The 140,254-nt window shown below is 35.9% G+C and overlaps 2 protein-coding genes and 1 pseudogene across 2 annotated transcripts; 1 reads left to right on the forward strand and 2 right to left on the reverse strand.

The window, feature by feature from the left end:
• Positions 1-56,719: 56,719 nt before the first annotated feature.
• On the reverse strand, positions 56,720-79,445 carry Aasdhppt (aminoadipate-semialdehyde dehydrogenase-phosphopantetheinyl transferase). The gene is made up of 6 exons (XM_046466453.2): positions 79,185-79,445; positions 77,367-77,592; positions 64,653-64,774; positions 63,738-63,899; positions 60,582-60,653; positions 56,720-58,656 (listed from the first exon to the last, which is right to left on the reverse strand). Exons 1-6 carry the CDS (start codon positions 79,365-79,367, stop codon positions 58,492-58,494), a joined length of 930 nt encoding a protein of 309 aa, XP_046322409.1. The 5' UTR covers positions 79,368-79,445; the 3' UTR covers positions 56,720-58,491.
• Positions 79,446-79,619: 174 nt separating this feature from the next.
• Positions 79,620-115,654, forward strand: Kbtbd3 (kelch repeat and BTB domain containing 3). Its single transcript, XM_046466458.2, has 3 exons — positions 79,620-79,776; positions 104,793-105,037; positions 108,141-115,654. Exons 2-3 carry the CDS (start codon positions 104,805-104,807, stop codon positions 109,741-109,743), a joined length of 1,836 nt encoding a protein of 611 aa, XP_046322414.1. The 5' UTR covers positions 79,620-79,776; positions 104,793-104,804; the 3' UTR covers positions 109,744-115,654.
• On the reverse strand, positions 86,961-103,247 carry LOC124108436 (adenylate kinase isoenzyme 6-like; annotated as a pseudogene).
• Positions 115,655-140,254: the final 24,600 nt, after the last annotated feature.

The following is a 140,254-nucleotide window of genomic DNA, read 5'->3' on the forward strand; positions in this document are numbered from 1 at the left end:
TAAGGTGGATGTGTAGGAGGGAGAACAGAGGTATTTTGGACTAGAGAGAGGGGAGTGAAGGGAGGAGAGGAGGCATGGGGTAGGAATGATAGTAGAATGAGACATTATTACCCTATGTGCATATATGATTACATGACATGTGTAACTCTACATCATGTACAACCAGAGAAGTTATACTCTATTTATGTATGATGGGTCAAAATGCATTCTACTGTCATGTAAAACTAATTAGGACAAATTAAAAATAGATAAAAAAATTATTTCTGCTAACTTGGAACACAGTAAAAATCTCTGGTTCAATCTCTAGGTCCAAATCAAATATAAAAAATTCACTTGTTTCCAAAAATGCATAATCGAAAAGCAACTAGCACAGAATCTATACAAACCCACCATAAAAGAGGTCAGAAGTACAAGAATGAATAAGAGTCATATAGAGGGAATAGAGCAGGGTAAAAAAATGTATCATTGTAAAGTAGTTGAAATGTGGTCATATCTCTCAAAATATATTTTAAGTTAACAAAGTTATGTCTTTAAAAAAAAAGAAGTAAAAACCCAAGATTCAAGAGATAAGAGGAATAAGAGAAAAGGCAGAGTGAAAGTACAGAAGGTTAAACAACCGTAAATAAAACATGAGCTGACAAAGTTCAGTAAAATATGGGGGAAAAAGCTAAAATCACAAAAATGAAGAAACAACTGGGATAGAAACAATGAAGCATATTAGTAATTAAAGCAAAGTAGAGGTATGGATTATAGAGAGCTAAAAGCAGCAAAATTAAATGTAAATTAAAAATATAATGAAAATAATTAGGAGATCCACATCTACTTAGGGTATAAAAGGTTGCAAATGGTCCCATCCCTGTGATAACAATGAGGAAACTCCAGATAAATGGGATAAAAAAAATTTTTTAAGTCATTGGAAATTTGTGAAAATAAAGAAATCTGAATAAATTAAATTATTAAAAAAAAAAAGGATAGGTGTTGCAGGAAAGCAGAAGTCTACAGTCACTTTGATCTCTTTGTGGGCACAACTGCCTAATCTGAAAGCAAGACAGATGAAGGACAGCCTTAAACAGGCAGCTGAACTTTATGGCTGCTGTTGTTGGATGCCGTGGATTAGAATCTGAAGGAATGTCAAAGATAGTTAGTTTTTCCTGTACACAAACTTTTCACCACAAGACTTTTGCTGAGTATGCTGTGGCATGAGAACTGGTCTGGAAGAGATGACAGAGATGTTTTATACTTGTAATGCTTAGATTAAAAATAAATACAAATAAATAATAGTGGAGAATTTCCAAAAATGAATGAGATGTTATCTACACTTTCAAGATTAGCTAATCTTAAACAGAATAAATAAGGAAACCCACTCCTAGACCCATCATACTGAAAATTAAAAGTAACAAGAAAATCTTATTAGCAATCAGAGAAAAATGATAAGGGACAAGCTATGTAAAATATGGTATATTCACATGAAACACTATACAAAGGCATGGGGAAGCACTTTATGTACTGATGTGAAAAGTCCTTAACAACGAGATATGTTAAGTGAAAAAAGCTAAGGTGAATAACAGTGTGTGCAGCTGGACCACATTCAGAAAAAGGAAAAAAAAATATTTTTGCTTGAATCTGCACAATATCTGGAAGGATCAGCACCACACTGTGTTTTAGTCAGCTTTTTCGCTGCTATGACTAAAAGACCTGACCAGAACAATTGTGGAGGAGGAACAGTTTATTTGAGAACTCACAGTTTCAGAGGTGTCAGGACATAAACAGTGGGCTCCATTTCTTGGGCTCTAGGTGAGGCTGAATGTCATAGCAGAAGAGTGTGGCAGAGGGAAGCAGCTCACATGACGATCAGAAAGCAGAGGGAAAGAGACTCCACTCTCCAGGTACAAAATATATACCCCATAGCCACACCTCCAATGAACCACTTCCCACCTGCCTCCAGTTAATTAATCCCTATCAAGGGATTAATTCACTAATTGGCTTAAGGCTCTCATAACCCAATCTTTTCTCCTCTGAATCTTCTTGCATGCCTCACACATGAGCTTTTGGGGGACACCTCACATCCAAATCATAACAACTTGTAACACTGATAGTTTGCACAGGGTGCAAAAAGTATGGCCTACAGAGGGGTAACACTATTCTGAGACTTTTGAACTTTTTGATTTTTAAGCCAATAACTGTGGATTACCTACTTAAACCATATGTAAATGTAATGCAAATGCAAGTAAAATATAACTGTAAAAGTAAACATACAGAATATCATTTGATCATGTAATACCACAAAAATGGGATCCTAAGTTATACTCCATGTATATAATATGTCAGAATACACTATACTGTCATTTATATTTGAACAGAACAATTTAAAAAACAAGCAGAATATCATTTGATTACGTATAATTTGGTTAAGGAAATAAATAGTTTTTACAAAGAAAAGAAAAGGAATTCTCTCCTTTACCTTTTTTTTTTTCCACTTTTCAGAAAACCAGACTTCATGGAAACTGGAATATCATTAAGTCCCACTCTGTCTCCCTTTCTCTCCCAGTGAGTTTCTCACCTCCAGTTCTTCCTGTGACTTGCTCCAATCTCCTCTCTAAAGTCCAGCTGCTTCTAAATGGCTCCCATGATCATGTTCACTTTGGACTATTTATCAAAAAAGGCTCTAATTCTGGTCTCAATTCTATAATGCCTGCCAAATTCAGATTCTTGCCATATTTTTTAAATTAATAATTTGCCCCCCCCCCTTGGTACTGGGATTAAACTCAGGGCCACTGACCTACATCCCCAGCCCTTTTTCATTTTATTTTATTTTTATTTTTGTTTTGAGACAGGGTCTTGCTTAGGACCTCACTAAGTTGCTGAGGCTGGTCTTGAACTTGCAATCCTCATGCCTCAGCCTCCCTTGTGAACTCTGCCTTTATCCCTGAATTCAAATGCCAAGGAAAGAATACCTAACTGACTTGACCAACATTTCCTTTGACCCAATAAGTCACGGGTGTGTGTGCTGGAGTTCAGAACACAATACATTAAAGTATAACATCTTGGCATGCTCAGTACATTGAAATAGAGAATACTGAAAGAGCCTCAGAACAAGGTCTTACTGACCTTTTAACATCCTCGTGTTCTTTTCTACTCATTCTGCCCAGGAAGCAATTCACAGGAACTAGAATTCCTCTTCCCAGGGGAGATCATAGAAATTAAAACTCCTCTCCTCAAAGCAAGCCATAAAAACATTCCCCCTTTTTCTCTTGAAAGTCTCATTACCTGAGAGGAAACAATGTCACACAGAGAAGCCAAGAAGAACATGGATAGGCCCAGATAGGCTTCCCCTCTTACTTTATTTCCATTAGGTCATACCATTTTGTTTAATCATATTTTAATATGCCATCTCTTCTTCATGAAGCATAACCTGGGTCTTTGGATCTTTAGTTCCAAAGGTTCTAGCACCACATAAAACTCCAACTAAATGTATTTGTTATACTTTTCATATATATATATATATATATATATATATATATATATATATATATATATATATTTTTTTTTTTTTTTTTTTTTTTTTAAACATAGTGTCACCCATGACCCCTAGGATGGATGAGGAGAGCTATCATAGCTATCAGTGGCAGCACAGAGCATCCATCAGTTCTAGGGATAGGGCTGTCATCTCAGGTGAGGGAAAACTCGTGGGTATCTCTAAGTCTGTAAGTATGAAGGATAAAAACAGATTAAGTTAGCAGTGGGAGGATTTAGCACATGTCCTAGAGTTATTTTTCTCCTTTAGAGTGGGTCAAGATTTTTACAATACAATTAGATGATACTAGGCATCAAACTAGTAGTTTTGTGTCTCAATATATTTATCTCTTTCTCTGTAGCAATATTATCACAAATGTAGCCCCCTAAAGTCACACACATTTATTATTTTCACAGTTTCAATGGGTCAAGATTCCAGGTATTTCTCCGTGAGTCCTCTCTGAGGAAAGTACCAGCCAGGACAGCATTCTCATGCAGGCTCCATTGTGGAGCAATGCACTTTCAAGTTTACATCATTATTGGAAATATTTAGTTCTTTACAAGCTGCCAAAAGTTTATTGGTTCCTTGTTAGCCAGAGGCTGCTCTTAGTTCCTTACTTCATGGCCCTCTTCATAAGCAAGTAAACAGCGTGGAAGCTTGCTTCTTCAAAGGGACCATGGAGACGAATCCTTACAAATTGAAAATTATGAGCCCATTTGATGTTAACTGCATATGCATACCCCATAGATTCTGCCCCTTTTGTATTGTTGTTTTAGTTCAAAGCAAGTCATAGTTTTCTCCATGCTTGTGGGCCAACAGGTAAGAGCATCGGGAATTGGACTACAAAAAGGTGTGAATACCAGGAAGTGAATTCAGAGAGTCTACTTTAGAATCTGTCCACCACACTAGACAAAATAAAGATTTAATATCCTCCAATCTCAAATATTAACATTGATCTTCAAGTGGTTGTTTGACTTCTCTATTTAAATATTCTCACTCTCTACAGCTGGATTATAAGTGCTCCCTGGACAGTGATTGTTTGCCCATTGCTTGGTCAACTGAGTCTTTTGTTTGTAATCCACACCACATTTTCATTCTACCCTCTACCAGTTCAGTAAAGTATCTTTAAACTCCTAGCTGGGTGCATTTCTTCATTATCCCTACCTGCATTTGAGGGCTATGTTAAGTATTAAAGAATTGCCTTGGAAAGAAATCTGGAAAACAGATATGTGGAAGAAAGGTGACCATGTACTTCAAATCAAAGAGGCTATTTTCAGAAGGGCCAATGGCATTGCTTATCTCACACTACTAATTCCAACACCTAGTTAATCTTATCTCTAGAGTCATTTCCAGGAGAAGACAATGAAAAAGCATTTAAATTTACTGTTTCAAGTAGCCAGTGCAGAAATCTCCTTTAAGAACTGTTTTAACGTTATCTTAGTTCTCAGACAATTTAGAGATTCCAAATTCAATGACATCAAGAACAACTCTGAAAAATGTAGCCCTCCCTCTTGTAAAATTATATTTTCTTTTGCAGAACCACTATAAGTCAGTTATTTTCCAGCTGTGTTGTTTGTTTTTATCTAGTAAAATTCATGGTATGCTTTTCCTTTGAACTGTGAGCAAAACAATAGCAATGATATGAGTAAATCCCATTTTTAAAGTGATATCTGCACGGATCAGTTGACTCTAGCAAGAGATTATAGACAGAAAAATAAATTGTTGTCTTTTGGTTTCCAGCCTGTCCTTTTTACTTGTAAGAACATTTATATGAAGATTTTTTTTTAACTATAAAACAACTACATCTAAACATTTATAATTTAAAAAAAAAATCATCTCTTCCTTCAGGCACTTTGCATTGTAAATAAAAGCTATCTGACCACATAATTCATGAGCAGAAATAGAAAAAGAAATAGAAACAATTGTTCAACTCCTTCTGTTTATTGCCATTTCTCCCATTCATTGTCTTTCCCTTCTTCGGTTCCTCATCCCTTGCAAAGTATTACTTTATATCCTCCTTGTCACTATTTCTAAATTAGCTTTCCAAATGGCTTTTACCCTGAGGAAGAGCTGAGCATACTAAGAGAAAAATATTCACAATAGAGTCAGTGAGGTGAGGAGGAAAACAAATCAGAACAGTTATAGTAAAGGTCTAGTTTTCTAGTACAAACAAATAATATGCAGTAAGTAAATTATAATACATGAATGTATAATGTCTATGTAATATATATCCATATGTGTATTTGGAGATATAAAGAGCAAATACATATTCAGAGATAGTGCAAATAGATTAAAATGATAGAAAAATACATAGTAAATATTTAACAGAGGGATTGTGGGGAAAGGGAGAAGTGGAGAAATGGGACATTCACTTGATAGAAATGGATTTTCTTGCTTTTTAAAAATAAATATGTACTAGTTTACAAAGAAAAATTAATACTTTCCAGATGCTTCTATTTGCACAATGTCCAATCATCCTCAATGCTGCCTAATCTTTATTTTACCAATTATTGATAGCACTGCTTGATTTTGACAAGGATCGATGTTTCCCCATATAATACTATACTAGGTCATTCCGTCAAAAAATGTTGCCTAAAATTCAGACAAAAATGCATGTGCCTTCCACTCAGGGCTTCTCAACTTCTCTTTGTCTGCTTTTCCTTGACACCTATCTGCTGGAACCTCCCCCAAGATATCCAGCTGGTCCCATCAGTGCAAAGCTGCTGTTGCTGCTGTGCATTGCACCTGCCTATAGCTGTCAGGTTTATGAAGTTCGATAGTAAACATGTCCCCAGGGAAAGCTGGCATGCCATTACAAAAATTAATTATTAAAGAAACCTACTGCACAAATGGGAATCCAAAGGATAACTTCAAAAACAATAATACTCCAAGTTACTAAACTTCCTACTTGTAGATTATTTTATATTTCTTATGGTGCTGTCCTCCCCACCCCACGTCTCACTTTCTCTCCATTCTCACAATCCTTAATTTTCCATGAATTGAGAGTCAAGTACAACGAGTTCCTGAGTTTTGCCAGTTTGCACTTCACTGATCTGATCATACAACTCTGCTAGAATCCTAACACTTCATTTTCTCTGATTAATTTGCTTAATCATCAGTTCACCTACAGTATCCAAAAAAGCTCAGTGATTTGCTATCTAGGGAACATAGCTGAAGTAAGCATTTTTCTTCTCCTGGGAGGAACACAGTATAGAAAGATCATGGGATTTGGAGGCAGACTAACTCCTGATCTAATCTTGGCTCTGCCACTTACTAATTCATGAAGTCTTGGTCAAACTACTTAACCCTCTAAGCCTCTATTTCTTCCATCTGTAAAATAGGGATCGTAATTTCTCCTTAATAGAGGTGCTATAAGGATCTTATAAGAATCTGGGATAAAGCAATTGCCTCTAAGAAACCTCCCTAAGCATTTGGAACCTGACAGAAAATCCTTACCCTAGCCCCATCTGCTGGAAATAAAGAGTAAAGTCATGTTTATAATTATGCAAACTAGAGAGCTTTTCAAAATGTAACTGTTCTAAGGTCCAACATCACAAATCCATAATAATGAAAAGCAGGAATTAATATTAATCTCCATCTGTTATGGTAAAGGACACTAACGGACCCAACTCTGAGTCACACAGCTATCTGGTAACAGAACTTCTGACTTGGAGTCCACAATACCAAATAGAAGACTGGTAAACTTAATAGATATGTATCCATGGAAGTTACAGAGACCAGGAAACCCCTCAGGAGGCAGTGATGGTCACCTGGGTGTGAATTTCAGGGGTAATCATAGTGGGAAGAGACAGATTCTAAGCTCTTATTAAGAGAATGTAGCCCAAATAGCACCTCAAGTCACCTTGTTCTTTGAGATTTACATAAAGTTGGCCCAAGCCCTCAATATGTAGGAAACCCAATTCTTTCCTAAAGTTCCTGGAAACTTCCACTTTTTGCTTCACTTACATGTTACAGGAAATCGGTTTCTCACATTAGAACCCATAGCTTCAGTCTCTCTCTGCAGGATACCAACCCAGATGTAGACAGCTCAGCGCTGCAAGTTATATGTAGAAAAAAATTGGTGAAGGTTTGAAGTAATGATGTTATGCAGTGCTGCTAAGCATGTCATTTAAATTGAATATTAGACATCTATGCTCTGACAAGTTCACCAGAAGCCTAATATCAGCAATTCTTCATTAGAAGCTTTCTGTGGAAACTCCAGCTTCCTCCTATGTTGTTTAGACCTCTTTCTCCCTTGAGTCTCTATTATCTCTCAATTCTCTTCATTTTATAGGAAATATCATTTTTCTACCTCCTCTTCAGCCGTGGATTTGCATTTGCGTAAGCAAACATTCATTAATAAAGCCCATTGGAATCAAGTTCCATCCATTCTGTATCTAACCACTCTGTAATTAGATTAACCTTTCAGAGATTAAAGTTTCAGTTCTTTCTCTTTCCTCTATCCCAAAGACTCTGTAAATAAAAGGGAGCCATACAGATAGTGACATTCCCCCTGAAATAAACAATGCCAATTCTCCCCATAGTTCCTTCCTATACTCACACATAAGCCAGGAAGGCAAAAGTAGTTACAGTTCATTTTGACTTTAAATTGCATTTTTTAATCCCACTATTCAAAGAAACAATAAAAATTGAGATGGATTACCTATCAAGTTTAAAGAAGAAAGAGAAGTCAACAATAATACTCTCAGTTGTAGATTGCCCCTGGGTTCAATCCCAAAATACAATAATGACATGTCAGAACAGGAAATTGGAAGGCAAGGCAGTTGGGAAGCATGATAAAATGTTTAGTTTGGTCAACAGAGTCTGACCCCTGGGTTGACTACACAGATGTTTTCAGTAGCGAGCTGGCTCAGGCAGAAGGAAGAGGTCAGGATTGGAGCTTAGATTGACATAGGGATCAACATAAAGTGCTAACTAAAAGTATGAGAAAAGTTGTGCTCTTCAATGGGAAAGGAGCAAAGACTGAGCTGTAGGCAATGCCCATGGTGAGCAGTTGGTAGGAGAAAGAGAAAGCACAATGATACAGAAGGAGCCTAAGCATTGTAGAGATGGGAAGAGAATCAAAAGAGAATCCAAGCAGTGTGCTGCCATAAAAGGCACAGTGAGAGAGGGCCTCAAGTGAGAATGGCCAGGAATATCAGAGTCTCAAGGGAAGTCAAGGGTCATTGCCACAAAAGCTATGCAAAAGGCATTATATTCTTAACACTTCAGACATGTGGCGTGTTAGAAGAGAACTTGGGTTGCAAGATAGTAGTAGCAGGATTAGAAGCATTGTCTGACATTTATCTAGCACTTGACAGACTCCCAGGGTTTCCAGATGAAGTATTGATTTAAATTTGAATTTTAGTAAACCATAAGTATTTGTTAGCATATATCTATTTCAAACAGTGAATAATTTTAGTATAAGTATATCCACAGGTAAGCCTATAATTAAATAATCTGGAATTTAAATTTAATAGACCAATCTTTATTTGTGTTAAATCTAGCAACCCTACATACACCAGGCACCATGCTAAGTTTTTTGAATACATAATTTACTTAATCAACTCATAGAGGAGTTTCGCTATGTTTTATTCTTCTCTTCTCCAAGAAATCCTTATAGGATCCCTACTGATAATACAAAATAACTAATTTTGCAAATTTGAAATGTTTCATATAGTCCTCCTTTATTAGTTCTTCATTAAATGAAAACCAGTATGATCACCAAATGTGTGTATGTGTGTGTGTGTGTGTGTGTGCGCGCGCGCACACTGTTTACTGTTTTCTCTAAATAGTTTTAAGGATCACTCCAATCTAAAATAAAATGCTGATTTCTAGCACCATGCCAAAAACATTATCAGCATTGGTAAGAGTGGCTGGGAACAGTGGCTCATGCCTGGAATCCCAGCATCTCAGGAGGCTGAGGCAGGATGATCGCAAGTTCAGAGCTAATGAGGCCCTAAGCAACTTATCATGACCCTGTCTTTAAATAAAAATTTTAAAAAGAGTGGCAGGGTGCTGGGAATATAGCTCAGTTGGTAGAGTGCCTGCCTCACATGTGCAACGCCCTGGGCTCAATCCTCAGCACCAAAAAAAAAAAAAAAAAAAGATGGGTCTGGGATATGTCTCAATGGTTAAGCAATCCCTGGTCCAAAAAAAAAAAAAAAAAAGAAAGAAAAAGAAAATAAAAAGTATTAGGAACATTCAAATCACCTTTTTTCCAAATGAGTAATCATTTAAGCTAAAAATTCAGAGTTTTAAGAATGGATATTTCAATCATATTTTAAAAGGTATAAAGCAGAACACAGTGGCACCAAATAATATAAGTCATCTGATCACAGGATCTTATTTATTAATAAGTCTTAGTTTCTCCCTATATAAGTAGGCAAACATGGATCCCTAAATTGTCACTACATGATTAGTTTGGGTACTGTTAAACACATTGAAACTTCTAACTCAATATCTTTTTTTTTATAAGCTACACCATGAAACAGAGATCTCAATATTTGTATGAACCATTTAAACAGCAGACTTTGGTATATTTTCTTATACAATCTTATTAAAGAATCAGCTCCTTATGCTAGAGATGCTTAGGAATTTAGTAACAGGAGCCTAGAATAAGTATAAGACAACTCAAGGTATTTTCCCTTTGTCATTGTCTACTAATGTTCTATTTTGGATAAGTGATTCTTTTTCTGTGAGCCTAAATTTTCCTAAGTGTAACAGTTCTTTCCTATTGTACCCCATAATTATGTGAGCTAATATGCACATACAATTTACTCATAAACTGTAAATTTTTTACAAATCTAACATATCACATTATTATTAATTTTCTGAAAAAAAAATATAAATAGATAAAAAAATAGAAATAAACCCAAATTTGATAAGTGTTATAGTTTAGATATAAGGCATCCCCCACAAAGCTCCTGTTAATGCAGGAATGTTCAGAGGTGAAATGATTAGATTTTGAGAGCTGTAACCTAATCAGTTAAACTATAGTTTAGCTGTAAACTAGTTTAGCAGTTTTCTCATCTAAAAAATGGGAGTGTTGTATTCAATGGTCTCTCCAAGGTTTCTGCCAGCTCTAGATATTTGAATGCACAGTGATAATCAGAGATAGTATCCAAACATGCAAAGTGATGGTATGAAATTAGCCTAGATTTACATTTCTATTGCAGAGGACTCATATAGTGAGTCATTCAGATGTGGGTAATAAAATTAAAATTCTGTGCTGGTAAATGGTTGGAAATAGAGAATATTCTGCTAAGTGAAATTAGCTCAGAGGTCAAATGTTTTCTCTCAAATACAGAAGCTATAGTAAAACAGAGAAAAGGGGGAGGAAAGGGTAGGATAACATAAAGAACCAATCAAATACAAACTAACAAAGGAGCAAAAAGAAGTCTAGAAGATGAAGAAGTGAATAAGGGAAAAAGAAAGGGGTATCAAAAACTGAAATTAGGGCTGGGGTTGTAACAGTGGTGGAGCACTTGCCTTGCATGCGTGAGACACTGGGTTCAATCCTCAGAACCACATAAAATAAACAAATAAAGATATTGTGTTCATATACAACTAAAAAAATTTAAAAAAAAACTGAAGTCAATTTTCATACATGTATTAGTTGTCAGGATGAACCCAACTACTATGTATAAAGCTCTAATAAAAAATAAAATTCTTATATATCAAAAGAAGGCAAAGGTTTGATGCTTCCTATCACAGGTATCTTTCCCTAGCAGAATTCTGTCTGAAACTTGTTCATCCTACAAATATTTATGAAGACACATTACTATTAGGTTGGCAAATAAAATCCTGATCAAAATCCTTGAAATCAAGGAATAGATACAGAAAATTCAAAATTATACTTCATTATCATGAGGGTTATCATCAGGATAAAGTAAGCATACAGAGATTGTTCCACATCAGGGGCTGGAAGGAAGCCAGGCTTTATAGGAAGGGGTCCCCAAAAAAGAAACCCCTAGAGGGGAATGAATAGATGGGTTAACTATAGAGGAATGGAGTAACATGTGGAAGCCATGGATAAGGTGTTCAAAGCGGAGGGCATTAAAAAAAAGCAGATGTTTTTGATAAAATATGATGGAATTTCAGATACAAAGAGGGAAGAGGCCAATGGAAACAATTTAAATGAGAGAGATAAGAAGAAAAGAGAAAGAAGCCTTGTATGTCAGTCTGGCCAAGGGTTATACTTTTTCAGTGGATGGAAGGTCACCTCTATACTGTAACCAGGACAGATTTGATTACTATCACTAGAATGGAGAATGGATTTCACCCTTAATTTTAGAAGGAATAAATAAGCCTGGACTGAGTAGAATAGAAGTATAGGTGGGAAACTGTAAGGAAGAAAAAGGAGTCAAGTGACATAACCAGAATCATGGCTTAGGAAATCAATCGTATGATGGTATTATTGATTTACACAGAATTATTAGTTTTCACCAGGCTGTCCTGTGGTAACAGATAACCTTGTATCTTATAGGAACAAGAGGATGCTCCTGGTTTACACTGCATGTAATTTTATGCAGGGCAGCCACAGCTCTGTTCCCCAGTCTTCTCATTCCAAACTCCAATCTGAAGAAGGAGAACCTGTGTTATGGTTGGAATGTGAGGTGTTTTCCTAAAGCTCACCTGTGAGACAATGCAAGATGGTTCAGAGGAGAAATGATTGGGTTATAAGAGCCTTAACCAAATCAGTGAATTAATGCCATGATGGGATTAACTGGTAACTAGAGGTGGGTGGGGTGTGGCTGGAGAAAGTGGGTATTGAAGGCTTGCCTTTGGGGTATATAGTTTGATCTGATGAGTGGAGATCTTTTCTCTGTTTCTGATCACCATGTGAGCTGCTTCCCTCTACCACACTCTTCCACCATTATATTCTGCCTCACCTCGAGCCCGAGGAATGGAGCCTACTGTCTATGGACTGACACTTCTGAAACTGTGAGCCCCCAAAAACTTTTCCTTCTCTAAAATTGTTCTTGTCAGGTCTTTCATCACAGCAGTGAAAAAGCTGACTGTAACAGCCTAGGACATGCTACTCTTGGAGTCGAGAAAAAAAAAAAACAAGATAAGTCCAAGAAACAACTATTACCTAAGTAACATTAGTTCACATGCTGTTGACCAAATCAAACCACATGGCCAAGCCCAGTATCATATAAGATAACAGCAAATATTGTCTTAATTCAGTCTATTTCAATCTTCCTTCCTATTCACAAATATTTGCTTCCCTCTTTTATTCACACAAAATGAGTGGGACTGTAAATGTCTTACCTAATTATAACACCAAGCTGGAAATCCTGGAGATAGTCTCTGCATCATATTAAAGTTCTCCTGATTCTAAAACTGTGAAAGACAGAAAAAAAAAGATTATCTGTCACTGCCCCTCACACATCCAACATATAATAGTAGAATAGGGAAAGGAAAATGATGATACATGTTCCTGTTTAACAAAGAAATCGGACAGGAGGCATAGCAGTCTTTGCTGAATAGCAAAGCTGAAGGCTCACTGGATAAATAATGCAATACAATTTTATCTTGGGGTAAGGAATATTCCTTAATTGGGGCTGTATTCTGATGTTTATAAATTTTAGTTGCAATGTCTTCAAAGTTTTTAAAAAAAGACATAATTTGCTTTTGCATAAGGGCCTGATATCCTGCAATATTACTAAACTCACATTTATTCAAGGAATATTTTCAAAAATGATTGGAGATATAATAAACAATAATGTTATTTGTGAACAGGGACAATATTACTTACTTATTTCCCAGTCTAGATTGGGGGTTTTGTTTGCTTCTCTGTTCGTTTGCTTTCCCATACTTTGCTAGTTAAGATTTTAGTACCTTCCTGAAAAAGGGAAATGAGGATGGGTATCCCTACTCTATTCCCAGTCTTAGGGGGAAAACTCCAGTCTGTTACTATTAAGCACGATGACAGCTACAGCGTGACATTAGGTGCCCTTTGAAGGCCAAGGAGATTCCCTTCTACTCCTAGTCTGCTGAGAGTTACTATCATACAGCAATGTTGAATTTTTTTTCAAACTATAGTATTTCATCAATTGATATAATCATATGGCTTTTTTCTTTAGATAACTAATATCATGGATTATACTAATTGAACTGTTTTATTAATTCCCTATGGTGAAAGTTTAAATCATGGATTTTGGACTCTGAAACTTGTCTTTATCAACTGGCAAATGCTTCCTGTCTACTTGAAAACAGATATATGACACATAATTGTTGGTGATGGCATTCTGTACAAATGTCCCTTAGGTTCAATTGGCTAATTGTATTGTCTATCTTCTATATTACTATTGATTGTCCATCTATTTGTTTTATTCTTTACTAGAAAGTATTATTGAATTTCCCAACCATAATCATGAATTTGTCTATTTCTATGATTTTTATCAGTTTCACTTCATATATTTGAAATCTGTTATTAGGTACATACCAAATAATGTTGTTATATAATTTTTATATCAATTAAACTTTTGTAATTATAAAATAACTGTTTATCCTTGCTAATATGTCTTTTATAGATTAATTTAATATAGTCACTTCACCTTTTTGTACTTATTATTTGTATGATATGTCTTTTTAAAATCTTTTTATTTTTAATATACATATGTCTTCTATTTGAAACTGGGGTTTGCTTTTTATGGTATCTAACAATGTCTGCCTTTTAATTGGAGTTTACAGACATTCACATTTAACACTAGATTGAGTTGAAATCTATCATTCTACTATTTGTTTTCTATTTATCCTACTTGTTTTCATTCCTGTGTTTCTCTTTTCTTGCTTTTGACTAGATTGATCATTTTTATGATACTAATTATATCTAACATTAACTTAGCATTTACACTTTGTTTTAATTTTTAGTAATTGCTTTTGGATTTAAAATGCGCATCTTTAAATAATCATAGTCTGAATTCAAATGACATTATACCTATGTACATACAATGTGTCAACATTAACACACTTTCATTTCTTTTCTCCTATTCTTTGTTATTCTTTTCATGAACTTTATTTTTATATGTGCTATAAAGCTAACAATCCGTAGGTATTATATTAATATTTAGTGTAAAAACTAGAGAAAATATATTTAGCAACAGACTCATTATTTCTGATTCTTTTCATTCCTTTGAGCAGATTCAAGATTTTATTTGTTACAACATTTACCATGTTAAAAATCTTTAACAATTTTCATTGTGATTTTCTGAAAATTAATTCTTTCATTCAGAAAATAAAATTTCCTTTATTACTTTGAAAATGTTTACATTTCTAGATTATGTCTTTCAGAACTTGAAAAATCTTGCTCTGTTGTCTTCAGATTTACATAGTTTGTTATACAATGTTTACATTGTATGTGTACACTGTAACAATATTCAAACAAAGATCATTTTTTATCTTTGTTTCTTGCTAAGTAATATGTCTTTTCTTCCTCTGGTTATTCTTTATCAATGTCTTTTGGAAATTTGATTATGACTTGTCTAGTTATAGGTTTTCGTTTATCCTGCTTGAAGTTTGTTGATCTTCTTTTATCTGTTAATTTACAGTTTTCATCAAATTTGTAAAAATTTATTATTATTTCTTCAAATATTTTTAAATCCATCCCACTCTCATATCATTTATGGGTTCAAATTACATATAGTTTAGATGGCTTATTTCACAGATCACTAAGACTCTGTTCATCTCTTAGATTATTTTTTTCTCTGTGTATTTCATTTTGGAAAGTTTTTATTGCTGTCTTTAAATTCACTGGTGCTTGGTCCTGAATGCCTAATCTGCTGTTAACTTTTTCATGTTATTTGGTGTATATGTGCCTTTACTATCACACTATATACTATCCTTTAAGTTATTGAAAATATATACGATTATTGTTTCAATGCCCTTGTCTGATCATTTCTCAATCTGTTCTTATTAATTCTTCTCTGATTAGGGTCTTGTTACCCTGCTTCTTTGTATGTTCATTGATATTTTTATTAGGTTTTGGACACAACAATTTTTATGTTATTATTATATGGATTATATTGTTTTCATTTAGCAAGTTTGGGTCTTTGTAGATGGGTAGTAAAATTATTTCTAATTTTATCTAATGTGTTCAAGGAATTTTTAGAAACGTTGTTAGGGTGGTTCTGGAGTATCCTTTGCTTTAGGGATAGTTCATTCCCATGACTGAAACAAATCTCTTATGGGGTCTTTACTGAATACCTGCAAGAATCCAGCAAGGATTCTTCACCTCTGGCTGGTGTATAATTAAATGATTTCCATTTTTGCATAAGTTCCGAGTACCATTCAGCTTATAATTTACCATTCAGTCTATTTTCCAGTTTCATGGAGTTTCATCTTATGCATGCATACTAAGCAGTTTCATAGAGACTCCTTTGCATATTTATGGAGCTTTTTTCTTGTGCTATTTCCTCTTCTCCAGAACTCTGCTCTGAAAGTTCCAGCTGCTTCAAACTCCTGAACTTTGGTGTCCATCACCACACACCTGCTTTCTATGCTTTCAAGAATGAAAGCCAGTGTAGTCATCTGACTTACCTCTTGGTTTTTGCTTCCTCTTGGGAATCATGGTCCTTTGCTTCCTGTTATATAATATATGCAAACGGTTCTTTCATACCTTTTGTTAAAGTTTTCTAGTTGTTCAAGATAATAAATTAAATCCAGTCCCTTTAATCCATTATGGACAGAAATGGAAGCTCTCAAATCATGTTTTAAACTAAAATAGTTCTCAGTCTTTTTGTTTTCCATGATGCTGTTATTTTTGAAGTGTGCAGTCAAGTTACTTTTATGCTGTTGCTCAATTTGTTTTAAAAATTATTTTCCTGTTACTAGATACGAGTGTGCACTTTTTTCAGGACTACTACAAAATTGTTCTTTGATTTCTCAGCACATACATCAGAAGGCACATCGTGAATTGATGCATCATCTTGTAATATACAGTTCTGAGAATATATGTTCTGAGAAATGAATCATTAGGTGATTTTATCATAATAGATTGTTCTTACAGAAACCAGATGATATAACCTCCTATACAACTTTACTATATGGTATAGTGTATTGTTTCTAGGCTACAAACCTGTACAGCATGTACAAACCTGTACAGAATACTATAGGCAACTGTAACAAGTATTTGTGCATCTAAATGTATCTAGAATGCGTAAAAATATGGTATAAAAGACAAAAATAGTTCAGTGGTAGAGCATTTGCCTAGCATGTGTGAGACACTGGGTTTGATTCTCAGCACCACATATAAATAAAAAAATAAACAAAGGTCTGCTAACAACTAAAAAAACATTAAAAATAAAGACAAAAATGGCACATGTATATAAAGTACTTACTATGAATGGAGCTTGCATGAAAATTTGTTCTGGGAGATTTAGTAACTGAGTGGTGAAGTGCATGTGAAGTGGTGAAGGCCTCAGTCGTTACTATACATTTTTATAGACTTTATAAACACTGTATGCTTTAGCTACACTAAATTTATCTTAAAAATTCTTCAATAATAAATTAACCTTACCTCTTTGTAACTTTTATACTTTATAAATTTTTAATTTTCATTTTTGACTCTTATAGTAATACCTAGCTTGAAACATAAATATGTCATACAGCTGTCAGAAAATATTTTCTGTTTTGTTTTTTTTTTGTATCCTTATTTTGTAAGATTTTTTCTATTATTATCATATTTTTTTACTTTTAAAAGTATTTTGTTACCCACTAAGACAGAAAGTCATATTAGTCTAGTCCTGCACAGGGTCAGGATCACATTGCCACTGTCTTCTGCCTCCACATTGAGTCCCACAGGAAGGTCTTGCAGGGAACCCACAGAGCTCATCTCCTGTGGCAGTATTGTTTCTTCTAGAATGCTTCCTGAAGGACCAGGTTCTTCTTGAGAAGATGTCACTCCTTTTCAAAAATACACCCATGCTGATTTGCTTGGCTTGTTTGCTCTGTTTTATTTTCTTCACCTTTTGATATTGCGGTCCATGTTTTCAAACTTTATAAGGAGCTTGTTGAGGTCTTTAAAAGCTTCTGATAGTAAACACTTCACTGTGAATTTCATGGGAGGTTTTCTTTTTCTGCTTTAGCAGTTTCTTTTTCCCTGAACTCATCTTGCACTATGCATTTACTAGGCAATAGAAAATTTTCAGCCCCATTTTAATCTTATGCAACTACAATCATATAGTTGATCTGTTGCTATAATGTTATTATGTGGCACGTGACTATTTATTTAGATTCTGCTCATACCTCAGAATTGTGCATGCCATCAGGTTCATTTCAGATCTTGTTTTTCTTAATACAGTTTCACAATTTTTCTAGATGTTTAGCTTTTTCCTGCTGTCTACTAATCTGTATTCATACAACAAAGGAAATATACATGTTTACCTTTGAGATATACACATATTGCTTAGAATAAATAGGAATTGATATATTTCTATATACAATATTGTTCTGAAAATATCATTTTGTATAGTATGATAAATAGTGTGATTATAGTAATATTTATTCTAATAGGAAGTGATTTGGGCTTTTTATATTTTCCTTATATAAAACTAAAATGCATGGCTTTGTATTTTTATTTAAACCACGTTTGTTTTCTTTCTCCCTCTGTGGTTCATAGCCTTTGATAGATATGAAGTTTTCAATAGTTAGTGCATGTACTGCTCCATTTACTGTGGCATTTTGCATTAAAAGTTATAAATGAGGATATAAAGTTTCTTAAAGGCATCATTGAATTATAGAATCAGACAAAATGCTGAGAGCTCAGTGCTATAGTTTTTATACTAAAAAATCATCAAATCATTTAATGCAATTCTTAACACAACACACATCTTAACTGAATGTTGTTCTTTGCTGTCTTCTCTGGTCAAGGAGATGTCACAACACAACCAGTTGCAAAATCAAAAACATGATTCTGATACCTGCGTTCCTCTTTTCTAACTTTAATCTTGCATATGGCCAAGATTAATAAAAAATTATCCCCCAATTTTTCTCTTTACCAATACTGACAGTTCCAAAAGCACATTTTAGTATACAGTGGAGTGTTGGAACTGTTTTATGATATAGTGAACACTGACTACATATTGCAGCTAACTATTCCACTATTCAAATGAAGCTGTAGCATCTGCAATTAGAAGGGATCTCATTGTAAATCATTTGACATGAATAAGCATCTCATCACACTTCAGGAAAGCTTTTTAATTTACAAGGTCTAATAATTTCAAAGGCTTAATGAGCAATTACACTAAAACCAATGATAGCACCAAGATGATTCATCACAAGTTATTGTTTTTTCTCAGATGAGATTTCTAATTATAATGTAGTTCAGGATCATGATTGAGGTTCTACCCTTATCAATATACCATTTACATTAAAATAAATCTCCCCACTGCCTAATGCTGTACATCCTAACTAGTAGGAAGGAAAAAGGGGAAAGGAACTTACATTTATTTAATATCAATAGTATAGGAATTTTCTTATATATTACATATATATATATATATATATATATATATATATATATAGTAGAACTATTGAAATGTATTATAATTTTATTTATTAAATGTGATAAAAGACTCAGATACATTCAGGATTTCTTCCAAAAATTACAGAAATAAGTGAAAGAATTGGAGTTGAATCCAGATTTAATATATATAAAATCTATGTTTTTTCCACACTATCACCACTGCTTCCTTTTTTAAGCATTGTAGCTGTACATTACTATTAATTCAGTGTCCAAAACTAATACTTAATTTTCATTTCTATTATTGCATTTTATAAATTAGTGAGTTAATATGCATCTCATGTTTTTATTTGTATTTTAGGTGATTTTATCTGTGTAATGAAAGACACTGTCTTTATTTCAATCTGTCTTATTGTGTATTTTGATTTCATCAATGAAAATCATGTGTTCCTAGCTACTCACTTGCTTTAGTATGAACTATTACTGACTTTACTGAACCCACAACTTGCGCTCATTATCTGAACAAATTCGATAGATTTCCTGAGTCCCATAAAAACATTCACCAGTGTCTTATGATCTCCTGAAATCTCTGCTCTATCTTCTTCTTTCTTCCATTCACTACGTAATCAGTTCATTAGCTTATTCCATAGGCAAACAGTTCTCAGTAATTCAAAATTTTCTAACACACACACATACACGCACACACACACATACACACACACACATACAGAGGAGGCACACAAAAAAACACTATCAATGCTCCATTCTTGGAACTCAAGAGCAGAATTGAGCTGCAATTCTTGGTTCAGAAAAGCCAGAGTCTTTGAATTTGTTTGTTTTGTTCACAGTGCTAGTTGAATGGATTGAATGCATGGACCTAAGGGATTTCATTTCTTTTCTTCTGGACAATTTACCTGGAAGGTTTGTATTAAAAAAACACACTATTATATAAACTCCCAAACTCTCATTTTTTCATAGTCATGAACTAATAGAATTGATATTTTATAATCTGTCCTTATCTTTATTTAAGTCTTCCAAGCCTTGATCATCTGAGTAAGAACCAAGTAAATAAAATTTTCATTGTATATTTTTCCCTTCAGGGGAACTTACATAATGTCAATAAAATCAGATCTGAACCTGAAAGATAACTTGGCAATAAACATTATAAGAAAAGATTCACTTCCAACCCAGTTCCCCAATGCCAAGCACAAATATATCAGCTGAGGAAATCTAATCTCTTTAGATGATTGATGTCATCAACGTGGGCTCTAAGAAAGGCCTCACATTTTATTTTAACTTGACACATTGCCCCAATCACCCAGGTTAAAACTCTGCAGTTCATATGAAAGTGCAATTTAACTTGAGTTCTTATTAAACTAACTCAAACTTTTTAAATGAAAACATCATTCTGGAAGAAATTAGAAAATGTGCTCTGGAAAAGAAAGTAATAAAATAAAAACATTGGTTCTAAAATTTCCAACAAGTGTTAGCAACTGATCCAAGAGGAATATTGCCAAAGGATCAAGGAAAAATAGCAAATGTTAACCACTTTCTTAACAGTTCTCTAGCCAGAGAGAACTAATTACAAATGGGTCATTCCATATTTCTGTGAATCAAATACTGTGGTCAGTATAATTGGAGGGTAGATAATTAAGTCCTTTTTATCTAGCTAGATAAAAAAAGAAGCTATTCCTTTCACTATTTAAAAATATGCCAAGATGTCATGTTAGCTGAGTTATATGTTTTTAAGGATAGTGACTATCAAAATTCATATCTTAAACCCTAGGTCCACAACAAGAAAGAAAAGGAAACTACAGGCCCGTCCTCTCTCCTGACCTCACTGTTTCCCTAAGGCTCTGTCTCTCAGTTCATTGGTATATGTTAGTCAGAAAGCAATCACTATGCCAGGCACTACAACAACATAAAAGGAAACAGATATGATTTCTAGTATGTCTTCATGTATTTGACAGCATATAGTTGAAGGAAAAGAGGAAAGAAAGGAAACTAGCATTTATCTCTAGCAATAAGAAGTATGTTGTAATTAAGAACATGGACTCCAGATCCAAACTACTCTGGGTTCAAATCCAAGCATTGTCTCTTTCTAGCTCTGTGATCTTGAGTAATTTACTGTTTTCTTACTTGTAGAATTGGGTAATAATAGGACTATTCATCCCCCAGTGTTAATAAAAGAAATATACAAGGAAACACATGAAGTTAGCCTTCAATGAATATAATTGCTATCACTAGATGCCCTATGTTTAGTACCATATCAAGTACATCAAGTACTTTTCTATAAATTCACTTTTGACCTTCACATCAGGTAGTTGCCTTATTATGCAGATGAGAAAATTGAAAGGCAAACATTTCAAGTGGATTTCCAAATGGTAACTAGTAAAGGGTGGAGTTAAATTAGAACTCAGATCAAATTGCAAAGCTTGTATTTTTTCCATTACATGTGCCTATACAACTTACAAATAACTATAAAGCATTTTATTAGCTTTAATAATTTTTAAAAAGGCTACAGAAACCAATGTTTCCATAATGTATCAATCTGGCTTCTCTGAATTCAGAAAGAGAAACATTATAAGGAATTGGCTCATGCAATTATGGAGGTTGAAAAGTCCCAAGCTGGTGACCCAAGTAGGCTAATGTTTAGTTCCAGTTCAATTCTGAAGACCTAAGGACCAGGAAAGCTAATGGTCTAAATTCGAACTCAAAAGGCAGCAGGTTTTTGACTTAAGAGGAGTCAAAATTCCAAAGAAGGGGAAAAAAACAATGTTTCATCTGAAGCAGTCAAGCAGGGGGAGTTACCATGGACAGGAGGGTCTGAATTTTTGTGCTATTCAGGCGTTCGATTTGATTGGATGAAACCCATCCATGTTGGTGAAGACAATCTCCTTTATTTAGTCTGCCCAATCAATCTTAAGTCTTCTCCGGAAACACTGTCACAGACACTACCAGAATAATGTTTGGCCAAATGTGTGGGCACCCAGTCATGTTGACATAAAATTAACCATTATATATGCTTTCAAAAACAAACCCAACCTGGTGCTTTTATAACATGGCTTAATAAGACTTGCCCTTCTATTTAAAATAGACCGAATTAGCTCACGTCCTAATTAACTTTCTTGAAGCTGAAAATTGATTTGCTCTTCTTTTCTCCACATTGATCTTGTTCTTCTTTAGTAATCAAGAATATGTTTTTAGAGTAATTACAGTGTGACATATAAATATGTTCAGAAAACTGAGCTGTCAAAATTCTGTTAAGTAAGAAGAAATGTACAATGCATCTTGTCATATAAGATCATGGATACTGCAGACTACTCTAGGGCATGATTGATGCCCCAAATCAGATTTTCTCTTAGATCTAACTCCTGACCCAGATTTTGGATTACTTGTCAGTTCCTCTATTCCTCACTCTCCCAGTTGTAGGTTCTAAAGACCTAAAGAGTCTGACACGTGCAGCTTCAAACTCATTTATTTATTTGTTTGTTTAACATGTATTTATTGGATGTCTTCCATGTTTCAGACACTGCTCTAGTCTCTGAGGGGGCAACAGAGAACATAAACAAAGTCCTTGACTGTACTGAGATTGACTTTCTACTGGGAGAGTAAGTGAAAAAAATATCCAGTGGTGAGAAATGCAATGAAGGAAAAACAATAAGAGAAAAAATATAATGTATGCTATGTTAAAAAAAAAAGTTGCAATTTAAAAAAAATAATGACATAGACCTCTCTTAAGTGATATTATTTGAGTAAAGACCTGGAAGAGGCGAGGGAGCATGCCATGTACCTAAACAAGAAACATTCCAGGCAGAGAAAAGAGCAAAGATAAAGATCCCAAGGCAAGAAGATGCCTAATGCATTGGAGGAATAGCAGCAAGGCAAGGGCCTGAAGAGAGGTTCAGGAGAGGAGGTCAGAGAAGTAAAACCAGACAAGATTATACAATACCCGATAGAGCAAATTCATGGCTTTAGTTTTTACTTGAGTAAATCCAAAGACATTTGAGGTTTTGGAAAAGAAAACTGTCATGATCGTACTTAAGTTTTAAAAGAATTCCACTTGTTGTTACATTGAGAATAGATTGCATGGGATTAATGACAACTAAAATATCAATAAAAACTTTTATATCAACAAAAATAAGTACTTTCAATAGAAAGGAGTAGAAAAGAAAAAGGAACGAGAAAGTACTGCAAACATAAAACAAAAACTAAGATGTCAGGAATAAGTGCTGCTATATTAGCCACAACAATAAATGTAAATGGGTTGAATTTATCAATTAACAGAGTTTCAGATTATCAAAAGAATACACTATATACAAAAAACTCTCTTGAGGTAAAATGCCTTCAAAAGGTTTTAAAGATGGAATAAAGAAGATTTCTTAAAATTATGAAGGGAGTAGAAACTGAAGAAAACAATATGAATATCCCACAGAATATAACAAAAGCCAAAAATAGCACAAAGGAATATTTTATACTGGTTAAAGGAAACAATAGTACAAGATACTTTGCCCAATTAACATTATAAATAAGAATAGTCACTGGTCTGCAACAAGAAGTGAGGTTTGCTCAAATGCAGAGACCACAGCAGAAGGCTAACTGGCAGAAATATTAATGGGAACCATGAAGGTCTGTTTCAAATGTAAAAGACCCCAAGGCTTACTTATCTATGGGAACATTCCATCCAACTTCTTTGTCCTAGGGTGGGGCAGAACTGGAAGGTAGTAGTGAACTCAAATGGGATTTACTGGAAGGATTAAAACTCAGGCTAAAGGACACAACCAATAGACTTCCTACTTTTTCAATGCCTATTTAACATAGATTTCAATGCACGCTCATACCCCAAAACCATATAATCCTCTAAACTACCACACTAAAGTGGGTTTTCCTGCTATCAGGCCTCTTCCTGCATCAGGGGAGTTTTATCTCTTCTCACTTAAATAAGTTTACTCTTACTGGGTGTGGTAGCACATGCCTGTAATCCCAGTGGCTCAGGAGGCTGAGGCAGGAGGATCCCAAATTCAAAGCCAGCCTCAGCAAAAGCGAGGCACTAAGCAATTCAGTGAGACCCTGTCTGTAAATAAAATACAAAATATGTCTGGGGATGTGGCTTAGCGGTCGAGTGCCTCTGAGTTCAATCCCCAGTACCAAAATAATAATAATAATAATAATAATAATAATAATAATAAAATAAGTTTACTCTTCCCTTTTGTTATCGTCTGTGGATTTTATTCTTCAAATTTGCAAGCTAAGAATACACAAGCAAATTGGCAAAGCGGGGATTCTAGTCTCATCTCAAAAACTCTGGTTTCAATTGCACCTAAGCAGTGTAATTCAAAGAATTCAAGCAGTTACTGACATAACTACAGAAAGAAATATGTACATAAAAAATAGTAAATGGAGATTTCAGCACACCTATCTCAGAAATTGATAGATAAAAGAGACAGAAAAAAAAAACACATATTAAGAAATTTGAACATCATTATTATATACAGTAGTACTAATACACACAAATACACACATACGCTAGGAGAGAAAGAAAAACATTCTCAAAAAAGAAGTAAGGCACTCAGGGAACATTTAAGAGTGTAGACAACATGTTAAGGCCAACAGGAAACACTAAAGAAAGTCAAAATGTGAACATGCTGCAGACTATAAACTGGTCATAATGAATGTATGTATAATATTTTTAAAACAAACAAATAGAGCTTAAAATTTTATACATTAGAAAAAACAAAGTGAATGTTTCTTAAAAAGAAAACCAATATTTTGATGTTGGTGTTTATGAAAACAATATATGTCAAATTTTTGGAGATATGGTTAAAAAGAGTAAGATTTTTCACCCCCAAGGAACCCATTTTCACCCTTTTGAGGGTGATATCACCCCTGATGAGAATGCATGCCCTAGATCTATCTCCCAATTTACAGAAATTGTAGAGCACACAGAGATAAATTAAACACCACCACAGGGATGCAATCAGCTAGGCCAGAAAGTGCTTATGCAGTTGTTTTTTTTTTTTAATGAAAGGATAAAATGAGAACATTTTTGAAATGTGCACCTATAAGGAAAATAAAACTAATAAAATGGAGAAAGGGTGAGAGAAGCTGAACTTACCTTAATATATCTTGTTTTGTAGAATTGACTTTGCAACTATTAGTTTGCAAAATCAATTTTTATAAAACTATTCTTTAAAATGTTAAATCAAGAATAAAACAAATGAACAATATATAAGATATGACAAACCAGAAGAAAAAAAATTCTTCAATATCTATGCAACAAGAAAATTTTGATTAAAAAAATTTAAAAGATGTGTCAACAAATTATAGTGGGTATATATATATATATATAAATTAACAGTAAGATCCTTTTTATACGTAATGAAGAATCTTATAAAAGTCAATCTTAGATAGCACTGAGCTTTATATATACTTATATTCTTATTGCATTGCTATGAATATAAGGAGTACCTTTAAAGACATTAATTTACTTGCCAGAGATCACAGAGCTAAATGGAGGCAAGGGATAAATTCAGAACCAGGTCTGTTCAAAGACAAAGCCGTGTGGTATTTGCATACTCCACACTGGCTATGATACAAAAACAAAACAAACTGTATTAATTTTCATCAACATGCCAGCAAGATGTATCATCAACATGATACTTTCTTTGTAATGTAGCTTTTTTGCCTTGAGTAGGAATCTTTGCCATGAGTATCTTAATTCTATGTGTTTTTATTTTGAGTTGGAAGAACTATACATGTTCCCAGACGCAAACAGTCTTCATCCAAGAAATAATTTTAAAGGCAATAACAACAACAAAATAGTAAATCCGATTACAGTAGCCCTGAATATGGTAAAGCAGATCTGGATTCTGCAGAAACAAAGATCCACAAATCCAATGTGACAAAGAGCATTCTTAGATGTAATACACTGATTCAGTAAAGATACAGTTACTTATAAACAGCCATAAAGATCTCTGCAGTTTACAGAAGAACAACTGTATACTGATCACTATTTAACTAATATTACAAATTTCAATCTCTATCTAGTGCAGAAGAGTAAGAGATGTAATTTTCCTGGCATTATGCTAAATGGGACCAGGTGGCCCCCAAAGTTAGAACCTCAGAGAAAAAAAACTATAGAAATGTGCCAGAAACTCTTGTTGTATTTAAGCTTCCAAGCTCAGATTGCCAAAACTAGCAGAGTTGGTCTGGAGAGAAGAGAAGGAAGATGCTGGAGATAAATTCACCTGAAAATTGACCCTGGGGAAAATGACTTTTGATTTGTCTTCTGTGCAAGTAGTTGGGAATGTTCTGGGATTGTGACTAGCTGTACACATTTTATTGGCAGGCAGGAAAGTAGGTGGGAATCTATAAAAGAGTAAAGAGAAGCAAGATTTTTTTAAACAAAAAGAAAGAAAGAAAGAAAGAAAGAAAGAAAGAAAGAAAGAAAGAAAGAAAGAAAGAAAGAAAGAAAGAAAGGAAGAAATGAATGAGGAAGGGAGAGGGCACTGTTCAAGAGACTACTTCAAATTCCTCTCTCAACTGATCATGTCATTGGTAGCACTTCCATGGTGACCTGAATGCCAGCACCAGTTTCCTCTATGGATAGAAATGCTGCTGGATCTACTGCTCTGTGTAGCACCTACATGTTCTGAGTTATATCCTTTACATTGAGAGAACTTGATTTTATACCAATATTTATTGCCATCTTTTCATTAATTATAACAAAATCTCATTGTGCCAATGGCATAGGGAGAGAGAGCTGAAGGACCTCAAAGTCACACAGACTTAACTTGGTTTTGACAAGCAGTATCCACTGACTTTTAGCTTCTAGTATTCTTTATCAATAATGCTGCCTTGTTAAAATATTGAGTGTCCATTAGACAAAATAACTATGATACAAAAGAATTTGGGCCATTTATTGAACATCATCTGCGCTAAATAACTCATACATGTTATTTTTAATCCTCAGAAAACTGAGGATTAAAACTCAGAAAAATGAGACCAAAACTCATTTGTGCATGTGGTTGAAAGATGACATTTTCCAGACAAATTTTCAGGTCTAGTTGTGGTCATGAGACTAAGTTATAGTTGATAATATGAACCCAGAATCATTGTAAAAATACTTCTGAGAAGTCTCCTTAAAAGAGAGGGCTCATTCCATTCTTTGCTTCCTCCATTATGCCAGTGCAAGTGATGGCTGGAATTCCAGAAGCCATTTTGAATCATAGAGACAAAGACCACACCTAGGATAGAGGATCACAGAACTGGCCTCTGCCCATATCATAAGGATTTTATGCCTGACCTCTTGTATTCTCCTGCACGATAAAGATTCTTTTAAATATATAATTTAATCAGCATTGATTCAGAGTTTTCATTACATGCAAATGAACCTAATTCTAACTGGTATAAGAACATAAATCACATTCCAAGTCAACTGATCTAGAAAATGATAAAGCCAAGATTCATCATCTTCCAAATGATGTAGGCATCATACAGAGGCTGTAGAAATAAAATATCTAGTGCAGATAAACATGTGGCATTTTCAACATGGTTCTCCAGGACTCCAAGATGGAAGTTGGAAGTTTTATTAGAAGAAACTTATCAGGAAATTCTCTTAGGAACCATATCCATTAGGACTGGGCAAAGAGAGAGAAGTTGAACTGTGATTCAGTTGTAACACAGGACTCAAAAATTCCCATAAGATGCTTCAAAGCTGAAGGATCCTTCGTAAATGTCTCAAAATGAAGGAGGAGAACAAATCCTTTGAATCTCACATCAACCAGTCATTGGATGCTGGTTGTCCCCAGTAAAAGTGAGGTGGCTTCTGGGAAGAGGTTCAGCCCATGATCCACCACCTAACCAACACTCCCAAATGAAGAAATGAGTATCTTGGTCTTACAGGGACTGCTAGTGGTGCTAAGGCCTTCACTGCAATGTATTCACACACCACGGGGAATCCCACAAACATGTACATCCACAAGAATGGGGTCTTAATTAAAATAAGATATTTCATACTTGTATAATTATATCAAAATGGATTCTACTATCATGTATAACTAAAAAAAAACAATTAAAAAGTTTAAAACAATTATCAAAAGGGCTTAATTCAACTTCAAATATGATCTGAGAACATCTATTCAGAGTCACTCAAAATGTGGTACATATTTGAGTATCTAATGCATACAAGGTGATGTACAGAGCACCATAAGAGACATAAAGATGCTTTAGATACCCAGCTCTCAAAGAGACAAGATGGAGGTAATAACTGACCTAATTATTATGCAAGGCTGAAAATGACATTTGTAATAAGAGGCATAAACAATGACCCAGGAATTCAGAAGAGGGAGATATTACTTCTACCTTAGAAATTAGTAACACTTCCTTGGAAATGACAGCACTTGAACTGGGCCTTGAAAATGAGCAAAAATTCCTCCAAGCATCTTTTGTTGTGAAAATAAGAGTGGGATCAAGAGAGGTACATTAAGACGAGGAGACAAAGGAAACAGATGAGTAAGAGGAAACAAGCCTCATGTGGTTGAAATATAAAAGTCATAAAGGAGAACAGAAAGACTTTCTGTAACAAAAGAAGCTTGAGTAATATTTCACTGAGTGTATCAAATACTTAGAATTAATTCAATACACATTAGGGACCTACTGAAGTTATGTGTGTTATTTCAGGAATACTATCCTAGATTAGAAGAAGAAAGTCTAGATTCCCAAATCATTGTCATCTGCTTTTTCATGAGGAAGAAATATCACAACTTTGTCTATCACACACATTATACCAAATGTATGATGTCGTGGTTTTTATTAACTAATCTTTTCTTTCCTTTGTATTTCAGTACTGGATTTTAATCTTCCCTTATCTTCATTCTAACATCTTCCAGTGATTAGTCTGATCATACACTTAACCATCTGGAGAACTCAAAGATCACAGTCATTCCCTCTAGCCCAAGACCTAACAAGAGCCAAGTACAAAATGGAGATTTGAAGGGCACCCAGTAGAGACGAAATCAGCACCATGGTACCCCTAAATTTCTCAAAGAAAAAAATTATTAATTAGAGATACAATTAAAAAGAAAATGAACTGTTTGCTAATAAAAGTCATCATTCCATGATTTATATAATAATAAAAAATAAAAATAGACCAACACAAAACAAAACAAACAAACAAACAAAAAACACACACTCTAGCCAAACTCTGTGAGATGGCACCTCTATCTCTATGTGGGTACAAATGCAGGCTCCAGAGTCAAATTCAAGCACTGTTGTTTATGACCTGTATTATTTGTCTAAGTTATTGGACAGACCTCAACCTAATTTTTTATTATGGGGTCACTAATTGTACCAGCCTCAAGGTATTTCTAAGATTAAGAGTTAATATACCCAGGGCCTTTACAACAGTACCTGGCACAAAGTAACCATCCAATAAATTCTAATCATCATCATCACATCATCATCATCATCATCATCTTGCCGATTCATATCACTTATTCACACAAATTTTTGTTATGTAGACATATTTACATAGCTTACAAATATTTGCAGCTTTTATTCAGTTATTCAATATTAATGTCTTAGTCAATTATGTTTTTATTCTTAGTAACTCCAATTATTTAAAAAAATATCTGTGTTAGTTTTCAGTTGCTGTGACAAAAGTACCTGAGATAAACAACTTAAGGGAAGAAAGGTTTATTTTGACTCACAATTTCAGAACTTTGCTTCCGTGGTCTCTTGGCTCTGTTGCTTTGGGCCTGTGGCAAGGCAGAACATCATGGCGGAGAACATGTAACAAAGGAGGTCTGTTTACTCTGTGGCAAGCAAATGGAGAAGAGGTGGGGCCAAGGTCCCAATATCTCCTTCAGGGACACACTGCCCCAGTGATCTAACTTCTTTTCACTAAGCTCACCTCCTACAGTTTTCACCATCTCTCAATAGTGCCACAGGCTGAGGATCAAGCCGTAGCACATGGCCTTTGGGAGGCAGTTAAGATTCAAATTATAACAATATCCAGATGAAAATCTAATTTTTAATGTTGATAATCCCTCAGTAGTTGTCATTCTCTAGCATCATCTTTCCCTCTGCTGCTCCCTTCTGTCCTTCCACCCTGCCTCCCACACGTTTTTCAGAATTCGTGGGACAGATAAGGCAGCAGTCATCAAAATCCCTGAGTGTTCCAAAGAGCCGTGTTCCAGTACACAGTGATTGCTCAGGACTACAAACACACCTACAGCACTTAGGCCAACCTGACTGCTTCCCTCCAGAAACCATTAACTTCCCTCCAAATCCATGCTAGATCTGTGTCACCATAATGGAGGTAGAGTTAGATAGAAGGAGGAGGGAAGGTTAGTGTCTTCCTTCTCTTTACAATTTTATCTTTCTCCTCCACTTGAAGTTATGGTGAGGTCATAAAGGCCATGCAAGACCAGAAAAGCACCATAGGAATGGCACAAATACACATGTGGCTAAAGAGAGAAGTCCTGATACTCACAAGTCGTCCAGCCAATGCCTCCAGAGGGGAGATCCACTTAGTGATAGAGGGAGAAGGCTCTCGCCTTCCACTGGGCAAGGCCAAGGGAACAGGACTACTTAGACCTCACACATCCCTTTTCTAATCTGCCTTTCAGATATGTGGGACCCCAGAATTCCCTTCCCAAGTACTCCATAACTGCTTCAAGGCCTGTTCATATCTCTTTCTTTAAGCTGGAACAATGACTTATGCACTGTGGACAGAGCCTGGACTTATTGCCGAGGGTGTCCACCCATGTGAATCTAAAGCCCTTTGTAGTGCATGACAGTCAAAACTATGCAAAGAATGAAACAGGCTCTATAGGCCTTGGCCAGAGCTCAGTGATACCCATCTCCATGCTTCCACATTCAAGCATAAAAAGCTAAGGAACTCAAGATTTCTAAATTCACAATTTCAGCCATTGTGAAGATATGAACAAGGTAGGAGTATAAAACATATTTATTTAATATCTTGCTTGCTTGGTTAATGACTTTTTAAAATATTTATGTTGTGTGACTCCATTTGTGCTCTTGTGCTATATCATCTTAGCATGCATATTTGCCAAGAGCATCCTCTACATTCTCCATTTCTTAATACCCAAGTGTAGCATCAAAAGACCAGTGTCTATAAGGATTTGATCATGAACCAGAACAGGTTTGTCCCAACTAACAGTACTGAATATAGTAAGGATAGGAACTTTAAAATGCCCAGATAATTAAAAGATCTCTGTAACTCAACACCTAGCCCAGTGATGTGAAATAGCTGTCAAAAATTTTAAAAGGAAAGAATGAAAGAACTCAAACCTTCCCAAAGCCTCAGACAACTTGAGAAATTGAAGACAGCCTTTCTTTTGGCAGTAGCATCACTGCTAACACACGCAGGTGCCTTGTGGAAGAGAAGCAATGAAGCTGACGAACAATAGCAATAGCTCTGACATTTGCATAAAATGTATATAGAAAGAACTATTTTCTGCTTTTTAACAACATATTGAGGTACCCACATTGTAAACCAGGGAAGCTACACTTGGAAATAAGTACCAATTATGTTCAGCTCCTTGATTACATATTCAAATAAATGTACACAGTTTTATTGGAATGTGTAATCCTCTGTGAATAGGAACATTCAAACAAACTCATTTGGTCCATTTATTTAGATCTCCGATGGCTCACTCTGGTAAAATGCATGTATTTTTCTCTAACGCATTAACTGAAAGAAACATAATTTAAAGCATTTAGTTAAAATAGTATTAAGGATGTTGAGTTTTTCTTTCTTTCCTTCTTTCTTTCTTTCTCTTTCTTTCCTTCTTTCTTTCTTTCTTTCTTTCTTTCTTTCTTTCTTTCTTTCTTTCTTTCTTTCTTTCTTGTGCTGTTACACTGAATTGTAATGCATAGAAATGTAAGCATCTCCACAAAAATGAAAATGCATTATGTATGCCCTCAATAACATTCTACTGAGTAAAATGCCCTCATGTATAGCAATGAATTTTTTTAAACATAAGGGAAAAAATGTTTCCACTAGAACTAAAGGAAAGAAAGATGCTTCCATGCATATCTCTGTATATTTTGAAATATCCACACAAACATGGAGTATATCTTATTCTAATTAGGATCTCAGTCTTTAGGCCTTTATCATTGTATAAAGGTTTAGCAGGTACCAGAAGGGAAAGTCCCATGAAATTAGAAAAGATTTTCGTTTTGTGGGATATTTGGACTTTTTAATCCTTATTAACAGTGCTTCAGAGCTACTGATATGGGAAGCAATATGCTTGGAGCTGAGTTTCCAAAAGGTTAATCTGAGAGCAGTGTGTAGAAGATCAAGGGGGAGAGAACTGCTAGGAAGGGGTTCTAGAATAGTCTCAGTAAGAGTATCAAGTGTCTGGAGTGAGGTCATGGTGACCAAAGGGAGTTGGGTATGTGGCCAACAGGTGCTGATGAGGGAGGGAGGAACACAGGATTGGCAATCGAATGGGTATTATTGTTGCCCTCTTCCCTGAACCACAGACCATCATTCAATGCTATAATGGATTTAACAGCCATGAGCATCATCTGGAAATTGAAAATCCTTCCATCTACCCTACTTTATCATCTTTCCTTCTTTGTCCCTCCACGCGATTTATAGATATGCCAATATTCTCCATCTTAATAAAGATTCCTTAGTATTTCTTGCTTTGTTGGTAAACTCTAGGTCTCTTTATCATCCATGTGTATGTTCTCTTCTTGATTCACAGTGTCTCCACCTCATGCTGCTTGGCTCTCTGCAGTGGCTTCTGGGCCTCTTGCTCCTTGGTCTTCTGGCTTTCGTCTGGTTCTCTCCACTCTCTCTAGCAGTCCCTGTGCAGCCCATACCTCAAGTTCTTCTTCCTCCCTTCCATCTTTCCCACTTGATCTGCCTTTGTCTCTCGTGAGTATTTCTTCACACAGCTTCAGTATTCACATTCACCAGATGCTTCCTAAATCTCTACCTCTAGTTTCAGAAGCTTGCTTAAGCTCCAGCCTCTTCATTCCAACTGTCTGCTAGCTATTTTCTGGCCTCCCTAAATGAGCGCACCCAAAATCAAACTCACTACCGTCCCTCCCAAATCTGCTCATTCTTCTAAAATTTTCTACAAGACTGTGCTTCCTGACATTCATAATCCAAGTCTGTTACTCATTCATTTGCTGAAAAGAAAATAAAACACTAACTCAACACCCTGACGCTGCTATTTCATGCTTTCCTGTGAACATCTTATCTTTCCTGTCTCAATGTTATATAAAGCATTTGCATTTGGACAAGGACAAATGACAAAATGGAGCCCTAGCTTGGAAGGGAGGAAGAATCCTGCTTGCCCTCCCTGCTTTCTGGTGACATATGCACTATGTTGACCTCTGGCCACACATTCTTGCCCACAGTCACCTTTCAACTCCTTTTTCCTGTATCATTCCATTGATTGCTGAGTTCTGACAATTGTGTCTTGTTACTTTCTCACATCCATCCTGTCCTATGTATTCCAGCTTTTACTGTTCAAACCCAGACCCTTGTAATTTCTTAGATGGATTCTGTGGCCTCCTAAGGGGCTGCTTTCCCTCTGTATAGTCCTAGTCCTATCTTCTAATTTTATAATACTTCTCCAAATTAATCTACTCAAAACCAGTTTTCTCTGATCAGAAGCCACATAGAAAGGTTAAAAAAACAAAACAAACAAACAAACAAACAAAAAACACTGCCATCTCAATAAGGGTGGTATAAACTAGGTAGAGTTAGGTTTCTGACATTTGCCAAAGGGTTGCTAATCAGAGACATGGCTATTTTGTATTATTAAATAAGTACTTCATTCAAAAAGAGCTTTGTCTCTTAAAACTTCTTACCACCCTAAAGCCAAGACTGTACTTTTGCTTCCTAAGTCCCTCCCCAGCCACAGAATGAACTCAAATTTGTAATCCCAGGAGCATTCACAGCTTGTCTTCTCTGCGGCAGGACTTAGTCTGGGAACCATCATTTAAACTGCTCAGGTTTAGCTTTATCTTTGTATCCTGAGGCTTTGCGTTGCACACATGGAAGTTCTTTTTGAAGTATGCAATTTAAGTTAAGTAGCTTCAGCTTTGCTTGGCATTGTACGCAAAGAATTCAGCACAGGAGTTTTAAATTGGTAGAGTTTCTGCATATAGAGATGATAAATGCTAGGCCACCTTTACAAATGTTGTATAAAAGTCAACCAATTAAATGAGTATAATAAAAATCAGATGATACAATATATTTGACTGCAAATAATTTTACATGGTCTTAAGAGTTTGCATTAGGTTTTCATTGCTGAAGTCCAAATAAATAGCCTGAAGGTTGAGCATTAATGTATTACCAGTATCCTCCTATATTCTTTGCTGATATGGGTAGAGAATGCATAAAGCTGAACTGGGTACATTGTTTGGGTTAGAATTAATCTTTGGGCAGGCAGATGACTTTTTTATTTTCATACAATTTCTTTGAATTTTTTTTTTCACTTCCAAAGGCAGTCTCATTAAGATTTATGAGTTTTGTAAAGAGTTCTAAAGATTTTTATTGACGGGGAGTTGTCCTTTGAAACATCAGATCCTAGGTTTGGGGAAAATGATAAACAGATAACTTGACCACTTCCATGTGACCCATTGATGAAAGGATTTGATCTACCAATGGACAAGTTCATTTTCTTTTTGAACCAAGGTATTTTTTAGTGTACCTATCTGCAAATGACAAGCACACACATCAGAAGGATGAAGCCTCAGTATTAACAGTTCCATTAAATCTCCTTTTTTTGACTCAGGAAATTCAGGCAAAGCTTGAGGGGGAAGATTTGTGAGTAATAACAACAGCTTTATTAATCATCAAAGTAATCCACTGCTTAAAATCCTCCCAATGGCTTCCCATCATCTACAGAATACAGTTCAAATCCCTTAGCTTAATAAATTATCAATAACTAACTCTCCCTAGCCTTTGCATGTCCCTATAGCCCTTCTTGCAGGTATATTATAAACCTTTGAAGCCAGCCGTTCTTCCATCTAATCCCCCCACCCCTAAAGCAGTGGATGTTCCAAGCTTTTCTGCCTCTATACCTATGCTGCTGCTTCACTCCCCCTGGATCCTTCTTTCCTACTAGCCAGGCAACTACCTTTAAGAATAAGGTTAAGTATCAACTCCTTCAAGAAGTCTTTCAACAACTCTTTCCACCAGGCTCTTTCTTCTCCTAGAAGAGAGACACCCCTCCCCCCAAAAAGGCATGTGGTTTCCCATTTGGTGTCATGAAGCCAAATGCAAAACCAAGGCTGAGGACTGGGGTTATAGCTCAGTGGTGAAGCCCTTGCCTAAAAAAAAAAAAAAAAAGTGCCAGTTTAGCCAGTTTATTCAGTAGCCAAAGAATGGAGAAGTAAGAGTTTAGCTCACATATTAACTTTTCCACCTGTTAGACTTGTGGAAATAATAGATATAGAGTAAAAGAAGTAGAATGGGTAAGCTAATACAGGGGAGGAATATTATGTTGTTAGAAGCTCAAACCCTGTGAAACAAATTCAGGATCCCAGCAGGTGGAAGAAGATCAGGGTGCAGTTGGGATAGTAGGCATTCATCATTCAGAGGTAGCGGCAGCATCTGACCTCTAGCTTTAGCTCCATTTAGCCCCATCCAGTTTCATTTAGACCCAGTCAGTTTCATTTACTAACCTGAACCACTTCTATAGGTCTTTCGTATATGCAGGCCAGACAAAGAAGACCCATTGCCAGTAGGATACATAAATGGGTGCATACCCACAAGCAAATGTTTATGACCTTGAGTACATACTCTGAATCAGGGTGTTCATGACCTTGGCTTCACATTCAAAACAGCCAATCAGAAGCCTCAGCAAGGGATCCTAACGATAGCCCTTCGGGGCCTGCCCTACACATCTTTTCTTGGAATAGGTGGAGCCTTTCCCAGAATCCTGGGTACTGAAGGGAAAGTGACCACAACACTCGGAGTGACCACTGCTTTATGGCAGCAGTGCAAAGAGGAGAAAGAGAGAGAAAGAAAGAAAGAGAGAGAGCTAGAGAAGAAAGAGAGCAAGGGAGAACGAAAAGCAAGATAGGGAGACAGAGAGAGCAAGAGAGGGGGCCCGGCAGGAGGGAGATTTTAAGCCAAAATCGAATGGGGTCTTTGGGTCTGCAAGCTACCTTGTTGGCTACAGTGATTGGATCATACAGCAGTTGCTAAGGGTGTCATCTTCTGCCTTGGGGCAGGGGTCAGAGGTAGGTTTCCATTGCACAAGACAGGTGGGGGTCGAGTGTTCAGCCTTGAGTGGGGTTGAGTATTCAGACTTGACGCAAAGAGGTAATAAAGGACCAGACAGAGGGGGATTTGGATGCGTGGGTTATCTTGCATCTAACATTTGCTCAGCCTGCCCTGCAGACAACATAGTTCAGCCTGTCCTGCACCTAACAGGTACCACTTCTTCTCTCTTCTTCCCAGCCATCATCATGGCAACTAACAACTGTTATGGTTCTGGGGGATATATCACATAGAATGCATACAGGATTATAATGGAGCTTGGTGTCTATTAGAGATCGTTTAAATGGCCATCTTGGATCTAGTAGGTCTAGTGGTAGGGTCACAGATGGCTCTTCACCCGTAAATGTCCTTAAAGATAAACAGGGTTAGGGTGCTAGGTGCAAGTTCATTCAGGTTGTATGAATATTATACTAGGTAACACTTTGTTTCTGGCCAAACTCTGTATAGGTTCTTATAACAGTACTGGTAACATTTCATTACCCTTATTTATTTATATGTCTGTCACTCACTGAAAACAAAAAAAATGTAACTCCTTGAGGTCAGGAACTATTGTATACTCATGATGATTGAAACATTAGAAAATAATTCATGGATGAATAAACAAGAATATAAATAAATAAAATTTATTTATCTATCAAAATTACAAACTGGAAGGAAAGTTGAACTAAGAAATTTAGCAGATATTTCTCAATTAATCTTGAGGGCTTGGAAGGTTGCTCAATAGAGGAAGACTCACACAGTATGTGCCAGGCCCTGGGTTCCATCCCAGCAGCACCACCACCAAAAAAAAAAAAAAAATATTTGAGCAGACATGACATAATTGATTTATTTTTATGATTCTTAGAATTGAATCCAGGACCTCATGCATGCCAAGCAAGCACTCTACCACTGAGCTACATCCCTAGCTCTTAATTTTAAAAGTCAAGCTGTCTTTCTGTTGATAACAAGAAATCTGTAATATATCATGAGGTCACCATGAGGTAATAAACACAAAAACTATCTGTTTATTCTTTTGTAAAAATAAATTATTTAAATAATTAATTTATTTTAAAATTGAAATAAACTCCTAATTTTAAAGAAATTTCTATTTAATAATGTGCTTGTTTAAAATGCAGATTTTTATCTCACCCCATATCATTGTGAAAGAATCAAATCTCTGGGCAATGGGGTTATAATTTTTCAAGCTTCCCATTGTTTCCTAAGCTTTGACAACCACTCTCTATAGCTGCTGGACATTGGTAGACATCAGTTTATGCTAAGTCCCAGGTACTCCTACAGGCTGGGATTGTTTTTTCCCCTTCCTGACTGTTCTTAGACCTGGAGCATTTCTTCTCTGATGCAGAGCTACCAACCCAATTATATGTGACTTTCTGACCCCCAAAGCATCTTACTGCAAGGCACAGTTTCTGAGGTTCACTTTCACTTTGAAAAATACTTCAAAGCACCAGATAATTCAAATATTTTCTGGTTATCTGATTAAAACTCTAAGCCCTACTGAGCAAAACACACCTGCACTCTATTCTACACTAGCAGCATCTAATTTGCTGCAGGGCACAGGTCTAGGGGCTTGAATCTCAGCAATCATGACAATAGACTTCATATATATATATATATATATATATATATATATATATATATATATATATACACACACACACATACATACATACATATATACATATTTCATTTTCTATATACATTCATATATAAAATATGAAATATATAATTATATATAATTCAATTATATGTAATTGTGACATTTACATATAATTAATACCAGTAAGTAAACCAATATAATATTTTGTGGTGGTATATTATATGTGGTACCTATTAGAAGAAATATGTTGTAAAAAAAAGAATTTCTCACCAGGTGTGGTGGTGCATGCCTGCGATCCCAGCAGCTCAGGAGGCTGAGGCAGGATTGTGAGTTCAAAGCCAGCCTCAGCAAAAGCTAAACACTAAGCAACTTGGTAAGACTCTGTCTCTAAATAAAATACAAAATAAGGCTGGGGAGTGGCTCAGTGGTAGAGTCCCCCTGAGCTAAATCTCTGGTACCCTCCCCTCGCCCCGCAAAAAAGAATTTCTCCTAATGAAGTGACATCATTCATAATAATGATTTCATCAAACTTATACAAATGTAGGATGAGTGGCCCTAATATATTTTCAATTTGCTAAGATATTTTTTCTTTCAGCTTTAAGAGCCCTACAGATCTCCAGATTAGGCAACAATTTTATGATTTTGTTGGGTGTCTCATGGAATTCTTCAGACAATGGATGAAGTTTTCTGAAGGTGTTAAAATTAGATACATTTGAGCAATAGAAAGTACATGAGTTTCTGAGTTTCTGTTTCTATGTCTATTTAGAATGAGCCAAATGCTCAAGCTCAGTGTTCCTCTGAGCCATATCCCCAGCCCTTTTTTATTTTTTATTTTGAGACAAGGTATTGCTAAGTTGCAGAGGCTGGCTTTGCACTTGCTATCCTCTTGCCTCAGTCTCAGTTCTCCATGACATCTAGCTTCAAGCAATAGATTTTTCTGAAGTTAGTGCCACGCATGCAAAATACACCACTTCCAGTGTAGTCAGATGGAGAATGTTTCTCACATTTCTTTGCGAAATGGACTGTTTTAAAGGAGCTGGATGTTTTTGTTTCCCCTTTCACTAGATTCATAAGAGACTAGATACATAATTTACTTCTACTTGTAAATTCTTAAAACTGTAGAACATGAAAGCCAGAAGACTCCAGAGGTTAACTTCCTTGTTCAAAGTAAGGTCAGTGGAAAACATGGGATCAGGAACAATCTACTCTTTCTACTAGTGAGTCTTTCTACTGTTCCATTACTTCAACTCAATTGATTTAACATACACGTTAGACACCTACTTTGAATAAATGAAAGAACTTTTTAAACATATAAAGATTTTAAAAAAATGATTATCCCATAATATCTGCCACAAACCCGCCTCCACTATGACACCATTTCTTGATAAAGTTTTTGTTAAAACAAAATGTATAACAAGTTGCAATAACATATTAATCTAAAAACAAAGAAATTATTCTTAGTTTATGTTATAGTTTTGACCTAGAATGTTCCCCCCCACCCACCCACCATAGGTTCATGTGTTGAAGTCCCCAGCTGGTGCTGCTATTGGAAGATGGAGGTGCAACCTAGTTGGAGGAAGTAAGTCCTTGGGGGCTTTCCCTTGAAAGCTATATTGTGCCCTGGCCCCTTCTATTTCTTTTTCTGCTCTATTTTCCGGCTGCCATGTGGTGAGCAGCTTTACTCTGCCATGATGTTCTGCCTCACCAAAGACCCAGAAACAATGGAGCCAGCCAACCATAGATTGACACTTCTAAAACCATGAACCAAAATAAATCTTTTCTCCTATTAAGTTGTTTTTGTGAGGTATTTTGTCACAGTGATGTAAAGTTGACTAACACATTCCATCTATAAATTTCCGCATTTATCTATGAAATTATCAAACATATATTGAAGTCCCAACACATGAGGTACAGCTAAGTCTAAGGATACATAGACCAACAAGAAAGGTATCTGCCATTGAGGAATTTATGGTCTAGCATGGATACACAGAGGTATCAACCAATAAATTAAAATATACAGATTATAGTGGAGACAAATGCATGCTGAAATAGTGGCTCAGAATTTAGCCAGAAAAAAAGCACCAATAGTACTTGCTGACGACTGGATGACAGGCTCACATAAGAAAGAGGAGTCAAGGGAGCTTCACAAATTTTAGCCAAAGCATCTGAAGAAATTTAATTTGGATTTACTATGGAGAGAAGATTGTAGAGTGAGCAGATTTTAGAAAAACAAAGATTTTTGGTTCAGGTCATAATATATTGGAGATGCTTGTTAGACATCCAAGTAAAGATGACAAGTAGAAAGATACACGAGTTTGGAGTTCAGAGGAGACATTGGGCGGCAGACATGGAATTGAGACTAATTAGTTTTAATTTAGAGAATGTGAGCCTACTAAGAAAAAAGAGATCTGAGAACTGAATCTTGGACATTTAGGTCAAGACCGACTGAGAAAAACTAAGGAAGAAGAGAAAGAAAACTTGATGTATATCCTGCAAGCCAAGGGAAGAAACTATAACAAGGAGAAGGGCATCTGTAATAAGCTAAATACTGCTGATAGCTCAAGGAAGATTAAAATTGCCTAAAGGAGCTAGCAACATCAAGATCTTTGCTGACCTTGAAAAAAGAAACTTTAGTGGCAAATCAAGACAAAAGTCTTATTTAAGTAGGCTCTGGAGTTAGCAAATAAGAGGAACTGTGGATAATGATGTTATCTCCAGTTTTTTTAGAAAAGGGAAACAGAAAAATGGGACACTGTCCAAGAGGAAAAGATGGGGTCAAGAGAGGATCTTCCTTCCTTCCTTTCTTTCTTTTTTGATGGGAAAAGTAAGCCTTTTATGTTTCTGGGAATGATAAAGTAAAAACAGGGAAATTGATGAATTCATGTGTCCAAGAGGTGTGATTCACCAAATAGCACACTGAGTAGGGAAGAGGAAATGGATGCATTGCATAGGTAGAGGGACTGGCTTTAGATAGGAGTATGGTCTGCTCTTCTCTTCTTTAGAAGCAGGACAAAAGGCAGAGTGCAGGGGCACAGATGCAGAAAGGGGGTGGATGTGGTACAGAGAGAGTGGGAAAATTCTCTGAAAAAATGTGCATTTTCAGGGGAATAGTGAGCAAAGTCATCAGCTGAGAGCAAAAAAATTCAGAATGTATTAGAGGCTAGAGAACTGTGGAAGTCCTCTGGATGGGTGGACCAAGTAAATGCAGTGTGATTACAAGCTATGTGGTATTTTTTGTCATGAATTTAAATAAGAACAATCATTTGGGAAGGAAGGGCAGGTGCAGAAAAGTCAGAGTGAATGGATTTGGGGTTTGGGATCAGTGAGGAACAGGTGCAGCTCAAAAGTGGAATGAAGTTGAGAAATAAAGATCTGGAGGAGTTTTGTGCCAACAACGTTGTAAGGCATATTAAAAATCTTATAAACTTGAACCTACAGGAAAAAGGGAACTAACCCTGTTTCTCCAACAAGACAATGGCATAATTTAATTTGCTCTTCCAGAAAGTCAATTCTGAAAAGTTGGAATAGGATGGACTGAAAATTTATTAGTGAATATATGGATTTTGTGGTATATAAAACCTCTTCTTAAAACTTAGAGAATGTGAGCCTACTAAGAAAAAAGAGATCTGAGAACTGAATCTTGGACATTTAGGTCAAGACCGACTGAGAAAAACTAAGGAAGAAGAGGAAGAAAACTTGATGTATATCCTGCAAGCCAAGGGAAGAAACTATAACAAGGAGAAGGGCATCTTTGCTCTGCAAGACTAGACTGGTAAAGAAGTCTTCCTTAAAGTGTGCTATTGAAAAATCTGAACAAATTGTGAGTCCCCATTAAGCTTCTTATCTACATGACTTTCCTCAGTATCTCATAAATATGAATTCTGTATTCTGAAAAACTCATTTGATTTTGTATGTCTCAAGGCCAACAAAAAGACAATCATATTCTCCTATGATTTGGTATGTTAAAAAAGAAACAGTAAGAGGAAAGAAGATTCATTTGAAACAATCCAACTATTTCTCGTGATGAAAAATCTGCATGATTACTTGGGACACAATATATTGTACTTGTTTTCCACTGACTCCTAAATTAGTTAGACTTTTAAGTGATCAAATACTTCACATTTTTTACACACACTAAAAATAGAATGAAATCAAAGTTATTAGACTATAACACGATGAACTAAGGACATAAAAGATTCATTTTCCAGCAAAATGTGAAGTAATTGCCTTGAGAGCATTTTTCAATTTGATAAGTACACAAGTAAATTTATCTTGACTTATAATTTCTCAACTATTTTGAGAAACACCATTTTAAATAATAATTCTAAATACAAATGTGATTGAAAGTCTAGGAAGAGATAAATAATTTTTCCCTTAGCAAATTAATGTGATTAAAGTTAAAAGGATGTCAATTTTGCAATAGGCTGTTTCGGCAAATGATGTATTTCATATTTGAACCACATTCCCTGTGAAAGCCAAGTGCAGTAAGTTGTATCCTTAACCCCAAATCACTTGCCATTATTTTTCTGAACCCAAGAAATCTTTTTTCACATGAACATTGACCTCAAAGAATTGTATTTATCTGTACCCTTTTTGTTAATGAAAATAAATACTCAAACTACTTTAATTAAGTCTCCAAAATCTGACTTTTCTATTCTAGCTTAACTGCAGAAAATAGTTTTAATTCAAATGCTTCAAGTTTATTTAGCTTAATCCTGAATACCAAAATAAAAGAGATAAACCTCAAATTAAGCCTTTGGTCATTAAAGAAAATAAGACTCCAAACAATAAAACAAACCAGATTGTGCTAGACAACGTACTTATCTCTTTCAAGTTACTACAAGATTTACACTTGCTTGCAACTTGTTGGTCAGCAGCATTTACTTATACATGAAGAATGCCTAGAGAAACAACAGGAATTTATGCTTGAAGATTAAGGCTGTTTCTGTGTTTTATTTACCATTTGCAGGTCTATTTTATATCCTTTAAATTGCTGAATTAATATCAGAGTTCAAATATATTGTTTATTATCTAAGTCACCTCATTCACAGTATGCATTTGCTTCAAGCAAAATTAAATTTATCTGGATAAAATTGTCTAGTCTTTATTTTTAGAAGCCACATATACAGAGAAATGGAAAAACCAATATATGACTTCCAAACATGTAGATTATGAGTCAATGAAAGCACCATCTTTGCACTTCCACCTCCTGACACCAATTTTTTTTTTTTTTTTTTTTTTTAATTTTTTATTGTGGGTTGTTCAAAACATTACAAATTTCTTGACATATCATATTCCACACTTTGATTCTAGTGGGTTATGAACTCCCACCTTCACCCCATACACAGATTGCAGATTCACATCAGTTACACATCCATTGATTTACAAATTGCCATACTAGTGTCTGTTGTGCTCCGCTGCCTTTCCCATCATCCACCCTCCCCCCTCCCCACCTCTCCCCTCCCCTCCCCTCCTCTCTCTCTACCCCCTCCACTGTATAACCCTGAGGGTCTCCTTCCATTACCGTGCAATTTACCTTCTCTCTCCCTTTCCCTCCCACCTCTCATCCCTGTTAAATGTTAATCTTCTTCTCCTGTTCTTCGTCCCTACTCTGTTCTTAGTTACTTTCCTTATATCAAAGAAGACATTTGGCATTTGTTTTTTAGGGATTGGCTAGCTTCACTTAGCATAATCTGCTCTAATGCCATCCATTTCCCTGTAAATTCTATGATTTTGTCATTTTTTAATGCAGAGTAATACTCCATTGTGTATAAATGCCACATTTTTTTTATCCATTCGTCTATTGAAGGGCATCTAGGTTGGTTCCACAGTCTTGCTATTGTGAACTGTGCTGCTATGAACATCGATGTAGCAGTCCTGACACCAATTTTAAAAGTACCATTAAATGGACACCTGATTATCATCCACAATCTCAGGGAAGTAGTTTGGAAATGCCAAGTGAAAACCAGAGTTCAACTGTTATAAGTAATTACACCATGACCTATAATATTTCCACCTACATATTAAAATGAAAAGTATTGACAGCTATTTTCCTGTCAAGTTAATGGTTTCACAACTGATATGCAGTAGAATAATCTTTTCAATGCAAACATGGTATGTAGTTTGAAGCTCATCCTCAATTATAAAACCTATGAAGAAAAAAAAATATTTCTATTTTTAAAAATCAACTACATCTACAGAAAGAATGACATTCACCTGACTATAAATAACTGGCTTTCAAAGTTAACATCATTTTCATCAATGGGCTCTGGCAATTCATTAAGAACGTATGCTAAACTCTGCTAACAAAAGCAATGACCTTTTCCTTTCTATTTTAGAATAAAATTATAGCCATAGCCCTGACATTATGAATTCATTATATAATTCTGACACTTTAATAAGGAAACAAACTTTTAATATTTTTAGTTGCTAAATTTTGCAAAAAGAAGAATAAATTTAGATGATCATTAAGGACAACAGAGTTGTAGCAGTTAAAAAAAATATATGAGGTTCAAAGTCAATCAGTGGATATAATTTACTCAGATTCTAAACTTAATCTTTTTTCCTGAAATGTGAAAACTGCTTCAAGGGCAGCTTTGCTTACAACATGGAAAGCAGAAGTATGGTTTTCAACATTCATCTTGATGACAGTAGGGTATAAAAGGAGAATGAGCTTTTGAGTCTGTGAGAGCTAAATGAAAATCAGAATGACACCATTTACTAGTACCATGACCTCAGAAAAATTACCTAATTTCTTTGAACCTCAGATTGTACATTCTTGAAATAGGAGTAATCATACTTACTTTGTAGGGTGGCTATAATGTTTAAATTAAGACTGTAAGTCAAGTACTAATGCAATGCCTGAAACTTAAGAGTCTGGAAGTGGAAAGAAGAGGTAGCTACTATACAAATAAATATATACAGTTATAAATTGAGATAAGGGTAAAGAAGAAAAGATTACTAGTATTAAATGAGGAAATAATAGGGGAGGGTACAGGAATAACCCAAGGAAGTGATTTAATAGGCAATATGGTAGAGACATGTTATATGACAAATTACATGCCCCAAATTCACATGTTGATTTCTTAGCTCTTAGTACCTGGATTTTATTTGGAGATAGGATAATTAAGAGGAAGTTAAATGATATCATTAGAATAGAACCTAATGAAATATGACTTGTGTCCCTTTAAGGGATTAGGACAAAGCTAGACAAAAAGGAGAGATGACATAGGGGCACAGAGAGAAAGTGTCTTATCTACAAGCCCAGGAAAGAGGCCTCAGAAGAACAGGTCCTACTGACATGTTGAGCTCAGATTTCTATTCTTCAGAACTATATGGGAATAAATTTCTGTTTTTTAAGTCACTCAGTCTGTAGTACTTCATAACAGCTCCAGCAAGCTGATATGAAACCCCAACAATTACTCATTTAACAAATTGTCTTTGAGCCTTTATAAGAGCTAGGCAGTGTTTGGACCCTGGAGAAACGGCAGTAAATAGATGTAGTTTAGATCCATGTTCCCCTGGAGCTTATAGTCTGACAAGAACTGGAGCAGGGCAGATAATAATGAAGAAAGGAAAATGTATTTGAGGCCCCTCTCTAAAATTTAGAGCAACTTCCTCATGCTGAGGGGAAAGGCTGAGGGGCTGCCCTACCCCTGACCTGAGAGACAACAAGGAAGCTGAGAGTGAAGATCCCCCGTTCCCAGGCCTAGCACTGGCTAACTAAATCTGTCTTTGTTCTCCCTTTACTGCTTCTTATCTTATTAAAATATTTCCTTGCCCTCAGAGATTCTGAAGATGAAATTTTCAAAATAGTTTCTTTTATCTTCCTTCAAAGCTGGCTCTTAATAAAAGATGTCTTCTCACCAACCTAACTCGGGATATGTCTGGAGCAGTGAAGGGTGTGGCCTAGCCTCTTCCCCCAACGTGGTTGGGGGAGTAAAAAGAGGGGTGATGTGAAATTTTAGATAGATTCTGCCCCCAAAAAAGAGATGACATTTGAATTAAAATCTGATGGGAGTGAGGGAGTAAGCTGTGTGGACATCTGGGAAAAGAACATTCCAGAGAAGGAAAGCCAATGGTCAAAGCACAGGGAAGAGGCCAGTGGGTCTGCTGAGAGTGAATGGGGAGAATAGAAGGAAAGGAGGTCAGGGAGCAGACACCAGACCATGCACGGGTTTTGTGCCTACTGGGAAGACTCTGGTTTTTATTGTGAGTGAAGTGGCCACTATGTTGAGAACCATTTGAGAAGGAGAAGGAATGGAAGTAGGGCTTGCAGGGACGAGACCCTGGCAATCTTCCTGTGGGAAAGTGGTGGCTTAGACTAGTTTGGCAGCAATAGATGTGGTGAGACATGGTCAGATTCTGGATGTGGTTCAAAGATAGGCCTGACTGATTTGCTTGAGTACTGTTTGCTGAAATGTGTATAAGAAAAAAGTATGTGGAGTATGAGACAAAAGAGGATTCCAAGGATTCAGGGGCAAGCAACTGGAAGCTTGAGGCCAGGAGGCAAAAGGACAGTCAATGTAGGTTATGAATGATTGGGTCAGGAAGATGGACAGGGATTCGAAAGGAAATAAAATGCTAATACCTCCAAAGCACTTTCCCCTCCTCCAGTCTGTTGCCAAGGTTACCTGCCTCCAGGGAATTTTCCTCCCAACAAGGAATTGTTAATGAAATACCTCCTGGGCAGCTCCTTCCTGCCTTTCTGGAGAGATAAGGAAAGGCACCCTGGGAAGGCTCCTTTACCACTCTTTGGCCACTTGTGAGCAAGATAAGAGGATGAGGCATGAGAAGAAATTATAAAAGGGACACCCCCACTCCCCTGGATACCAGCTTTGAACCCCCTTCTCTACAGAGGAGTCAGTTTCTCCGTCTCTCTGTCTCTCTCTCTCTTTCTCTCTCTCTCCTTTAATAAAACCTTTTGTTCTGGCCTTGGTGTTTCTCAGGTGTTTATCTTCAACACTGGGGTAACAGACCTGAATCCTGATTCTCTACACCAGTAGCCTCTCTGGTATCAGATAGGGGCTTGTCCTGGATCATCATTGAGGTAAGCTCCTTCACACACACCCCAAATACTTCTGAGGTGTCTTCTGGTCTCTTTCTTTCTTTCTAGAGGACAATAATGGGTACCTGTCAGCTAATTAAATGTAGTTAGTACAAGTCACCATTCTACAAGACTCAGGTGACAGGATTCATAGTCTAGGTGGCTAATAATCACATGTCCTACAGGTCAGGCATGTTCGATTCTGCCAAAGCCATTTCTCACTATGCTATCCAGGCTTGAAGCAGTTCTTGCATGAGTACACAGTGTCTCTAATCCTGGTCTGCCTTTGGATGTGTGGAGATGGACAGAGAATTGGAACAACTGCTAGATTCTGACTCTGGCCACTTCCCAGGGAATCTTCAATGTTTCTTCCCCAGCTCCTTCCCTAACTGCCCTGTGGGGTATCCTGCAGTGACTAGTTGATCAAGCAGCACTGAGTGAAAGCCCCAGTAACACATGCACCTCCAAATGATCCACACTGTACTTTCCCATGCTCACTCCTCCTGGGCACTCCCCTCCCCACCCAGATCAGACCCTAGCTCTTGAGAGAGAGAGACATTTTACATTGAGCGGTTTGTAAGCAAATGCCTAAGTTCCCTTTATTGGAATACTTAAGCCTTTACAAGCTTATAGGGATTCCCATTGCTGTTTCTGTGCTCATGTGTGCTCCACAAGTTTCTTTGACTGCAAAAAGGGAGATTTATACCAAAGCCCTCTGAAGATTCCTTGGCCCACAGCAAGTGTAAACTCTTTATTCTGGCCTTTAACTCTACTGTTCTTCTGCTGCCAAACATGATCTCAATACCAACTTTCTGATAGAGAATTATAGCCATCAGAGGGAAATATAAATTTTAATATCATTCTACAGCTTAACCTGTCCTGTAAAAAGGAAGGCAGTAGTCTGAGGTCTATGTGCGAGCCTAGGACTTCTCAAACCTTGTTTAAAAAAACCCAAATTGTGCCAAAAATGTAAATTAGACTCAGTTATGATCCTCCATTCTAAGTGAGGTCCAATTCCTCCCCAAAAGTTCATTAAGTAATGGGAGGCTCAACACAGACAGATCAAGATTCATTTCAAAAAGGGCTTCCATGTTCTTCCAGGGATTACAAGTCACATGGTGAGTTCGGATAATCTGGAGGCTTGCATCTTTTTCATGGTCACCCATGAAAAAGCACATGGGTTATGATTACACTGGTAAGGCAGCAGTTAAATCCAGAGGTCATGCATGGAAGAAGGGGTGAAAACGGCTGGCTGCTAGAGGCTCCAGGAGCTAGAGGCTCTAGCATTGGTGAGACATTCCCTAACCCAAGAGATAACCCTTGGTACAGGCACCTATGGGTTCTCTTTCATTCATTTGCTTTATATTTTTATTCAGAGGGGAGCCTCTGAAGGAGGTGGAAACTTACAACTCCTTGGGGGGAAAAAGGAAACTGAAAACTCTGACCTTTCACAATTTCCCTTATCTGCCAAAGTTCCCCTGTCTGCCAAATATAAGCCCACCAAAAGTAACTGATAAACTCCTCCCAAGATGTGGCCCTGCTTAGCCCTATAAACCTCAGACTCTTGTTGTAGCCATTCACCATTTTCCTCTTGAAAATATGCCCCTCTGCTGCTTATAAAGCATCACTGATCCATGGAAGCCTTGATGATGATGATGATAATGTTCTCTTTCACTTTCTTTCAGTCTCATCCTCAAAAGTAATGGGGAGATGATGTCTCATAATTTTCGCATTCAACCTGGCCTGATTACCAACTGAGGAAATGAAAAAACAATGGTTTAAATGTCCTAAGCATGAAGTTTTGCTCAAACCAAAGCTTCCTTTACTTGGCTTCTGCCAGATCTCTCTGCAAGGTTTGCATTTGAAATGCAAATTGCAGAGGTTTGCAGAACTAGCAAGACTTGCAGAGAACCACTTTGAGACCAAAAGAAGAAACAAAAAAAGTATCTCTTTTAAATTCAAGCAGCTGTGAAAAAAATGTCTGGCTATCTTATCTGTTTTGGCACTCTACCACCCTGCTTTCCTAACAAGTTTCTCCCTAAATGCTTACAGCACAGGAAAGGGAAAATGGAATGATCTCATACATACAAGTCTTCTTTACCTTGAGAATCTTTATCTGAGGGTTTCAGAACTCTCACATTCTTTAGATATCTGAACTGACTCTAATCTGAGTCAAAAAGTGAACTCTGATCTGACAAAGATGTTCTCCATGCTCCTTTACTAGATTAATTATAGCCTGTCATTTTTTATGACTCCTGTTTTTATAAAATTGAGCTTGTGGTTTTTTGGTGAATGCACATCTGACCCTGCATGCTTAAATTAAAATATTTTTTTCTGACCAGTCTTTTATCTAACTACAGAGGTTTTTACACTCTGTTTTTCTTCAGAGGTCAATTTTTTCAAGGGTTAGCTCTCAAATACATTGGAAAATCTTCTTTTACATAATCCTAAGGACATAGATGTGGTGATGTTGAGAATAAATTTGATAGCCTTCGAGGACAAGTGTCCACCTGAACTTTGATTTCAGTGTCCACCGAGGCTGTCAGACTTTACACCTAGCATTTCCAACTGTACAGGTCTTTAAGTCATAATGTAAAATTCTGATAGGCTCTATTAATAAACATCTGTAGCATGACAGTGGAGATGTATTTACAAAAAGCAACAAGCTCTTTTTTTTCCTGTATGTTTTAGGTATGTGTGTACACCTGTGTATTATATTGTTGTGTCTACTTATGTGCTTCTGTCCATATATCATGTACATGGTATTCAAATTGGCATATAAATGAACATGCATAAATTAAAATTTAGTTGAGAAATGGATACAAATACCTTTTAGTTCATGTGACTTAAAGAGAAAAGTTCAATTTAAATTAGGTAAAAAGATGAGAGTAAAGATGTCTTTAAAATTACTAACTCACAAGTTTTTCTAGGTGGTCAGACAATTAACAGAGTGTTGGTGTCTATAAAATGTCTAGAATGTAATATCCATTGCTTCTAGGATTTTTCTTCAACAAGGAATAGATAGCTGGTACTGTTAACTACACTTGTCTGGTATCTTGGTTTTACAGCCAAAAATGAATAAATTAGATTTAACATCAATGGGATTAATCTTCATAAATGTGTTTGTTAAAGGAGATATCTAATTTGCAAAGCTAATGTGCACATCAACTGCTAAATATAAAATCAAGTATTCTTAACTTCTTATATTTCATAAGATAATATATTTAAACATTATGTGTGTTTTCATAAGTTGGTAAATGGAAAAAGGTTTTAAGATTGTTTTGTTTCTGCGTCTTCACTAAAAATAAGGTTGCTAAGAGTGAAGATTTTATCCTGTATAATTTTATATACAAAGAATACAAGAGTTTCAATTGGGTTTCAATCAGAGTACTATAAAAACAAAGAATTTCATCATATTAAAGTGGAGTATTTCATAAGGATTTTATATTCAGAATGTGAATATAAAAAGGGTTAAGAGCTAGGAAAGAGATACAAGAAGGTTCTAGACATGGAAATATATTTAAAGATGGAAAGTAGAAGGAAAAGTGTTTCTGGATGAGAAAGTCTTTGTGTGGTAAAATAAAAAGTTGTAGAATGTGTAAAGGAGTTGCAGAATGTTTGTGGAGGGTAAACTTCGAAAAGTTTATGTGTAACTAAATTGGTTATATATAATTAGCACAATCAGTTAAAGTTATTTAAGGTTTTTCCCTAAGGTCAAATACTAATGGATTGATGTAAACCAAAGTTTAGTCCTCTATGGGTTGAAGTAACAAAGATTTCTTGAAGCATTAATCTGCTCTTATCTATTGGGATAATTTCTTATGTCTGTTAAGTTTTACTATTTAGAGAAACTAGTCTTAAAGGAATTAGAGTTTGTACAACTTTGATTAAACCACAAATGTTATTTTATAATAACTTATCACACTACATACAGATTCTGAATTTTTCTTTGAAAGCTAAACTTGGTTAATATAATAACATCAGTGTAATTGTGGTACCGTTACTGGCTTCTTTGTATACTAGATGTATTAGTATCTTCAAGTATGAAAGTCTTCAAAATATAAGATTTAGAAGAGAATTTTACCAAGTTGGTGTTCTTCTAACTAAAGTTTAAAGTAAAGGTTTGGAATTGTAAAAATTATGTTTCTTGGTTCAAAGCTATTATGCAAACTAAATAAGTTCTTATTCTTGTTAATTTCATTTTGTATTCTTCTTATAAATTTTGTAACTGTTATCTATTAGTGCCTTACAGAACTATAACTTCTAATGTAACATCTTGAGTTAATATGAGATAATAGGCCATCACCTATAGGACAGACAGGATGAAAGTCTAACTTCCAGTACTAATACTGATCCCTAATCAAATGGAAGGGTAAAAATATAGATATTAAAGGTGGAACCCAGTCCTCTTACTTTAAGACTGGTAAAACTGGCTTGCTAGATTTTTAAGACCCAAACTTGGAGACTAAAGTTGAGGAAGTAAAAGGGCCAAAAAAGAAAATAGCCAATATTTGGCTCTTGCCCTCTGAGGTCAGTTTGAACATAGGCAACAATGGGACTTTTTCTAAAGGCTTTGGGACTCTGGGCCACATGACCTCCCAATCAGGGGTATCAATGAGACCCTGGAGAACAGAAAGCTGACTAGTGTACATGCTGAAAAGAGGAGGGTCGTTGGAAAGGAAAATGTTCCTGATGCTTCCAAGGGAAGCCACAGGGTCAAGGAGACCTTGACACATTCTGGCAGATGGCACTAAAGGAGCTAAGAAACTACTCTCAAGTTCCCAAGAATGACCCCCTGAGGGAACTCAGCTGACTCTCAACAAAAGATAGGAAATTGACCAGCATGTTCTTAAATACCTAGCAAAAAGAGTTACAGCCAAAGTACAACCATACCTGGACATTCAAAAGAAAAGACAATAGTTCTCTTAATGGAACTTGAGACATACACTTTTGTCAGCCCCACCAAAAATAAGACTAGAGGCTATAAATGAAAAATTCTTAGTAGTGCCTGATAACTGTCAAAAAAGACTATCAGAGTCACAAGTGTTTTTAGTTACTTGTAGGTCTACAAATCTTCCTAACCTCCCACATAGACAGACTTAATCTGTTTGCTAGTATGATTATCTAGCTCTAAGTAACAGAAATAAAGGTATCTCTACTAAACCCAGAGATTATGCCAATAAAAAAGGTATTTTATAAAAATCAGATGACATAAGATATCTTGATTGTATCTTATTGGTAGTATCTTGGCATTATAAAAACTAAGTGTTATATTTACATTCCTGACAATTCTGGCAACATAACTAATATCCTTAAAGATTTACATTCTCAAATAGAGGACATGTCCCCCCACTGGCCTTGCCATGGGAACAACTTCTCAGCTCTTGCACCTCCTGGTAAAAATTCTATTATCATCATGATATTCATTGACACATTCCAGATGCTTTGATATTTACCGTTGTATTAATCTTATTCCAATACTCATATCTTCTTGTTTCTCCATAGAGCATTTGCTTCTCAAATGACCTTACAATGTGCTTCTTCCAAACCAGACTTTTAACATGGAGCCCTAAATTGACCCCAAACATTCCTAAAAGGTAAACCCAAACTGCTTTTCCCATATTGACCCCTCTCATTCTGAAGTAGCCAAAGTTGTCATAGTCCATTTCCCCTTATAGTAGTAAGGGTTCCCTTCTCAGAGGGGGGATTGAAGCCAGGGGACAAAAGGACAGTCAGTATAGGTAATGAATGATTGGGTCAGGAAGATGGGGGGTCTATTTGAAAGGAAATAGAATGCTAATACCTGCAGAGCTCTTCCACCCCCTCCAACCTATTGCCAAGGTTACCTGCCTCCAGGGAATTGTTCCTCCCAACAAGGAGTTTTAATGCAGTACCTCCTGGGCAGTTCTCTTCCTGCCTTTCTGTTGAGATAAGGAAAGGCACTCTGGAAAGGGCTCCTTTCCCACTTTTTGGCTACATGGGCAAGATAAGAGAAGGGGGCATGAGAAGAAAGGATAAAAGGGGCAGGATACCCCTACTTCCACAGGTACCAGCATTGGACCCCTCCTCTACAGAGAACTTTCTCTATTTATTTAGTCTAGTCTTTAAATAAAACTTTTTGTTCTTGCCTCAGCATTTCTGGGGTGTTCAATCTTCAAATCAGGGGAACGGACATGGATGATGATTCTCAACATCAGTATCATCTCTGGCTTTAATACTGAGTAAAGACAACAGAGAGAACAAGGAATGAACAATCCCAGTGGTGGAGTGGTTAGTGATAGAGTGGTAACTGGGTAGTTAGGATTTGGGGAATGAATATTAAGGAGTCAGCTTTAAACATATTATGAATGAGATATCAGTAGGTAGACGTGGGCATGTTGAGTAGGCAGTTGAAATTATGAGTCTGGAGAGGTCTGTTAAAGATTTGGATAGTATTTGATGTCCAGGTGTGAATGAGATCACCAAATGTAGGTATGGGCAAAAAAGTGAGGAGGTATGAGGACCATGATTTGAGGTGTGCCTCAGTTTTGGAAGATGAGGAGAAGCCAACTGGTAAGCAGTGCCCAGTGGGTAGGACAAGGAACCAAGTAACCTACAGGGCATTTGAAGTAAGTTAGAACAAAGTATTTGGAAGAAATAAAGAAGGAAAGAATAACTGTTTATAAGATGCACTCAAGTTAGCCAAGAAATTGGACAATGAGAATTGCCTAGTAGCTTCTTAAATGTGAATGCCATTCATTAATGAGATAAGAACCATTTTCATAAGACTGGTAGGAGTTAAGCCCTAAAGAGAATTAGGTTTTTAAAGGGAAAAAAAAAATGAGAGGAAAGAGTTTGGAGTCACTGAGAATGTATCATGCTATTGTATCAAAAGAAATGAGGGATGGAGGTAGCAGATGGGGATTAATTACTCCTTTTTTTTTTTTTTCAAGAGAACAACTCAAGTTTTGAAACTGAAGAGAATGATTCAGTTGAGAAGAAACAAATGGTGAAGCAGAAGAAAGAGCTCCTGAAGTGGCATTTTTGAGTAGTGAGATAGAATGAGTGGTTCAAAGTGTCTTACTGAGGAATGGACCCTCCATAGAACAGGAAAGCCAGAGTTGTGGGTACAGATATTGGGAGGTAGGCAAATGTGATGTTGCTGAGAGATTGGGTGGGAAACAGTACACCCAGAAGGAATGATTGAAGAAAGAGTAGGCAAGAAAAAAGAGACCTACAAGAGATAGGGAAGCAGTCTGGGCTAAACAGGAACAAGATGTTTCTACTCCTAAAATGAAAGGGCAAGGAGAAGTGGCTTCAGAACTTGTGAAACCTGTATGTGGAAGAAAGAGGGCTATGTCAGAAGCGGTTTTGCTAAGGAAAACAGGTAAAATAGAAGGGAGAAGGCAAAAGAATCATCATCCTGACCTCTTTCCCTTACCACCCTTCCTCTAATGGTCCCTTCCATTTGCAGAACCCAATCATGGAAAAGGGAGCCTGGTTAATACAGGACACTGGACATCAGCCTTCTTGGGTACCAAGCAAGGTGAAAATCTCTATAGACTTAAAGGGGAAAAGAACCACCAGTTAAGTAGGCTTCCTGCTCATGCAATACTACAAAAGCATAGAAAGGGCTTTAAAATACACTCAGTATCGATAGAAAACAGGGTATTTTCAGGACCACCAAAAGTTGTAGGCTCCTATTCTTCTACTGCTGAGGGCTTCTAGGCCAGCAGGAGTGATCATACACATAGCACAGGGACAGTCCTGAAGATGATCTTTAAGGAGTGTATTAGGCCAAGCATCAGATGCTACTACTTAGGTAGCTTTTTCCTTCTAATGATGGTTCCTTTTAAGTTTTTCCATTGAACAAATGATTCTAAAAGCAAAGAATGGTGACTTAACTTTTAGGGAAAAAAAATTCTCTTAAGCCATTTTTACTTAAAATGTAGCCAAGTTTGCATTCTCCGTACTATCTGTATTGCTTTAACTCCAAAATTTCTTTCAACAGATTTAGATAAATCAGGTACTCACTTGCTGTCTTGTGTCTCCTAAGGGTATATATTTCACTGTTTTTCTGGCAAAAGCTACAGAGGTCCCCAGATTCCACTATCACTGTTCCACTATTGCTGGTTGTTAAATAATTTCCAGCACCCCTAAGGTTAATATAGTGATTGAACCTGGAGTGGTGGTGTGCGCATCTCTTCAGTGACTTGGGAGACTGAGGCAGAAAGATTGCAAGTTCAAAGCCAGCCTCAGCACTTAACAATTTACTGAGGCCCTCTCTCAAAATAAAAAACAAAAAATGACTGGGAAAATGGTTCAGTGGCTGTGCAACCCTAGCTAAAAAAAAAAAAAAAAAAAAAAGTGCTCCACTATGCAAAGGACAACATGATCTTTACTAAATTGCTCAATATTTTAGCACTTTAGTTTTCCCATCAGCAAAATGAACCAATCCCATAAGATGATTAAACAACCTAAGTATGAAACAGTTCATGTGGAAGACAACTATTTAATATAATTAACTAGGACAAGACACTTAAGGAAGTCATTTGACATTATCTGATAAACCAGAATTTTATCCAAAGACCTTAGCCAATCCCAAATTCACACATACTATGATGGCATTATTTTCCTCCTAAAGATGAAGTTCATCATTAGCATTCTTCATGTTCTCTTTAAGTCTTTAATAATTGGAAATATCTGTGATCAGAGATATAGGTTCATACGTGTATGTCTAAATCTATTTGGTTCTCAAGTTTAGGTAGAAGCTGGGCATGGTGGCATACACCTATAATCCCCGCAAATTAGCGTGAGGCAGAAGGATCCCAAGTTCAAGGTCAGTCTCTTCAACTTAGATCCTATTTCAAAAAGAAAAAAAAAAGGGACTGGAAGGGGGACAGCGGGGAAGTAGCTAAAAATGTAGCTCAGTGTAAAGCACCTCTGGGTTTTATCCCTCAATACCACACACCAAAAAAAAAAAAAAAAAAAAGGAAAAAAAGAAAGATCTTGAGCTTCCCCAACCTCTACACCACTTTGCAGAAGTGGACTGCCCTTCCTCCCAACCTTAAAAAATATATATCTCCCATGTCCCATCTGTTCTTAGGAAGCTACTTGAAGATACACCCTAGCCAGAGGGGGAGGACATCTAAGATACAAGATCTAGGAAATAGGAAACAGAATCCAAAACAGAAGAAATAATTCCCAAGTTGACAGTAGAGAAGATTTTAGAAGACAGCTGTACACCAGCCATAGAAGGCAGACGTCCAGACTGGACACTGCAGACTGCTTCAGGAGTGATTTTACAAAATGAATGGACCTGAAAGAATGTTATTAGGTCTGAATATAATACAGAAGTTATTCATTTAGCTGGTTGAAAGCCAAGCAAAGCCAATTGTTAATTCAAGGAAATGAAAACATAGTAATGTAGTATATTATCACTTAGTAATCAGGTTACATAACCTAAATAAATGTAAATATATTCTAAGTGTAACCATAGTCAAAAAGGAAACTCTGGAATATAATATGTTGAGAGCAGAAAGGGGGATAAGCAGAGAATGCATAATGTTGAGAAGAGAGAAGGGTTATATTAGGAAGCCAAGAAACAATGCCCTAAAACTGAAAAATCAAGTAAAAGTAATATAAGCATATTATCTGGAGATATAGTTGTAAGTCACAAAAAAAGTCAGAAGTTGTAGTACTTTAGGAAAAAACTTACAGATTTGATTTTTCAAACTATGTACATGTACAACTTTGATTTAAAAAAATAATAGGAAAATCAAATCTGGAGAAAAACAGATAATCTAGCACTGTCAGGCTCATAAAAACTCCATAACGAGTATTAATTATTTTATTATCATAATGACAAGACAAATGGTTTTTCATATCACCATTACACTCATGCTAGGGATAACAGTACTTTCTGTATTATAAATGCTACTTGATCTTTTTTAAACACATTACTTATTATGCTTGGAATAAATGAGCATGCTTAATAAAATAAAAAATATTATAAAACATTCCAAGATTTTTAATTAACAAAAGTACCAATTTTTATACAGTTTACATACCACTTTCAATGTTAGTAATAGAAACAATGAAATTATTTGATATTTAACAATAAGACTAACTTCCCAAGACATGCACTACAACCATATAATAGATTCTGTCATCAATATGATGGTCTTGGCATTTTAATATATTATGTTCACATTTTAAATTAAGTCCTATTAACTAAAATAAAAACAGATTGAAGACAATGAACAAGAGGATCATTAAAAAAAGGAATTCAAATAACCAGTAATGTTTATCAACATCATTTGTAATGAAAGAAATACAAATTTTAAAAAATGACACAACATTCTTCAGGTATACTGACAAAGAGTAAATGCGGGGGAGGGGGAGATAAAAGATAATACCTACAGTTGACCAGGGAGTATACAGATAGGCATGGTCACACATACACTACTAAATGGAAGTGTAAACTGGATAGCTTTTCTGAAGAACAATATGCAAATACTTACCAAAGCTCTAAAAATATTTAAGCCCTTTCAGTCAGACACTCCAGTTCTAAAAACTTTCTTAAAAGACATAATTAAGCATGTGCCTCAAAATGTACTAGGGCATTCACTGCACCACTTACAGTAACATAATGTAGACAATCAAAATGCCTAACACAAAAGAAAATAAGTACATTATGGCACATATTTCTTACGCCAGACAGTGGGGCTTCACCTCAATGCCATAATCCCAAACCTCCTGTAGCTTTTTCTTTCCCAACAGAATCTACTTCTAACAGAGGCAAAAAATGTCAGATGCTAGCTTTCTCTATGACCAAATCTGAGTTGATGGAAAATGAGAGGAAATAATTTGGAGGCTATTAGGAGAAATATTCCGCACCATAAAATAAATGTTACAGGAAAAATGGTCTTTCCTGCCTTGCAGATGCAATTTTAGGAAGATATAAAACTAGAAGTCATAGCATTATGCTGGGGAATGAGATGAGCTTAAGGCAAAATCAATAAATTGAGGGCAAAAAAAAAAAAATTCTTAATGAAACCTCTGACATTTATTATATGTTATATAATAAATATCCTTGGTTACTTAAGCCATTTGGACAATGTTACCTCTAGTCAAAAGCATCTTAACTGATATTAGTCATAGAAGAGAGTACTTTAGAACCACTAAAAGTTTATGTAACAGAGGTATTGTAAACAGTTTAAAAAACTTACAAAACAGTGTGTTCCCATTTTAAAAAAAAGTTAACATGGATTCAATGGCCAAGAAAAGTCTGGAAAGAGAACTCAGAGTTTAAAGAGTAGCTTATCTATGAAAGATGGGATCCTAATGTTTCCTTTTTCCATATTTTTTTCTACAATGAACATGTAAATTCTTCCAGCCTTTTTCTATCAATTCAATGCAATTTCAGACAGGAAGAGGTAAACATATTGTACCAGAAGTCTGCTTTTTGAATAGTAAAAGTTTTCAGTTTAAAAAAAAAAAAAAAAAAGTTTTTGTGAAATAAAACTTGATCAGGCATTGATTTTTTTTTTTCTGAGAATATGGAAGATTACAATTTTCATTTCCCTTTATTACGTAGGGAATCATATCATGACTTTGTACCATTTCGAATTGGAATTTCTTCTGTGAAGCAAAAACAGTCCCAAAATGAAGGATCTTCAGGTGTCATGGGAACAGCAGATGATATTAAATCATTAAAGGTAAGAATAGTAAACTGCCTCTGGGTTGGTATAGAATCATCTTGGGATGAAACCTAAAAGGAAAAAATTAGATTTTAAAATATTTAATGTTTTTAATATTTAATATTTTAAATATTAATGTTTTAAAATAATTAGATTACCTACTGTAATTATTACTGTATAGTAATCATATGAACAACTTTATAATTATAAAAATAAGACCAAATTATATCTTCAGTAGATTACAGTATGACTGTAAAATTTTTAGAATATTTTTACTCCTTGTATTAGTACTGAAAATGTACCCAATTTAAAAAAGAGAAAACTTTTTTGTATTTAATGATAACCTGGTTGTTTAAAATTTCTTGAGCCCCGCATCCAGAAAGACTCATTCAGTAGACAGGAATTTAAAAGAATCTCAAAATCTGCAATTTTAACAAGCAGAGTTAGGCCCAAGGCAAACTTTTGAAAGCTACTACTCTAGAGTGAGGATCTGGGATCTGATAAAACTGTTACTAAGTATACAGATGTAATGTTACTTTAGGAAATTACTATTCTGCAATACAGACTTTGTTCAGGACACAACCCAATATAGATCTTTCATGTTCTATACATTCTAGTACAGGTTGAGCATTTTTATTCTTAATTCAAAAAATTTTTAAAAAGCCAACATGCTACAAAATCTAAAACTGAGTGCCATTATGATACCACAAATGGAAAATTTCATATCTGACTCTCATGTGACAGGTCACAGCAATTAGAGGTACATTAAAAATATTATCTATATCTATATAAAATTACCTATAGGCTATGAGGTGTATATGAAACAAATGAATCATTATTTATTATTATTTAGTATTTTAATATGTCTAAGTAAATATTCCAAAATTTAAAAAAAATCCCAAACACTTCTGATCTCAAGCCTTTCAGATAAGGGCTACTTAATCTGTATAAATAGCATTTGGGTTTTGTAAAGTACAGTATAATTATGTATAGCTGTGCTGTAATATGGTTTTGATTTTCAACTTTATAGATAGGGAAATTGAGGCTCCTAAAGATCAAACAATTTTCCCAAGCTTACCACACAGGTTAAAATAGTAGACTTGTGTAGAACCTAGACTTTCCATTATGCCATTGCTGGATAGGCTCTAACCAGGGAAAAGTAGTACTGAATATGTAGATATTATAAAAACGATAAGGCTGTATAAAAACATGATACCCACAGGGAGTTATGAAGCTGAGACTTGAGATCATTAGGACAGGTAGCCTAGGTCAATAACAGGTATTAATTTTAACATGCTATCCTTAAAAAAAATCTATGTAGAATTTTAACACTTTGATTAATCTATCAAAGGCATGGTGTGTGTTCTGAGTTATTTTTCTAGAAGAGAAGCTATACAGAAAATTGATTGTTCTACATTTAATTACCCAGATTCATTAAAAATAATGGAGTGCATATAGCTTTGATTATAACATTATCTTAAACAAATTACTTTGGCAGAACCACAACTAAGCTGCAGTTTTTAATCCTAATTTTTTCCCTCTCTCACTTACTAGGTAACAGCCTCAGAAATATATGTCTCACATGTTTGACACTGAAACTTTGGAATAATTTAGAATATTACTTTAAAAGTGGAGGAGGTTCAATTGCAAGATAATCCTATTACTTACCAACCTTCAATTCAGTACCCTTTTTATTCAACACGGCCCCAATTCATAAGGAAATAAATTTCTATTTATATGACCAAGATAATGATTATAGTGAATTTCTACAAAAATATGAATGCTATGATAATACTACCAACATTTTTTCCCATAATATTTAAATATATTTGAAAATGAAGAAGCAGGTAACATACGCTTTCAAAAAGTTTCTGTGACACAGACTTACACATAATCTCAAACCTGATGTAAGGCATATTAACTATTTCCATTAAAAAGATGGGAGGACAGATTAAACATTAATTCATACTTTGAAGAAAAAAAAAAAAAATCTTACATCCTCGTGTCTAGATCCATTGGGTTTCCTAAGAGCTACTGCAACAAAATGGTGTTCATCTATTTTGCTTTCCTGAAAAATAAAAGGGAAAGAGACATGGATTATAACATATGTAAATCTAGATATCATTTTGTTTACATTTTATGTATCCCATTCTTTTTACATACAAAGATACACAAACACACATGTATTCCTCTAGGAACGAACTTATAGGCAAATGAGACCATGTCTTCTTAGCCTTTGTCTTTTATAATAACAACATTTTAAATACAAACCCCATGGCTTTCCACTTTAAAAGAATGTTGAAAATTTTTGGTTTTATGTTTCTTAATTAGATTTAGATCAAGTACACACTAGTTATCTGCCCTTTAGTATGGGTTGGGGCTGTAGCTCATTGGCAAAGTGCTTGCCTACCATGTGTGAGGCACTGTGTTCAATCCTTAGCACCGCATAAAAATAAACAAATATAATACAGGCATTCTATCCATCTATAACCACCAATTTTAAAAAAAATAAATAATAATAATAAAAAAAGAAATCAAGTTGCAATGTTGGTTTGTAAGCAGTTAGTTACTTATATAATACAGCATATGGAAAACCAATGTGGAAATTTATAGGTAAGATTTAAGAAATAGGAAACTATCATCAGAAGTAATACTTGGAGACCTTTCACCTTTCATCCTCCTTCATATTTTCACACCTTAAAAAATCCAAATTAGCAAAAAATAAAAATTCAAGAAGAATGAAATTAAGACGATATAATTAAAGAGGAAAAATAAATAAGACTAAGAACGAGAAGATTCAGTAAATCAAACATCAAAAAATATGCAGGCTACAAAGCCTGCTTTTTCTTTACAAAAAAACTAATTTGAATGTATAGATTTAAAAATACCTAAGATTAATTTTCAGAAATTTAGCAAATGACACAGTTCTTATACAGATGGAATATTTTAATAAATAAACATCATGCTTAACATATATGTATGAAAGTTGGGCACTAAAGACTGTTACTAATTGATGTATTATTTCTAACAGTATGAGATACTAACAGAAAATATCATTCTATCATGACCCCAAGGAAAAATATTTTCCATTAAACTAAGAAATTTTAAGCTCACAATATTTACTTAAGTATTATAAAAAAATTACTCTATATATCAGTAATAGCACATTATAATATACAGAAATGTTTTCGGAAAAACACTCCGGTCAGCAACTGTACTTCCTGTATGTAAGGCAAGTACCATAGATAACTGTGGGCAATAACCAGTTCTTATTCCACCTATCAGCTAAAATACCAAGATACCCTGCTCATTTTATCTATATAAGTTGTTACAAGCCAAAATTCAGTGAGATTAATTTCAAAATGAGGCTTCACTCTGTCTACTCAAACCTTATCAGTGCAATATAAAAGTAAAACAGCTGTATTATAACTGATGCCCCAGTTATCAAACTGTCATGTACCTCATTGTTACATGTGGAGTTCTAATAATGTTAGCTATTTATATACAATAAATATTAGAATGAAATCTCTATGAGGTTAGGAAATTTATATGAAATCCTTTCTGGTTGAGAAAGTGCCTTTAATAAATGTGCCTTTAATAAATTAAGATGAAAAAAGAAAAAAAAAAAATTTAAAGCAGCAAGCTACCCTAGCCAGTACATTCAATGCTGTAGAACATAAGACTTAAGTTTAATTTTTAAGACTTTCTAAATTTCAAGAATTCTCTTGTCATTTTTTTGCCATATATATATATATATATATATATATCATTCTATATCTTTTTATATCTTTATATAGATATAGCATTCTATATCTCAAATTTACTAAATTTACTGTGAACACCAAAATCCCCCTAAAATTTCCACCAAAAGAAAAGAAATCTTTTCAGGAAATAGTTTAACATTGGTTTAAAAGATGAATCTGCTTCAGTAAAATGATAGGTCATTTTCTTCATGTGCGTTCTCTTACAAAGTTAAAAAAAAAAAAAAATTAGCTACAACTTAAAACATTCTCATTTTACCTTTATTCCCAAAGGTAAAAGGTTGAAAAACGTATCGATAAATTCTGACACATTTCTACTTGATAAGTCCTTCCTTTGCAAAAGAATATAACCTCATCATTTCAAACATTTTGTTGTTCATTTTCCTGTAGAATGTTTGATTTTTCCAGGTATGAATATTCAATATATTTGAATAAGTGACCTGCCTTCGGAGAGCATTAAGAAATTAAAACAATTACATAGCTATAGATTATGAGGTAAAATGTTGTATATTATAGGTAAACAAATATAAAACGTATAGTCTTAAAGAAGACTTAATTTTGTTAAAGAAGGCATTAAGGTCAGGGGAGTCATGGAATTGGTATTAGCAATCAGAAAAGAAAAGGGGAGGGGACATTCAAGGAATACCAGGTTGTGATTTAGCTGTGATGACTAAAGAAGGTAGACAAAGCAAAAGTGTATTATCTTTTAAAATACAGGATCCAAAGTAAAATTTACTCTTTAACTGACAGAATCCCTATCTACTGAAGCAGTTTTTGATATAGATCTCTTTCTCAAAATACTTTTGCCCTTGGAATTCTGATACTACTTTTATTTTATATCCTATTATTTTGGCCATTTTTTCCTAGTCTATGCCACATTCCACTTTTAAATATTAGTATTCTCAGAGTTCTGTCCCAGGTTTTTCTCTTTTCTAACTTAGATAATCTCATTGCTTCAACTTGAGTTTCTCTTCCTAGATTCAATTTATAGCTACTACTTAGGCAATGTCATAACTTCAACTTCAAATCCCATGGCTTCAAATACCCATATATTAATGATTATTGTTTGTTTGTTTGTTTTTTTCTGGTCCCAGCCCTTCATTCTATTTGCCCACTTGACATTTTCACTTGGATGTCTCAGTGGCATCTCAAACTTAACATTTAATTTGTTTTTATAACATTCTGTATCTCAATAGGTAGTCCTCTGAAGTCAAAGCACTGCTCACATCATCTTTGATACCTCCCTTCCTTAACCACCACATACATCAATCTGATGTTACCACTCCATACAACACCTATCAAATTCTCTTGAGAAAATTCAAAAACACCTCCTATCTTATCCATTCATCACCAAACCCTGGGGAACTAACCTCTGTATCTAAATTTCTTACCTCAAATGCCCATTCTTTTTCTTCCTCTCCATCCAGGAACAAACGTGTTTCTTTATAAACTTCGCCTATATCCAAGTTTAATGGAGATATATCAAATTCAAGCCGCTGCAATTCAAATCCCAGTCCAACACCAATAGCTTTTATGAAGCTTTCCTTCAGCGCCTAAGATACAGACAGGCATCCATTTCTTAAAATGAGTATTCAGAATATAAAACTTTCCATAAAATGTACAGGACCAGTACCATATGAATTTCTACTTCTGTACCATGTTATTGTATGCGATTTTTAAGAAAATTTTCCTTTCTAGTAGCATAGAAATAAATCATGCCTATAAACTTAAGCTAAATCACTTAAACTCTGCATCCATTCTCTCTTGCGTGAACTGTGACAACAACACTTTCACTGGTTTGTTACAAGAATTAACTTATTAAGAGCTTGAAATGGTATCTTCCAGCATGTAGTAAATATTATGGATTTGTTAAACAATAGTCATGCATATGAATTTCTTCAAGACAGAAAACATTTTATTTTATTTTTTTTTGAGAGAGAGAGAGAATTTTAATATTTATTTTTTTATTTTTCGGCGGACACAACATCTTTTGTTTTTTTGTATGTGGTGCTAAGGATCGAACCTGGGCCGCAAGCATGCCAGGCGAGCGCGCTACTGCTTGAGCCACATCCCCGGCCCAGAAAACATTTTAAATGGTAATGGAATACAATGAATTTTTGTTTTAAAAGTACCTTCTAAATTAGTGTTAAATTTTCTCAACATAAATCATCATGTAATACTATATGTGTTAAAATCCAAAGTTCTCAAGCAATCACACATTTACTTCCAAAGGACTTTTACTCCCATTTTTAGTGATAATAGAATCATTACAGATTTCTCTTTTCAAAGTTAGAAAAAATTTATACCCAATTCCTATAAAACATATCCAGCTGAGTCCATTCATCCTTAAAGCTTCTGATTGTTTCCCATTCTTTGTTGGTAAACTTTCTTTTCATAATATGAAAGAACTCTGGAATTGAACCTCGACCTGTGAAGTAAGAAAATACAGAATTAAAAAATTAGCTGTTCTATTAAAAAAAAAAAAAAAAAGCTGCTCAGTAGAGCAGCTAAAATCTGTTAAAGTCAGCATAGAAAAAGAACACTACAAGGCAACCCATCCAGTCACAGTAATCTTAAACTAAGTACCAGTCAATCAAATTGAGCTGGGAATTAAGAGAATAACATGCCATGTCAAGCAGAGCATAGCCTAGAAACTGAGGCACAGTTAAGCAGGAATCAGTGAAATTGGAAATTATTAAATAATTAAGAATAAAAACTACATGGCTGTACCAAAAGATGTTCCAAAAACTCAGATTTTTAGCATCTAGCTAAACAGGAGAAAAAAAGGAATCAATTATTTTCTTGTAATTTGCTGTAAATCAGAAAAAAAAAAAAAACTAAACATTGTTCTTTTAAGTCATTACTGTGACTAGAAAATTAATACACTCTTATTTCCTTCAAAATAACTGTGTTCTTGTCTTTTTGGTACTGGGGATTGAACCCAGGGGTGCTTGACCTCTGAGTCATATCCCCAGCCCTTTTTATTTTTTATTGGGAGACAGGGTCTCACTAAGTTGCTGAGGATCTCGCTAAATTGTTAATGCTGACTTTGAACTAGCAATCCCCCTGCCTCAGCCTCCTGAGCTGTTGGGGAGGTGTGTACCACCATACCCAGCAGATTTTCTTTTCTTTTATAGATATAATGGTAAAATAAGTTCATATTAAAATCTGAAACATATCTTTAGCGCCCACATTCCAAAGACAATATACTCCACAGCATTCTAAAAATCAGTGATAATTAAAGAACACAACTCAAAGGGCTTGCTTCCTACAACTAAGGGCTAAGGTAAAAACTTTTTGAAGGAAGTCCCTCCACAAATTCTGTCAAAACAGAAATGTCTCCAAAATGTGACATTTCTATTCCTGTTAACTACAACTCTTTAAGTGATAGCTGCTACTATATTTTCCATGAGCATCTCTTATGGAAAGAATTATGTCTGGAAAAAAGATGTTGACTCCCCCTATTAATGCATTCCTGGCATATATATCACTAATGCATCCTTTGAGAATCCAACAATTAAATTCATTATTATTATTCACTGAAAACATATGAGTTCTAGATGCTGATAATAACATGATGAGTAATCATACCTTTCCCATAGTTAACTCAAGGGCAGAAAAATATTAAAAGCCAGTTCTCTCACAAAACTCTAATTCCCACACTGCTCTCAATTAAAGAGTCAAAATAATTTGCTCATTTAGCCAGGAAGTGTTTCTGATTATCCTAAAATGATAAGTAGTACTTAGATAAGACAAAGATTCTTGTTCTTTTTCAAGCACTGAAATATTAAACTGTGAGTTTAACAGTTCTATCACAAGGGATTCTACCCTTTTAGGGCCCTGGATCATTCTTATAGTCTGATGATTACTTTTCAACACCTTATGGAAACAACTAGAAGCTCCTCAATAAAAACTGTATTGATCAGGGCCACATCACTGGCACATGCTGGATCAACAAATAACATACTAAAGACTACCTTAAAGAAAAGAAAGCAAGCCTTCAAAATAACTGAAGTAAATCTGATTTTTAAATACTGGGAGCACATAAATGATAAATTGTTTCCTTTAAATGGTTTCTAGTATAAGTAATAACAATAGGAGAAATAGCTTAACTTGAATTTGGAAAATAACATTTGTGTATTTTGAGTGGAACTATAGTTTTAATATAATATTATAATACAGTAGTTTTAATATAAAACTATAATTTTAATATAATACAATCCAAAACTCCATAATTTAAAAAAGATGTGTCCATTGTCATCTATAGTGTCATTTTGTTTGTTGGTTTCTCCAAGTTTTCATTTTATAACCTCTAAGAAACTGATTTCTAACTAAATGTGATAAGGCAATGAAGGAAAAATTTAAATATGTATGCTTATAAAAAACGATTAACATAAAAGGCAATCTGGCACAATCACTAGGAAGCAATCACAGAACTCATTACTTAAGGCTAAAAAAGTAACCAACGACTGCATTTTCATATACTTTTGAGAGCATCTTATCTAATCCACAAGAAATTTGACAGCAACAGGAAAAGGTCATTTTGTGAATATTCAGCCAAAGCACAACAGCGCCACACTGTGGTATTACGGGGGAAATATGTAATTGGTGAAGTCTGTTAATCCCATAGCTTACTTAAGAAATTGGAATAAAAACAACCATTAGGAAATACCACTAGAAAAGTAAATTTGTCCCTTAATCTATTAGCAAAATTATTGGACAAAAGCTGACAAATCGTCCTATTAATACTATTACACATTCATGGCTATTACAATTTTCTACTTAATCATCCTATTCAACATTTAAGAATTCAGAAAGGACATACATATGTAAGAAAGACGAACAAGTGGAAACCAGAGGTACTACTACCAGTTATGTTTAGAAACCTTGATCTTCCATCTTAGACCAATATTAAGCAGACAGTACTAGATATTAACTAAAATGTTCTGCAACATTAAGCAACTAAAAGTCTTTTTTGTTTTCTTTTTTTTGTGGGGGGTGTCCCAGGGATTGAACTCAGGGGTGTTCAAACACTGAGCCACATCCCCAGCCCTATTTTGTATTTTATTTAGACACAGGGTTTTGCTGAGTTGCTTAGAACCTCACTTTTGCTGAGGCTGGCTTTGAACTCATGATCCTCCTGCCTCAGTCTCCAGAGCCACCAGGATACAGGCATACACCACCATACCCAGCTCTAAAAAGTTCATTTTAAACATAGTAATAACCTACAACGAATCATTCAGTCAATACCCTTGGCTACTATTGCAAGCCTATGACAAAAATTCCTGATAGTACCAGAATCTCGAATCTCCCCTACGTCATTTTCTCAAAAATTAACTCATCAATATGTATGTATAAACAGCACCTCAGTTAAGGCTCACCATTCTTCTTAAACAGACCAGCAAGATGAGTGATATCCACTTGTGGGTTTGCTTATAGCAAAATTTTGTTATACAGACTACATACGAGAAATTCTAATGAGTTTCATTTTTTAAAGTATGATTACATAGGACTGGGATTGTGGTTCAGTGGTAGAGCGCTTGTTTAGCACATATGAGGCGGCACTGGGTTCGATTCTCAGCACCACATAAAAATAAATAAAATAAAGGTATTGTCCATCTACAACTAAAAAAAAATTTAAAAATATGATTACATATAGTCTTGCTTCTATGAGAAGTGTCAAGTGTTCTAATATGTATACACTAATGCTTCACTTACTACCTCACCTATCAAGTTTATTGAGATACAAAACCAAAAACAAAAAATGTGATTATACTTTCATAAATTCTATACAAAAAGCCTCTTGTATGTTATTGACAAAGGATTTTTAAGTTCTCAATATGTAAAGTACAGCAGAAAAAAGACTAGATTGCAATATGATATCCTTGACTTGAGACACTGCAATATGATATCCTTGACTTGAGACTAACACTAAGTAGCAAACTTCAGTTGCTCTTCTGTGTATTTATTTGAATGTATATATATTAATATATACCGGTTGGCAAGAAACAGGCCAACAAAGCTAGAACCATGAGGCTGGGAATATTATCCTTCAACAAAGGTCTTTCATAAGCAAGGAAGAGGGCCCAGGAAAAGCAGGTGGGACCACCTAGGAGCCTACATACAAAGTAAGCAGCTGTTATTTTCAGTTCTTGAAACATAATGGAATTTATTTTCCCTCCTGAATTTCAAACTTGTTTGCAAACCATGATCCATCCCCCTTTTCTCAACTTCTCCATTTTGAAATGGAAACTTTTTCTTATGCTTCTCCCACCATTGTATTTTAGATGACTTGTTTTCTAGTTTCACAGGTTCACAGATGGGAGATGAATTTTGACCCATGATGGATCATATCTAATTTGTATGATTCAGATTATGAAATCTTCAACTTTTTGAGTTGATAAGTTAGATGAGATTTTGGATGTAGAGCTAATATGGGTTTGAGTTAAACCTAAGGGATGCTGGGAGGGGGTGAATTGATTTTGTATGTAGAACGGATATAAACTTGGGGTAGAATACGCACAGGATGAACTTTACTGGGTTGACAAGCATTTCCAAAACTTACATCCACTCAAAACTACAGAATGTGACTAGATTTGCAAAAAACTTCCGCAAATGTAATCAAATCAAGATGAGGTCATACCTAAGATGAGACCTGAATCCAATGACAGGTTACCTTAAAGGAAGACAAACTGATTATACAAAGAAGAGAAGGAAGAAGGCTACTTGAAGGTGGAGGCAGAAAATGGAATGAAGCACTAAAAACTAGGAAGAGACAAGGAAGGATTCTTTCCTGGAACCTATAGAGGGAGCATGGCTCTGTTGACAACCTGACTGATCTAAAGCCTTTCAGAACTGTTAATAATTTCTTATTGTTTTAAATCACTGAGTTTGTGGTACTGTGCTAGGTAGCTCTAGGAAACCAGTATATACATGTATACAATTTCAAGGATTAAGTAAACAGTCTTATGAGTTTAACTGTTATCTCTCTGGAGTCAAATGTTCAAATATTTTCCATCATTTCTTTCTCATATTTATTTATTATGTATAGGGACAAAGAGTTGAATAGATTAAAGAATAAACATATAAACTACCTGGAAATACCAAGTACTTAATAAAGATAAGTTTTTAAGGTTCTTGTGGTAGCTGTTATTGCTAAATGTATATAAATGTGTGCACACACAAACATATTCCCTTTTGTCAACTGTTTTATCAAGTCCTTCGTGCATTCACCAAATAAGACTTATTTGATTTTCTCATCAAAACTTAAAAGCATATTAAATATTAATATCAACCTTTGTCTGTTATATTTGCCACAAATAGATCCCTAGGTTTGTAAAGTGTGATTTAATATGAAATCACATCAGTTGACTTGTGGTTTTTTTTCTTATTCTTCTAAGCTAAAACGTCATCCTTTTTTCAGAAGTGTGATCAAATATACAATTCTTCTGTGTTCTTATAATTGTTATTAGAACATAACTTTAATTAATTTTGTTGTAAGGTGTGTGAGGCAGGCATCTATTTAATGGCTTCCTGATGAACTACAATTTTTCTTTTTGATGGCTTTGTAAATTACATCCAATACGATGATGTTTCCCAACATTATGCTAACAATCAACTGGAAAAATCGTTCTTACTTGTACTCTAAAATTCTGGCTAGGTAGATCTAGGGCACTTTCAAGGAAGCTGCATTTTCAATACACATCTTACCTGATTTTGATATACCAACAATCTTATAAATATAATTATATGGTCCTATTACTATTATAGAAGAGAAATCTGAGACTATTAGTTTATTGTTTGGAGGCTGATAGGGCTATTCCAACCCCTGCCCCCAAAACTTAATCCTGATACTATTCTTTTTTTCGGAGGGGGAGGTGTAAAATATACATAATTCTGCCCGTTTTTTAAGTATATAGTTCAGTAGCATTTAGTGCTTTGACAATGCTGTGGAATAATTAACACCACTTATCTCCAGAACTTTTTATTCTTTGATCTGAAACTTCACCTAATCTCAAATTTTTTCCAGTTTTCAATAAAAAATATTTCATTTTCATTTCTTATCCATTTAATCTGTTATCTTCTTCAAAAATATGCATTTTTATATGCTGAAATCTCTGTGTTTAAGCCTCTTTATTTCCTAATTCATTTCCTTTTAATTCTGGAAATGTTTCCAAGGTCTGTCATATCTAAACAGATTCTATTTTCACCAATAACTTCTTATTGGAAGATAAAAGATTTTGCAGAGGAAAGGTTGTAGTTTTTGCTTGAATTTAGTAATGAAGACTGATTTTCTTCTAAAATTAAAAAAAGTTCATGGAGCTTTTATGGGAGACAAAAAGACATTTCTTTTAAAGTACTTTGGTCTCTGAAATTTCTTCTTCTAACTTTCTGAGTTTAAAAAAATTATTTTAGGGCATGTGTTTTTAAGAAATAGGATATTACTATATTTTTTTGGTGATAAGATTTTGTAAATTAACAATGCATATTATAATTCCCTTCAGATTAACAGACCCCCCACACACACTGGAAACTTAACTCGGGGGCTCTTTACCACAGCCCCTTTTATTTTTTATTTTCAGACAGCATCTTACTTACGTCATATAGGGTCTTGCTAAGTTGCTGAGGCCAGCCTCAAACTTACTTGTAATTCTCCTACCTCAGTTTCCTGAGTAACTGGGGTTACAAGTGTGCATCAACATAATAGCCTAATTCATTATTTTACATAATAGTCTGTTAAATTCATGTCCCACGATTTGCTTAACCAATTTCTATTAATAGCCTTCAGATATTATTCTCATATACAAATATCATTATGGATATAGCCCGATGTATTTTTCTATTTTTGGATAGAATATCAGAAACAAATACTAAATCAAAAGGCTTATGTATTTTTTTAATATTTATTTTTTAGTGATAGATGGACACAATTATCTTTTTTATTTTATGTGTTGCTGAGGATCAAACCCAGGGCCTCACGCATGCTAGGCAGGCGCTCTACCTCTGAGCCACAACTCCAGCCTTGCATTTTTAACTAATATTTTTCCAAAAAAGCTGTACCAATTTTTATTTCTTCCATATATATATGACTATTCTTTACCAACATCCTCCATTGTACCAGGTATTTTCTCCATAGTTTGCAAATCTTATTAGTACCTCATTCTTACTCTTCATTACTTTATTTTGTCCTAAAATTGTAACTTTTTAAACATTTAATCTTTAATTCCTCCAAAATTTGTGTACACAGTATTATATTTGGATGGCTTAACCAATTTTACCAGCATCATTTAATAATCCTTTATCCACTAAATTAAAATATTATGCATATATAACAGGCTCTTTTCCTTAACTCTCCTAGTTGTCTATTATTTTGCTAATACCCTACTCTTTTGTTTACAAGGCCTACTATAAGATTTGTAAAAAATGGTAAGGCAAGGTCCCTTATCATTGTATTTCTCGTATTGTTAGACATTAGATTTTTTGCAAGAACTTTATATTTATTTAAATTCAGTTTCACAGAATTTTTCATAATTTCATATTTGCAAATCCTTAAATAGGTATCAGTAAAATCTCAGATTGAGAGGTCATGTACTATAGAACGCAGGTTGAACATATGGACTTCTACTTTTTAGCTAAGTCACCTAAGTCTACCTCTGAGCCACACTCCCAGCCCTGTAAACTTTAATATTATTTAATGTTAAATCTGTAGATTTGATATTCTGAATGTGTGCTATGTACTAGACACTATGCCAGGCACTAAGTATACTGTACTAAAAATGACAAAACAAGCACGATTTCTGAAGTCATCTAATGAGCAAGATAATAATGAAATAATTGTCTGAATCTTTTTTATAAAATAATAACAACAGTATTATGCCCTGGACTTAAGGTAAAGAAATAATACATATAAGGCATTTAACAAAATATCATACTCAATAAATACTAGTTCCACACACAATTCCTATGAACAGTAGAAAAGATTCACCCCCGTAACCTAGGGTGGGCAAAACATGCAAGTAGAAACTTGGTTTTCCAATAAGGAATTCAGAATACGAAGAGAATGTGACTCTTTACAAATCCTAAGTCTAACCTTTAAAAAAAAAAAAAAGTGTTTTAACTAAACATATCCTGCAAAATGCAAGTTTGGAAGACTGTACATCATCCTAGAAAAAAAAATGATAATGGAATATGTTATAGTAGCAGCAAAGTTGAAAACTGAATCTGAGAGGAATACAAATGGACAAAGGAAACAGCTAAACAGACTGGTAAGGAAGAAGTCTCAAAGGAAGAACCATTTTTATCATAACTTACCAATAAGAGTAGTTTGTATTCTAACAAGAATCTAACAGCATGAACAGTCTTTCATTTTGATTATATACCCCCCCCCCCCACTTTTATTTCCAAATAACATCAGGAATATTTTCAGAGAAATTAAGGAGAGAGGGACCCTAAAGTCTTTTCAACCATTTGTACATTTAATAAATATATTTGGTATTTTGAATGGGTACTATGTGCTAGACACTATGCCATGCCAGGCACTAAGCATACTGTAGTGAAAATGACAAAATAAGCACAATTTCTGAAGTCATCTAATGAGCAAGATAATAATAAAATAATTGTCATAATTATAAATGAAAAAGGCCTACAAAGGAAAAAAGATGAAGTGTCAAGAAAGTCCTTTCTGAGGAGAAATACTGGCTACTTCTCATTCCTCAAATCTCAAGTGTCAAGAAAACAGTAGGGAGAACACAGGCAGAGGGACCAGTTCTTTTGCAATGACCCCAAAATAGGAAAAAATTTACAACATTGAAAGTAAAAAAAAGAGACGGGTGTGGTCAGAAAATTGTCATCAAAAAGAGCAGATAAAAACTATAGAAAGGTCTGCAAATGAAGAGCCAGATGAAAACAAGAAAAGAGAGTCATGTTAAAGAGCTTGGATTTTATCCTATATGCAATGAGGACCAACTTCAAAGAATTTTAAGAAAATTGAAGAACGTATTTCAAATGTCTGTTTTATTCCACAGCAAGACTGTAGTGACTGGGTGAGGATGAAAGTGAAAAGGGAGAAACCAATTAGGAAATTATTTAAATAGAGCAGTGGACAGGGTATCATAGAAAGAGACAAGATATAGGCTCTATCACCTTCCCAGTTATCATATAATACCAATTCTTAATTATTCCTGCTGCAATTAAATTTATACTTATTATTTAACAGCTGCTCTAGACATAATTCCATAGGACCATCACCTCAACTTCACTTTTTTTTTTTTGGCTCAGGGGATTGAACCCTGGGCCTTGTGCATGTGAGGCAAACACTCTACCAACTGAGCTATATCCCTATCCTCCCACAGGACCATCATTTCAAATTACTGAAGTTAAAATTAGTACCGTATCCCAAAATATTTTTGTTATTTTGTCCAGTCAACTAATAATCTGCAAATTTAATTAAAAAACAAAAACATGAACACAGGGAAAATAATTCTAGTTTGTTTTACAAACTTAAATAATAAATTTTATACTGTAATCTTGCCTTACTTTGTAAATATGGTAATAAAACTGCACAAATCATAAAAGTCTACTTACTTAAACTTAAATTACTAATACCTTTAATGGTAGGGTTAAGTTACAAAACAAAGGAAAAACCTGACAAGGAAGATATCATTCTTCTCAGAGTTAAAAATGTACTGAGAGGCTGGGGTTGTGGCTCAGTGGTAGAGCACTCACCTAGCATGTGTGAGGCACTGAGTTCAATCCACAGCACCACATAAAGATAAATAAATAAAGGTATTACATCCATCTACAACTAAAAAAAAGTATTAAGAAAAAATGTACCTCACTGGCAACTATATATGCTAGGGTGCCCGATCTCCTACAAACCATCATCTCTGGACATTTATTTACTGATTGGATATTTACTGAGTGTTCAGTGAGTACTAGTTACTTTTGTTATCAAGCTGCCTTGTTACCTTCTTCATTAAGGAGAGAATAAAGTTGGTTACAGTAACCTCCTTAATAGTGTGCATACCTAGAAGGAAGAAACTCAGAATTTCCTAGATCTGTCATTATATCCTCTCCAGCTCTACCAGGGCAGCAATGGCAGAATCAGGAGATGGATGGGAAAGAGCCACACATAGCAGAAATGTTTACTGGGATAAGGAAAAAGACTCCTAAATTCCTTTAGGAGGCTTACCTTCAGACACAGAAGAGTGTTAACAGAACTGGAGCTTTCAATATACTAATAAGCTTCCCCTGCCAAAAGCTGACTGTCTCTTCTTGATAGTTGACAGTCTAGTAACAATGTCCAGTACAAAGTACAGTACTTCCCTTGTTGCTATCCTAAGTTTTTCTTTCATCACTTATCAAGACTCTTAGGAACATCTCTTGATCAATTCCCTCATTCTGATAAATAGAGCAATTGAAATGAATCTCCACTGAAGCAAACCCCTATCTACTTCCGTCCCTCTTTAAGAAATCATGCTGAATCCATTTCTACTTCAGAAACTAGTAACATAGTAATAACATTAGTGACAACTGGAAACTCTCTCTTTCCCTTTGTGTCTCTGGACATAGCAGCTTTTTGACAATGAAATAATCTTAAGAAAAACAAATAAAATAATAAATAATAAAAATAATAATGAATAATAATCTTAAGGAATAGGTCAACATATTGTTATTAGTCAAAATCAACCAAAAAAGCTACAAGGGAACGAAAGGTCAAATGAAACATTAATTGGAAACTGAATCTCCAATTTCTGTTCAACTATCTTCCAATCATCTATTAAAAGCTTGAATTAGTAATTCTTTATTTACCCAGTATTGACCATAAGCCAATCCTGCATATCAAGTCAATTAGTAATAAAATCTGTTCCTCATAGGCATCATTTCCTGGCAGATATATCATCTTGCTGGGCCAATCACCACTGTGTAGTTTTGCAAATCGCATTCTAAAGATTAATGGCCTCTCCACTAATTTCTGATTTTAAGAAAAGCTCATGTAAGGACAGTTCAAAGGTATAAAAACATATGGTCTTATCCCCATTATTACTCTGAATCCTCTACAGCAGTGGTCCCTTAATAATGAACTTTCTATGCCTCTGAATACCTCAGAACTATGGAAGTGGATTTTTGCCCTTGTGGGACTGGATTGGTTATGTCAAGAGCAGGATGTTTTGAAGTAAGGGTGCTTCTGTTTTCTTCTTTTCACATGCACCCTTCCACTTTCCACCACTAATTCAAATTGCACAAGCACAAGGCCCTTGCCAGTGGCTTCTCTTATTCTTGGTTTTCCCAAGCTTTAGAACCATGAGTCAAAATAAACCTCTTTTTAAATAAACCATCTGGTCTCAGGTATTCTGTCAGAGCAACAGAAATCAAACTAAGACACTGAGAAAAACAGACATGTCCACATTCATACAAAATGTAACTACCAATTTGAGGTTTATACCTTATGTTTCATCATGGAATCTATGTCAAGATCCTGTTTCATAATCACTAGCAGAGCCACCTGAGATGGTGGATAAGCAGGAGAGAGTCCTGTTGGGCAATTCCAAGATAAAGATAATCAAAGCAAAAGTGAGATGAAATTCACAACCATACTCTGAAGCCGAAATTATAGCACCACAGTGCTTATTTATTCATATCACAAATATTTATTGAGCACTATTATGTACTAGGCAAGGTATTAAGAAGATATGATAGTGATCAAACTCTGTTGTAGTTAATAAGGTTTTGGCTCTCATGTAGCTTAAAAGCACCAAAGGAAAGAAACTCTATCATCCTGATGAATAATTATAATAGGACAAAGAAAACATATTTTATGACTGCCTATAACAAAAGAACCTATTTGAGAGTGAAAGTTCATAAACGTTTCCTTAAAGGTAAGGTTAAATCTAACCAGTAAATAAGAGTAACCTATGTAGAAATGGGGGTGAGGAATAAGGTTAATATAAGCCTTCTAGATCAAGAGAACCACATAAACAAATATCCTAAGGTGGAGACAGTACGTAGATTAGGCAGTTGTACAAATATGAATTTATGAAGTTGTGAGTTCTCCTATCAGTAGTTTTCTTCTTAACCTATTATCTTCTAATGAAAATAATGGAATGTTTATCATAGGACAGTTGAGAGAATTCAAAGAATATATGTAAAGAACTTAGTGAAATGCTGCCTCACATAGTAACTACTCACTTAATATCAATGATGCTAATGATTATAGAGTAGTAGCTGAGAACCTGCACACAGTACATATTAAAAGTGCCTGAGGCTGAGCATGCCTTAATCCCAGCTGCTCAAGAGGCTGTCAGGAGGATCATGAGTTCAAAGTCAGCCTCAGCAATTTAGCAAGGCCCTAAGCAACTCAGTGAAACCCTGTCTCTAATAAAAAAGCTAGTATGGGGCTCAGTATTTAAGTGCCTCTGGATTCAATCCCCAGTACCCCCCCCAAAAAAGAAGAAAAACTTTAAAAAAAAAAAAAAAGTGCCTGAGTTTACTCAACCCCAGTTTACTCAGCAGCTCCTGAAGCTACTGATAACAACTTTCTAGGGCAATATACAAGAAACAAATATTTCAATAGGGCCTACTCATCATTTTTACTTATATAAATGTGCTAAACAAAGAATTATATTTATATATAACACAAATATGTCATCTCCACCTAAGAACTACAATATTTTACCACTGAGACTATTCTTTTAAATAAACTAACAATTTTACTGATGAACTCTGGAAAATGCTTAAGTGAAACAGTTGATGTATAATTCAAAAAGAAAATAATTTCACTTTGCTTCTAAGCAAAGTATTACATGGATCCCCAGTAATGGAGAATGTATTCTTTTAGTAGAAGTTTGTTAACATAAAAGGAAATACATCCTTTTCATGTATATACTCTCTCTTCGCGTATTAGATCCATTTTTTCCTAAACTTAAATATCTGATACATTTCCCGGACTGCTGGATTACTCAACAATTAAGAGCTGAGACATCAAAATACTTCACTTCTATACCACAAAAATGCAACATTACCTGGAAAACTAGTCTTCATTATATCAATTCCAACTTGTAGCTCAGGTTCAGCAGCAAGCACTGCATAGTCCCCTTGATGAGAGATGTTAAAGTTGAAATTAGGGTAAGGATTCAATGAGTCCTTTGCAAGGACTGGTTTTCCTTTTGCAGTTCTTTGCAAACGGATATGATTCCAAGGGATATTCAATTTCTCTGCAACTAATTTCCTTATCATCAGACGACCAGCCTGTTAAGTACATAAAACATTTGATATGTATTGATGTCTTCTAAACATTATTGATGTCTTCTAAACATTAGGCATAAAATATACATTTTTGTGGCTTCTGAAATTTTCAAGTTTTGGAAGTATATAAATATTAAAATATGATGCACTGCTATCAAGTAATTATTATGTAGATAGAAGAATACCATTTTGCTTAGCAATTTCTTCCCTTACCCCACAAGCAACATTAACAGCAGGTATCAATCCAGACTTCTCTTTAAGTATTTAAATATATGTACTTCTACATGTTTTTGCTAACTCTTGCTATATAAACACATATAAAATCATACTATGCAGTATCCTACAACTTACTAACTTTTTAAGTACTGGGGATTATTTCATGTCTATCCGTATCAGTCCAGTATGTAGCATACTTCATAGTATTGAGGTTCCATAGAGTATTGGCCATTCCCCTATTACTGAACATGTTAGGTTATTATGAATATTGTAGATTTGCTGTTATAAAATTCCAAACCAAGCAACCCTCCTCTATCTACATTCGTACATATATGCAAGTATTTCCAGATTCTATGCATTGATCATTCAGCTTCAAAAATTAGTAAGGCATAACCTATCTTGTTCCAGTCTCACACTTCCTTTATTAAGAAAAAAAAAAATACACACACACGAGTATGACAGGTTTAAAATATTTTTTAAAACTCCTTCAGGACTTTTTCCTTCATCAATTTCAACACTGACTGCAGGACTTTCAAATTCACTGTTTCCAGTTTCTTACAAATTATTAAAAATATTCACCAATTTGCCCTCATAAAAGAATCAACTAACTGGCCCATATTTCAGTATTTAAATATTGAGACATTTTCAAGAAACGAATGTCTATGAAGTGATGGTAATTAAAGGTTGCTTAAACTATGCTACACAGTAATTTATTTTGAAATCTAATTTGCCATATTTTGCTATAAAAATACAAACATAATTAAAAAACATAATACATCTATTACAAATACTGTTCCCCAAGATTGCATCCTCCCTGGACTTCAGTTTCATTGATAAACGGACGACTGGCCTAGGCCTCTTACAGTCCCATGGTACACAAGGATACAAGCAGGCTAAGTCGTATTGTCAATACTTTCTGAGCATGTGCAAGATGCCCCTGGGACACTGGTGGGCTATGTAAAAGGCAGATTAGCATGGCCTATGAATCCAGCAAAGAAAAAAAAATACAATTTGCTACCACGTAAAAGATACATACAGTAACAATTAACTACAGTAAAAAAAAAAAACCACTATTACTCTGTAGGTTTTCCCTACACTTATTTTATGATTTGGTGGGGGTCTCTATTTTCAATTGCATGGGGGAGGAGCTAATTTTTACTGCGATCGAGGCCTCCCAGGAGGTTACAAAGACTTGAGAGACCAGGCCGAGAGCCTGACCGAGACCCCGCAGCGCCGACCACTCTTACCCGGGACGGTCTACAAGTGTTCTAGAGCTCAAAGATCCACGTTACGGAGGGAGGATGGTCTCCACAGCCCAAGCCAACCCACCTCCCCCAACATCTGCTTTCTCGGCTTTAAATACCAAAGACCTGTACTACCATGGCTGCCTTAGCGTCCCGGGCAAAGACGAACTGGCCAATGCGCTCCTTCTCCTCTGGCTGGATCGATCGCACCGCCAGCAGCCATTCTGCACGGCTCGGCAGCCAAGTGCCACAGGAAAAGGCCCAACGCACGCCCTCCATGGATGGCACCAAGCAGAACCGTTTGGCTGGGAAAACCATACACTGAACACGGGTTTCACCGCCACCTCGGGCCTGATGGCGCGGACGCTAGCGTGGCCACACCCCCTTCTTCTCGGCGTCTGTGCGTAGAAGGCGGGGCGCCGTGCGGCGTCAACTCGCACGTAGCTCTCCCAGAGCGTTCCCTGCCCCGCCCCAAATTCGGCGGTCTCTCCTTGGAGATAGCGGTCGGGGGCGGTTACACCAACGACCTCTGCGCTTTGCGGCACCGTGTGACGTCACGTAGGCGTGACCCCGCAGGCGAGCGAAGGGAGGGACCAAGGCCAGGAGCCCTACAGTTACGCCATTCACGCGTAGGGAAATACTAACCAGACAGCGGTGCAAGCCAATCGCAATCAGTGCTCTGGAAGCAGGGAGACTTGGGTGGAGACTTCAGAGACTGCAGTTGCAGGTGGGTGAGCTCCTGGGTCTGAGGGGAGGAGTGGGATGTCAGTTCCTCATTCCTGGGGTCGGGGTTACCTCGTACGACCCCCAGAGAAGGGGCTTTCCTTACCTTCAGCTGCTTCTGTCGCCCCTTTGTATTTTGGGGAGGGAGAGGGTTTTCTGGCTAGGAAGGATTACCTAGATATCCCTGGAGTTGTGCAACGCGGTGGCCCTGAGTTGCCTCCTCCTCTTGCCCCCCAGCCTCATCTGTCAGTGGAAAACCTACCCTCACCCAGGCATTCCTTACCCCTAACAGCCGCCCACCTGAAAGCTGCCATCGAAAGCCGGGCTAAGACCCTGTCCTCAGCGCTGGCGCGAGCGCGGGCCCCGCCTGAATCCGAGGCTGTCAGCTAGCTGCTGGGCTAATGCTTACCCTTCATTGCGGCGCTTAGCGCCCAGGTGCTATTTTGCGGTTGCCACGCCTGAGCTAGTATTAAAGGGAGAAAACGGGATTCCGATGTTGAATCATCAGTGGTTTCATCTTGACAGAGGTCCTTGATCTCTCTAATAGCCACAGAAATCAAGTAAATAACTTCAACGGTCCTTCAGGTTTACTCTGTGCCTTTGCTCACTTTTTCCCCTCAGGCTTTATAAAGAGTCACATTGATATAGTCTGTTTCCATGTAGACTGTTTATGACTTTTTTTCGGTCAGTACTGGGGATTGAACGCAAGGACGCTCTACCACTAAACTACGTCTCCAGTCATTTAAAATTTTTATTTTGTGACAAAGTCTTGATAAATTACCCAGTCTGGCTGTGAATTGCCATCCTCCTGCTTCAGCCTCCCCAGTCACTGAGATTACAGGCATACGCCAAGACTTTAAGCTGTTGGTAACACAGAAAAAGCCCACCTGATCAAAGTTCTTGTGGATTTTGGTAGAGGGAAAAGTTGTATCTGCAGATGAATGTAAATACCCCGCTTGATGGTAGATTAAGTGCTATACAATGGATTCAGCCTATTCGCTTCTTCCTATGGCTGCCAGGAAATATCATCTATGTCCCGCAGTATTGATCACCACAGTTACCTGCCTGTTACTTCTTTAAGCAGAATTTTATTCCTTTTTTCATATGTACTTCTTCCCCATTAAGTTTTTGTAATATCATGAGTCCCCTCGAATCCTGTGCAAGGCAATGGGATTTTGAAAACACACACACACACACACACACACAGAGAGAGAGAGAGAGAGAGAGAGAGAGAGAGAGAGAGCGAGCCTCAGAGCACAGTAAGATGAATTATTGTCTTGAAATATCAATTTAGCTAATACTAAGAGATTTTGTCAGGTGCTATGCTTAAGATCTGCTTACCACTTGCAGGGAGCTTTGTCTAGTAAGGCAGATGAAGGACACACATAAAAAGCTTCAATAAGAAGATATGAAAAGTAAAAAAGTACTAAAATCTACATCAGCAACGATTATAATACAGTTTTTCATTTTTCACTTTTTGTATCTAAGCATCATACATCATAAATGAAGCATCATTTCCTTATCTTTTGAACTGATTTTTATAATTTTGGTATGTTTTCTGTTTTTAAAATACATCTATGTACATTATCTTACATGTTCTTCTGTTAATAATTATTAATGATGGAGAAACAGCTCAAAGGAATTTGCAAAATAATTTAAGTTCAGGTTTAGGAATTCATATTCCCTTCTTTTACCACTACACTAATTGTACTAATTGTACAAGTGCAATATACGGACAAGTGATGTAGTGGTTATTTTTACAGTTTTTTTCTACCTATAATATAATTCTCTCTTACCAACATCACATTCCTTGTTCCTCTGTATGATTTAGGCTCAAATGTCATACAAAGATAATGTCTAGAATAGCTCATTCTCCTTACCCTCAATCCCAGCCCCAAGTCTACTACTCTAGTGAACACCCTTTGTAGGTTTATTTAAGTTAATCACCCTCCTTATTTACTTTTTAAAATCTTATTTGTCCTTCAAGGCTTAGCTTAAGCCTTTCTCCAGAGTATTAAAAAATAAAGGTATTGTTTATAGAATTCATTTGCCAATTATTCAAATATTGCTTTATAAAATCTCTTTTATGGTCCTGATACACACACACACACACACACACATAATCTTTCAAATAAGAATATAAATTGAGAAAGAATTTCATGTATATTTGAACTTTTACAATGATATACATAAGTAAATGTTAGTAATTGACTATTTTTGTACTGCAAATTGAAGCCAGGGTCTCAGTCATGCAGACAAGTGCTCTGCCACTGACCTATATCCCCAGCCCTTTAAAAAAAAAAACTTTTTGGGACACTATGCTGACCAGGCTGGCCTCAAACTTGCAATCCTGTTGCTTCAGCCTCCTAGATAGTTGATATTACAGGTATTTATCACTGCCCCCAGCCTAGTAATTGACTTTTACAATAGATTTTATTATTCTCATTGGGGTAATACTGTTTTTATATAGTCTGTCTTTATCTCCTTCACTTTTTTAAAAGGAAATATAAATGCACCAGTTAGTAACTTGCCTAACTAGGTTCCATAAACCCAAAATTATATTAAAAATTGTTTATTGCATTGGTCAGGAGAAGAAGAGGATGAACATAATAGAGGCTTTGCCAGTTTATGAGTAATAGTCATTTTGCCTGATCCTGATTCATAGCTTCTTACAGGGATTCTGGGAGACATGATGTTCTGTTTCCAGTTCTACCACCAGTTGTCTGTATGACTTTGGTAAATCACTCTCCCAGGTACTAATTTCAGTGGAAAGGCATCAAATGAGATCTAGCTAAGATATTTGAGATCACTAGCTTTTTATTGGGTTACAAACTTTGTTCTCTCTCAGACCTTTTTCTTTTTTCCCACCCAAGACTTTATTGACTAGCTCTATAATTCTGCCAGTTTCTCAAGGAACAAACCATTATTCTCCCTTTTCCTCATTCTCCATGTTCATCCCAAAGCCCTATTTTGGTTCTGCTCTAAAGTAAAGCTAAATCCATCTATTTCTCTTCCCATCATTGTACAACTTGTCTTCAAAGCTAAATCTAGAAATCTATGCTCTTAATCACTATGCAACATTGCTTCCTAATTAGATTGACAAGGACAGAGTGTTGTGGCACAGAACTAATATTCCTGAAAGGTTAGATGAGGAGAGACATGAGCATTCAACTTTGAGATGATAGTGTGGTGACATTGAGAAGGGCAGTTTAAGTAGGGTAAAAGAAAGGAACTTGATTGTAGTGGAATGAGAAGGTAACTTGAGGCTATGCTACCACAAAGTTAGCCCTTAAAGAAGTTTTTTCTACTTGAAAAAAATATAAAAACAGGATGGTAGCTAGAAGAGAATAAGAAGTCAAAGATATTTTTTGTTTGGTATTTGTTTACAGATGAGATACTAAAATTTGTATTCTGTGGAAAATGTATAGTAGAGAAAGAGAAATTTTACTATTGCAAGGGAGGTTAGTTGTGTGTGTGTGTTTTCACCACTCTAATGTGTACTCCGGAGTAGAGGACCTTGTCTGTATTGTTTTTAGCTGTATCTTCTGTATTTAGAACAGAGCCTGCTATAATAATAACTACTCCCCTAACTTTCTAACAATTGCTGAATGACATGGACTCTGCTTCTTTTACTCTTTTTTCAATTTATTTTTCACATATTTTCTGGAAAGATTTTTTTAAAACACAAATCAGATTAAATACCTAGTTTAAAATTAGTTGTTCCTATTGTACTTCAAATCAAATTGTAGCTCCTTGCACCTGCTTTCTGCAGTCCTGTTTCCTGACATGATTGTTCCCACTAACTGTTCTCCAGGTACACCAGCTGCCTTTAAATTTCTTAAAAACTGAAGGACTACTTTCTCACTTTAGGACTTTATCTAGTATTTCTCCCACCAATACCTTACCTTCTCACCAGTCAAGTCTCAAATTATACCTTCTTAGAAAGGGATCTGAGTCACACCCCATGTACCCACTTACTTACTATTTGACCTTGGGAAAATTACTCAAAAATCTCATGTTTTTCTATCTAGAAAATGGAGATGATACTCCAGTTATCTGCTTTATATAATTGGTTTGAAGATTAAGAGCATGTATAAAGCATGAAGTACAGATCCAGGCACAGAGTGAGCACTGTGTTAACTGTAACCATTTTATTATCTGAAGTAGACTGTTCCTGCTTTTCTTTTTTCTTTTTTCTTTTTTTTGTGTGTAATTTATTATCATCAGCAGGAACCATATCAGCCATATGCTCCAAAATATTTAGTTCCTAATTCGTATATAGTTAACATATGCAATAAATATTGAATAGTATAAGCCAGAAATCTTGCTCCATTTTGGAACATCAGTATCAAACTAATAAGTGAATGACTCAATGAAATCAAAGCCCAGGTCAATTAGGACACAGCTTTAATTTCATATTTTATCAATTTTCATATGCCTTTCCATCACTACTTTGCATCAAAGACTTGGTTCTTAGGTTTGACCCTTGTACTTTTATTGATTCAATTATGTAAATCACCTTTTAATGGAGGACATTAAAAGAAAGAATAATTTGTTTTGAAAATTGATTCAGTCTTTATTAAACAGAAAGGTATTTCATTGAAGCTGAGATGCAATAGATGAAATACACTATTATTTTATGTGCTACTAAGAAAAAAGATATGCCAGTTTAATTATTGTATATTTTTTTTATCATTTGGAATTTTTCATTCTGAAAAAATGAGCCATATGTGCATGTGCTCCTGTGTATATATGTATACACACACACACACAAAAAAAACATATATCCCTTGTACATACACTGAAAGAAAAATTGGCAGAGTTGTTCCTAAAACAACTTAACATTCAATCTCTATTTAGGCTCACTTTCAATTCATGCTCAATGTCTGTGTTATATCCATATAATATCATTCTTTGTTTATAGCATTAGTGATTCATCATTTCTTATGGAAGCATCTGTTATTATCTCCAGGGTTTTCTTCCAAGTTGCTAATATCCATTTTCATATTTAATATTCATGCGTTGACTAATGTGACTGCTGAGCAAGCAATGTGGTTATAAGATGCCTGTTCACTTCAAATACTATTATGAAAAAAATTGCCTTAATAAACTACCATAATTGAATTTGAAAAATATTTGGAAAAAATAATTAACTTTCAAATCTTCTGCCAAGAATTAATAATAGTTCAACATTTAACAATATTGCATATTTTAATTATTAATACTTATATACACTTGACAATATTAATTCATCATTTATGATATCATTAAAGTATTACAACACTCCAGTGAGATTGGTGTGTCTACTTTGCAGATAAGGAAACAAAAGCTTCACCAATCCTGAGCTGTAGTCACCAGTAAATGATGGACTATTTGGAACTATCTTCCTCCTGCTCCAAATCCCATTTTCTTTGTTATTTGCAAAATATACAAATAGAGATTTATTCAAACCAAATTTAAGAAATGGAAACTTTTAGCTGCTTGGATTTGTTATTCTATGTAGAATATACATGGCAGGGGGATTTATTTTTTTACTTTATAAAACCAAATAAATGTGATTGATCTTAAAGTTTTATTTTAGTATACTTAAAATTTTCTAGTAAACTCTGCTTTGTTCCTGTTCATAGAAATAAAAATTCCTTTATGTTATGTCATTGGGTTCTATTCTTATTCATGAACTATAATCCTAAATAATTAACTCAATCCAACATAAGACCTAAATTACATATTTCTAATGATGATGAAATTGATTAAGAAGTATTTTGGTTGGATTTTTTAAAAATTGATATTCTTAATACCTATGCCAATATGCACATAGTTTTATCTTTTTGAAGGTTTAGAAGATTTTGATACATTTTTGCAGTTTCATTTTATAGTTATTTCAAAAAATATTGAAAAACCACTTTATACTCAAAATGTTTTCTTTGTATTTCCTAAGTGTTTTGAATAAGACTAAAACTGGAATTGCAAAGTAGTTTCTTGAATTGATATTTTATTTTTTTATTTTGAACTAATTACATGTAGATATTTAGTTATAAGGATAGTGGAGAGAGTTCTCCTGTATCCCTCACCCAGTTTTTGCTAGTGTTTAATATGTAACACATAATTATAGTACAAAATTGAAACCACAGATTTGACAGTATAATGGGTGATTTAGTTCCATGTCATTTCTCATATATGTATATGTTATTATAACTGTCACAACAATCTCTACAGATTAAGGGCTGCAGAGGTAGCTCAGTGGTAAAGTGCTTATTTGGCATGCTCAAAGCCCTAGGTTCCCAGCAACACACACACATGCACAAATGTGAGCAAGACCTTACTATAGATCACTACAAATGTCTCTCTTGTGTGCAAAACTACCCTTTCAACCACTCTCCACCATCATCCACTGCTGGCAACCCCCTAGTCTCTTTTCCAGGTCTGTAATTATGCCATTTCAAGACCTTTATATAAATGGAATTATACAATGTGTGATCTTTTGAGATTGGCTTTTTAGTAACTCATCATAATGCCCTTGAAATCCATCTATGTTGTTATGCATATCAATAGTTTGTTCATTTTTAATGGTGAGTAGTATTCCATGGTATGAATATGCCAGATTGTTTATTCATTCACCTATTTAGCAGCATTTTGGTTGTTTCCTCTGTTTTAGTATACTAACAAAATCTTTGTAAAGCAGCAAATACAAATTTTTGTGCACATTTAAGTTTTTATTTCTCGGAGATAAAATGCCCACGAGTATCATTGTTGAATAACATGGTAAGTATATATGTAGTTTTTTCTGATTTTTTTTACTTGTTATTTTAATAGATCATTTGCATTTTCTTCAATAATAAGTAAATCTGACCAAAGGTATCTACCCCTTTGGTCAGATTTACTTATTATTTAGCAACTGAAGCATTAAATGATAGTTTTTACTCTCAATCTTTAATAATATTATGTTCATTATATTTGAGATTGTTTAGCTTTCTCATGGAGAAAAAGAAACTCAGGCATAAACCTTCATATTATGCACTTGCTGGGCCTGCAACACAGTTTTAACTAATTTTTTTAACTGATACGTGGGCAATTTCTATAAAGTAGGCAGATATCAACAAGAATGATTTAAATGAGACATCATTACCCTAGGTACATGTATGATTGCATGAATGGTGTAACCCTACTTTGGGTACAAAACTAAAGAAGTCAAAAATTATGTTTCATTTGTGTATAATGCGTCGAAGAACATTCTGCAGTCATATATAACTGACTAGAACAAATAAATAAATTTAAAAAAGAGAATGATTGTAAAGTGGCCAGTAAAGAGTTATGATCTTGGATCCATTACTCAATCCATTTCAAGGTCTCATTTACATTCTGGTTCTTTGCTTGGCAGCTGATACACAATTACTCCTTTGTAGGATGCTACAGCTTCTTCATAAAGAACTTGAAAAATATCAGATTGAGTATTATCTTTTAATTTCTTCTCACTATAATCTCTTGTTTCAAGTCTTTTCCACAATACACTGTTATATGTTCTCAACACAAAAACTATATGAAACCAGCATTCAGGGAGGAAATAAAAAGTGTGGTGATCAACAGTGAACTCCACCTTTTCTCATTTGTTTTTCTGACCTATCAACTATTCTACCTAAAATGGGATATTATACCATCATGTAACTGGCCTTCTAGAGCTAATCACCCACCCACCTCAATGTATTTCAGTTATGATCTTGATGTAAGTTTCTTGCCTACTATGGTTTTCCCAACCCCTGAGGTACTGGTGAAGGTCAGAGGCAACACCACCACAGAAGGAGGGAGGCGCCTCCACTCACCTTCCAGCTACACTACCATATGTTTAGTTTTTTTAAGAAACTGCCAAACTATTTCTACCAAATATGTGTGTGTGATCCACTGTCTCTATATCCTCTTATGCCTTTGATATTGTCACTAAGTTGTTTTTTTTAATTTTTTATTGTTGGCTGTTCAAAACATTACATAGTTATTGATATATCATATTTCACACTTTGATTCAAGTGGGTTATGAGCTCCCATTTTTACCCCATATACAGATTGCAGAATCACATCAGTTACACATCCATTGATTTACATATTGCCATACTAGTGTCTGTTGTGTTCTGCTGCCTTTCCTATCCTCTACTACCCCCCCTCCCCTCCCCTCCCCTCCCCTCTTCTCTCTCTGCCCCCTCTACTGACATTCGTTTGTCCCCCTTGTATTATTTTTCCCTTTCCCCTCACTTCCTCTTGTATGTACTTTTGTATAACTCTGAGGGTCTCCTTCCATTTCCATGCAATTTCCCTTCTCTCTCCCTTTCCCTCCCACCTCTCATCCCTGTTTAATATTAATCTTCTTCTCATGCTCTTCGACCCTACTCTGTTCTTAGTTACTCTCCTTATATCAAAGAAGACATTTGGCATTTGTTTTTTAGGGATTGGCTAGCTTCACTTAGCATAATCTGCTCTAATGCCATCCATTTCCCTGTAAATTCTATGATTTTGTCATTTTTTAATGCAGAGTAATACTCCATTGTGTATAAATGCCACATTTTTTTTATCCATTCATCTATTGAAGGGCATCTAGGTTGGTTCCACAGTCTTGCTATTGTGAATTGTGCTGCTATGAACATTGATGTAGCAGTGTCCCTGTAGCATGCTCTTTTTAGGTCTTTAGGGAATAGACCAAGAAAGGGAATAGCTGGGTCAAATGGTGGCTCCATTCCCAGCTTTCCAAGAAATCTCCATACTGCTTTCCAAATTGGCTGCACCAATTTGCAGTCCCACCAGCAATGTACAAGTGTACCCTTTTCCCCACATCCTCGCCAGCACTTGTTGTTGTTTGACTTCATAATGGCTGCCAATCTAACTGGAGTGAGATGGTATCTTAGGGTGGTTTTGATTTGCATTTCTCTGACTGCTAGAGATGGTGAGCATTTTTTCATGTACTTGTTGATTGATTGTATGTCCTCCTCTGAGAAGTGTCTGTTCAGGTCCTTGGCCCATTTGTTGATTGGGTTGTTTGTTCTCTTATTGTCTAATTTTTTGAGTTCTTTGTATACTCTGGATATTAGGGCTCTATCTGAAGTGTGAGGAGTAAAGATTTGTTCCCAGAATGTAGGCTCTCTATTTACCTCTCTTATTGTTTCTTTTGCTGAGAAAAAACTTTTTAGTTTGAGTAAGTCCCATTTGTTGATTCTAGTTATTAACTTTTGTGCTATGGGTGTCCTATTGAGGAATTTGGAGCCCGACCCCACAGTATGTAGATCGTAGCCAACTTTTTCTTCTATCAGACGGCGTGTCTCTGATTTGATATCAAGCTCGTTGATCCATTTTGAATTCACTTTTGTGCATGGCGAGAGAAAGGGATTCAGTTTCATTTTGTTGCATATGGATTTCCAGTTTTCCCAGCACCATTTGTTGAAGATGCTATCCTTCCTCCATTGCATGCTTTTAGCCCCTTTATCAAATATAAGGTAGTTTTAGTTTTGTGGATTGGTTTCTGTGTCCTCTATTTTGTACCATTGGTCCACCCGCCTGTTTTGGTACCAGTACCATGCTGTTTTTGTTACTATTGCTCTGTAAAGTTTTTTTTTTTTTTTTTTAGCCACTCAAATAAATGAGCAGTGACTTTTCATCTTGGTCTTAATTTGTATCTCCATAAAGACTAATAATGTTGAACATCTTGTCATGTGTTTATTTACCATCTGTATATTCATTTTAGTGAAACATTTCTTCATACCTTTTGCCCATTTTTTAATTAGATTGATTTGGGTTTTTTTGCTGGTGAGTTTTGAGAGTTCCTTGTGTATTCTTTAATAGATTTGATTTTGCAGATATAGTCTTCTGGTTCAAAGCTTGTTCATTTATCACATTCATCTTTTTTTTTTTTATTTGTATCGGGAATTGAACAACCGAGGGGCACTTGCCCACTGAGCCACATCTCAGCCCTATTTTATATTTTATTTAGAGACAGGATCTCACTGAGTTGCTTAGTGCCCTGATTTTGCTGAGGCTGGCTTTGAACTTGTGATCCCCTGTCTCAGCCTCCCAACTGCTGGGATTAACAATGTGCACCACTGCACTGGCTGTTCATCATCTTAACAGGGTATTTCACAAGAAAAAAAATAATTTTGATGAAATCCAATTTATTAAAATATTTTTTCATTTACAGATTATGCTTTTGAAGTCATGTCTAAGAAGTCATTGACTAACTCCTAGTCACAAAGACTTTATCCTATATTTTCTCCTAAAATTTTCTCTTAAGTGAATTAATCTGTAATGGGATTAATTGAGTGGTAATAACTGGAGACATGGGGTGTGGCTTGAGGATGTTGTAGGTTTATTGGTGCCTTGGCCATGGGATATATATTTGAATCTGTCAAGTGGAGGCTCGCTCTCTGCTACCTGATCATCATATGAACTGGTTCCCTATGCCACACTTCCACCATGATGTTCTGCTTTACCTCAAACTGCGAGAAATGGAGCCAGCTGTCTGTGGACTGAGACCTCGGAAACCATGAGCCCTCATGTAAACTTTCTTCCCTAAAATTATTCTGGTCAGATCTTTTAGTCACAGCAGCGAAAAAGCTGACTAAACACACTATGAGTTAAATTTTATGTGAAGTATGGTATTTAGGTTTATTTATTGACTAGTGAATATCTATCCTCTTAAGCACTGTTTGTTGAAAAGACTATTTTTCTTCCATTGGATTGCTTTTGAACCTTTGTCAAAAATGACTAGACTGTCTGGGGGCCAGGGCATGGCAGCACATGCCTGTAATCCCTCCTACTTTGGGAAGCTGAAGCAGGAGGATCAGGAGTTGGAGGCCAGTCTAGGCAACAAAGCCATACCCTGTCCCCTTCCCCCCCCCCGCCCCCCCACAAAGACTATACTTCTGTGAGGCTGTTCCTCTAGTCTATATTTTATTCACTGATCTGTGTGTCTGTCCTTTCACCAATGTCACAAGGTCTTGATTACTGCATCTATAATGTCTTGAAATTAGAAGGATCATTGTCATATTATTACTTTTTCAAAATTGTATTAGTCTAGTTTTTTTATCATTTCATATAACTTTTATAATAATATCAATAGTATCTACAAAACCTATCTTTCTTAGATTTTGATATATAGGTTTGGTTAAACCTGTATATCAGTGTTTTTTTGGGGGGTAGCGATTAATTTTGTGAGTATGTTGACTTTTTCAATTCACAGATATGGCACATTTTTCCTCTTTGATTTCTTTTATTAGTATTTTAGAGTTTTCAGCAAATGCGTTATGTATGTGTTTTATTATATTTATCTTTGGGTATTTATTTCCCTTCTTTTTTCAGCTATTGTATTTTTAATTTTGGTATTCATATATTTGTTACTAATATATAGAAATGTAAATGATTTCTGTGTGTTGATCTTGTATTTTGTATTGTTGCTGAGCTCACTTATTAGATTTATTTGTTTTTTAAGGAGGTTAGATTCCTTGGGATTTTTTGTGTACACAATCTTGGTATATGCAAATAGAGACAATTTTGTTTTTTCTTTGCCTATATATGCCTTTTATTGAATTTCCTTGCTTTAGTGTGCTGGCTAGAGCTTCTAGTGCTATGATGAATAGCAGTGGTAAGAGTAGACATCCTTGCTGTTTTCCTCATAAGGGAGAGATTTGGTCTCTATATTAATACTACTATTTAGTATAATGTTAGCTATAACTATTGTTTTCAGTATATTCTCTAGCAAGTTGAGGGGGAAACTTTCTCCTGAGTTTTTCTAAGTAATGGGTTTTGGATTATGTCAAATGTTTTTTGTATAAATTGATATGATTATGTAATTTTTCCTTCTGTAGCTTGTTAATATGATGGATTACATTGATTGATATTCAGATATTTAATTAGTCTTACATCCCTGTATAAACTTGCTTAGTCATTATATAATTTCTTTTATAGTTTGATGAATTCTTTTTACTAATATTTTGTTAAGAATTTTTGCATCTGGATTTGTGAGGGATATGGGTCTGTGGTTATGAAGTGTGTGTGTGTGTGTGTGTGTGTGTGTGTGTGTTTGGGTATTGTCTTTGTCTAGAGAACAGCAGCAATGCTAGTTCAGTTCAAGGTCAGTTGTGGCTCCGCATTGGGCCTAAGGTGAAGCAGAGCATCATACAGGGAGGGTATGGCAAAGCAAAGCCTGCTGACTTTCATGGCAGCCAGGAAGCAGAGACAGAGAAGAGAAAGTGCCAGGGGCAGGATATATCTTTCAAAGGTACATCCCTAGTGATCTACTTCCACCTTCTGTGGACTATTACCTGTGAATTCATCAGTGGAACTAATGCACTGATGAGATTAGCACCCTTATGATACAATCATGTCTCAAAAGTTCCACCTCTGAATGTTAGGGAACTAGCCTTCAACACGTGAGCCTTTGAGGGACATTCCAGATCCAAACCATAACCCTGATCTATGGATTATTTAGAAGTGTGTTATTTATATTCTAAGTCCTTATATATTTTCACATCTTTTGTAAAATTAATTTTTAGTTTGATTTCATTGTGGTCAGATAACATAATATGTATAATTTCAATTCTTTTAAATCATTTGAGGTTTGCATTGTGGAGCAGGGTATGGTCAACGTAGGCATATGTTCCATGGGCACTTAAAAAGAACACTTAAAGTCTTCTGTAGAGGTTGATTAGATTCTGTTGATTGATGGTGGTGTTGAATTCTTTTATATATCCTTGATGATTTTTTGAGTAGTTTTAGAGAGGTGAGTATTTAGATCTCCATCTATAACAGTGGACTTGTTATTTTACTTTCCTCTTGCATCAGTTTCTACTTCATATATTCCAGAACTCTTTTGTTTATGCATATACATTTAGGATTGCTAGTCTTCATGGTAGATTGACATTATGTAATATTTCTCTCTATCCCTGGAAATTTTTATTTCCAAAGTCTACTTTATCTTGTATTAGTATTTCCATACTTACTTTCATTTAATTAAGGCTTGTATAGCATATTTTTTCTCTCCTTTTATTTTTATCTACTTATACCATCATACTTGAAGTGAGTTATTTGTAGGAAATTATAGTTATGGAAGTTATAGGAAGGTAACTCTTTATCTACTCTGGTAATCTCTGTGTTTTAATTGGCATGTATAAACCATATTTATTTAGTACAATGATTATGTTACTACTTAGCCTATTTATCTTTTGTTTATTCTCCCTAATTTTCATTCTTCTATTTTATTTTCTATGTCTTTCTGTGGGTTATTTGAGACTTTTTAGAATTATATTTTAATTTAGTTATAATGACCATAAGTATTATCTCTCTGCATACATTTTTTGTTGTTGTTCAGCCTTCTCTGACATCATTCTACTAGGAAAACAGGAGGAGAAAGGTTGAGTCTCTGATTGCAACCTAGCATGTGCAGAATTCTAGGCTTGTCATTGCTCTTTTATAAATATGGGTAGATGAAGAACCACAATTCTTCTATTATGTTCAGCTAGGGTCATTGTCTACAACCTTTTTGGTTTGCCAGGTTGCTCCTTTCTTAGTCCCGAGACTAAACATAACAAGTTTTTCTTTTTCTTTTATTGGTTGTTCAAAACATTACAAAGCTCTTGACATATCATATTTCATACATTTGATTTAAGTGGGTTATGAACTCCCATTTTTACCCCAAATACAGATTACAGAATCACATAGGTTACACATCCACGTTTTTACATAATGCCATATTAGTGACTGTTGTATTCTGCTGCCTTTCCTATACTCTACTATCCCCCCTCCCCTACCCTCCCATCTTCTCTCTCTACACCATCTACTGTAATTCATTTCTCTCCTTGTTTATTTTCCCATTCCCCTCACAACCTCTTATATGTAATTTTGTATAACAATGAGGGTCTCCTTCCATTTCCATGCAATATCCCTTTTCTCTCCCTTTCCCTCCCACCTCTCATCTCTGTTTAATGTTAATATTTTCCACCTGCTCTTCCTCCCTGCTCTGTTCTTAGTTGCTCTCATTATATCAAAGAAGACATTTGGCACTTGTTTTTTAGGGATTAGCTAGCTTCACTTAGCATAATCTACTCTAATGCCATCCGTTTCCCTGCAAATTCCATGATTTTGTCATTTTTTAGTGCTGTGTAATACTCCATTGTCTATAAATGCCACATTTTTTTTATATCCATTCATCTATTGAAGGGCATCTAGGTTGGTTCCACAGTCTAGCTATTGTGAATTGTGCTGCTATGAACATTGATGTGGCAGTATCCCTATAGTACGCTCTTTTAAGTTCTTCAGGGAATAGTCCGAGGGGGGCAATAGCTGGGTCAAATGGTGGTTCCATTCCCAGCTTTCCCAGGAATCTCCATACTGCTTTCCAAATTGGCCGCACAAATTTGCAGTCCCACCAGCAATGTACAAGTGTACCCTTTTCCCCACATCCTTGCCAGCACTTGCTGTTGTTTGACTTCATAATGGCTGTCCATCTTACTGGAGTGAGATGGTATCTTAGGGTGGTTTTGATTTGCATTTCTCTGACTGCTAGAGATGGTGAGCATTTTTTCATGTACTTGTTGATTGATTGTATATCCTCCTCTGAGAAGTGTCTGTTCAGGTCCTTGGCCCATTTGTTGATTTGGTTATTTGTTATCTTATTGTCTAATTTTTTGAGTTCTTTGTATACTCTGGATATTAGGGCTCTATCTGAAGTGTGAGGAGTAAAGATTTGTTCCCAGGATGTAGGCTCCCTATTTACCTCTCTTATTGTTTCTTTTGCTGAGAAAAAACTTTTTAGTTTGAGTAAGTCCCATTTGTTGATTCTAGTTATTAACTTTTGTGCTATGGGTGTCCTATTGAGGAATTTGGAGCCCGACCCCACAGTATGTAGATCGTAGCCAACTTTTTCTTCTATCAGACGGCGTGTCTCTGATTTGATATCAAGCTCGTTGATCCATTTTGAATTCACTTTTGTGCATGGCGAGAGAAAGGGATTCAGTTTCATTTTGTTGCATATGGATTTCCAGTTTTCCCAGCACCATTTGTTGAAGATGCTATCCTTCCTCCATTGCATGCTTTTAGCCCCTTTATCAAATATAAGGTAGTTTTAGTTTTGTGGATTGGTTTCTGTGTCCTCTATTTTGTACCATTGGTCCACCTGCCTGTTTTGGTACCAGTACCATGCTGTTTTTGTTACTATTGCTCTATAGTATAGTTTGAAGTCTGGTATCACTATACCGCCTGATTCACACTTCCTGCTTAGCATTGTTTTTACTATTCTGGGTCTTTTATTTTTCCATATGAATTTCATGATTGTTTTATCTATTTCTACAAGAAATGCCGTTGGGATTTTGATTGGCATTGCATTAAACCTATAGAGAACTTTTGGTAATATCGCCATTTTGATGATGTTAGTTCTGCCTATCCATGAACAGGGTATATTTTTCCATCTTCTAAGATCTTCTTCTATTTCTCTCTTTAGGGTTCTGTACTTTTCATTGTATAAGTCTTTCACCTCTTTTGTTAAGTTGATTCCCAAGTATTTTATTTTTTTTTTGAAGATATTGTGAATGGAGTGGTTGTCCTCATTTCCATTTCAGAGGATTTGTCACTGATATACAGGAATGCCTTTGATTTATGCGTGTTGATTTTATATCCTGCCACTTTGCTGAATTCATTTATTAGCTCTAATAGTTTCTTTGTAGACCCTTTTGGGTCTGCTAGGTATAGAATCATGTCACCTGCAAATAGTGATAATTTAAGTTCTTCTTTTCCTATTTTTATGCCTTTAATTTCTTTCGTCTGTCTAATTGCTCTGGCCAGTGTTTCGAGAACTATGTTGAACAGAAGTGGTGAGAGAGGGCATCCCTGTCTTGTTCCAGATTTTAGAGGGAATGCCTTCAAATTCTCTCCATTCAGAATGATGCTAGCCTGAGGCTTAGCATAGATTGCTTTTACAATATTGAGGTATGTTCCTGTTATCCCTAGTTTTCTAGAGTTTTGAACATAAAGGGATGCTGTACTTTGTCGAATGCTTTTTCCGCATCTATCGAGATGATCATATGGTTCTTATTTTTAAGTCTATTGATGTGGTGAATAACATTTATTGATTTCCATATATTGAACCAGCCTTGCATCCCAGGGATGAATCCTACTTGATCATGGGGCACAATTTTTTTGATATGTTTTTGTATCCGATTCGCCAGAATTTTATTGAGGATTTTTGCATCTAGGTTCATTAGAGATATTGGTCTGTAGTTTTCTTTCTTTGAAGTGTCTTTATCTGGTTTAGGTATCAGGGTGATGTGGGCCTCGTAGAATGAATTTGGAAGTTCTCCCTCTTTTTCTATTTCCTGAAGTAGCTTGAAAAGTATTGGTATTAGTTCCTCTTTAAAGGTTTTGTAAAACTCTGCTGTATACCCATCCGGTCCTGGGCTTTTCTTAGTTGGTAGTCTTTTGATGGTTTCTTCTATTTCCTTAATTGATATTGGTCTGTTTAGGTTGTCTATATCCTCCTGACTCAATCTGGGCAGATCATATGACTTAAGAAATTTATCTATGCCTTCACTATCTTCTAATTTATTGGAGTATAAGGATTCAAAATAATTTTTGATTATCTTCTGTATTTCTGAAGTGTCTGTTGTGATATTGCCTTTTTCATCCCGTATGCTAGTAATTTGAGTTCTCTCTCTTCTTCTCTTCGCTAGCATGACTAAGGGTCTGTCGATTTTGTTTATTTTTTCAAAGAACCAACTTTTAGTTTTGTCAATTTTTTCAATTGTTTCTTTTGTTTCGATTTCATTAATTTCAGCTCTGATTTTAATTATTTCTTGCCTTCTACTTCTTTTGCTATTGTTTTGCTCTTCTTTTTCTAGGATTTTGAGATGAAGTATGAGATCATTTATTTGTTGGTTTTTTCTTTTTTTAAGGAATGAACTCCAAGCAATGAATTTTCCTCTTAGAACTGCTTTCAATGTGTCCCACAGATTCCGATATGTTGTGTCTGTGTTTTTATTTATCTCTAAGAATTTTTTAATTTCCTCCTTGATGTCTTCTATAACCCATTGATCATTCAGTAACCTATTGTTCATTCTCCAAGTGATGTATGCTTTTTCCTTCCTTCTTTTATCGTTGATTTTCAGTTTCATTCCATTATGATCAGATAAGATGCATGATATTATCTCTACTCCTTTATATTGTCTAAGAGTTGCCCTGTGACATAATATATGATCTATTTTTGAGAAGAATCCATGTGCTGCTGATAAAAAAGTGTAACTGCTTGATGTTGGGTGGTATATTCTATATATGTCAATTAAGTCTAGGTTATTAATTGTGTTATTGAGTTCTATAGTTTCCTTATTCAACTTTTGTTTGGAAGATCTGTCCAGTGGCGAGAGAGGTGTGTTGAAGTCTCCCATGATTATTGTATGGTGGTCTATTAGACTCTTGAACTTGAGAAGAGTTTGTTTGACAAACATAGCTGCACCATTGTTTGGGGCATATATATTTATGATTGTTATGTCTTGTTGGTGTATGGTTCCCTTGAGCAGTATGTAGTGTCCCTCTTTATCCCTTTTGATTAACTTGGGCTTGAAATCTATTTTATTTGATATGAGTATGGAAACTCCTGCTTGTTTCCGAAGTCCATATGAGTGATATGATTTTTCCCAACCTTTCACCTTCAGCCTATGTATGTCTTTTCCTATCAAATGCGTCTCCTGTAGGCAGCATATTGTTGGGTCTTGTTTTGTGATCCATTCTACTAGCCTGTGTCTCTTAATTGGTGAGTTTAAGCCATTAACATTTAGGGTTATTATTGAGATATGGGTTGTTCTTCCAGCCATATTTGTTTATTTCTGTTACTAAACATGGTTTGTTTTCCTCTTTGATTATTACCCCCCCCTTTACTGTCCTACCTCCCACTGTTGGTTTTCCTTGTTATTTTCCATTTCCACTTCCTGTAATGTTTTGCCGAGGATGTTTTGAAGAGATGGTTTTCTAGCTGCAAATTCTTTTAACTTTTGTTTATCGTGGAAGGTTTTAATTTCATCTTCCATCCTGAAGCTTAATTTCGCTGGATACACAATTCTTGGTTGGAACCCATTTTCTTTCAGTGTTTGAAATATGTTATTCCAGGATCTTCTAGCTTTCAGAGTCTGTGTTGAAAGATCAGCTGTTATCCTGATTGGCTTACCCCTAAATGTAATCTGCTTCCTTTCTCTTGTAGCTTTTAAAATTCTCTCCTTATTCTGTATGTTGTGCATCTTCATTATAATGTGTCTAGGTGTGGATCTCTTATGATTTTGCACATTCGGCGTCCTGTAGGCTTCTAGTATTTGGGATTCTGTCTCATTCTTCAAGTCTGGGAAGTTTTCTCGTATTATTTTATTGAATAGATTGCTCATTCCTTTGGTTTGGAGTTCTGTACCTTCCTGTATCCCAATGACTCTTAAGTTTGGTCTCTTAATGTTATCCCATATTTCTTGGATGTTCTGCTCATGGTTTCTTAACAGTCTTGCTGAGCTGTCTATGTTCTTTTCAAGTTGAAATACTTTGTCTTCATTGTCTGATGTTCTGGGGTGTCGTGACTACCATGCCGGCAGGTCACTGGGCCTGTTCCGGGCACGGGCGGCGGCTCTGCTCTGCCCCTACTCCAATTGGGGTGACGTGCCTACCACCCCAGCCGGCCGCTGGGCCTGTTCCACTGGTCGGTCGCAGGTCTGCCTACCTTGCGGGCACGGGCGGCGGCTCTGCTCTGCCCCTACTCCAAATGGGGTGACGTGTCTGTCGCACCGGCAGGCCACTGGGCCTGTCCTGCTGGTCGGTCGCAGGTCTGCCCACCTTTCGGGCACGGGTGGCGGCTGTGCTCTGCCCCTACTCCAATTGCGGTGTCGTGACTACCACGCCGGCAGGTCACTGGGCCTGTTCCTGGCGCGGGTGGTGGCTCTGCTCTGCCCCTACTCCAATTGGGGTTACGTGTGACACCGGCAGGCCACTGGGCCTGATCCGCTGGTCTGTTGCAGGTCTGCCTACCTTGCAGGCGCGGGTGGCGGCTCTGCCTTGCCCCTCCTACCATGCCTGCGAACCGCTGGGCCTGATCTGCAGGTTGGTCGCAGGTCTGCCCACCCTGCGGGCACGGGTGGCGGTTCCGCTCCGCCCCCACTCCAATTGGGGTCACGTGACCACCACACCGTCAGGGCCTGATCCGGGCGCTGCTCTGCCCCTACTCCAGTTGGGGTGACGTGTGTACCACGCTGGCAGGCCGCTGGGCCTGACCACCAGTCTGTCGCTGGTCTGCTTACCTTGCAGGCGCGGGCGGCGGCTCTGCCCTGCCCCTCCTACCACGCCCGCGTACCACTGGGTCGCAGGTCTGCCCACCTTGCGGGCGTGGGTGGCGGCTCCACTCTGCCCCCTCTCCAATTGGAGTCACACAACCACCACGCCGGCGAGCCGCTGGGCCTGCTCCGGGCGCGGGCGGCGGCTCGGCTCCTCCCCTCTGGCTCGCAGACAAAGCGAGAGAGACTCGGGTGTCTGTGACTCACCCTCCCTACCAGGAGACCAACTGTTTCTGTCGCCGCTGGTATTGATGAAGATCTCTCCTCCGCCGCTTTCTGATGACATCAGATCTCTGCCATGTTGGTATCCTAAGCAAATGGCAGCACTTCGTTCCCTTTGCCAGGTGACCAAAGCAACGGGTGAGTCCTGACCGGCCCTCACAGGCCCTGTCTCAGTCCTTTTGCCACTGCCCACGAAGGCTCGGTTGGTATTTACCTCCACAGTACTCAGCAGGACCCGGACCAAGAAGCAGTTTCCGCGGGCTCCTTAGCCCTGGGCCAGAGCAGTTCCGGGAGCCGGAACTCAGCCGCTCTGTGCTCGGTGTATGCTCCGATAAGAGCAGGCTCCAAGAAGCAGTCTCCGCGGGTCATCTAGCACTGAGCCTGAGTAATCTGTCTGCAAGCCGCAGGTGAATGGCAGCCTGAAATTACCTGTTCTATGGCTGAATGAGCTGCGGTCAGTTGAAAACAGGGATGGTGACGTCAGCTCTCCAAGATGGTGGCCGCTGGCCTCCTCTGTGATCTGACCGGTGTGGAGAACCGAATTGGACCGCTTCCTTCCCCCGTCTCAAACCCAGAATTCAGCACTGAGTACGGTGCTTGCATGGCTGGCAGAAACTGCAGTGCTGTATCCCTGCGTCGCTATCTCCTCGTTTCCCAGCGCGTGCTGCAGACTCTAGCCGCGGGGCGATTTGCTGAATAAGCAGTGTTACCCTCCGTGCGACAAGTCTCTCGCGTTTGAGTCCCCGCAGCCGATCCTTGTGCGATGGAAATCCTTCCTCCAGGTTCTGGAGCACCCCACTATTGCTGGAAATTCCTAACAAGATAGCCTTTAGCAGTCCTGACTCGTCATTCTCCCACACAGTTACGCGGCACACAGGGGCAATGCACTCCCCTCGCCGCCATCTTCAGTCTCTATTTATTTATTTTAATTTGGCTAGTTTTTCCTCTTTGGTTATTTTTCCCCCCTTTATTGAGTTACCTCCAACAGTTTGTTTTGGGTGCTGTTTTTCAATTCCTCTTCTTGTAGTGTTTTGCTCAAAATGCCTTGCAGTGCTGGTTTTCTGGCTGTGAATTCTTTTAACTTTTGTTTATTGTGAAATATTTTAATTTCATTTTCAAATCTGAAGCTTAATTTTGCTGGATACAGTATTCTTGGTTGGAATCCATTATTTTTCAGCGTTTGAAATACGTTGTTCCAGGATCTTCTCGCTTTCAACGTCTGTGATAAAAAATCAGCCGTTAACCTAATTGGTTTACCCCTGAATGTAATCTGCCTCCATTCTCTCGTAGCTTTTAATATTTTCTCCTTGTTCTGTATGTTGGATATCTTCATAATTATGTTTCCTGGAGTTGGTCTATTACGGTTTTGAATGTTTGGGGTCCTATAGGCTTCCAGGATTTGGCAATCCATTCCATCTTTCGTATCTGGGAAGTTTTCTAAGATTATTTCATTCAATAGATTGTTCATTCCTTTGGTTTGAACCTCTATACCTTCTTCTAACCCAATGACTCTCAAGTTTGGTTTTTTTATGACATCCCATATCTCTTGGATGGATTGCTCGTGATTTCTTAACATCCTTTCTGCGTTGACTATATTCTTTTTGAGTTGATAAACTTTGTCTTCATTTTCTGATGTTCTGACTTCTATTTGATCTAGTCTATTTGTAATATTCTCGTTTGAGGTTTTAATTTGGTTTATGGTTTCCTGCATTTCTAGGATTATGGTTTGATTTTTTTTTTTAAATCTCTATCTCCTGGTAGAGTTCATTCTTTGCTATTTGAATTTGCTTATGCAATTCGTTTTCAAAGTATTCTTTCATTGTTTGGACTTGCTGTCTAATGACTTCTCTAAGATTCCATTCCATCTGAGTCAGGTATGCCTTGAGTTCTTTCTCTGTCCATTTTTCTGATGCCTCTAGGTTCTCCTGTAAATTTAAGTTGTCCTGCATTGTTTGTAATCCTTTTTTCCCTTGTTTTTTCATGGTGTTCACGTTACTTTCCAACTCTGTGTAACTGGTGTGTTTCTATTTTCTCCTATAAAGTTGTTTTGGTTTTGTATGTCTCTGTGGTCTCTCCTTTGTGGTGGCAGACTATGCCTAGAAATGTTGGGCTTTATTGTACTTTAAAGCTGATTCCTTCAATCATAAAAGGCTTACGGATTCTGTATGCATATAGTGATTTGTTGTTTGGTCTTAGGACTTTATGTTTAGGTTAGGTGCTATGATGGTATGAAGGTTAGTATGTCTTGGCTACTTTGGAAGATTGCAGGGGGATATTAACAGGCGATTGGATCAGGGTGTTTGGTAATAGCTAGGTATTTAGAAGCCCTATAGACAGCCTCAAAACGATCACCTATTTGCATTTAGACAGTTACACGTAATGGAAGATGTAATGCTTGGGATGAAAGTTGGGGGGAAGGGGAAGGAAGGAGCTCTTGAAAAGAAAGATGGAGAGAAAGGTAGATAAAATAGAGGAGAATGGAAAGAGCAATAAAACTTGAAAAGGAAAAGAAAGAAGTAAGGAAAAGGGGAGAGAAAAAAAACTAATAAAATAGAAATAAAAATAAAATGAAGTCTTAGAGAGCCATTTTCTTCTCTTCCAGTAGGCGGAGGTGTGCTCTCCCACCGAGCTCCTGCCTTCTATGTGCCCACAGCAATCCCTGTAAGGCGGCTCCTGGGAGTGTCTCTATCCTGTTAGTCCAGAGTCGTTTCTCTTCTCCTGCCCCTCCTCCCTTCCTCCTGTCAGCCAGCTAGACCCCCGCTCACCGGAGGCGCTCGCCAAGGATCTGATTACACTTGCAGCCCCACTGCGTGCCCTATTTCCCGAACAACTGAGCGCTCTCTCTGTTATTCATCCAAGCCCCAGTGCTATGGAGCGGTGATCTGGGAACCGACAGTTTAATTTTTCCGGACCCCTTTGGTGGGCACGCCCCCGGGAACTGGCGGCTAAGACCTTGGGTGTCGCTGCTGGTGGTAAGGGGAGTTGGGGATCGAGAATCCCCTCTGCTTCCCTCGGCCCCTACAGTCACGTCCACGCTGCTGGTGGTAGGAGGAGTTGGGGGTCTGGAGTCCCTTCTGCTTCCCTCGGCCCCTACAGTCACGCCCACGCCGCTGGCGGTAGGGGGAGTTGGGGGTCGGGAGTCTCCTCTGCTTCCCTCGGCCCCTGCAGACACGCCCACGCTGCTGGCGGTAGTGGGAGTTGGGGATCGGGAGTCTCCTCCGTTTCCCTCGGCCCCTACAGTCGCGCCCACAGAGCTCTGGATCGAGTTTTCCCAGCTGTATGTATCTGGTGAGGGTGGGAATCACACACCTGCTAAAGCCAATTCCGCTGGGAAGGAATCCTGTCCACTGAATTCTGGTGACGTCACCTGTCTGCTATGGTGGGCCCCAGGCTCCTTGCCAGAGTTTCCGAAGGGAGGGATGGGTCTGGCCTGTCTCTGGTCTGACCCAGTCTCGGTTGGTTTCGGTTCCAGGTTCGCTGTTTCATGAAGGCTTGGTTAGAGACCTCTTCATAGGGTCCCTACGCTGCACCTGCTGAACTGCTGTTCGCTGCGCAGCAGCGGCAGGTGGCGGGTCTGGACCTCTGCGCCGCGTAGCAGAGATTCACTCATCTGGGGCAAACTGTCACCTACAATAATCTTATAAATTCACCAGCAGGTCTCACTTCAGCAGAATTTTGCTAGAAGTTTCTCAGCAGGTAGAATCTGAACATATTTATGCGTCTCTCTAACCCCGTTATTGAGGAGGTACTGAAAGTGCTGCCTCCCCGCCCGCCACCATGTTGGGTCCACAAGTTTTTCTTGAGGCTCTTTCTGTGTGTGTGTGTGTGTGTGTGCACGCGCGTGCGTGCACGCCAAAATTCTTCAGTATCCAGATTATATTAGGAAAAAAAAAAACACAAGGAACTCACCACCATCTTGCTCCTTAGGTCCCATGTTCACTAGGCACTCTGTTTTCTTCTCTCCACTTTTTTCGTAGTCTTCATATGTTTGAAATTCTGAGTGTGTATGTGTGTGTGTTCAAGGGAGGTTGTTGTACTTAGCAGGAAAAACAGGGGGAGCAGAAGTTTTTTTTTGTATATGGAATATAATTATAAGAATTAAATACCATGTAAAACCTGTGGGCCAGTGCCTGGCACAACTTACTGGCTCAGCCGATGTTATCTGTTGTTATCATATATGTCCTTGTTATCAAGACTGGTCTTAAACTGATGAAACTTTTAACCAGTTCATTATGATGGGATCTTAAGAATGCTACATTTACTTTCTATATTTTCATTGATGTTGAATTTGAGGGTCATGAAGAGTATGGGCTTTGAGTGAAACAAACATGTTTCTATGAATTTTGTGTTCGTAGGCATATTATTTAATCTGAGCCTCAATCTGTTCGAAAAAGGCATTACCAATACCAACCTAAGGAGACTATTATGAGCATTGAATATAATAATTACATAAATTACTTACTATAAATCCTGGTACCTTCAGTCTTGTTATATCACTATAAACTATGAAAGTTCAGAGTCTCTAACTATACATTTGCCTATCAATGTTTATTGTTAACAGAAATGGAAGTTTTACATGTAGTATTATTCTCCAGCTTTTGGGTTTAAAGGTCCAAAAATTCTGCTTCATTACATGGATATAGATGCTGAATTTAGATGGTTGTGATTGTCAAAATTTCCCTCTATACCTAACCTTTGTCCTCAGTGTATTAACATGATCAAGTTTCTTCTATCTAAAACAAAACAACACTTCTGTTTTGCAATCCCTTGCTTTTGGTGGTAAAAATTTTATGCTGGGAGCTGCAATGACAGTTTGGGGAATTCATGATTTTCTGGCCTTCAACTCTCTTGGATAGCTGACCTCATGTTTAGAAAGTCTTTTTAAAATAAAGTTACATGTTCTTTTCCTTCCTTCTTTCAAATAAGTAAACTTGGATCAATATTTGCCTTTGTCTTCCTCAGTAAAGGTCGTAACTAGTTTAGTGCAATCAACCACTCTGATCTTTTAAACTAATTATCTTGTAAAAGTAACCTTCAGTGCTCCAATGGTTAACATTTTAATGCCTACTTTGCAACCAGAAGAAAATGGATGGGAGGGAAGAGGGATGCGCTAGGTACATACTCAAATAATTATTACTACAGAAATAATGCTGCTTATTGTAACAATAAGGTTAGTCATGAAGTGAGATCCTAGATAAGCTATGTATTTTTACAAGGTGTAAGTTTGGTATTTAACACAATTGTATAGCAAGAATGTTATGCCTCATAATATATTGTTTAATTCCAGTGAGCTCAACATTTATGAAAATTCAACAGGAATTTATTATTAAATGTTATGAAAGCAAATATTTAGAACAAGATTTAATATCGTGTGATTGTTGTTAGCATGTTTGTAAAATTGACATTATGAAGGTAGATTTTGAGGTCTGAAATTTTCATTAGATCTCTACTTCATTGGTGATTTTTTTTTTCATTCTAGTTCCAAATACAGATGGAATTGGCTATGGATAATTCATATGATTTCAACATACGAAGCTCATGTAATGGAATTCCATCTGAGAAGAAAAACAACTTCCTTGTGTCTGAAGATCATGGACAGAAAATCTTAAGTATACTGCAGAATTTTAGAGAGCAAAATGTCTTTTATGATTTCAAAATAATTATGAAAGATGAGATAATCCCATGTCATCGTTGTGTGTTAGCAGCATGTAGTGACTTTTTCAGGTACTTTACCTTGTCTATGTCTCAAATTTTATGATATGGATAATGAAGTTTATGATATGATTAGCTCACTTTTTTCTCCTCAGTTATTTGCACAGGAATATGCAAAATAATTTTTAGTTCTTAAAGAAAAACTAGATAAAACTAAGATTAACAAGTGATTTTTGAACAGGAGAACTTAAAACTACCTTTTCAAAACTTGGGCCTTCCCAAGCCTATATTTCCCAAAGTTCTAGGAAATCTTAGTCTCTTGAAATGTTCTGGGAAGTAATTTTTTTTTCATATAAAGTTAGTTTTGTTTAGGAGATCCCTGCACTATATTATTGTATAAAAAGATGAAATGATAAGTTGAACAAACATGAAAACAGTTCAAAGAATATGAGTTAGGAAAATAAACTTTGGTTGTGTATTTGATCCATGTAGTACCTAAGGGAAGGGGCTCTAACTCAGAGAACTTAAAAATTTCTCCCCTCTTTGGCAAAGATATTCCTATAGTAGGGAAAAGTAATTCTTAGCAAAGCATTTCTCTGTAGTACATAAATTGTTCTGATTATAAATATAATATAAATGTAATTTGGTTTCCAGTGAGGTCACCCTACAGATTCTCCTAGCCATGACATTACAAGAATCCTGTGATGGGCTGGGGATGTGGCTCAAGCGGTAGCGTGCTCACCTGGCATGCGTGTGGCCCGGGTTCGATCCTCAGCACCACATACAAAACAGAGATGTTGTGTCCGCCGATAACTAAAAAATAAATATTAAAAAAAATTAAAAAAAAAAAAAAAAAGAATCCTGTGATGACAGTGGGTTGCTGATTCTACAAGGTTAAGGATCAGACACATTGCCCTCTTATCTGATAGTTGTCTCAAGGTAATACTGTCCTGTGGAGCCTTCATGGACAAGTCTATTTTGGTAATACCATAACCTTCAGCCTTCCTGGTTACACTGCAATAACTTAAAATCCTAATTGCAGTGTTGTTCATTACGCTCAATTTTGGAAGCTAAGTACACAGTGTTTAAATCCCTAATAAATACATTTTATAAAAACAAAATAAAATTTAAAATACCAAAACAGCATGGAATTTATACTATTTGAATCTTAATTTAACCCCAATTTTCTAATAAGATCTCACCCTTATTTTCTTCAGAGTAAATCTTAGGTGGACATTTAGCAAACATTTTTTGATGTCTGCTACTTGATAAACACTCTGTAGGGTTTTTTACTTTGAATTTGGGAACTGTGGCTTAGTGCTGCACTGTTTACTGGGGACCAGGAAGCTACAGTTATTGAACTAGCCGTTTGCCTAATTATAAGTCTTCATCTATTCCTCTCATTTCTCGCTTTCGGTATTCTGAGTTATTCCTTGAACTCCATTGTGGCTTTAAGTGTTCTTATATCCTGCCACTCTTGGGTTCCACCAATGTCTTCCCTCCTCTCTTCTAATCCAGCTTTTCTTCCATGTAACTCTTCTGCTCCTTTATCCTTCATATCACCTCTTATTTAAAGGAAACTGTATAGTATAATGATTAAATACTTGGTCTCTTAATACATATGCCCTAATATAAATCCCAGTTCTGCCATTTGTTAGACATGTGACCTTAGGCAAATTAGGTAATCTCTTCAGGTGTAAGTTTTCTCATTTGTCAGAAATTAGGGTAATAAAAATAGGATCTAACTCATAGGATCATTATAAGGGTTAACTGAAATAATGTATAATAATCATCAGAGTACCCACTATATTTAACTAATATTAGCTGATATGATTATTATTTCTAAACCTAGCAAAAATGGAAATAATCTGATTTGGACATACAGCTTGATTTCCCTATATTTTCATCCAAATAAAGTAAGAGGTTTATGTAAGCATTTGAATTTCAGTCCTCTACTCTTCTTGTTGACATTATTTTTTAATTAAATGTTTATGTCCATAGTACTTTTTTTTAGCTTACACCTTATTTTTTATAGGACTCCTTTTCATTTTTAAAATTACTATTAGACTAATATAGGTTTCTAATTTTCTGCCTGTTTTAAATAACACAAATGACAGATCCTTTTATTAAATGAATATTTAATATAGTTTTCATTAAAAAATATAGATAGAAATTTGATCATTTATACTCTTGTAAAAAAAGCTACCAATTCATAATTGTACATTATGATCAAATGTACTCACTGCAATGTTGGAAGGAAAATATAATATTAAAATGTCAAAAAATGTGCATAATGCATGATAAATACCCTTGATTATGTTTTTGGACAAAGGAAATTATGATTAACATGTAAAGTCATTTGGAATAAGAAATTGAAAAGAATTCACACATTTTATAGTAACCACTTTATGAAAACAGGATAAATATAAGATAAATGTTGGCCAGATACTTTAAATATGAGTAAATAAAGTATAGAAATATGATCTTACTTCTGTCTTATGAAAAGAAATGTGGAAACTGGTAGTAAATCAAAAATACATTCAATCTTATAGAAAAAGCATTTGCTTTCTTTAAATGATAACACTAATAGCTAATACTTTGAATTGATTAACTTATTCCTCTCAAAAACCCAATGAAGTAGATAGTATCAGTATCCCCATCTTCAGATGAAGAATTTGAAGTAGAGGAAAGTTGTCACCTCCCCAGGGTCGTACAATTAATAAGTGGCAGAGGCTATAAAACCTACTCAGGCAGCTGGCTCTAGAGGCCATGCTCTTAATTTTACCCTAAAGTAACTATAGAGATTTTAATAATTAATATAATTATCATTATAGATTAATATCTTTCAATTAATATACATTATTTAAAACTCCTCCATAATATGTAATATGGATATACTAACTTTTATCACTATTTTCATTTGGTTTCATATTAAGAAGTATTGAGTAGCTAGTAGTTTCATATTAAGAAGTATTGATGTAGGAAGTAGCTTATCATTCTCCTTTTTCCTAAGTTGTATTCTTAGTTTTAGCATTCATTAGAATGCTATCAAGTATGTTTCATAAATGTATTTTAAATCACCGTAAGTATAAAGGAAACCTCCTTCGGGTATATTGAAAATTACAGAGCAAAATATTCCTGTTTACTTGTTCTTTTGTGTTCTTTATTTTTGCAGGGCTATGTTTGAAGTAAACATGAAAGAAAGAGATGATGGAAGTGTTACCATTACTAATTTGTCCTCCAAAGCAGTAAAAGCATTTCTTGATTATGCCTATACTGGAAAGACAAAAATTACAGATGATAATGTGGAAATGTTCTTCCAGTTGTCATCATTTCTTCAAGTTTCCTTCCTATCCAAAGCTTGCAGTGACTTTTTAATAAAAAGCATTAATCTCGTCAATTGTTTACATTTATTATCTATATCAGATAGCTATGGTTCAACCCGTTTGTTTGATCATGCATTATACTTTGTACAACATCACTTTTCTCTGTTATTTAAATCCAATGATTTCTTAGAGATGAATTTTGGAATACTGCAAAAATGTCTGGAATCAGATGAATTAAATGTTCCTGAAGAAGAAACAGTACTGAAGGTCGTCCTTAATTGGACAAAACATAACTTAGAATCAAGGCAAAAGCATCTGCCTCATTTGATTAAGAAAGTAAGATTACATCAGTTATCCGAGGACACACTTCAAGACTGTCTTCTCAATGAAGAGTGTTTACTCAAAAGCACAAACTGTTTTGACATAATCGTGGATGCAATTAAATGTGTACAAGGTTCTAGTGGACTTTTCCCTGATGCTCGACCATCCACAACTGAAAAATACATATTTATTCATAAAACTGAAGAAAATGGAGAAAATCAATATACATTTTGCTATAATATTAAAACTGACTCATGGAAAATATTACCCCAATCACACCTGATTGATTTGCCAGGGTCTAGTCTGTCTAGCTATGGAGAGAAAATATTCTTGACTGGTGGTTGCAAAGGGAAGTGTTGTAGAAAGGTTCGACTTCATATTGCTGAGTCTTACCATGATGCCACCGATCAAACCTGGTGCTACTGCCCAGTCAAAAATGATTTCTTCTTGGTATCAAATATGAAAACACCAAGAACCATGCATACATCAGTTATGGCTCTCAACAGATTATTTGTCATAGGTGGAAAGACTAGGGGATCTCAGGACATTAAAAGTCTCCTAGATGTTGAGTCATACGATCCTCTTTCTAAAGAATGGATATCTGTTAGCCCATTACCTAGAGGCATATATTATCCAGAAGCAAGTGCATGCCAAAATGTAATTTATGTTCTTGGATCAGAGGTAGAAGTTACAGATGCCTTCAACCCATCACTTGATTGCTTTTTTAAATATAATGCTACAACTGATCAGTGGTCTGAACTAGTAGCAGAGTTTGGGCAATTTTTTCATGCTACACTAATTAAAGCTGTCCCTGTAAATTGCACACTGTATATATGTGACCTTTCCACCTATAAGGTTTATAGTTTTTGTCCAGATACTTGTGTTTGGAAGGGTGAAGGGTCTTTTGAATGTGCAGGTTTTAATGCAGGTGCAATTGGAATTGAAGATAAGATTTATATATTAGGTGGTGATTATGCACCAGATGAAATCACAGATGAAGTACAAGTCTACCACAGCAGCAGGTCAGAGTGGGAAGAAGTTTCACCAATGCCAAGAGCCTTAACTGAATTTTACTGCCAGGTGATTCAGTTCAATAAATACAGGGACCCATGGTTTTCTAATCATTTCTAAAAGAAGTATGTGCTTGGACATTCTAAAACTACTCCATTCTTGTAACATGGTAAATCTGTTTGCCATAATGATTGGTAGAAAGGTCTTTACATCTTACTAAAATAAAATGTTCCTTCTATTACAGGACTACTATGTATGTATGCTAGCTATGAATATACAGTTCCCAGAAATTTATAATACACAATACATTTACCAAAAATTATGTTGAATGTAATTTAATCTTGGAGAATACAGAATACTTAGTATTTTCATATGTAAGTAAAAGTCATAGGCTTTGATACTTTGATTTTTTTTAAGTACTTCTCCTATGAAAGATTAGTTAAAACAAAGTTCACAGATTTGTACTATGTAGATGGGTAAATCTCTTGAGGTAGTAAAAATGAATTATACACACTACATTATAGGACGTGAAAGAAAGTATAAGTAGGTGAGAATCCTTGCTTGATACTGTCAGCCTAAGAGTTATTGAATTCCTGTTCTTTCTGATCTTAGGTTAACTTTTTTAAACATTTCTTTCTTTTACCTTTTTTTGGGCCAGAATTTTTCTAAAATGAAACATATTTCCCCATCATTCTAAACAGTAAACCTACATTAGTTTTTTTTTTTAGTAATTCAGCTTAATAAAATCATTTTGTACCAATATAGAATACCATGCTATTGACAGTTACTTAAATCTTTTAAAACTGATTATTTTTGTTGTCAGTTTAAATACTTTAGCAGTATACCTTTCATCATATTTTTTGGCTCAATAGTAAATTAACACTCCTTATTAGTGGTTCTAAGTTATACCTAGACTGAGTTTATCTTAACATGTAACACATGTAGTGATATTCTTATATTCTAGGATGGTAGTCTTAAAATATTTTTTTTATGTATCAATGTCAGGTTCCAACATAATTGAAGATATAGAAAATTTGACCTCTAGATAAGTGGATCTTATCATTCCATTTCTTAAACTTTTTTCAAATTTCAGCTACAGTAAGAAATTTTAGGATTTATTTGTCACCATATCAGTTTTCTGCAATAACATATACAACCTTTAAAGCACTATTCTGGTTTACTCCTTCGGTAAATTACTCATAGTAAATTAATTTCTAATTTAAAAAGATGACTAAGCTTTTTGGTATTGATAATAGTATTCACTACCTGTTTAAATGTTTAATTTTCAACTCAAGTAAAAAGAATATTGGTCTTGTTTTCAATAGATGGTTCTGTCTTGCAAGGAAATGTTTTTTTACTCAGTATAAAAGACATTTTACATTTTAAGATTCCTGGTTTATATCTCAGGTAATGTGTAGATTGTATTTCTCTGGAATCACATGTAGTTTCATATACTTAGTAGTAACTTTTAATCTGTAGTAAATATAAAGTGGAAATGTATTTAAATGAAGTTTCTTTTATTCTACCACAAAAAATTATGAAAATAAGTTTCAAATATATTTTTCAATATCAAAGAGAATTTAGAGTACAAACAGGGACTGTCTCCAATGAGGTGACAGTTACATAAAGAGAATTCTATAGAATTGGTGGCCTTCCTATCTAAGCACATGATTAGTTGGCTCTGCCCTTTCCTCTAGGTGTGTGTTTAAGAAAGAAAATTTAATGGAGGCTTCTCTATATTTGTGTGCCTTTGAAAACACATTATTTGAGAAAGACTATAACAGTAAGTGACCTATATTTGGATTTACTGAACCATTAATTTAAGCATATATTAATAGAGTATGTTTAAATATTGTTGTCATCACTGACTTTAGGAATTGTTCATCGCTTCCAGAAAGGAGAACTAAAGCAAAACCAAATCCTTTTCTGATACTGTTTCATTATTTTATCATCTTGATTTCTACCATTCTTCTCATTGGCCATTGCTTTATGGTAATGTTTCTAGAAATATCCTTCTTATCAAAATGTAGGTAGTTCCCCATGAATTTTGTTTTTTACCTTTTTCTAATGCAGATTTTCTGCCTTAGTTGCTACAGGGGCTGTGGGTTATTTCTTGATCATTTTCATGCATTGTCATTCCTTTATAGCACACCTTTCAGCTCTTCTTCAATTATCACTGTGAAGAAAATACTATGTCTAGTTATAAGACCCCAAACTCTTCCTGTATTCACTATTTTTTCTCATTGCCTGTGGGCTTTGCACCACTAACTGATCTTCTAATTGAATCTTGTTGTCGTTGTACTTTCATTTGATCTATATGCCTTAAAAATGATTCTGTCTTTAGATTCCTCAAGGAATCCATCTACACAGGTTTAGTGCTGGGTATATGCTCTAGTCTTGCCAATCATAGCTTCACTGTCTAAGAACAAAATGTATCATTCTGATCTCATCATTCTGGATTTCTGACATGCAAATCTCAGCAATCCCTCAAGTCTATTAACAGTACCTCCAAAAGGGGCCATCTTTTCTGTTTGTAAATTTAGGTAAGAAAAAATAACATTCTTTTATGAACTCTTCCCTTAGTCATTATTTTCAAATTCTTTCTTCCTTTCATTTTATCTTTCAGCCAATGCTACAGCATAAGAGACAATTGTGCTCATTTTCCAGATTGTTGTCATTCCTGTGGAGAAATTCTGCATAACATTTCTAAATTCATTATTGTTTGTCTGTTAGACTACATTTATATTATGCATGAAAAATTATTTGAATATTGTGCTATCTTTAAAATTTAAAGGTATATGTCAATAAGTATAAAAAGATTAATGTATGAGATAAAATTCAATAAATATTCCTAGAGTGACCTCTGGATTTGGGCTAAAATCTAATGTAACTTTTGTTCATCTGCAGCCTTTGAGATAAATAATATGAAGAATATTTGCATAATCAAAATTAACTGAATTTCCATAATATTCAACCCTGATACTGGAAAAGAGGGAGTTCTTACATGCTACCGTTGGAAGTTAGATTATTTGAGAGTGACTTTATACTGCAATATGATTCCATTTTCTAAGAGGAACAGCTGAATATGTATTGAGTGTGCTTAGCTCAAGGTACATCACTTGAAAATCAGAATTGCACAGAGAAATGCATTTGTTTATATTTTGATATTTGAAAGCAAAAAATACTGTGATGTAATGAATAAATAGTTAAATGTATAATATTACTTTGAGATTTTAATTGGATCTAGTATTCTGGAAATTATCTGTATTTAGAATTGAAGTGTAATATCCCAAATGTTTTTTCCAGAGGGCAGCTCTGGAGGAACTCCTAAACACAAGGGCTGAAATTTATAGGAAACCAGATTTATGTCTAAGAAACAACTTTACTCCACGAAGTCCTCTTTATGAAGTCCTACTTTAGAATGCGACTATTTATCAAGGACTGTGGCGTTTGACAAATTGTTAGCTCAGTGATTTCCTGCACAGGAGTGCATGACCAAAGATTTTTGCATTCTATTTATACATTTTGATTTCAATCATTTTCCTTATATGGACTAATTGCTTCTTCCTCTAGTTAGCAATTTAGATATCTGATTTCAATGGTTGTGCATACTCAAGATTTTTCAATAGGACCTGAGACTTCAAATTGTTTAATTTGAGGAGTATTTTGGTTAACGGGGATTTTTTTTTCTTTTAATCACTCAGGAAAAGTTGGTAAATGGTGCTGACATTTATAGTGAAATATTGACTGGGATTTTCCCTTATACTTACCATAGATGCATGTTTGTCTTATAGTGAATAAAAACTAAAAGCCAGTTTCTCTGAGCTTTGTTTTTATCTTCATGGAAATGTATTTATACAACCAAAGATAGTGATTTCCATTGATATTATTTAATTTTGAACTCTAAAAAATTATGTTTATAAATTATATTTGATGACTGATGCTTAGTCAAATTTAATAACAAAATAAGAAATTTAATCATAGAATGATACTATTATACATTTATCAAAAGGTAAGTCTTCTAAATCATAGACTTCAAATTTGAAATTAACCTTGAAATCTAATACAGTTTCCAATCTGGAGTAGAAATTCCCTCTAAATTTGAAAACCTGGACATGTGATTTTTTTTTTTTCAGCTCTCAGTGCTTTAAGAGGTAAAGAATCACCATCTTCATTTTTGAATTGTTCTATTAGAAACATTGGAAATAGCTCTGAATTGCTATAAAACTTCCAGCGGTTGATCAGAGGTTTCTGACTCTGTCTGCAAGTCATTCAAGTGTTTGAAACAGTACCATGTCTCTCATCCTTCCTAAACAGGCTCTCATTTTCATCTCCCACAAAGGCTGGATTACATACCTGTTCCTTATACAGTTGCCTCAGAGAATCTATCCCTTGCTTTTTTCTTTTCTTTTCTTTTCTTTCTTTCTTTTTTCTTTTGGTGGATTGAGCCTGACTAGCATTGCAGAATCTATTTCACATTTGGATAGTGCCTCACTGTCTATTCCCAGTGTACTTAAAAATTAAGACCTCTCATTCTCTCATCTATCTCTTTAGCTTTTGTAAATCCCACCAATGCTAGAGCTCTACTTGCTTTCTCACACAATCATAATCATTTTCTGAGTGAGGAATTCTAAAGCAAACTTTAATGTCAATCTTTTGTTATTTTATGTAGTTTTCAAATTTTTAGAAATACTCTACAAAAGATTTTAAAATGTAAACCAAAACTAGTAACCAAAGCAGTTATATAATAAGAAGTAGTCAATAAGAGGACAATTTTCTTAGCAATTAATAGAGACCAGCCTATGATGGTAACTATTTAAATCTGGAGATTCATTTATGGTGTTAGTTTGATAGAGAATGATATTTTCATGAAACAGGGTCATAAATAGCTTATGGGCCAGGGAGCTTTTTTCATTTCATTACCATTGACAACATTTCCAACCATAATACCTAACTAGCTCAACAAATTAAGCTATTGGGTTCAAATGTAACAAGGTTGCTGAAAATAACTCAAGAGTACAGTCTTCTGGTAGTGAGCATCCCATTGTATAAATATTTTATAAATGTCTGTCTTCCTCACATAACTAGAAGCTCTTAGGGATAGGGACATAGCTTCATCATTTCAGAATCCAGCAACTAGCACACTGCCCATCCTAATAAGGCACCCAACAAACTGATATTTTATTGAGCAATAGGTGAAGCAAAATATATTTATCATAGTTATAGTGTAATTGAATGAAATTGATATATCTGCAGTCTGTTTTCATGTACAAAGGAAATTATTTTATGTTAAGAGTTTACATTTTAGAATGGTACTACATTGTACTTCAGTTATCAATGTATGTGTTAATTCTTTTTATAATGCCTAATAATTGTTTATGTTTAAAGTATGAGAAAATTGGTTTAGGCCAGTTTCTATGACTTCAGCTTCTGTTTCCTTTGTTTACTACACAGAAAGGTTAATCAGAAGCATTTTTTTGAGAGTAAAATCACATTATTCACTATACTGCCGACCTTTGGAGAGCATGTATAGCTGATTGTATAGTCGTGTATGTATAATTAGTTCTTGAAGGTGAGATTACAGATTTAAAGTCATTTATTCACTTAATTCTTTAGTGCTTGTAGATTGTTTTGTTTTCATGAATTTTAACTATAATATCTTCACTCAAAGGCAATAATGGATAAGACAATGACTGCAAGTTTCTTTAATACATATGCAAGCCCCATTTTTCCTATAAGAGCATGATAGCTTCAGTGATCTTTCTCCCACTTGGGTTGGGGGAGGATAGTGCTCAAAGCTACTTGCACTGCATACACGGGTAACTTACTACATTTCTTTATTAGTGGAATGTGGGCTTTTGGATATGCTATGAGAAATAAAATCAGCATTTTTGCAGGTCCATATTGAACATACTAACATGTAGTGAAACTTTTCAATTCTATAAAGTAATTATTTATTAAAATGTATCTCAGAAAAAATATATTGTCTGTATGTATTATTACTAGAAATAAAAGAGGTAGAGAAAGGCAATGCAAGGGCTCTCATTTTCTTGCCTCTCTCCAGTGTCCTAAATTCCTGAATGACTCTTATGGGTCTCAGAATTACTGAGAACTATCTGGGATGGGAGGTATTGTCAGAAGGGGCTTCATATTTGGGATATGTGCAACCATGTAGACTTCAAGATGGACGACCTAGTCTGAAATGAACAGAGTAACCTTCTCCAGGTGAGTCATAAACCTCAGACCCTGACAGAGTTAAGAAAGAACAGATCAAATGTCCATGAACCACAGGTAACAACCACAAAAGCTAATCAAATGCACATGGTCTGGAACTGGTCAACCCTGACTCACTGGATGCTAGGCATACAAGAATAGGTCAGCTGCCAGGGTGCAAGCCTTTCTACCTCATACACCCAGATATTCATGGCAAGGAGCTACAGAAGGGGCCAAAGTCTGAAGTGTAAGTGATATTGTGAAGAGATTTCTAAGTATTTGCATTAGACAGAAACTCTCTTTTAAATTTATTCTTCCCTTTTACTTTATTGTTTTATTTTGATTTTTCCTTTCACTTGTTTATTGATTGATTGGTTTTGATTGGTGCTTTATAGGTCTACCTAAAGGTAGAATTCACCATGGTAATTCATGTCCTGTAATTTTCCTCCATTCTGGACAGGGCCATTTTCTAATCTGTTTTTGTTTTTCCTACATGATGAACTAAACTAGAAGTTTACTAACTGACCTTATCCCCCAGGTCCTTTTACCAAACTGTGGCCCAAATGGAAACAGTTCCTCCTTGGAAATCCAACTCTTAAAAAAATGAGTATTCTCTGAAGCTCTCTGATGCTATTACTAAAGTGTGATCCCAGCTTATTGCTCTGGACTTTTTCCCTTATTTCCTCTAATTCCTCCATATGCCCCCAGTTTTCTGTAGTTCTCTTTGCCTTCAAACATTGACTCAATACCTTCTTTTTAAAATAGAAGCCTCTAACACAGTTTATTCAAAATGTAAGACTATGTAGGTAATTGGCCTGCCACTAGGTTGTTATGGATGCTCCCCTTAAACCAGAGGTCTCTTTTAGTCAACATTTGAATACTTGCAACCCCCAAGCAAGTGAAGCTTTCATTTTAAGTCATTAAACATACTAGTTAATTATTACAGTCTGATGTTGGCTTTTGGACTTCTTTTCCTAAGTTCTAAACCAGGCTGAATTATCCCCCCTTTTCTCTAATTAAAGACAGAAGTGCTTCAGTGCCAAATTTCAAAAATCTCCTTTCTTACAGAAAATGAATTGTAAAAATCATATATAATATCAGTTTGTCACCTTTCCAATCACTAAGAATCACATAATATGAAACTATGAGATTTTATGCATTTGTAATATAAATTATAAAATTTTTGCTAAAAAAACTATTTGTAGCAATTTAGTCATTCTACTGATTTTAATTTGTTTACATGTATATTTTCTAGAGAAAGCAACAGTAAGTTTCACTTTTCACTAGGGATCCAAAAAAAATCTCAAAATGTTTGGTGTTGGGGGCTGGGGTTGTAGCTCAGTGGTAGAGCGCTTGCCTAGCACTGGGTCAGTCCTCAGCACCACATAAAAATAAATAAATAAAATAAAGGTATGGCATATCCATCTACAATTAAAATTTTTTTAAAATGTTTAGTGTTTGAGGTTTTCAGAACTAATATAAAAATTACTGGATTTTGAGGCAATGTGGCACTTGACCAGACTACATAAGGAACATCAACTATTTAAAACTGCAGACATTGTTATTAAATACTTCTTAGAAAACCCATATTTCCAGGATAAAATCATTCTGTAGATATAAATGTTGTGGTTTTAAACTTTTAACTTAATAAGCCCTAACCTAAGACAGTGAACTAAATAATATTTATAAAAATCTTAAAAATAGCTGTGGGAGCTATCTTAAAATAGATTTTAGACATAAATATTAAACAGATCATTCTAGTATCTATAGCGTTAAGTTCCACAGCACCTGATAAATATTTTTGCATTTCTTCCAAGGTCAGGGCTTGCTTAACCTGATTTTGCTCCACTGGTAATTAGTGAATCTTCCATGGGAAGTTAATTACCCTTCCATAACCCTGACCAAAATGTATGCTGTAAAATGAATTTAAATTTTTTAATCAAGAAAAGCCTGTCCCTGTGGGTTTTTCAGATTTAAAAATCCAATTAGCTTTAACATTTTTCCTTTTAGAGATTAACCAGCCTTTTCTACTATGAAACATTGATTGGAATTCAAACTATTTAGAGATTTTTTTTAAACAACCTTTTAACAAATCCGTAAATTTTTCATTTCTTTCACAAATAGTATTCACCTCATATCTACTCCATAATATTCTTCTATTTAAATATAGTTCACAGTTGTTTTGCAAGCCCATATTAATATGCACTCCTGCTTCTAAGAATTTTTGCAAAGAAATTCTTCAAAAAATAGTTTAAAATAAAGCATCTACATTTCTTTCTCTGATAAGTGCAATGGAATTTTGCAATGGAATTTCTACCATTAATGTACAGTGTCATACAATGTTCCAAAATTTTGAGTGTTCCTCAAATTTGCTTTAAAAAATTAAATAATCATCTGAGGAATGCCTATTAAAGCCATATCCAGGACCTTGATTTTGGAGATTTCTATTGAGTAAATTCTAGATTCAGGTTCTGGGAACCCACATTTTTACAAGCACAGCAAATAATTATTATTGGTGAGCAAGTTGGGAAACAAATGGAAATAGAGTTTGAGAATCCATATATGAAATCAGACACACCTGGGTTTGAATCTTGTTTCTATTGTAGAGAATGATGTATATGCTATAGAAGCTTGAACAAGGTCCTTAAACATTCTGTGGCCCAGTTTTCTCATCAGTAAAATTGGGATAATTGTTATATCTCCCACAAAAAGTTGCTGTGAGAATTAAATCATGCAAGTGACATGCTTGACACAGTGCTTAGATACCAGGAAATCTTCAATAAATGTCTCTGCCTCCTCCTTTTCTTTTTCTTTGTTTGATTTCATCAGATACCAGCTTTCCTCTAACTCTAAAATGCTGCCACAGTCTTTCAAGTAGACATAAAATATTAAGTCTGAAAATACCCAAGGCTACCTTAGCAAAGGGAATTCAGATGAAAAAGTTAAACTTTGACTAATGTACAGTTGAGTTTTGACTTGCCCTAAACATTCCCTCTTATGCTCAACCATGAGTTTCTTATTTATTATTCATTGAACATCCATTTTTTAAAACTCTTTCAGAGTGTTATCACTATACTACACTTGGGGATATAATGGCAAGAACACCAACTCTGTTTCCTGTTCTCCTTGAATCATTGAGAACCTTGCTGCTTTGGTGAATCTGTTTATTTTGCCTGTTACCTTATATTACTGACACTTGCAATTCGGTCCCATTTTTGTTTTCCATGTTTCCTCGGGGTCTTGAGCCTAGAAGGTCCTAAGCTTTCACATCTTCTTTGTTCAGATGGGTTCTCTAATTTGCACCTTTATCCACAGTTCTCAAGCTCAACAAAGACTCCTGTGAATGATGCCAAATTAACAGAGCCCGGCTTGCCTACTCACCCATGACCAAAAGACTCAGCCAGGCAGAGCTCTTAAACAGTCTAAAAAGGGGCAGGGATTTTAGCAGCCTGTTGAGAGCCACAGCCAAAGGGGCCCCAGCAAACTTCCAGCTGCCAGCAAACTTCCAGCTGCTGGCTGATGATTGGCTCACAGCGGCCCCAGCAACATCTAGCTGATTGGCTCCTCTGCGGTGATGCTCATTGGGCTGTTTCCCTGCCCTTTCAGACCATGGAGCTGCTCATTGGGGGACTTTTTTGGCTCCGCCCACGTGACCCAGCCAATCGGCCTCAAGAGCAGGAGGATTGTGGGAGGTGGAGAGAAGCTTGTGTGGGAGAGAGAGGCTTGTGGAAAGCCGGTGGTGGCAGTTGAGGCTCTGAGGGTTTTTCCTGAGAGGCTGTTTTGTTTGGCGTGTGTGGTTCTAAAAATAAAGTTAGTTTCTTTTGACAAGTGGCTCCTGATTGTGCCCAGCCAGACTGCGGCATTTGGTGGCTCGCACGGGGAGCGACTGAGGGTAAGTGAAACTGCTCGCCCCTGAGGGCAGGGCGAGAGGATGGGTAGCCATTTTAAGATTCCTCTTTTATTTTGCTTCACTTTTGTTTTAAGTTGCCTGTCCCTGGAGATGAGTGAGACGGAAGAAAAACCGCTCACATCTGAGGAAAAACTATTTACGTCTGAGGAACAGATAGGGAGAAAGGACGGATGCCCATGTCAGGAGGATAGAAAGGCTATAATGACTTTTTGTTGTTCCCTTTTTATTTCATTCTGTCTCGGTTTTGTTTGGCGTCATCTTGTTGGGTTGTATTATAGTAGAAATATGGGATCAGAAATTAGTAAAAAACAAACTGAAAGAGTGTTAAGTAAATTGTTAGAGGAAGGAGGCATCCCAGTAAAATCAAGAGCAGTCAGGGCATACGTTGATACAATACAAAAATGTAGCCCATGGCTTTTTAAGGAGGAGTTGTTAAATATATCACAATGGAACCATCATGGTGAAGATTTAAAAAGAATAGAAAAGAAAAGCCCAGGGACTCTGCCAGTTGGCACATTGCCATTGTGGACATTTGTATCTTGTTTGCTTAGTCCAAAGCCTTCAGTTCAGACAATGGTAGAGGAAGGAGAAGACATAATGATTCAAGTAAAAGAGAAGGTCTCTCAAGTTAGTCAGACAGAGGAAAAGATTCAAGAGAAGGCCTCTCAAGCTAGTCAGACAGAGAAAGAAAGTGTAAAACAGAAAAAGCCATCAGGGGGAAAGTTACAACCGGAGACTGCTACTAACACCTTTCTATCACCAGAGGGTGTAAGTGTCCAACCAACAGCGCCACCTCTACAGGAGACTGCTACTAACATCTTTCTATCACCAGAGGGCGTAAGTGTCCAACCAACAGCGCCACCTCCATATGCTGGGAGGCCCCCAACCCCCGCAGTTGATAGTTGGGATCCTGAGACAAGATCTCAAATATTAACATGCCCTGTATTTGAGGCAGGAGGGCAGCGATTTTACCAAGTTTTAAATTTCAAAACAGTGAAGCAGCTAAAAGAGGCTGTAACAACCTATGGTCCTCAAGCACCCTTCACTGTAAGCATGGTCGAATGCATTAACAACTTGAACATGACGCCAGCAGATTGGGCTAATATGTGTAAAGCTGTGCTAAATGGAGGACAATACCTGTTATGGAAGGTTGCCAATGAGGAATTTTGCAAGGAGACGGCTAGGCGAAATGCAGCAGCTGGTTATCCTCAGAGAAATCTAGATATGTTGTTAGGAAAGGGACCTTATGAGGATCAGCAGCAACAAATTGCATATGATCCTGGCGTATACGCACAAATTGCTGCAGATGCAATTAAGGCATGGAAGACTTTACAAGGACATGGAGGTTTACAAGGTCAATTATCTAAGGTAATACAAGGAGCTAATGAACCTTATGCTGAATTTGTAGATAGGCTTATTCAAACAGCTACCAGAGTTTTTGGGAATACAGAACAAGCAATGCCATTACTAAAACACCTGGCTTATGAGCAAGCGAATCGTTGGTGCAGAGATATCATTAGACCATGGAAACATGAAGATTTAAACACATATATTAAATTATGTAGAGACATTAATGAACAAGAGCAAGTCGTGGCAGCTGCAGTAAAACAGGCTTTAGATGCCAGAGACATTAATGAACAAGGGCAAATTGTGGCAGCTGCAGTAAAACAGGCTTTAGATGCCAGGCCAAGAACATGCTACAATTGTGAACAAACAGGACATTTTAAAAGGAATTGCCCCATTGGAGGAGGGTTTAACAAAACTAGGTATCAAAGGAGTAGAATACCAGGTATTTGCCCACGATACCGTAGAGGGAGACATTGGGCTAATGAATGCCGTTCTCAAACCACCATAGAGGGTACTCCATTATCAAAAAACGAACAAGGACCAGGTGTTTATCCACGATATCGTGGAGAAAGGCATCGGGCTCCATTGCCAAAAAATGGACAGGGGGGCCCAATGCTCCGGGGCCCAAAACCACAAATATACGGAGCACTGGAGGAACCCAGCAACCCCATCAGGGTAGTGCCCAGGACACATTGTCCATCAGATCCCTCATCAGACAAACCAGAGGGAGTGCAGGGTTGGACATCTGCGCCTCCGCCAGAGCAGTACTAACTCCAGAGATGGGAGTTCAAATCATTCCCACAGGGGTGAAAGGACCTCTTCCCAAAGGAACAGTAGGCTTATTATTGGGACGCAGCTCTTCTACTCTAAAAGGACTTATGATAAGTCCTGGGGTAGTTGATCCCGATTATGAAGGTGAAATAAAAATTATAGCCAGTTCTCCAAAGGGTATATCATTAAAATGTACTTATTAAAGCAAAAAGAAGGAATTGGGAAGGGGTATATATTCCCCAAAGATAAACTTAAAATAACCCTTTTTACTCTAAACTTTTTAAATTTGGATTCATCAGGACTTAGTGCTGCGGAAAGGCATATGTGTCCAAAAAATGTACATAAGCCCAAGGTACTTTGGAAGGATATTCTAACAGGACAATGGAAAGGTCCTGACCCAGTAATTGTCTGGAGTCGGGGGTCTGTTTGTGTGTTTCCACAGGGAGAACAGCAGCCGATTTGGATTCCAGAGAGATTAACCAAGGTCCTGACCCAGTGATTGTCTGGAGTCGGGGGTCTGTTTATGTGTTTCCACAGGGAGAACAGCAGCCGATTTGGATTCCAGAAAGATTAACTAAAGCGATTTCTACAGACCAAAAAGAAGATGATTTGGCTCAAATCCATAACAACTGATATCCAAAACTCCAGTTTGGCTATTCTTACATCTGCAACAGAACCAGGATGCTTTTTTCAATATCTATTTTATTATTGCCCTTTGCCATATCATGAAGTTCTATTTTGTTTTTTGAGCTCATACAGACCTAGGTTAATGTTTTGCTGATCAGTTCTATTTTTTGACTATAGAGTTTTTAAACATTGCAATGGAGATTTCACCTGTAAAAAGTTATAAGGCCTTTACTATAATGTTATGTGTTGTATGTATTATATTATGTGTGCACACTTGTGTTTTGTGTTATATGTTTGAATGTATGTATGTCCATATATCATATAAGATGAGCGCTCATGATAAAATGGATCCAAATATTTTTTTTTCACGTGATTTATATGGTTTAATTTAAATTGGGTAAACAACTGTTGAGGATTGTTTTAATATGTAAACAAAAAAGAAGGTTAACAGATCTGTTTGTTTACTTTCACCTTTCCTTTTCATTATATTTAATAATTCTCTTAAAGATAATGTAAATTGTTAAGAAAATTGTTTTCTTTTAGTGCCTTCTGTAATGTTACATAATTTTTTCTTTAGCCATTATTGCCAGAATTCCTATCTTCATCCCAGTGCCGGTGAAGACAATGTAAATTGTTAAGAAAATTGTTTTCTTTTAGTGTCTTCTGTAATGTTACATAATTTTTTCTTTAGCCATTATTGCCAGAATTCCTGTCTTCATCCCAGTGCTGGTGAAGTCAAAGATAAAACCAATCTACAGCTTCTACAATAGCCATCACTGAACTGCTTGCAGAACTTGCCTGGACACATTGTGAGCTCACCTGTATGCATTGTGAACTATCTGTTGGTACAGCGAATTGTGGTAGTGCTGGAGTATTTTTGCTGATGGTGTCACCGGTGGTACAATTTTTCAAAGGAGCCCTCAATTGGCTTAATGTCATGGCATTTTGCATCCTCCTCTACTAGTGATGGTCTAAAATTTGGGGGCCAACAGAGGTGAGGCAAAGAACCTCACCCCCCCACAGGTGCAAAGGCCTATCCACAAGTGTGGCTGTATGCTGGACCGGTAGTCAGTGACGGGTATGATCCAATTGCAGTGGTACCAACCTAAGACAGGAGGCTGACGCCTAGAGGTCAGTTCATCCGATGACGGGTAAGGACCATATGTTGAATTGGACTGCCTAACAGGCACGGTCCCTAAGCCACATGCTTGTTGTTTAAACAGAGAGGGGGAGATGTTGAGAGCTACAGCCAAAGGGGCCCCAGCAAACTTCCAGCTGCCAGCAAACTTCCAGCTGCTGGCTGATGATTGGCTCACAGCGGCCCCAGCAACATCTAGCTGATTGGCTCCTCTGCGGTGATGCTCATTGGGCTGTTTCCCTGCCCTTTCAGACCACGGAGCTGCTCATTGGGGGACTTTTTTGGCTCCGCCCACGTGACCCAGCCAATCGGCCTCAAGAGCAGGAGGATTGTGGGAGGTGGAGAGAAGCTTGTGTGGGAGAGAGAGGCTTGTGGAAAGCCGGTGGTGGCAGTTGAGGCTCTGAGGGTTTTTCCTGAGAGGCTGTTTTGTTTGGCGTGTGTGGTTCTAAAAATAAAGTTAGTTTCTTTTGACAAGTGGCTCCTGATTGTGCCCAGCCAGACTGCGGCAGCAGCCTATGAGGAATTTTTAATCTATTGGATAATTTAACTTTACAAATTCAAATGCAGAAGAATGTATAAGTTTTTGATGGAACCAAATTCATTTTTTTCTTACTAATCTCCTACCCTGGTATTTGGCCCTTTATAATATGTTTTGTTGGCAAGTCTTAAGTGTCATGAGAGTACTCGCTTAACATTTTTAATTTAATGAGAATACTATTTTTTTATATGTTCTCCCATCATATATCCTCACCAAAATAATGCAGATTTGAAAAATGTGTAGAGGGGTCAGCTCACTGATATTTAAAAACACCAAATGAGGATGGCAAGTCATGAAAAAGCCCATTTATAAACAATGAGCCCCTTCATTAATAAGAGTTCTCCTTACTCTTGCACAGGTAATTAATGCAACATCAAAGGAGTAAAAGCAAGTAATATACCTTCCATGTCATCAAGAATATTGAGGAAATTTAGGGCTGGGATTGTGGCTCAGTGGCAGAGCACTTGCTTAGCATGTGTGAGGCACTGGGTTCCATACTCAGCACCACATAATAATAAATAGAGTTTGTCCATCCCTCCCATGCTCCCCCTCCCTTCCCCACTATGAATCCTTATATCAGATATGGATTATAGTTATGGATATATGCTCCTTATATCAGAGAAAACATTTGGCATTTGTTTTTTGGGGGGGATTGGCTAATTTCACTTAGCATTATCTTCTAGGGCAGAGGGGTGGGAGGGGAAGGGAGGGGGCAGGGGGTTAGCAAGGATGGTGGAATGTGATGGACATCATTATCTAAAGTACATGTTTGAAGACACGAATTGGTGTGAACATATTTTATATACAACCAGAGATATGAAAAATTGTGATGTATATGTGTAATAAGAATTGTAATGCAGTCCTCTGTCATTTATTTTTAAAAAATCAATTTAAAAAGTTTATAAACAAATAAATAAATAAACAAAGGTATTGGGTCCATCTACAACTAAAAAAAAATTAAATAAAAGAGAATATTGAGGAAATTTATACAATTCAAAGTCAGAACCTTAGTTAAAAAAAGGCAGTTGAAGGATCAAACTCACAGAGAAGTTACATCAATAACTGCAGGAGATTCAGCCCTGTTCTTCTCTGCCAACATCTCTAGTCTTACATAAGGCCATGAGTTATAACCATCTATGTCTTTTAAAAGCAAAAGGCAGGGAGCTATATTACAGGAAGTAGAAAGAAGAGACACTCAAATTCAGTGGCTGGGTCTCAAACTTCCTGTTATAAATTTCCATTCTCATTATGATGATCTCTTTTTGAACAATGTGAGAAGGCTACATATGAAGGCCCTGAGGTTTAAAAAGTGAAAATGGGTTTTATTTCTTGCATCTTCTACTTCAAGCACTTTAAACCATTAAGTCCCAATTTTCAATTCTGCAAATATCAATGAAATTGACATGGATACATTAAAATTGGTTGAAAATTTTAATCTAGAACTTACACATCATATATATATATATATATATATATATATATATATATATATATATACATACATATATATATGAAATGTATGTGTATATTTGCAAACACTTTAATTATTCACTTGTTTTCTCAGAAGAATAGAACTCTAAAAACAATATTTATTTCAAAAGTTACAATAAGTGGTACATATATTACTCGGTATAAGTTTTTATAGGTGTCCCACATCTGGGACAATGAGACTTAATGAGTTAGTTTCCTAAGCTGGGGTCTAGATGCAGTCTACATTTCTGTAGAATAATAGTATCACAATTTGAATGAACACCTGGCAGCTAGGTGTCCTTTGGAACAGACCAGTTGGCTACCCAAGATAGTTTTTCATAAGATGGAAGGACATTCTTGCATCACCAAGTCTATGTCCATTACCTATGGCCACATAACTACCTCAAATTTAATGGCTTAAAACAATCTCATTGTTCATGATTCTATAGGTCAGGGATTTCAGCATGAATTAGCAAGGACAATTATCTTTGCTCAACTTGGTGTTGGCTAGATGGATTCAACCATGGCCAGAAGGCTCAGATATCTAATAACTCAGATATCCAATAACTCCCTAGATATCTGGGAGTTATTTGGGGCACTTTAGTCTTCATCCATGTGGCCCCTCTCTTCATGCAAATCTCTTTCTATAGGGATGCCCTCATCAATATGGTAAGTACTAGCTTGTGGCTAATAGTCACAATTGATTGAATTAATTAATCAGAATTAAAGTTTAAAATTTAGTTTCTCAGTCACAAGTCACATTTCAAGTGATCAATAGCCACACATGGAAAACAGAGTATTTCCATCATAGCAGAAATTTTTGTTGGAAAGCACTGTTCAAGATCCTTTCTCCTGAGCAGAACAGTGTGGACTTCATTCCATAGTGGCTGACTTCCTTCTGAGCAAAAGGAGAATTACAGGGCCTCAAGGCCAGGGTTTGAAGTCTTATACCACTGCTATTCATTCTATTGCTCAAAGCAGTTCACAAAACAGCATAGACTTCAAGGGGAGGGAAAATAGACTCTAGAAAATAGCAAACACATATTTTAAAGGGTGCAGAGGAAAGAGAAATATGCTTTATTGAGCCATTTTTAACAAACTACCAACACATCAAGTTCAATTGTACTCTCTATAGGGAGTAAAACTCTGGGGGACACACTCACACTTTAGAATCTGGTTTCTTTCTGTCTTTTCATGATCTTGCGTTATCCTTGTTTGGCAGCCCCATTCCCTCATGACCTCTTCCTTTATATCCTCTCTTCATTTCTTTCAAAGCTAAATTCCCTTGTCAAACTTTGTGATCACTCCCATGCTTACACACTCAAATCCATTGTCTCTTTGTTGCATACTTACTTATCAATTAAAATTGTTCTGATTGGAACTTACTATAAATGCCCACCACCAACCACATCTACCTCCCTACCAGCATCTTTATCCACATACTCTGTCTTCCCCTCTACCTCCCACTTATAAGTGGATCACATTCCTTCTGATTCCCTCCTCTATCTTTAGCATTCATTTCCCCACTTTCATAGATTATTTTCATCAATTATTTTACAAACAAGATGATGTCATATCTCATTCAGAAACTGCTGTTTCTCATTTGTATACATTTTTTCCCACCAAAAAAATTATTTTTCAATACCATCAATAGCCTGTTAGCATTCTCTTTTCTATCAGTAGCTTCTACTCAGTTTATGATTGACTTTACCTGGATATATGTTTCTAAGTAACTTCAGAAATTCACCCTCTTCTGGTTTGCTATCTGCCTCACACTATCTCAATCCCTTATTCTGATTCTTTCTCTTTTCTCTGAACTCATGTTACAGTAACCCAGGCATCAGCCTTGGGCATATCATCTTCTTCATCTATAATTATTCCTTGGCTGATATCCAGACACAAGGGCTTAGATATCATCTATTTGTTGGTGGCTCACATGTGTATGATTCTAATCCACACTTCTTCTGAATTCATATACCAAAAACCCTACACAATATCTCCTGTTAAATGTTTGCTATTTAAAAACATAAGATTTCCACAGGCATGAAACCACCATATGACCCAACTACACCACTCCTCAGTATTATCCTAGAGAACTGAAGTCATCATACTATAGTGCTACATGCATACCCCTGTCCATAGCAGCACAATTCACAATAACTATGGAATCAGCCTAGGTATTCATCAATGGATGAATGGATTAAAAATGTGGTATATATACACAATGGAATTTATATTTACTCATAAATAAAAATGGAATTAAGTCATTTTCAGGAAAATGGATAGAACTAGAGACCATTATATTAAGCAAAATAAGCCAAACTCAAAAGATCAAGGGTTATCACAAGGCAGCCAGCACATTGCCAGGGTAATTTTTACTGTTCAGGAGGAGATAAGCCACCTGAGAAAATAGAGTCTGAAATAATTAGTGAAGAAATAAAAGACAGAGTCAAAGAATAGGTTTAAAAGCAGAGCACCTGATAGGTCCAGCTCACACAGGAGCTAGAACAGAACAATTAGAAAATGACTCCAGTGGTTTTATTTAAGGGGGTACATCAAAGTCAGGGATAAGGTTTCAGGGGTGGAGTCTTGCTTTATGGTGTCTTGCACAATAAGTTGATTGGCATCTTGTTAGGCTACACCCATCTCTGAGAGACTATATGGCTAGGTGGCTGCAGTGGGTCACCCCCTCTCCGGTGCTGTGTGGGACCTTTTTGGCAGAACTGAATGGGAGATCACATGTGTATAGGAGGTCTTAAACAGTAGGATTTCCACTGGAAGTTCCCAGATATCAGATTTTCCTATTCACTGGGCTTCCATGCCAATTTGTTCCACACATAGTCCATGGATGGCTCTCGACAAAGTATCATATGTTTTTTCTCATATGTGGAAACTATAGAGAGAAAAGGGGGAACATGGTGGGCAGGGATCTTATGAAAATCAAAGGGAGATCACTAGAGGGAAGGAACCAGGGTGTCGAAGGTGGGGATGAAGTGGGGAGCACTCAGGAGTGATACTGGTTGAATTGTATTATTATATTATGCGCATATTTGAGTATGTAACAACAAATCCCATCATTATTTACAACTCTAAGAAAAATGTGGAAAGAGAGGAAATAAAGCAAGATTTCCAAAACTAAACTTACGCTTTGACGACCAAGATATTCAGTAATGAGATCATCATCTTGCCAGTTTCTCAGGCCAAAGGTTTTGTAGACATTGTTTGCTCATACCCTACTATGTCCATCCATTAGGAAAAACGGTAGATTCCCCCTTTGTAGAATAACCACAATCACCATGTCCTTTTCCTCAATCTTATACAGAACATCTTCTCTTTTACAGAAGACTTGTTCTATTAGCCTCTTACCTAGTCTCATTGCTACACTTACACTCCTACACAAGTTAACACCAGTTAGATATATATAGATCAGATCATGCCTCTTTTTTGGCTCAAAGCTTTCTCATGTCTTCAGATTTCTCTAAGAAAACCATCAATGAAGTGTACCCATTCCCTTTTTTCTTTCTGACTTTCTTTCTTTGACTCTCACTCTCATTCAGCATACGCATTCTTCCCAAGGACTTTGGCACTAGCTATTATGTTTGAAATAATATTTCCCCAGCTATTTGCATGGCTAAATCCATCCCCCTATTCAAAGCTAATCTCAAATATCACCTTTCAATGATACTTAACTCAGGATCATTCTACTTAAAGCTACAACCATCCCCTTCCTGCAGCCCATCACACTCTGCTCTTCCTTTAGTTATCTCAGGGCACTGCTTATCTTCTACGATACTATGCGATCCATCCCTTATTCATGGCTACATCTGATAGACTTTAAGTTTGGCTAAGTCAGAAATTTTTGTCAGCTTTGTTTCACAGATACATCTCCAGCCTCTAGTTTACCCAGTATGTCTTAGGTACTAATATAATAAATATTATATAATCTAATATTCAATAAATATTTGTTGAATGACTGAGGCTTTAGATACTTGCATATTTTATCTTTCCCAACATCAGGACCAATAACAAAACTAATTTAAATACAATATGAAGTAGTTTGACAGCCAACATTAATTGTTCCAGGTGGTGAAGTTTTCTTCTGTCTAGTAACCTTAAAAGTAAATCAAATTTTAAGATGTTTCAGGACAAATTTTCAAGAAAATGAAGTAGGCCTTTGTAGATTTCATCAATTACTCTTTTTTTCCCCTCTGCTAATCTTTCTTTCTCATTTTTCTGACCAACATTACTTCTCTAAAGAAATCTAATACACAAACTAATTCCTTCTAACATATTAGTCCATAATAACATAGTAGGTACTTCATCAGGAAAATGCCTATAAGAAAAAGATTATTTTCTAAACTCATCTTGAAACTAATGTTTTCTGTACTATACTGTCCTTTGTGAATATTTGAGAAATTTAAAAATCAATTTTACAATGTAAAATTATTTTTATTTGAACAAGTCATTACTCTTTTGCTATTCATTCCCTTTAGTAGTAATTTGGTATAGGAAGCCAGACAGCTCTACACTACATTGTTTACCACATTAGTGACTCAAGTTTCTTTCTCTGAAAAATGAAAATAATCCTAGCATATTTGTTATAGGATCACTGTGAGAATCCATTGTGTTAGCATAAAAAGAACCTCTCCAACAGTGCCAGGCTCATAATGGAACCACATAAAGGTGAGGTTTTTATTATTGATTTTGTTTCTAATTTTGACATTTAAAATTTTCTTTTCAAATATAATTACATGGCTTTTCAACTTAGGATTCATATCTGTAGATACAGAGAACAGTTTGAAATAACAATTTTTACATAGTAGTTTTGCTCAATGATCTAACAAATTTTATACTTAATATTAAATAAATTAATATATGTATACTATATCTATTATTTACCTCCTTGTTTCTTTATTTCATTTTGAACTTCCTGAGGACCAGATCTGCTCTAACTAAAATTACTGGGGTCCCAAACTACCTAATAAAGTGTGTTCCATTCTGTAGCTGCTCAATGAATGTTTAATGGTAATATTTCAGCATTACTGAAACACTAGTTAATATTTTGTTCTTGAATATTTTGGTAAATTGCATTTTTTACTATTTATTTTTGGCAGTAGAGGCTGGATATACACATAGTATTTGCAAGGTTAAATCTATTTAAAACCAAGGGCTCAGTCAGCCTTTCCTCTGAATATTTTATCCCTTGATAATTAAATGTATGCATTAAAAACAACATAGAGTTCTAGCTCTGCTCTTTCATAGCTTAATGGAATTTTGTTTGATTACTGAATAGGTTTAATTTTTAAACATGCAAATATGTGTGGCCTAGTTACTAAAATGTATTTTAGTAAAAGGAATATAATTTAGGACACTCCCCACCCTTTTTTGTCCTGGCTTATTTAACCACATTATAAATGCAAATCAAAAGTTAAACATTTTATGCCTAGGCGGAGACTGAATAGCTGTGTGATATTCTCAAGGCAAGCCTAGCCACAGATCTTGATGCAGTAGACAACTTCATAGATACCAGCAGGTTCAAAAAGACAGTTTCGTAGAAAATGTCTCCAAGCAATTAGAATCTTTAGATGTGATGTCCCCAAAAAAGCTTCAAAAGGGAGCTCACACCTACTGGAAAGTCCAATATAAGGAGGTCTAGGTCATTAGGAATCCTGGTCAAATCCAGCTACAGATGTGGAAACTCTCAAGTAAGAGATACTAAAATTAAGAGTCTCAAAGAAGTGTCTGTGTATTGTGTGTTTGTCACATGGGGTAGAGGAAGGAATAATACTGATCTAACTTCTAGTACTGGGATCTGTGGTAACAGGTGGGTGGTAGAGGTAGATTAGGGTCAGGATTCCAGTTTCCACACACTAAGCTTCAAGGAGGCTTATCTAGAAGAGGAAGCTATTTGAAAATCTAAAATGTGAGGTTATACTTTCAGCAACCTTAAGTGAAGAGAAGGTCTGTCTCTGACCTAACAGGAGCAATAGTAAATAGTGGGGGAGTATCAATGATAAAGGTAATTTTACAAGTAACAAGGTTGATGTCAGAGACCCAGGTAGCAAGATGGCCAGTCCTGCCTCCAAGATAGATACCGAAGCAACAAACTCCATTAAAATTCTGAAATATAAAGCAAAATGATAGGTATTTTTTACATTAATCATTTAATCATCATAATAGTAAAATCTCTATTTTATCAGTTTATAAATAAGTAAACTGTTGCTTTATGGTTATATACCTTGGCCAAGGACACACAACTACTTAAGAGGATAAAGTTGGAGAAGAACCTTGTACTATTGTCTTGAAACCATACTGACTCTCAATGAAAAGTTTGTTAACTAGAATATTGAACTGACTAGAACACTCAATTCCCAGAAACCATATTTAGAAGTAGCAATTTGGAAAGTTTATTTGGTCCATGTTTTCTATTTTATTATTGGAAGAAATACACATTTAGCCTTTGTTCAACATCATAAAGCAATTATTCATGGGAATTATTATTGAAAAGTAAGTTCTCTTTCATTAATTAGAATGTTTTAAAGTTTGAGGATGATTGAACTGCACTATTGACCATTTCTACAGAGTGAATATCTCAGCTGACTATAAATTAAAATATGCTTGCTCTACAGAAATAAAAACAAACAGCCTATATAATTTTACTGTTTTTTTGATTTCTCCTTCACTCTCCTATTATTTAGAGAAATAGAATTGATTTTTATTTCCTCTTTCAAATTACTTTAGTCAGGAAACAATGAGCCATAGAAATCCTTTAAGGCTTTGTGATTTATTCAAATGATTGGAAAATCATTTTGATAATTTAAAAAATATAGGAAAGCTTCCTCATAATATTAGAATAAAGTGTAAAATATATTTGGAAAGAAAAATACTACAAATTGCTTAAAAGATTACAATTAGAATAACACAACAGGGTCATTTCTCATTTTAATAAAAGGCATTCAACCTAAATTGAAAGCTACCTCAGAGTCTACAAAAGAAAAATAGTGACCTCATCTCAAATATACATACTTATATGAGAAAGAACAATCACAAGGTAATGAAAACCTATATAATAGGCATATACTAATCAGTATTACAAATAGGACACATTTTTTCAAGGAGCAATAATAGCATCTTGCCTCTATCACAGTTTCTCATATTTATCATTTTTTAATATTGCAAGTATAGGAGGTAGATAGGCAAGGAACAAGCAAACATAGTTTATAATCACCAAATTACCATGCAATAGAAACTGAAAAAAACTTATTTTGTTTATCTATTACTATTTAACAAAGTACCATAAAATTTAGTTGTTTAGCATCAGTACTCTATCTCCCCCTCTTCATTTTGTAGATCAAGAATTCCAGAAGGAGTTGAGCATAGTGGCACATGCCTTTAATCCCAGTGATTGGAAGGCTGAGGCAGGAGGATCAGTGAGTTCAAAGCCAGCCTCAGCAAAAGCGAGGCACTAAGCAACTCAGTGAGACCCTGTCTCTAAATAAAATACAAAATAGGGCTGGGGATGTGGCTCAGTGTACAGCGCCCAGAGTTCAATCCCTGGAACCCCCCCCCCGCAAAAAAAAAAAAAAAAAAAAGGGATTCCAGAAGTTCCAGAAGGCTTTGGCTATGTGGTTTGTTTCTGATCAATGAAGCTTCAGTTGGGGCAGATCTTGAGGATTCAACTCCCAAGATGGTTTCTTCACTTACTTGTCTGCCAACTCTTTCAAGTGCTTCTTGGAATATTTTCTTCTCCATGTTAGGTCTTTTCCTTTAGGACCTCTCCATAGAATGTGGGCTTCTCACAGCTTGGTAGTATTCAGGTGGTCACACTTCTGTTATGGAGGCTGAAAAGAAAGCTGTCATTTCCAGGTTAGGGCTATGTCTAGAACTGGCACAACATCACTTCTGCTAGTTTGTTATTATTGTCACTGGGTTGATTTTAGTTGTTTGTTTGTTTTTCTTTTGATTTGGTCAGGATAGTCACAAGACCTGTCCAGCTTCAAGAAAGAGAAATAGACTTCTCTTAATCCAGAGGTGGTAAGGTCACAGTGAAGAAGAACCCTAGGGAGGTTGGGAGAAACTGTTGTAGTCATCTTTGCAAAATATAATCTGAAACAAACTCAAATCTCCTTTAATCTATATTCAGTGATATTTAGACTATAATAAACTGCTCTAGGAACTACACCACAAATTAATCAATCAGTGCATATGATTTTAAACATGAATATTAATGGTTAAAATATATCCCTCTGATTAAATTCTAGAACAACAATGATTAGATAAATCTTGACTGCTTTTCCTAAACCAGCTGAATTAAGTATGCTTAGAGAAATTGTCCAACATAGTATACCTCTTTTTTAAAGATTTTTTTGTAGTTATAGATGGATAGCACGCATTTATTGTATTTGTTTATTTTTAAGTGGTGCTGAGGATCGAACCCAGTACCTCACATGGGCTAGACAAGTGCTCTACCACTGAGCTACAACCCCAGCCCATAGCATATTTCTTTAACACAGCCTCTGAAAAATTCCTGTGTTGCTGCAATTCTGACACCTTTGTATAACTAACTAGCCCAACTTACTACTCACCAGATCTCCATCTCTGCCTTTTCTTCCTTCACTATTTCCCACTAAACCCCTTCCTGTGATATCCTGAAGTTTATTTGTTTTGCTTGTTAGGCAATGTCTCCACTCTTCTTTCCATTGTTCTCACCAATGTCCAATACTTTGTCCCAGAAACTGTACCACCTCTTTCTGCCAAAGAAACTGGAGCCAACCCATTCATTAGAATATGTCACAGCCTAAAATCTCCTCTGGGTTCTTTCCTAAGTAAACAATACAAAGAGACAAAAATCCCACAAGAATTAAAACCTTCATAAAAGGTACAGGCAAGAGCTTAGTTGGTGGCAAGAAAATAAAATGGAAATTATCTTGTAAAGACCCAGCAGTTCCAAGATTCTACTTAGGGTATGGAAAAGAACAGGAATCAGTATAAGAAATGCTTGAGGAAGAGCATGACAGGATGGATCTAGCTTCAAACTATGAAATCTTGGTAACAGAAATTGAGACAGATTGGAGCAATGAGATTATTTGGGGAATTCCTCTTTTCTATAGGCAAAGACATTGAGAATCTGAACACAGAAGAGACGGGGTTGAAAAGTTTTAAAAACCACTGAAGAAAGAAAATCAAAAAGATTGGGTAGATTTGGGGTGAGGTAGAAATATAACCAGTCATATCAGAACTTTGAATAGGCCCTTGCTTTTGTCAAACTGGGAGAAACTTCCTATGGACTAATATATGTTGAATCGAATGACCTCAGGCATACCTAATTCCTTGCAAAAGTAGTGTCTCATGAAAAGTGGCTTAAAATTACAGTTATTACTTTAGACGGTGATGCTGCAAAATCATTTGTTCTCCACATAAAACAAAAATATGTTCAGCTTTCTTTATGGCATAATTTATAATGTCCCAAGTCCACACGCATGAATGGAAACAAGTGTAATCAAATAGCCAACAGAGAAGTCAGAGTGATGTGCTTCTTAAAAATATCTCAGTGGTATTCTACTGTCCTTGAGCAATTAATTATAAAGCAATACTGGTATTCCTTCACTTGTACATAATTCCATCTTTCATTATTCATAAAGTGCTGAAGTTATGTCTTTGTTTAGGCTTGTTTTTTATTATTGTTTTGTAGGGCATATAATCCTGCTTATTTTTATTTGTTGTTGTGGTTTTCAGTAAGGACAGGAAATAGTTTTGAGTTAAATGATAACCAATTTAAAAACTGCATAAAAGTATTTCCATTAAACATCTGTGTATTTTAAAATAATGGCAACTCTTACACATAATAAACAAAATATTTTAAAATGCCTTAAGAACAGAGCAGAAGTAGGTACCATACAGACAAGAGCTCATGGGTGGTATAAAGCTGGCAGAACCTGGCTGAGAAGTAAATTTAAAACTGAGTTCAAAATAAATTTGGGATTTATACATGAATAAGTCAACAGTATAGGTCATAGAGAATAAACTCCATGAGAACAGAGAATTTTATTTGTTCTTGAATCAGGCCTTTAACCAATTTTTGTTGAATGAATAAATGTGGCAATTGAAACAGACAAACAATAGATTGATATATAATATTAATAATATAATAGTGTCTATCTTAATCAAAGCATAATATTGAGAATAAGGAAAATGTTGGTTTGATTATTCTGCCATGGGGAGATTCCATTCAGAATATTGCTTTTGTATTTATAATATAGCACATCATATTTTAAAATAGAAGAGAAATATTCTGAAGGACTAAAGTGTGAAGAGGCTAAAAAATCCTATTATGAGAACTAATGAAAGAATTGGGGAAATTTGACTAGAAAATTCTAGGTGGTATTGAAAAGATGGGATTGAAATATTCAAATATTCAATTATTTGAATAGATCACCTATGAAGACTTTATATTCCTGTGAGTCAGCGGTTCCCATATTATTCTTTGGAACATTTGTTGTCATATTTCTAGAGAATTTTCAGAAAACACAGCATGTAAATCACATCATGACCACATTTGATTTCTCTGGCGGGGTAACTCTTAATACCTAGATTAGGTTGCGACAATTGTTAATTGTGTAGGGTATTATAATAATATATTGTTCCTTCTTTTCTAGAGATACATTTAAAAATATTTGTAGATAAAATGAAAAATTAAAAGTTCAAACCAAGGTGTCCCCAAGTAAACAAATTAATTTACAATGGTCTACATGGTGAATGGGATTATCTCTAGATAATCAAAATTTGAAATTCTATTTCATCTCACCATTTAAGCCTTCCTCATGGCTCTTCATCTTAAGCACTAAGGGACATTCCCTGTCCAGTTTCCTCTCTAGTTTGTTATCTAAGACTTACAGGAAGAATAATTATGTACTGTTTTCCAGTTTGGTCTCCTACTGTTCACCTTAGAGGTGTTTGAAAACTAAGGGTGGTCTTTTGGTTCATAAAAGTTTGTTTCAAAGACTCTAGTTTTTCAAATGGATAAGAGTAATTTCAAGTAACCTACCAAGTTAGTTGTTAAGAGTTAATAAAACTTGATGCTCAATAAAAATAACATGAGTTCACTAAGAGTCCAATTTCACAAAATGCTTGACAATACTGCAAACTTCCTCTGTGTACATTCATATGCAGGTCATTGAAATCTCCAAATGTTCTAGAGGAAAAACTGTTATTTTTCAATTATCTTTGTTTGTTTGACTTGGTTGTAATTGTATTACTATTAATTTATTCATATGTTTGTAAAATTTTTATTACTGCCATTTTTTTCATTTTAAAATTATTGCTATTTTTCATTATTACTATTATTTTGTTCCTCTTCAATATGACTGGAGTTCTTTTGCTCATAAGGAAATCAGAACAGCTATAGTGGGTGAGCTAGGGGTTATTAACTCAAAGTTAAGTGGGCCAAAACAAAATAATTTCAGAATCACTGCGCTTTGAAAGCTCATTTTCCTACTGCTGCTGTCAGAAATGAACACAAACTTGTTGGCTCAGAACAGCACAAATTTATTACTTTGCATTTCTGAAGGTTAGAATTCCACCATGGGAGACCCTGGTTTAAAATTATTTTCTTACTTTTTTCAGTTTCTAGAGGCTGTCCTCAATCTTTAGTTCATGGTCTTCTCAATGCCTTTTCAAAGGCAGGAATGACTGGGTCATGTTTTCACACTGCCATCATTCTGACACTCCTATCTTCTCTCTTTTACTTCTAAGGACCCTTACAATTAAATTGGGCCCACCAAAACAATCCAGGAAAAATTTTCTGTCTCAATGTCCTTATTCACATGTGTAAAATCTATTCTGCCATGTAAAATAACATCTTCACATTTGGAGAACTGGGACATGGAGATCTTTGAGGGAGTATTATCACTCCTATTATAGACGTATAATTGGTTTACACATTACTGGCACCTAGAAATATTTCGTATTGCCAGCATTACCACTATTGGCTGATGGTGATAAGCTCATGCAATCCTGAAACAAATTAATTTTGAACTATTGGAATAATTTTAATAAATGGATTGGAAGTTATAGAAGAAGTACTATTATTTATTTTTTATCTATTATTCATCAATGACAGCAGACTGCATTATAATTCTTATTACACTTATAAAGCACATTTTTTCATATCTCTGGTGTATACACAGTATATTCACACCAATTCGTGTCTTCATACCTGTACTTTGGATAATAAGGATCATCGCATTCCATTACCATCATTAATAACCACATGCCCCCTCCCTTCCCCTCCAACCCCTCTGCCCTATCTAGAGTTAGTCTATTCCCCCCATGCTCCCGCTCCCTATCCCACTCTGAATCAGCCTCCTTATATCAAAGAAAACATTTGGCATTTGGTTTTCTGGAATTGACTAACTTCATTTAGCATTATCTTTTCTAACTTCATCCATTTACCTGCAAATGCCATGATTTTATTCTCTTTTATTGCTGAGTAATATTCCATTGTGTATATATGCCACATGTTTTTTATCCATTCATCTATTAAAGGACATCTAGGTTGGTTCCACAGTTTAGCTATTGTGAATTGTGCTGGTATAAACATTGATGTGGCTGTGTCCCTGTAGTGTGCTGTTTTTAAGTCCTTTAGGTATAGTCCGGGGAGAGGGATAGCTAGGTCAAATGGAGGTTCCATTCCCAATTTTCCAAGAAACCTTCATATTGCTTTCCATATTGGCTGAACCAATTTGCAGTCCTACCAGAAGTAGAGTGTACCTTTTCCCCACATCCTTGCCAACACTTATTGTTGTTTGTATGTATAATAGCTGTCATTCTGTCTGGAGTGAGATGAAATCTTAGAGTGGTTTTGATTTGCATTTCTCTAATTGCTTGTGATGGTGAACATTTTTTCATGTATTTGTTGATTGATTGTACATCATCTTCTGAGAAGTGTCTCTTCAGGTCCTTGGCCCATTTATTGATTGGGTTATTTATTTATTTATTTATTTATGGGTGTTTAGCTTTTTGAGTTCTTTATATACCCTAGATATTAGTGCTCTATTTGATGTGTGAGGGGTAAATATTTGCTCCCAAGATGTAGGCTCTCTATTCACCTCACAGATTGTTTCTTTTGATGAGAAGAAGCTTTTAGTTTGAGTCCATCCCATTTATTAACTCTTTATTTTAATTCTTGCAACACAGGAGTCTTATTAAGGAAGTTGGGGCCTAATCCCACACGATGGAGATTAGGGCCTACTTTTTCTTAGTCTAATAGAATTACTATTATTTTTATAGCCCACACACTGCTTGCATTACACCTGATAGACAAGTCAGAAATGTAACTGCCATTTAGTACATTGCTTCTGTAGAATAAACCTATCATGAGTACCCCCAAATCACCACCCCAAATGAAACTGACAATGCCAGTCATTTCTAAATCATGCTGTATTTTAGGAATCCATTAGGCTGTTGCTATCTACACTTTACTTTCAATTTGGTGTTTTAATCATGCAGTAGAATCTCAGAGAGACTAAAACAAAGGATATTTTTTTTGTGGAAGCTCATTCATTCAACTAATATTTATTATATCCTATCGTACACCAGACCTTGTGCTAGAAACTTCATTTTTAATGGTGAGCATGTCCCCTGTCCTCCTTGGGTTTAGTCTAATGGAAATAATTACAGGAAAGAGACAGCTACAAAAATCATACTGCTAATAAGTTGTGAAGCTGGGAAGGTCTTGTTGTGTTACTTTAATGAGAATGTTTTATAAGAAAGGGAAGGAAGATACTATAAGGAAAAGGAAGACAATTGGAAGGGCCAGAATGAACTATTGCCTGTTCAACTAATTTGATCTAGGACCACCACACTTGCCTGGCAAGCATGTACCCTTAAGTGCTACTGCTTTAAAAAGTAAAAGTTTTTTCTTATTAGTTGTTCAAAACATTACAAAGTTCTTGACATATCATATTTCATACATTTGATTGAAGCGGATTATGAACTCCCATTTTTACCCTATATACATATTGCAGATTTACATTAATATGGCAGAATTCCCTGTTTTCAAAAGCTCCAAGAAAATGGTTTGAAATATCATGAAATGACAATACAGACATGCTTTAAATTCCATGTTTCAATTTCTCTGACTGCAAATAGGAAGAATACTTATTGGAATAGAAATGAGAATTTCTATTTCCCTTATAGCCTTTGTTTTATTTTTGGGTGGACTCCGAGTTTTTTTTTTTATTAAATAATGGACAGTAAAATAAATTGTTTTCATCTCTTGAAAGCCTTCTTTTTTCTTTAATAATTTTGAACTTTTTCCTCCCTTTTGAGTATTCATATAGATGAGCATATTTGAAAAAGTAACCTGAATGGAATAGTAAACATATTTTGTAAAGCAACTGATTGTTACTATGGCAACATTGAATGTGTTTGACATTTAGTCTTTCCATTATTCTCTGTTGCTATAGAAATAAAACCTCAGATTCTGACACCATTTCCAAATTCTATTAAGATACAGCCCTTCTCATCCCTCAAGCAGGAGGAAGGTCCAATACTATTAGTGTACAAGATGCATTAGAATGGTTTCTAGCTCTAAGATACAAATGAGATGAGACACACT

Source organism: Marmota monax, unplaced genomic scaffold, assembly GCF_021218885.2.
Source record: "Marmota monax isolate L192 unplaced genomic scaffold, Marmota_monax_Labrador192_F-V1.1 WCK01_AAM20220418_F8-fsc00045, whole genome shotgun sequence".
Lineage (NCBI taxonomy): Eukaryota > Metazoa > Chordata > Mammalia > Rodentia > Sciuridae > Marmota > Marmota monax.

Excerpts from the sequence above, each read along its gene's own strand:
- Kbtbd3 (XM_046466458.2), top strand. The coding sequence starts at position 104,805 with ATGGAATTGGCTATGGATAATTCATATGATTTCAACATACGAAGCTCA. Across the intron at positions 105,038-108,140 it reads GCATGTAGTGACTTTTTCAG|GGCTATGTTTGAAGTAAACA; the intron begins GTACTTTACCTT and ends TTATTTTTGCAG.
- Aasdhppt (XM_046466453.2), bottom strand. The coding sequence starts at position 79,367 with ATGGTTTTCCCAGCCAAACGGTTCTGCTTGGTGCCATCCATGGAGGGC. Across the intron at positions 64,775-77,366 it reads AATGAAGACTAGTTTTCCAG|GTCGAGGTTCAATTCCAGAG; the intron begins GTAATGTTGCAT and ends CTTACTTCACAG. Across the intron at positions 60,654-63,737 it reads AAAAAGAATGGGCATTTGAG|GAAAGCAAAATAGATGAACA; the intron begins GTAAGAAATTTA and ends TTTATTTTTCAG.